This window comes from Gorilla gorilla, chromosome 4 (assembly GCF_029281585.2).
Source record: "Gorilla gorilla gorilla isolate KB3781 chromosome 4, NHGRI_mGorGor1-v2.1_pri, whole genome shotgun sequence".
NCBI classification, from domain to species: domain Eukaryota; kingdom Metazoa; phylum Chordata; class Mammalia; order Primates; family Hominidae; genus Gorilla; species Gorilla gorilla.
The window spans coordinates 130,248,021-130,392,199 of NC_073228.2; the positions used below are offsets into that span (position 1 = coordinate 130,248,021).

Consider the following 144,179-nt stretch of genomic DNA (forward strand, 5'->3'; position numbering starts at 1 on the left):
TCATCATAAGACTGAGAAGGAGCGTGGTTGCCCTGCATAGGGAAGATAGGGAAGAAGTCTAGAGGAACCTGCGAAGAGTGGCACCCATGAAATCAGAGAGATAAACAGATGATAAGGGGGGTTAGAGTTCTATTCTAATTGTGGCAGGAAGCCACTGAGGGTTTAGAATAGAAGAGTGTCATAATGTGACATTCACTTTAAAAGAGCACTCTGGCCTACTTGTGGTTGATTTCCAGTTGTCTGAGCATTCAAGCAATGCTACATCTTGCCTGTTTCCCCTGGTACATTGTGGAAGGGTGTCTCTAAGGCACATATCTAGAGGAAATGCTCATCATAGATTACGAACATGATTAACTTTTTTTGCCAATGTCATTCTGTGTTCCAAAGTTCTGTGTCATTTGCGCTACCACCAGCAGTTATTCTGCTGCCTCAGCAACACTGGAATTGTCTGATTTTTTTACCTTTTTCAATCTGCAAGGTGTGAAATGGTAACTCAATGTGGGTTTAATATATGTTAAACTAAGAGGAGAAACATCTTTTCAACATGTTTAGTGATCTTTTTTTGTTTTCTCTTCTATAAAATGCCTGCTTATGAATTTATATCCCTTTTGGAGGAAAGAGGTCACTATCGTTTTCTTCTTTTGAGATAGTTTTTTAAAATACTCCAGATGCTGATCTTTTGTTATGTGTTGCAAGTATTTTATTCCAACATATGACTTGTCTGTTTACACTCTCTACTATGTCTGAGTTCTTATTTTAATTTGTTAGTTTATTAATTATTTTCTTTATGATTTGTTTATGACTTAAGAAATCCTTCCATACCCTGAAGTCATAAGAACATATGTATTTTCTGCTAGAAGTGTGTTTTCCTTTCAAACTAGGATTCTTTCTGTGTTTAGAACGTATTTCCTTTTCTGGTGTGAATTAGGGCATCATTCTAAATTATTTGTAGAGATAATAAATTGTCCCACATTATTTATTGAATAGACTGTCCTTTCATCACTAATCTGTAATGCCAGCTCTGTCATATATCACTGTCTTAATTACCATCACTTTATAATACAAAATCTGCTAAGACAAGACTCCTTACCCAGTTCAGAAGTGTTTCATTACGTTGACCCTTTGTTCTTCCTCTTAAATTTTAGAATTAGCTTATCAAGTAAAACTTTTTTAAAATGAAATTACATTGAGCCTATTGTTCAACTTGAGAAAATTCAACATCTTTACGATGTTAAATATACCAATTCATAAACATGGTATAGCTTTCCATTTATTTAGGTTTTCTTTAATGTCCTTCAATAAAGTTTTAGAATATTCTGCATAAAGATCTTACACATCATGTTAGATTTATTCCTAGATATTTTACACCTTTGTTGTTATTGTAAATATATTTTACATTGTATTTTCTTTTGTCAATGTACAGAAATATAATTAGATTTCTAAATTGATCTTATGGTCAACATCCTTGCTAAACTTTTAATAATAAATCTGTAGACTCTAAGAGACTTTCTTTGTAGACAATAATATTTGAAATAATAAAAATTTTATTTTTACCTTTCCAAAATTTACTCCTTGAAATCTTTTTGTTTTTTTTTTTCGAGATGGAGTCTAGCTCAGTCGCCCAGGCTGGAGTGCAGTGGCGCGATCTCGGCTTACTGCAAGCTCCGCCTTCCCGGGTTCACACCGTTCTCCTGCCTCAGCCTCCCGAGTGGCTGGGACTACAGGCGCCCGCCACCACGCCTGGCTAATTTTTTTGTATTTTTAATAGAGACAGGGTTTCACCGTGTTAGCCAGGATGGTCTCGATCTCCTGACCTCGTGATCCACCCTTCTCGGCCTCCCAAAGTGCTGAGATTACAGGCATGAGCCACCGCGCCCGGCCACTCCTTTAAATCTTTTGCTTTATTACACAAGCAAGGAACACTAGTATAATGTTGAGTAGATGCAATAATTCTAGATATCCTTGTATTGTTCCTGATTTTAAAGGGAATGCTTTTAATATTTCAGGATTTATCAGCTGTTTTCAGATTAAAAGTTTCCTTCTAGTTAAAGTTTTCCAAGAGGTTGTTAAAGTTATTCAGTGCTTTCCCAGCCTCCATTGAGTTAATCCCCATTTGAAAATCTTTGACATTGATAATGTGCACAGTACCTCAAAATTCAAAATTTGCAGAAATCATCATTTCTCAAAATATACAGAACATTAAGCAGACTTGGAAAAACATGAATTGCTGTAACGTCCATAGGTAGTTGACTGGGAAAGGCTTTGGTGAATTAAGAGTTTCACAAATTATCACTCTGGAAATTTAAAAAATCAAAAACCTCTATTGGATCAAGAAGCTTTTGGAGATTTATTATGCAAATTAGCCATTAGGCAAAAGTGAAAGTTGCCCAGTGGAGTTAGTATGTAGAATAGGACACCATGGCCTTTGGGAGTACAAACAAGGCCCAAGATGGGAACTGAAGAGGACAAACATGAGGCAGAACTAATCAGAAATGTTAGGAGGGTGCTCAAAGTCCTTCTGTGTTCTGGGATAAGGTCCACTCCAGGCTGCAGTCAACGATAACCTTGGTGTCCAAGGCAGCCCAACAGTCACACTCATTATGCCTCCACTTAGTGGCTCCAATGCATCTGTGTCTTCTCCTCTATTCTAGCTGCCACCAGTGGGTAGGAGAGAAAATGTTTGCCCTTCTTTCCTTCTGCCCTCTTCTCTCAAGAGCTTTGTCTTTTCTTAGCCAACCCCACTTCTCCTGCTGTTACAAAAAGGACAGGAGCACTCTATGGCACCAGATGAACAGGAACACAGCAGACACTGCGCCATGACCCATTTTCACTAGTCAAGCCCATGGGCTCAGCGCCTGTTCACAAGAGTGCTATGTAGAGGCTGGAGTGGGGCCAAGTCCTGGAAAATGAGGTTACTTCTCCAAGAGCAGGGATGAGATGGAAGCATTCAAAGGAAGCAGCACTGTTTTAAGGGGATATATAATGGCATTAGTTTTCTGGGTGTGGAGCAGGTATTTCAGCAAATGGGCAAGGTCAGGGCAGGAGGACCTATGAACTCTGCAGAGCTTCACAGAGGAGAGTGAGGGGCAGGCCAAGACAGGAAGCAGAGAAAGAACAAATTGCACCAGGATATAGTGAGACATGGCTATGGAAGTTAAAATGAGGAGGTTATGTCAGAGGACTAGGCTCTCTTAGGAGAGTTAGAATTTTCCCAGCAGGAAAGAATAAAACTCGCCAGCAGTGTCATTGCAAGGAGCGAAAGGACCTCTGGTCTCTTTCCCAGACTTCACCAGACACTTCCGCACATTCAATATTTTCTCAATGCACGTGCTCTATCTAGTTGCCAGGCTGTTGAACATGCTGGAAGTCCTCTTTGATGGCCTCAAAAATTCCTATGCCCTTTCAAGATGCACCTGGAAGGTCTAGTTTAAGCTCTGGGTAACTTCCCTTTGCCACTCACACCCCCACTCTCATCCCTCAGAACTAGCAACCTTTTAATTGTTGGCACTATATCCTATATTAACCACTTATCAGAATGTATTGCCGTCAGGATGTATTTATTACAAAGCCAATGCAGCTTAAGCTTCTACCCTCACTTATAAGACAGCTTCTACTGTCCAAGGCCCTGGGAGGGCCACTGGTAAGGTGCGCAGATAGTCCTACATTCCTGAGAAATTTGCAGATAGTATTTTAACTGCAGTTATAATTTCTGTCTCTTTCCACTCCTATTTTTCCGCTTTCACACTTTTCCTCCAGTCAGATATGTAGCCAAAGGCATTTTTGGCATTCTGAACTAAGGGGAAGTTGTTCAGAGATACATGTAGTTTGGTATTTGTGGAATCTATTTGTGTGATTTGCCTTCATTTCTATGTGCACATAAGTTATCACTGGCTGTATGGTATTAGAATGGCTTCCAGGAATACTCCTACCACCCTCTAAGCCAATATGCCCTGCTCTGGGGCATGGGGCAGAGTCAGAGATGGGATCATGATATGAACATGGTGTCATGCATCAGAAGTGTGTGGGTAGTGGAAAAGAAAATAAGTTTGAAATGTACAGAGCCAGAAACTAGTTTCTGACAAATGTTTCCAATCATCAGATATATAAATCATAAGATACATAAATATATAAAGTGGTAGATTCTATTCTTTTTATTGCCTAGTCAAGACAGTTCTCTCCTATTAGGACTATATACTCGATAATGCAGCTGATATAATTATACCAACCTTATTCTTTTTCTTTCTTTTTTGGTGATATTTGTGCATAATAGACTTTATCAGAATTCTTGTGTTTATAAGGCACAAACCCGAAGTAATACTAAAAACACCCACTGCATTTGTGTATGTGTCACATAGTAGATTATCATCACATTATCAAAACTGGGTTTGAATTTGAAATAAATCTTTAGCCTATCAATAAAAAGGTAAGTTTTTTTCTAGAGAAAAAAACTAAACCACCTTCTTTTCTGTTTACTGAAAATATTATGAGGTTGTTGCCGTAAGACGAGATCAATGAGTATCAGCTATAAATTATAAAAAAAAATTGTAGAATATGTCAGACAGTTAGTTCATAAAAGCACTATATTACTTTTCTGGATTTGGAGATGTTTATGGAATCTGTAAACTCTTTCCAATTCATAATTTGATTTTTTTCCTCATTTAAATGTATAATCACTTTCATGCCTAATTCCTTGTTCATACTTTTCTTAAAGAAGACTCTAAAATTGTATAAGCTTCAGGCCCATAAAACCTGGATCTGCCCTCTGATTATAACTTCTTCTATGCCCATGGTCTCCAACAGATCTGTTTTTTCTATTCATAGAACTTGATACACACTGTGTACTTTGCAGCACTGAGTGAAGGAATGGATGTGGTTTTCCCAGCTAGGGGAATGAACTCCCAGCTAGGGGAATGAACTCCCAACAGGAATGCATGTTGGCTTGTGACTGCCTGTTATCAGCCCCTCATTTTTGGAAATTTTGAAAATATTGGTAGGAAAACTAATTTTACACAAATAGTTTTGAGTAGTTTTTACTTTGCCATTTTTTTCAGACCACCAAAAATTGTTATTTTAAAAAATACACACTATTCAATTACCCATTCTGAAATATTTGACTCACTTTTTTTATTTCAGTAGGTTTTTGGGAAACAGGTAATGTTTGGTTACAATGATAAGTTCCTTAGTGGTGATTTCTGAGATTTTGGTGCACCCATCACCCAAGTAGTGTGCACTGTACCCAATGTATAGTCCTTTATCCCTCACCCCCCTCCCACCCTTTCCCCCAAGTCCCCAGAGTCCATTGTATCATTCTTAAGTCTTTGTGTCCTCATATCTTAGCTCCCACTTATGAGTGAGAACATACGATATTTGATTTTCCATTCCGAGTTATTTCACTTAGAATAATAGTCTCCAATTCCATCCAGGTTGCTGCAAATGCCATTATTTCATTCCTTTTTGTGGCTGAGTAGTATCCCATGGTATATATATACTACATTTTCTGTATCCACTCATTGATTGATGGGCATTTGGGCTGGTTCCATATTTTTGCAACTGTGAATTGTGTTGCTATAAACATGTATGTGCAAGTATCTTTTTCATGTAATGACTTCTTTTCCTCTGGGTAGATACCCAGGAGTGGGACTGCCGGATCAAATGGTAGATCTATTTTTAGTTCTTTAAGGAATCTCCACACTGTTTGCCATAGTGGTGGTACTGATTTCCATTCCCACCAACAGTGTAAAAGTGTTCCCTTTTCACCACATCCACACCAACATCTATTATTTTTTGATTTTTTGATTATGGCCATTCTTGCAGGAGTAAGGTGGTATCGCATTGTGGTTTTGATTCACATTTCCCTGATCACTAGTAATGCTGAGCATTTTTTCATATGTTTGTTAACCATTTATATATCTTCTTTTGAGAAGTGTCTATTCATGTCCTTAGCCCACTTTTTGATGGGATTGTTTGGTTTTTTCTTGCTTATTTGATTGATTTCCTTGTACATTCTGGATATCAGTCCTTTGTCAGATGTATAGATTGTGAAGATTTTCTCCCACTCTGTGGGTTGTCTGTTTACTCTGCTGATTATTTCTTTTGCTTTTCAGAAGCTTTTTAGTTTACTTAAGTCACACCTATTTATCTTTGTTTTTGTTGCATTGGCTTTTGGGTTCTTAGTCATGAAGCCTTTGCCTAAGCCAATGTCTAGAAGGGTTTTTCTGATGTTATATTCTAGAATTTTTATGGTTTCAGGTCTTAGAGTAAAGCCTTTGATCCATCTTGAGGAGATTTTTATATAAGGTGGGAGATGACGATACAGTTTCATTCTTCTGCATGTGGCTTACCAATCATCCTAGCATCATTTGTTGAGTAGGGTGTCCTTTCCCCACTTTTTGTTTTGTTTGCCTTGTCAAAGATCAGTTGGCTGTAAGCACTTGGCTTTATTTCTGCATTTTTTATTCTGCTCCATTGGTCTATGTGCCTGTTTTTATACCAGCACCATGCTGTTTTGGTGACTATGGCTTATGGTATAGTTTGAAGTCAGGTAATGTGATGCCTCCATAATTGTTCCTTTTGCTTAGTCTTGCTTTGGCTATGTGGGCTGATTCCATATGAATTTTAGGATTTTTTTTTCTAGTTCTGTGAAGAATGATAGTGGTATTTTGATGGAAATTGCATTGAATTTGTAACTTGCTTTTGGCATTATGGTCATTTTCACAATATTCATTCTACCTATCCATGAGCATGGGATGTATTTCCATTTGTTTGTGTTGTCTATGATCTTTTTCAGCAGTGTTTTGTAGTTTTCCTTGTAGACGTCTTTCACCTCCTTGGTTAGTTATATTCCTAAGTATTTTATTTTTTTTGCAGCTATTGTAAAACGGGTTGAGTTATTGATGTGATTCTCAGCTTGGTCGCTGTTGGTGTATAGCAAAGCTACTGATTTGTGTCATTAATTTTGTATCCAGAAACTTTGCTGAATTCATTTATCTGTGTTAGGAGCTTTTTGGATGAGTTTTTAGGGTTTTCTAGGTACACCATCATATCACGGGCAAACAGTGACAGTTTGACTTCCTCTTTACCCATTTGGGTGCTTTTTATTTCTTTCTATTTTCTGATTGCTCTGGCTGGGACTTTCAATACTATGTTGAATAGAAGTGGTGAGAGTGGACATCCTTGTGCTGTCCCAGTTCTCAGGGGGAATGCTTTCAACTTTTCACCATTCAGTATAATGTTGGCTAGTGTTTGTCATAGATGGCTTTTATTATCTTAAACTATGTCCCTTGTATGCCAATATTGCTGAGGGTTTTAATCATAAAAGGGACGCTAGATTTTGTCAAATGCTTTTTCTGCATCTATGGAGATGATCCTGTGATTTTTGTTTTTAATTCTGTTTATGTGGTATATCACATTTATTGACTTGGGGATGTTAAACCATCCCTGCATCCCTGGTATAAAACCCACTTGATCATGGTGAATTATCTTTTTGATATACTATTGGATTCAGTCAGCTAGTATTTTATTGAGGATTTTCTCATCTATGTTCATCAGGGATATTGGTCTGTAGTTTTCTTTTTTGTTATGTCTTTTCCTGGTTTTGGTACTGGGGTGGTATTTTCCTGTTCAACTAGTCCTTTTATCATTGTATAATGTCCCTCTTTGTCTATTTTAACTATTGTTGCCTTAAAGTTAGTTTTGTCTGATATAAGAATAGCTACTCCTGCTCACTTTTGGTGTCCATTTGCATGGAATATCTTTTTCCATCCCTTTACCTTGGGTTTATGTGAGTCCTTATGTGTTAGGTGAGTCTCTTAAAGACAGCAGATACTTGGTTGGTGACATCTTATCCATTCTGCCATTCCGTATCTTTTAACTGGAGCATTTAGGCCATTTACATTCAACATTAGTATTGCGATGTGAGGTACTATTCTATTCATTGTGCTATTTGTTGCCTGAATACCTTGGGGTTTTTTTTCATTGTGTTATTGTTTTATAGGTCCTGTGGGATTTATGCTTTAATGAGGTTCTATTTTGGCATATTTTGAGGATTTGTTTCACGATTTAGAGCTCCTTTAGCTGCTCTTGTAGTGTTGGCTTGGTACTGGTAAATTCCCTCAGCATTTGTTTGTCTGAAAAAGTCTTTATCTTTCCTTCATTTATGAAGCTTAGTTTTGCTGGGTACAAAAATCTTTGCTGATAATTGTCTTGTTTAAGGAGGCTAAAGATAGGACTCCCTTCTACCTTGTAGGTTTTATGTTGAGAAATCTGCTGTTATCTGAAAGGTTTTCCTTTATTAGGTCACCTGATGCTTTTGACTCACAGCTCTTAAGATTCTTTCCTTCATCTTGAATTTAGATAATCTGATGACTATGTGCCTAGTCGATTATCTTTTTGTGATGAATTTCCCACATGTTCTTTGAGCTTCCTGTATTTGGGTGTCTAGGCCTCTAGCAAGGCCAGGGAAGTTTTCCTCAGTTATTCCCTCAAATATGTTTTCCAAACTTTTAGATTTCTCTTCTTCCTCGGGAACACAGATTATTGTTAGGTTTGATTGTTCAACATAATCCCAAACTTCCTGGAGGCTTTGTTCACTTTTTAAATTCTTTTTTCTTTGTCTTTGTTGGATTGGATTAATTCAAAAACTTGTCTTCACGTTCTGAAGCTCTTTCTTCTACTTGTTTGATTCTATTGTTGAGACATTCCAGTGTATTTTGCGTTTCTCTAAGTGTGTCCTTCATTTCCATAAGTTGTGATTGTTTTTTATTTATGCTATCTGTTTCTCTGGAGATTTTTCTGACCATATCCTGTAACATTTTAAAAATTTCTTTAAATTGGTATTTACCTTTCTCTGGAGGCTCCTTGATTTGCTTAATAATCAACCTTCTGAATTATTTTTCTGGCAATTCAGAGACTTCTTCCTGGTTTGGATCCATTGCTGGTAAGCTAATATGATCTTTTGGGGGTGTTAAAAAATCTTGTTTTGTCATATTACCGGAATTGTTTTTCTGGTTCCTTCTCATTTGGGTAGACAATGTCAGAGGGAAGATCTGGGGCTCAAGGGCTGCTGTTCAGATTCTTTTGTCCCACAGGGCGACTCCTTGATGTGGTACTCTCTCCCTTCCCCTAGGGATGGGGCTTCCTGAGAGCCAAACTGCAGTGATTATTATTTCTCTTCTGGATGTAGCCACTCAGCAGAGCTACCAGGCTCTGGGCCGATACTGAGGAATGTCTGCAAAGTGTCCTGTGTTGTGATCCATCTTCAGGTCTCTCAGCCATGAATACCAGCACCTTCTCCAGTGGAGGTAGCAGGGGAGTGAAGTAAACTCCGTGACTTATTTTTTAAATGAAGTTTTAAATTTCATGGAAATTTATTTTGGATGAATTTAGCTTAAAGTCCTCACTTTCATTAAAAGCTTTTGATTTTTGAACAGCTAAAAAATTCAATCAGGTTCATTTATATGCTTTCACCTCTAAAGATGTTTATTATTTATTTAGGCTTCATGTTTCATAAAAACAAAACCAGGCAAATGTAATTGAATTGAAGGTTCTAGGAGTTGCCTCCTTGTGTAATTATGTGGAAGCCCTAGCATGGAGCTACATGGGGCAAATTGGGAAGCCCTGCCAAGAAGCACATAAGTGATGAATGAGTGCTTATATATAGCCCAGCAGTAACAATAATCATCTCTTCTATTTGCACAGTGCCTTACTCATGGGAACTTTTTATAGGCATTACTTTATAAACCTTGCTGGCCTTTCACTATGGTAGATGGATTACAGTTTTTCTCTGCATTACTTAGATGAAGTAAGCAAGTAACAGAAAAAAAAAAGTTTTCTGTTGTTGCTGTATGGCAAAACTATGCGAACAAATTAGTCCAGGTAGTATATATACAGCCAGATACATGACCAAAATGGCATTATCCAAGTTCATGGACCAATTTATTCACCCAGCTCGGCTTCAAATTATTTGGGCTATTTTCAAAAATCAAACCCACTTTCGAGGGTCATTTAATTCCATTTCTTTATCTCACTCAGGGTGATTTCTAGAGCCCCAGAGCATATAAAGATTTCAGAAGTAGACACAATACTCTTTGAAAGAGAAGGTCAGAGAGAACTACGTGAGATTCCCAGTTCTACACTGACTCATTATATGATTCTGTGGGCTTAAATGTTCTAATGCTGGTTGTGACTGTTACAGGACAACGAGGGAGATCCACAGAGAAATAATGGTATATTTACTCATCACCCAGAGCTCCTAGAAGCTAGCAAATACATTCTTTCCTCTCTAGTCCTAGCACTTAGCACAAAGAAAAAACTCTACTTTACTAAAGCAGAATCTTGAGTCTATTCTTCAATAGATCTTAAATCTATTCTTCAAGAAGAATAGATTCTTCTTGAGTAAATAAGGCTCAGATCCTGCTTCCAGGAGCTGAAATCTCTGTTGGTGACTGACACAGATCCAGGATACTATAGAAGGCAGACAATGTACATGCAGTTTGAAAATTAAATTATGGGCCTCACTCTCCAAACTATCATTTTCCACAACATGTCTCTTGCTCATCCTCATATTGCTATGTTTAGATGTAGAAATAAACTGCACATTTCCAATGCTTAGTGCAACAAAATAAACCTTGCCTAATGTAAAAAACTAACAGCTGCCAGTATGATCCCGGAGAAAGGGAAAGTTTCTATTTATTCCTTCAAATAGCCCCATAAGAGCAGGGTAATATTCCATGAGCAGGTCTCACTTCAAACATGCTCCTGTTTGGAGGGAAAAGAAATCTGGAAACAGGAATGGGGAAGTAGAACAGGTATCTTCAGTGGTCTCACAGAGTTGTCCTTTGGCCTCTTAAGGAGAATTATCTGTGACCCTGGTCAGCTTCCCCAGTCATATCTGTTGCCCTTCCTTGTGCCCAAGAAGTCCGCACTCTATGCACGCACTCTGGTTCAGGGCCTTTGCACCCTCTTTGCCTACAATACTCTGGCAGGGTAAATTCTGAGCTGTCCTTCAAAACTGGGCCAGGTATCACTGCCTTCAGAAAGCCTGCCCTGGCACCAATCTCCCTTTCTCTGTGCTCACATTGTGCCTTTTATCTATCTTCGGTATAACATTCATTATACATTAAATTATACTTGTTATATTTGTCCTTCTTTCTCACTGTGCTGCCTTTTGTTTCTAACCGATCACTGAGCACAGTTCCTGGCATAAAGTAGACAACGATAAATGCTAGACGGATGAATAAATTTCAGGTAGGTTATGGATGAATGAAGACCTTCCCTGTTCGACAAGCAAGGCTGACCCTTTCTGGGAGTGCTGCTGACTTCACCCTAGGAGGGCTGAAGCTCAGCAGAACATTCAGGGCACACAAGTCACTAATATGCTCAATATAGGGAGAATAGCAAGTGGCAGATAAAATTATACCGCAGACCTTCTGATTCATAGTCCAGGAACTTTCCACTACTCCACAGGGAATTATTAATAGATCTGAATTCAGATTTGACTCTCAGCAATCCCAAATATTTTATTCTTGCAACTGGGAAAAGAGAGGGGAAAATTACACAACAAAAAGGATACCATGAGCAATATAGGCTTAAATTTTTACCTCCATAAATATAAATGTAAGTTAATTTTAGCTTAATTTCACATTGAATTCATTTGTTTAAAAATTAATTATGGTAAAGTTGAATTAAGTTACATAGGAAAGAGATAAGCATTTACTTAAAGAAAACATCCATTTTTAATTTAATATTCCCTTACACATGCCACACACTTTCATATCTTCATGCCTCTGCTCTTATTTTCTCTGTGCCGGAAATAACATTTTCCTCAAACAATACTTAGTCAAAAAGTATTTATTGTGTAATAAGGCACTAGAGATCCATTGGTGAATAAAACCAGTGTGGCAGGTTCTTATGTTGCTTGTAATCAGAAAAAGACAGGCATTAAAGAGGATTCTGAGTGTCTTGCATACTGGGAAGGTAGAGTAGAAGGCAGAGGGAGCAATGGGGGGTGCAACCCAGTCCATGGAGTCGTAAAGCAGCAGTCCCTGAGGAAATGAAACAGAACATGAGACTGGAAGAGAGGGAGAGGGAGAGGTAGAATCCCATTTGTAGAAATAGCATTTGCTATTCTCTGTGGAAGAGAAAACACATTTCAAGTTGCTGAAAGAACACTGGGTCTCTGGAGCAGAGAGAGGGAGAGAGGGTTGGAGGAAATGAGGTAAAGCCCAGACACACTTTCCTCAAAGAGTAAACATGAAACTCCAAAGCTTAATTATCCCAAATTATAAACAAAATAAAACTCTCCAGGATTAATATCATCCTATTTGTTTTTCTTTTAGAGATTGTATTTGGTTGACGTAGATGCTGATTTAGTAGTGACTCTTGTAATACATCATCTTTTGGGAAAAAAAGACATTCATTTCTTTTGTGTAGCTGTACATCACGATCACCACCCAGGATCTGTCTGCTGATCCTTGCATGATTCCATGCTCTCCAACATTCAAAGGCAAATCCGAATTCCAAATCAGTCATTGATATGAACATGAAATCCCCAAGGAAGCACGTTCCAAGCTGAGTAAGAATGATAAGGGTTAGATGAGTTGTCAATCGCTTCACAGCATATTATGGCAAATCTTAGCCTCTTAAACAATGAGCATGTATTATCTTACACAGTATCTGTGGGTTCTGAATCTGGAAGTAAATTGGCTAGGTAGCTCTGGCTCAGGGACTTTCATGAGGTGGACAATCCAAGGCTGAGAATACCAAGAAGGGCGATCACTGGGGACAATCTTGGAGGCTGGCCACCACAAAAACTCTGAATATTTCCAATCTGAAAGGCAGTATTTGGTTAAAGGACATTAGCCTTGGAGTTACTTGGATCTGTATTTGAATCACAACTCTGCCACTTACTGCGCCACCTTGGCCCCATTAACTAATCTTTCTAAATTCCAGTTTTCTCATTTGTCAGATGGGGCTAATAGCATCTAGCTTATTGGACTATTCTGAGGATTAGGTACAGATAATTATGGAGGCTGGCAAGTTGGAGGCACTGAAGAATTGTTATCACTGTAGCTACAACATAGGTGAATTGTCACTGTAAAAACACAGTTGGAAGTCATTATCCACAAAACCTTATGTCAAATTCTAAGGTTTTGTTTTACCTATTTGTTTTATTATCACCATATATTCTTTTATAACCTAGTGAGAGCCAAACAAAGGGAAAAGGAAAGGTACATGAGGCTTTAAAAAATTATTTACTTTTATGTATTTGAATACATGTAAAAACCATAAGAATTTTAAGGGCCAAACTTGAAGAGTCAAAAAACTGTCAAGCTATTTCAGTTCTCCCGTATGACTGAAGTCCATATTTTGATGACCTTAAGTAAACATGGAAATAAATAAATAATAATAAAGAAAATAGAAGGGGAAAGAAAAACCACCAATACTGAGCTAAGTGGGTTTCTTAAAATTTTAACTCTTCTGAAAAAAAAAAAAAGGCTTATCTCTTTTTATAAAAAGACAAGTTCTGTCTCAAGTCAAAATAAAACTTTTTTTCCCAACATTGCTAATGGTTTATGAGGCTAAACAAATGTTCTGTACTCAGGAATTTGAGAACTGTGCTTTGGCTTGGTTTTAAATGTCTCTGGGCTTATTTTATTTTCTGGAAATATAAGAATAAAGACACTAAGAGAAGATGGTTCTCCATCTGTATACTCAAAATATTATTTCTCTCTTATTGCTGATATAACAAGAAATATATATATTTATGTATTTATAATTATATATATGTATATAATTTCTCCAAATTCATATGCTGAGAGTATAAGTGGAAAGGGCCCAGACCTGGCCCTGGCAGGCTTTTATTTCCTGTGGCAAAGCACTAAGTCTCTCTTTTTTCTCATCTCACAAATGGAGAACAAATTGTAAACAGAATTTTGCCAGACAATGGAGAAACAGAAAGAAGAGAGAAAAAAATCAACAGAGACTATATATACACATAAATTTATAAGCTCCTTCTGGGGAAAAAATGAAGAATTGTCTTCAGGGACTATTTCATTCTTTTGGCATTTAAAAAAAAATTTAGATAGTCACTATCTGAAGTGCTACATTTACTACAAAGCTAATGAAGCTGCAACTTCAGAGTTTGTCACTTGAATGAACTTCTTCTAATTCAATATTCATTGTTTGCACCTAATTTTTGGGGTTTTTTATTAAAGAAACCCCCTATACTATAAAGCTTCAGGCCCTACAAAACTGAATCTGTCCCAGTTGTTGCTGCTGTTAACTTAAAGATGCAGTTTTCAGGCCTGGCACAGTGGCTCACACCTATAATCTCAGCATTTTAGGAGGCCAAGGTGGGTGATTCACTTGAGCCCAGGAGTTTGAGACCAGCCTGACCAACATGGCGAAATTTCATCTCTACAAAAAATACAAAAATTAGCCAGGTGTGGTGGCTCCTGCCTGTGGTCCCAGCTGCTTAGGGAGTTGAGGCAGGAGTATCTCTTGAACCCAGGAGACTGAGGCTGCAGTGAGCCATATTCATGCCACTGCACTCCAGCCTGGGTGACAAAGTGAGATCTTATCTCAAAAAATAAACAAACAAATTAATTAATTAAATAAAGATGCTGTTTTCAACCAAAACAAATTTTCTAAATATTATAATGAAGATTTTATGCCAGTAAGTGAGATATTATTTACTAACATGTAGTTTAACAAACCTATACGAGAAGCTATCATTATGCTATGAAAGGTTTATTCCATTTTGGAATCAATCATTGATTCCTGGAAAATATGAATATGAAATTTATTCCCTATACAATCATCACTTTTTTGGGAATATTCATCTTAATATAACATAAGACGATCACAATGTATAAGCCATGTAATTCAGCACACTAGATTCAGCACACAAACATATTTGTAATATAGAATTTTATTTTAGAGTAAATTATGGATAAATGTATCTTTATTTTCCTTCTTAAGAGAAAAAAAACCTACTGAATCTTTTAGTTATCTACATTATTATATACCACATTTGGGGGGTTTTGAAGAACTAAAGCTTCCAAAAATCCCAAAGTTACCAAAGAGGGTGGGGTGGGGGTGAGAATTGAAAAATTATCTATTAGGTACAATATTTACTATTAGGCTGATGGGCATACCAGAAGCCCAGACATCTCCACTTGGCAATATATGCATGTAAGAAACCTGACTGGTACCTCCTAAATCGATAAAAATCTAAAAATACAAAAAAACCCCAAAGTGACTTTACTAACAATAATTCTTATTTGCATGGAGAAGTAGCATAGGATAGTAGTTAAGAGCCCCAACTTCTTAGCCAGACTGCCTGAGCTCTAATGTCGTCTACATTACTTATCATGTTGCACTTTAGTTTGCTCTCCTGTTAAAGGAGGGGTGAAAGCTTACCCCTCATAGGGTTATTGTAAGGATTAAATGAATCACCTCATCTGTGAAGTGCTTAGAAAACTACCTACCACATATAAGCACTATAAAAGTGTTACTTGAAATACCTTTGGCTGGTTTCTAACTTGGACTGTCATCTCACATATTGCTTTATTAACCTGGGCAGTGATTTCGATCTTCTCTCCCACTGTCATTCTTCCGTGAGCAAGGACACCTTGCTTCTAGATCACCTCCTGAATTGCCACACTTGTACTGGAAGAAATTATATTACTCATCCCTGTATCCTCCTAAGCTATTGTTTTATAGTCTTCTATTCTTAGTAAGAGTCCCTGAATGGTTTTTTTATTATTATTATTGCAAGTTAATACAGGAAAAACTAAAATAGAAAACTGTGTGCTTAAAATAAATGTTTCACAGCATAAGATTATTATGTGTTTTTTCAAAAGATGTTTTAATATTTGTTAAATTGCACTGGACACCGTGGCTCACACCTGTAATCCCAGCACTTTGGGAGGCTGAGGTGGGTGGATCACCTGAAGTCAGGAGTTCAAGACCAGCCTGGCCAACATAGTAAAACCTCGTTCCTACTGAAAATACAAAAATTAGCTGGATGTGGTGGTGCGTGCCTGTAGTCCCAGCTACTTGGGAGGCTGAGGCAAGAGAATTGCTTGAACCTGGGAGGTGGAGGTTGCAGTTAGCCAAGATCATGCCACTGCACTCCAACCTGCGCAACAGAGTGAGACTCTGTCTCAAAAAAAAAAGAATTGTTAAATTGTCCACATTGGGAAATATAACTATGCCAATTGCTAACAAAGGGTTTTACTTTTGAAGATGAATAAAATAGTAAAATTTTAGGTTGAGTTGTTTATATAAAAATTACTGAAAGATGTCTTTATAGTACATATAAATAACCATATCTCTACTGGAAGGTGCCTCCTCATTTATTAGTCTACATGCCACAAAGAAATAGGCTGAACTGAGATGACTTGACTTTGAACTTTCACTGATATCTAGGTTGATAATAATAAAAAAGAATGTGTTTATTATGGCCCTAACCTGCTTCTGTACCCATGAACACCAAATGATTGAGACATGTATATAAAAGTTCTGAAGTCATGCTGTAAAGCATGGTAAATATTTAACTGAAATGTCAAGTGACCTTTCCTACTTATATCCAACTGACAGGAAAGGAGTTTTGTGTGTTATTTTCTATGTAGTTATATAAATGGCCACTAATTAATGATAAATAATAATCACACATCATGATGAAATGTTCAGTTAGGCTGACACTACAGTTTTTTGGCCTAGGATTCTTCTTTAGACCCCAAAGAGGAATATCATTGTTTATTGCTGAAACCAGAAGAAATAAAATCATTTTGCTGTATATCTGTCAGGATTTTTTATGCTGCCAGAAAGTTATATAACCATAAGTAAAGTAATTTCAGCAGCCTTTCATAAATGCAGCTGGAAGAGTGATAACTTTAATTCTGCTAGGCAGTTCTTGAGTTGGTCCAGCCAGTTCCATAATCTCTTGATAAAATGATAACAACCTAACATTTACTAGATGTCTTCTGTGTGCCAGACGTCTCCTCCTAAACTCTTTTCACAAATAGGCTAATTTAAACTTCACAATAACCTTATGAAATAGGAACTATTATTACTCCATTTTCCATGTAGGAAACTGAGGCTTAAAAATATTCTGCCTAATTCCCATAATAAAAGACTTGGACTGTATGTGAAAATTCTAAATTCCATACTCTAGCCACTTTGCTGTACTCCAACTCCTCCCACCTTTAATTTCCATCCATCATATAGTAACAGACTGGGCTTAAAGATGTAGACCTCCTAATGTTAGTAGGATGATTTAAAATCTGGTACAGGAGTCAGATGTGGCACCAAAAGCATGAGTGACAAAAAAATGAATCAGTTGAGGTCAGGAGTTTGAGACCAGCCTGGCCAACATGGTAAAACCCCATTTCTACTAAAAATACAAAAATTAGCCAGGCGTAATGGCACACACCTGTAGTCCCAGCTACTCGGGAGGCTGAGGCAGGAGAATCGCTTGAACCCAGGAGGACTGCGCCACTGCACTCCAGCCTGGGCAAGAGAGGGAGACTCCATCTCAGAAAAAAAAAAAAAAAACTTGTACATTGTTATTGGTCAGTTATAGCTCAACAAAGCTGAAATAAAACCTGTCCAAATAACAATAACACTTGTACATGGATATCCACAGCAGTATTATTTATAATAGCCAAAAAATGGAGACAACTCAAATGTCATCTACTGATGAATAGATAAAATAAAATGTGGTATGTCCATGCAACGGAATATTATTTGGCAATAAAAAGGAATGAAGTACTATTATATGCCACAACACAAATGAAAGAAGCTAGTCATAAAAGGCCACATGATTCCATTTATATGAAAAATAGGCAAATCTATAGCGATGGCAAGTCAATTAGTTCCCAGGGACTGCAGGGAAGGAATGATGGGGATTGATTACTAATGGGTACAGGGTTTTTTGGGGAGGGTGATGAAAATGTTCTAGAATTAGTGAGGAAAGTTACACAATTCTGTTTGTGGTACTAAAATCACCGAATTTTACCCTTCAAAAGGGTGAATTTTATAGTATAGTGAATTATATCTCAATAAAACTATTATTTTTTAAAAGGTAAGAAAGATCCTTAAAAGCCATTTCTTTCTTAGAAGTTCATATTCTGTAAGTACAAAGTAAGTAAATAATTTTTCCATGACTAAATTGGCTTGATGATTTTCAGAAAGACTGACATGCCTTTGCTAAACTATATCTTCTGGATCAGTATTTTATCTGACACTTAAGTTTTCCAAAACACTTCCCTTTTCTCCTTTCACTAAAATTGTGTAACGCTACAAAAGGGATGTATCAGGATGAGTACTGCAAGAAAAGGGGTTGTGTTCCCCAAGACCAGCCACACTCAGAGATTCACTAGAAGGACTCATAGAACTCAGCATCATTCGACTCATGGCTAAGATTTCTTACAGTGACATAGTAAGGTGGATCACAGGGGGAAAGACACAAGTGGAGTCTGCAGGAATCCATGTACAGGCTTCCTTAGGCTCTTTCCCTCCCGTGATAGGGCACAGAGAGCACACTTTTGCACCAGCAACAAAAATGTAGCAATATGTGTGCAATATTTCTGCCCAGAGATGCCCATTAGCAACTCAGAACCAAAGATTTTTATTGGAGGCTGGTCACACAGGCACTCTCTAACCAATACATACCTCAAATTTGAGCTCCCAGAATGAAAGCAGGGGTTCAACATAAATCCTATTATTTGCATAGTTTAGACAAGTGGTCCGCAACCTTTTTGGCACCAGGGATTGGTTTTGGGGAAAACAATTTTTCTTCCATGAAAGAAAAATTCTTTTTCTTTTTTAAAATTATTCTTCTTTCATGGGAGGGTGAGGTGGGGGCAGGGGGTGCGGGATGGGAAACGGTTTCAGGATAAAACTGTTCCACCTCAGATCATCAGGCATTAGTTAGATTCTCATAAGGAGCACTCACCCTAGATCTCTCGCATGTGCAGTTCGCAACAGGGTTTGTGCTCCTATGAGAATCTAATGCCACCACTGATCTGACAGGAAGCAGGTTGAGGACCCCTGAATCAGAATCTATTTGAAAAATAAAGTGGAAGGTCATCTTTCTTACAGAACAATAAATTTCTGTTTCATAGGAATTATTTAACTTCTGAACAGTTTGTTACAAAATACATAATTACACCGCAGGACTCAAAGTTCATGCAAGAAAATAGTTTAAGGACTGAGTGGGTACTTGGAATTTCTTAGACAACCTGCCTTCACTACCTTTTCCCTTTTTTCTCCCCTTCCTCTGTTTCGCTTCCCTGCTTTCACCCATCAGCTTCATCCCCTTTCACTTTCCCCTTTTCCATCACGACCATCTCCCCAATTATAAACTGACTGTAATTTCAAAACATTCAAATCACTGTAAAAATTGTTTCCTTTTACAATTTTATTTCACAGGTCTTCCAAGTGTAAAATATTATCTCACTAATAGATGAATTCTCATAAAAATTTTTACATGTTTGCATATACATGTACCTGCATCTTCCAAATTAATAACTTGATTTAAAAATTATCTTCAGAAAATATCAAAGTTCATGGAAATAAATAAAATTTTTTGCCAAATTGCAACTTCAGCCCTTTGACAAAAATATATAGTAAATTCTTATTTAGCAGCAGCACTTAAATATTACAACATTTCAAAAATCTTCAAAGTTCCACCTTACCTGTAAGGCATGTGGAAACCCAACTTCTCCAGAACCAGATTTGGTGGTCAATTATCTTGAACCTCCAAATAAGTCAACCTGGAAGCAAGACACAACATATGGAACCATTTGCAGACCATACCAGCCCCAAGATAATAATTATCTCCCACTTCAATTGCCTTCCATTGAGGCAGGGTTTTGCTAAGAATAAAATGGTTCTCCCTAAAGCACTGGAAAAAAACGATGTTTCCTCGAAAAAAATGAAAAAGTTAATTTGATAGCAAAGAGCATGAAAAGACTCTAGAAAGCATTAAGATCATAATCCTACGCAGACCAGGCCTTCCATGAACCATCCTGAGTACCATGTAAAGGTGACAATCTGGTATGTGCTCAGAAGGGACCATCTGAGAGTATCACAAGACACTCATACCTATGACAGTTGTTAAAAAACTAGGAATATTAGGCCGGGCGCGGTGGCTCACGCCTGTTATCCCAGCACTTCGGGAGGCCAAGGCGGGCAGATCACGAGGTGAGGAGATCAAGACCATCCTGGCCAACACTGTAAAACCCTGTCTCTACTAAAAATACAAAAAAATTAGCCGGGAGTGGTGGTGGGTGCCTGTAATCCCAGCTACTCGGGAGGCTGAGGCAGGAGAATGGCGTGAACCCGGGAGGCGGAGCTTGCAGTGAGCCAAGATGGCGCCACTGCAGTTCAACCTGGGCGACAGAGCGAGACTCTGTCTCAAAAAAAAAAAAAAGAAAAGAAAATAGGGATATTAGTCTGCAGAGGCAAACCTCAGAGGTCAGGTGGAGAAAGTAGGGCATGAGTATCAGTTCAGGTATTTAAAGGTTTGTTATATGGTAGAGCAAATCTACATGACCTGACGAGCTAAAACTGGAACAAACAAGTGGGAAGAGATAACAGTCCAATCATTGTAAAAAAGAACTCTGAGGCCTGGCTGCTTTGAGCCATAATGAGCTGCCTGTAGCTGGAAGTGTTAAAGTCTTTGATTGATTCATTCAATATTCTACATTCCATTTCAATATTCTGCATTCTATTTCAATATTCTGCATTCCATTTCAATATTCTGCATTCCATCCAATCTTTACTCTGGAGACGGGACATTGGCTCTACACACGTGAGTGAAATAGTCAGGGTTCCTGCTCTCATCTAACTTAGATTCTGATGGTGTGATTTCAGATATTTAGAGGAAATTTAAATATACATACAGATAGGACCTGTGAAATGTTTTGTAATCTGAAGAAACTGTAAATCTATTAAATAAAAGCCATGGGTTTTTCTGCATTTGGAGTACCATAAATATGTGTTTTTTCTTTCCAAGAGTGAGCCAGCCAAACTAATAACGCTTATCTATGAAACATCCTAAGGCTAGCTCAGAGATTATTTTGGATACTATTGAAATTTGGGCATTAAAGTTATAACTGTGGGTCTCCAAAGTATATTAATGAAGAAGACTCAAAACCATTCTCTTAAAGTGAGCCAGTTATTGTCAGCCTTTTGCTTTTGGTTGCAGTTCTTATAACTTAGAGTTACACTTTTTTTTATTAGAAGATACTTTTCCTTCAGAAAAATAGAATAATAATGTTTTATAATTAGGAAAGAAACATAAGACTGGTTAAAAACACACGAAAAGGGATTTTTAAAATACAGTTATCATTTAAGTCTCATAATTAAATTAATACACAAAACTGCTTAAGTACAATCTATTCTTGCCTGTTAGTTATAATCATGAAATTCATTTTTTAACCATCTCTTAGCATATTTCAGGATAAGATCACTTTAATCTGAATTAAACAACTATGGTCTGAGCCTGAAGTCCCAGGCTGGTTTGGAATTATGCTGTCTTGTGGATGAAAGCCCTCATAGTTTGCCTGGTCTGACACAAGGCTGGGGAGAGAAGCAATGGGGAAGTTCCAGAGGTAACTCTCACTGAACCTCCCAGCATGGCTCCAGGCAACACAGAATTCACAAACATGTCTTGATGGGAAATGAACTTGCATTCACAAACATTCACTTTTTTTTCATGCTTTTTTAAATTGCTAAGACGAATCCAAAAAAATCTATTAGTAAACTATGTATTAATCAATTTTAGAATGGCAGAAGTTTAAAAGAGAAAAAGAACAAATGTCGGGGACTGAAAAGTCAAAAGCAGCAAGAGAAAGCCTGCTACTCAGTTTCCAGAACAGGAGGGAGGAAGTGTCTGTGTGTGTGTGCGTGTGTGTGTGTGCGCATGCACGTGTAAGTGTTTCAGTTTGATTGAGGTATAGTTGACAAATTAAATTGTATATATGTGTAAGGTGTATGATGTGATGTTTTGATATGCACATACACTGTGAAATGATTACCAAAATTGAGTTAATTAACATATCCATTACCTCACATAGTTACCTTTGATTTGTGGGTGTGTGATAAGAACACTTAAGTCCACTATCTTAGCAAATGTGAAGTATACAATATACCAACAGTGTAAAAGGGTTCCCTTTTCTCCACATCCTCACCAACACTTATATTTTGTCATTTTTATAAAAACCATCCTAACAGGTGTTAGGTAATATCTCATCATGGTTTTATTTGCATTTCCTTGATGATTAGTGATGTTGAGCAAATTTTCTTTCTTTTTTTTAATTTAACTTTTATTTTAAGTTCAGGGGTACATGTGCAGCCTTGTTACATAGGTAAACCTATGTCATGGGGGTTTGTTGTACAATTATGTTGTCACCCAGGTATTAAGCCTAGTACTCAGTTATTTTTCCTGATCCTCTCCCTACTCCCACCTTCCACCTACCAATAAGCCCCGGTGTGTGTTTTTCCCCTCTATGTGTCCATGTGTTCTCATCATTTAGCTCCCAGTTATAAGTAAGAAAATGCAGTATTTGGTTTTCTGTTCCTGCATTAGTTTGCTAAGGATAATGGCCTCCAGCTCCATCCATGTTCCTGCAACGGACATGATCTCATTCTTTTTTATTACTGCATAGTATTGCATGGTGTATATGTACCACATTTTCTTTATGCAGTCTATTGTTGATGGGCATTTATGTTGATTCCATGTCTTTGCTATTGTGAATAGTGCTGCAATGAACATACATGTGCATGTATCTTTGTAATAGAATAATTTATATTCCTTTTGGTATATACCCAGTAATGGATTGGTAGGTCGAATGGTATTTCTGTCTTTAGGTCTTTGAGGAATTGCCACACGTCTTCCTCAATGGTTGAACCATTACCAACCATTACACTACCACCAACAGTGTCTAAGCAGTCCTTTTTCTCAGCAAACTCACCAGCATCTGTTATTTTTTGACTTTTTATAATAGCCATTCTGACTGGCGTGAGATGGTATCTCATTGTGGTTTTGATTTGCATTTCTCTTATGATCAGTGATGTTGACTTTTTTTTCACATGATTCTTGGCCACAAGTTTGTCTTCTTTTGAAAAGTGTCAGTTCATGTCCTTTGCCCACTTTTTAATGGGGTTGTTTGTTTGCTGTTTGTTTCTTGTAAATTTAAGTTCCTTGTAGGTGCTGGATATTAGACCTTTGTCAGATGCATAGTTTGCAAAATTTTCTCCCATTCTGTAGGTTGTCTGTTCATTCTGTTGATAGTTTCTTAAAGGGAAAGCGTTCAGTTTTTCCCCATTGTTTAGGATGTTAGCTGTGTGGTTTTCATATGGACTTTTATTTTATTTATTTATTTTTGAGACAGAGTCTGGCTCTGTCATCCAGGCTGAAACACAGTAGTGTGATCTTGGCTCACTGCAACCTTCACCTTCCAGGCTCAAGCCATGCTCCCATCTCAGCCTCTTGCGTAGCTGGGACTGCAGGCATGCACTACCACGCCTGGCTAACTTTTGTATTTTTTGTTGAAACGGAGTTTTTCCATGTTGCCCAGGCTGGTCTTCACTCCTGAGCTCAAGTAATCCACTCAACTCAGCCTCCTAAAGTGCTGGGATTATAGGTATGAGCCTCCACACCTGGCTTTGACGTTTATTTTCTTAAGTTCCTTCTATATATATTTTATTGACAGTTTTAATCATGAAAGGATGTTGAACTGTGTCAAATGCTTTTTCTGTGCCTATTGAGACGATCATGTGGTTTTCTTCTTTCATTTTGTTAATGTGTTGTATCACATTTATTGATTTGCATATGTTGAACTAACCTTGCATCCCAGGAATAAATCCCACTTAATCATGATATATGATCCTTTTAATGTACTATAAAATTTAGTTTGCTAGTTGAAAATTTTTGTATCTGTGTTCATCAGTAATGTTGGCCTGTAGGATTATTTTCATACAGTGTCATTGTATGGGTTTGGTAGCAAGATGATGATGGCCTCATAGAAAAAATTTGGAAGTGTTCCCTCTTCTATTTTTTTGGAAAAATTTAAGATGGACTGCTATTAAGTCTTCTTTGAGTGTTCAGTAGAATTACCTATGAAGTCATTGGTCCTTGAATGTTTTTTCGTTGTTGGGGGATTTTTTTTTTTTTTTTTTTTTTTGAGATGGGGTCTTTCTCTGTCACCTAGGATGGAGTGCAGTGGTATGACCATAGCTCACTGCAGCATCAACCTTCCAGGCTCAAGTGATCCTCTCACCCCAGCCTTCCAAGTTTCAGGGATCACAGGTATGTACCACCATGCCAACTAATTTTTTTATTATTGTAGAGAAAGGTCTCTCTATGTTGCCCAGGCTGGTCCTGAACTCCTGAGCTCAAGCAATCCTCCCACCTCAGTGGAAGATTTCTTAATACTGATTCAATCTCCTTATTTGCTAGTGGTCTGCTCAGGTTTTCTGTATCTTCATGATTCAGTTTTGGTAGGTTGTATGTTTCTAGGAATTTCTTCTAATTTACCCAGTTTTTTGGCATATGATCATTCATAATAATCTTTTATGGTCCCTATTATTTCTTAGATATTTGTTGTAATGTCTCCTCTCCCAATTCTGATTTTAATTATTTGAGTCTTCTGTCTTTTTTTCTTGGTTACTCTACTTTGTCAATTTTGTTTAACTTTTTAAAAAACCAACTCTTAGTTTCATTGATTTTTTTTCTTCTTTTTATTCTCTATTTGATTTACATTGACTCTAATCTTTATGATTTCCTTCCTTCTGCTAACTTTGGGCTTAATTAGTTGAGGTTTTTTTCTAGTTTCTTAAGGTATAAAGTTAGATTGTTTATGCGAAATCTTTCTTCTTCTTTAAAGTTGGCATTCATCACTATAAACTTTCCTTTTAGAGCTGTTTTTTCTGTATCTCATAGGTTTTGGTATGTTGTGTTTCATTTTGCTTTGTCTGGAGATACTTCTTAAGTTATCTTTTGAGTTTCTTTTACACCCAATGATTATTTAGGAGTGTGTACTTTAATTTCCACATACTTGTGAATTTTACAGTTTTCTTGCTGTTATCTCTAGTTTCATTCCATTGTGGTTGGAAAAGATTCTTGGAATGATTTTGACTTTATTGAATTTGTTAAGACTTATTTTGTGACCTAATATGTGATCTATCCTGGAGAATATTCCATGTGCACTTGTGAAAAATGAGTATTCTGGTACTGTTGAGTGGAAAGTTCTATATACTGTTAGGTACATTTGGTCTACAGTGTTTTTCAAGTCAGATGTTTCATTATCAATTTTCTGTTTGGGTGCTCTATCCGTTAGTGTAAGTGGGGTATTGAGGTATCCTACTATTATAGTATTGTTCTTAATTTCTGTCTTTAGATCTGTCAATATTTGCTGTATATAATATATTTAGGTCCTCTGATGTTTTGTATATATGATATGGTTTAGCTCTGTGTCTCCATCCAAATCTCATCTTGAACTGTAATCCCCACATGTTGAGGGAGGCATCTAGTGGGAGGTAATTGGATCATGGAGGCAGTTTCCCCAATTGGATCATGGAGGCAGTTTCCCCCGTGCTGTTCTTGTAATAGTGTGTGAGTTCTCACAAGTTTAAAAGTGTTTGGCAGTTCCTCCCTTTTGCTCTCTCCTCCCACCATGTAAGACTTGTCTTCCTTCCCCTTCGCCTTCCACCATGATTGTAAGTTGCCTGAGGCCTCCCCAGACATAAAGAACTGTGAGTTAATTAAACCTCTTTTGTTTATAAATTATCCAGTCTCAGGCAGTTCTTTATAGCAGTGTGAAAATGGACTAATACAATATATTTATAGTTGCTATATCTTTCTGTTGAATTGACCCTTTTAACATTATACAGTGATCTTTCACTCGAGACAGTTTTACATTTAAAATCTATTTTTTCTTCTATTGTCATTCCTGTTTTCTTTTGGCTACCATTTGCATGAAATATCTTTTTTTAGCCATTCACTTTCATGTATGTCTTTAAATCTAAAGTGAATCTCTTGTAGACAGAATATTACTGGATCCCATTTTCTTAATCCATTCATCCACTCTATGTCTTTTTATTGGTGAGTTTAATCCATTTACATTCATAGTAATTATCAATAATACAGGACTCATTATTGCCATTTTGTTAATTATTTTCTGTTTTATGGTTCCTTTGCTCCTTTCTTTGTGATTTGATTTTTCTTTTGATAGCAGTATGTTTTGAATCCTCTCTCTTTATCTTCTGTATGTCTACTAGAGGTTTTTCTTAGATTTAAAGACACACATGAAAGTGAAAAGATAAAAAAAGATACTTCATGCAAATGATAACCAAAAGAAAGCAGGAGTGACTATAGAAGAAAAAATAGATTTTAAATCTAAACTTCATGGTAATCACAAGGAACATCTTATAATTATGTTATAACAGTTAGCTTATTGTAAGCTGATAATAACTCCAATTTCATACAAAAACTCTACACTTTTATTTCTCACACATACAGTTTATGTTATTAATGTCACAATTTATATCTATTAATATCGTGTATCTATTAACAAATTATTATAGCTGTAGTTATTTTTAATACTTTTGTCTATTATCTTTTTATACTAGAGTAAAAGTGATGTACACACTGCCAATTACAGGATTAGAGTATTCTGAATTTTACCATATACTTATCTTTACCAGTGAGTTACACATTTTCATATGTTTTCATGTTACTAATTAGCATCTTTCATTCAACATGAAGAATGCCCTTTACTTTTCTTATAAGGCAGGTCTAATGGTGATGAATTCCCAGTTTTGTTTGTCTGGGAAAGTCTGTCTCTCCTTTATTTCTGAAGGACAGCTTTATCAGGTATGGTATTCTTGGTTGGCAGTTTTTTCTTTCAGCACTTTGAAAATATCATCCTACTCTCTCCTGGCATGCTAGTTTCTGCTGGTAAATCTTCTGATAGTCTTATATACATTCCCTTGTATGTGACAGGTAACTTTTCTCTTGCTGTTTTCAAAACACTCTGTCATCGACTTTTGATCATAATGTGTCTCCATATAATCTTCTTCAGGTTGATCCCGTTTGGAAACTTTTGAGCTTCATGAACGTGATGTCCATATCCCTCCCCAAGATTTGGGAAGTTTTCAGCCAATTTTTTAAAAATAAGCTTTCTTCCCATTTCTCTTTTCTTTCAGAGGCTCTCGTAATGCATATATAGGTTTGGTTGATGGTGTTTTATAAATCTCTTAGGCTTTCTTTATTTTTTAAAATTCTTTTTTCTTTCTTCTTTCAATCTCCCTGGATTGAAAAATAACATATGATGTGTCCTTGAGTTCACAGATTCTTTCTCATGCTTGATCAAGTTTGTTGCTTAAGCTCTCTATTGAATTTTTCAGTCCAGTAATTGTGTTCAGCTCCAGAATTTGTTTGGTTCTTTTTTATTATTTCTATCTTGTTGTTAAACTTCTGATTTCGTTCATGTATTGTTTTTCTGAGTCAGTAAGTTGTCTATCTGTGCTGTTTTATAGCTCACTGAGCTTTCTTAATATAATTATTTTTAATTCTTTGTCAGAAATTCATAGGTCTCCATTTCTTTGGGTTCAGTTACTGGAATATCACTGTGTTCCTTTGGTGGAATCATGTTTCCTTGATTTTTTTTCATGTTTTTTGAAGTCTTTCATTGCTATCTTCACATTTGAAGAATCAGTTAGCTCCTCCAGTCTTTACTGACTGGGTTCAAGAGAGAAAGACCTTTACCAGTCATCCAAGCTAGAAATTTGCAGGGCCTCTTAAATCTTTTCTGTGGATGCACCTGCTCCACTTCTCTTGTTTCAACAAGGAGTGTTTTATGGAAACATCTGAATATAGATCTGCTTTACCTAGCACTTAGAAAAGTTTACTACCATATAGAAAAATGATAGCTTACATTATTACACAGTGTTTTGGGTAGACATTAAATACTGTATCTTGAGTAGACCATATCTACTCAGCTTAGTCAAGATATCACTGTTGCTGATTGACTCAGACAATTAAATATTGAGGTAACCCTGTCATCCCAGGTCATATACAGGGGTCACTCTAATCCCAGCAAGTGACACAGCAAATTGGAAAGTGCCTGGTTCACTGGTAGGCTTTCAAATTCTAACAAAACAAACTTACTGGTCATATATAGCTGAGAGTCTATTTTGTGACTGCTGAATTAGCCACAGGGAAAATCAAAAGCCTAGGTAGGGAGGCCCAGCTGAATTGGTTTTCAGCCTCCATCCTGTTCTAGTATCAGCACTCACATCCAGTGCCTTCAATAGCATCCTTCCTTTTTATGTATCTGTAGGACTTCTACCAGCATCCTTGCTGGGACTCCAGGCCATCACTGTGGTTTCCTGTCACCCCACCCTAAGTGGAAAAAGGAAAAGTGGAAGAGTTTTCTCTCCAAGTGTACCATTCTTTTAGCCAATGCAGAAAGCCTGGTTTACTAAGAAATAAGCTCACTAATAATAACACTTAAGGCTAATGAACCCAAGGGTTGGCTAACCTAGGAAGCAAATACTACCTTGGTAAATACCACCTTGAATTATAAACTGAGCCTTCATTCCAGGACAACACCAACCTCTTCAAAGAATGTAATTCTGCTCTGTCTCTGAGTAGGGTCCCTGCAGCTCAGAACTCAGTCTGAAGACTGGAACCACCTTTATAATTTTCTTATTTGATACATTATCTCTTTGACAGGTCCACAATCACTTACCCACAATTCTGAGTTAGAAGGGATACTGAACACCAAACAACTTTTATAATTTTACAAGCAGAACCTCAATTTATGTGATGTAAGGCTATGAGCAGTATCTATTTATCTCACTTTGTGGGAATAGTCTTACATTTAGCCAAAGAAATATTATTGTGTTGAATTGCAGGCCAAGGATATTATGTAATATACAGCATATGTGTCATATTACCTTTCTAAGATCCAAAAATATCTCTGAACTCCAAAACACATCTGGCCCCATGAGTTTTGGATAAAGGCCTAGGAATCTGTAGTAAAGTCAGAATTTGTTCTAGAATATTCCTTCTCTTTTCCATAAGGGCTGAGATAATTATGTAGAATGTGAGGTTAAAAGGAGAAGGTCACATAAGGAATTAGAAATCTTCATAATGTAATGGGGAATTTAGTAGGAGGCAAGTATTTTTATAGAGCCAGGAGTTAGGATCAAGTCTTTCCAAAGCAATGAAGAAGATGCCATTTCCTCCTTGGCAGCCAGTTCTCCATCTCTCTGAATACCATTTGACTAATATTCACACAGAAAGAAATATATTTCTTAATTCAGTGTAGAGGTCACCTTGGGATAAGAAGTACCTTCTCCACATAAACAAGTTTTTAAAAAATGATTTGATTCCCAAGCTAACCCAGAAAAGTTTGCTACTGGAGTAGTTAAAACAGTAGAATTTGCAATATGTGATAAACTCATTTTATGAGCAAACCTAGGAATCTGAGTTCTTTCCACATTACTGTTTATGTAGGAAAATATATTTGGCATCCTAATAATGAATTACAAAATGCCATGTGGAACACAATGCACTTCTACGTTGGCTGTTGCCTGTACTATGCAGAGTGTTTTTCTGATTAATTAAGTCATCACTTATTGCTCAGAAATATTTATTGAGCACTCGTAATAGGTACTAGGAATAAAGGGTTCAACAGAAAAGAAAATGAACCACCCTTTACAAAGTTTAGGCTCTAGGGGAAAAAAGAGCAGGGGAAAAAAAAGTTTTAACAGTTTAAAATAAACTCATCTTAATGTAAAATTAAGTGTTTAATACAGTTACATGTTTTGTTGTAATTTTATTCAAAACCTTCCTATACTGAGTTTCCTCTTACTTAAGGCAACTTATATCTCCACACACTGAAAGACTTACACAGAGGAACATAAAAGTCTCTAAACTTTCACAAAGGTCAGAAAGATTTTCTAAATACATGTAATTATCCCACAAGTTCTGCTAATAAGGAAGAGGCTATCTGGAACAAACCAACTTATAAAGTTCACAGTGGAATAATAGCATCCTTTTTTCAAGCATTAGATGTTGAGCGGTATTTAAATCTTAATACAGATGAAATTTGTTGTTTCAAAAAAAATCCACCACTTTGCCAAAAAAGGATGGAATGCTAAAGTCTGATAGCTATTGTCCACATTTTTAGAAGGTTTGTTACAAAGTTCTACATACCATACTTTTGAAAACAATTGTGGTGCTATGGAAATGCTAATGTTAAATTCTCTGAGTGGAAATCAAAAGACAATAGCTACCTCCCCTGAAATCAGGAAATCCCAGGATTGTGCAGTCTCAACACAACCCGAGGAAATGAAACCCTTTTTGTGATTGTAATATTTGGTAGAGAGGGAAAATGTCAAGGAAAGCAAAAAAAGTTAAGCCCCTTTTTTTCTTTGTGGTAGCTAGTAGAGGGAGTTAAAAGTACCAGTGTCAACAGAAATGGGAAGCTGTGGGTAAAAAGCACATATTAGGATTACTTGTTACCTTAGACCAGTTTGCATCAAGGACATGATGCCAAGAATAGAAAGTCAGTCCATGCTTGATGTTAACCCCCTAAAGGAACAACAAACAAATAACCAATTCCTAAGTGAAATTATGGTCATATGCAGCTACTCCTATATTTTCGGATTCCTAAAAGAAATGAGGAATATAGGGAGAAAATGCCAGCCTGGAAATCAACAATCAGGATCCTCAAGAGTAGCAGATTATGACAGGGGAGTCTTGGATTCTATACTTGATAGAGTCGTTAACTGGGAAAATTTGGAAAGTCATTAACTGGGAAAACCAAATTCATCCAATAGGCCTTTGTTCCATGTCTAGAATGATTAAGCATTGATCTTGGCACTAAGAGGAGGAGAGGAAGAGGAGTGCATTACAAAGGTGTATAAGACACCATCTCCATGTCAACAGGTAGACAACCCTGTACACATGTAACAATAAATCACAGAAGAAGAATTATACAACATAATAACAAAAAAATAAATCATGAATACTCATAGGACACTTTCTACAGGTCACTCTCCATATTTTAATTATCACAACCACTCTTTCATTTTCTACACTGAGGAAACCAAAGCTCAGAGAGGTCAAGTTACTTACTCAAGGTCACACAACTTATAAGTGGTAGATCATGGACTTAAACCCAGGTTCCAGAGGCTGCTTACTCTTAACCACCCATAATGAAACATGCAAAAGATTTTAATCCTGACTATGACTGGGGATGCAGAATAAGGTGAGGAGGTAGGAAGAGGAGTAGAGGAAGCATCTGGGAAGAACTGGTAGTTGAGTTCTGTGTTGCCCATTTGGACCCAATATAACCTCCCTGGATGCTGCTTATCTCCAAACAAATGGGATTGATGACATTATCTCTAAAATCCCTTTGGCTCTTTTAAGTACTTCTTAATTCATCTGTGACATCACCAGAGATAGTACATTGTGGGAAAAGAGCAACCTTTGAAAACCAACACAACTAAATTATCAGTTGTGTGATTTGGGTGAGTTATTTGCCATTCCTGAACCTAAGCTTCCTCAATGGTACAATAAGACAATCCTCACAGAGTTGTAAAGATTAAATAATCTGCGTGAGGCACAGTGCCTGGCACAGAGGAAGCACTCAATTAATTTTACTCTCCCCACTCCCTTTCTTTTTCTTTAATTGCATATAATCTCAGTCCTTGAATTCACCTAAGTCTAGTGAACCAGATCATTACATGATTAGCTACACATTATTAGAATACCCTTTGGCAGTAGATGGCAAAAGACAGTCTCCTTGAGGATATCCTTTTTTTTTTTAATCTAGAAATTTCTAAGTTGCCATCCTGCTATTTTATATTAAAACACCGTTTGCTTTTCTTGGTTCTTTTGATTATGCAACTCAACAAACTTAGTTAACAGCCACACAATAAGCTAGGAACCAAGTAGTAAAGCTGCATACCATTCATAAACCATGACTGATATGGCCTAGGAGGTTTTCAATAGATATTACATAGATTTTATAAAGCCAAAGAAAAGTGTAGTTAAGAGTTTAAAATGTTCTAGTGTTACATACTAAAATAAATATTTGAATAAAAGTAGGCAGAAAAAGTCCTACCTAAAAACTCATTTGTCATAATTTGAAGCTTCATTGTCAAAGACTAAGTAAAGGCAGAGAAAAGGAGGCATTTATCCACAGAAAAAAAGTAAATATAGAGACAAAGATCATATTCGCGTCTAAAAGAAAAAAGATATTTATGTTGTTTTGTCCTTCATTCTATTATTTTACTAACTCGGAATACATTTTTTACCAGCTCTGGCTAAAGAAGTTTGAGGCTTTTCTTTTTACCTTTTAAAATTGATATACCTAATGTTAAATGACGAGTTACTGGGTGCAGCACACCAACATGGCACATGTATACATATGTAACTAACCTGCACGTTGTGCACATGTACCCTAAAACTTAAACTATAATAAAAATAAATAAATAAAAATAAAATTGAGATTTAACTTATATATATTAAAGTGCACAAATCTCAAGCATACACTCAATTTTTATATATGCATATACCCATGTAACTAACCACCACCTAGATCAATATGTAGAATATTGCCAATGCCCCTAAAAGTCCTCTACCACCTTCTCAGTCTACAGCCCCAAGGCAATCCCTATCTAAACTTTTAAATAGAGAAGATAACAAAAATAGAAAATGAAAAAGAAATCCTAAATTTTATTTTGTTATGTTTTCTGCTGTGTACTATTTACAGAGCTTACTTATTGGAGGTTTAGTAACCCCTGGATACCCAAGGCTTTAAAGAATTGGTTCACTGGGTGATAAACTGAAAAATCATACCTGGGGGCTTCAAAGAAGCAGCCTTTAGGGTTTTACTGTGGAAGAGTCAGATTACTGATGATTTCTTTCTTCTAGAGAAAAATAGGTAAAGAAAGCATCTGGGGAAGTAAGCCAGATTGCTTTCAACCTCACTGTCAACAGAAGTACGATTTTCAATGAAGTTTGAACACAAATTCTGTTTTGTGGTTCTGAAAGCCAAGATAAGTAATAACAATAACAAAGTCTGTATTGGGTCATAAAGCTATCTGCTCTGTGCATAAAGAAATGCTTCTGAATTGACATCAATGGAGCAGGAGCTTTAGTGTTTTTCAAGTAATTGTGATAATTTGACATTCTTGCTACATTTGCTTTCACCCCACCTTTCTGATAAATTTCAAGCCATTTAATAGGAGTAGGGAGTACAGTGAGTGATAGAGGTAAGTAGCCTACTTGGACAGCAATGCAGTCAGATCCAAGGTTTTTGTTCATTAGGTGCCTAGTCTAAACAACTGAGCTAATATGATATTTTAGTTAGGTCCCTACTATAGATTGACTATCAACAAATGTTACAGACAGGGACACCTGTTAAGATTGAAAAGAGTCTCTATTATAAACATGCCAAAACAGCAGGACTAAATCAAGACTGTCCTAAGCAAACCAAGACATACAGTCACCCTAGCTCTTGTAAGCCTCTATTCCATCAGAGTTCATATTGATTAACTCTTAATTCCAATGACTCTTTTACTACTTAAGCTAGAGCTTTCGGGGTGGCAAAAGCATCTTCCTTTCCTTCCACTCACAAGAGGAAGAAAAAGCAAATAGACAAGAGAGATTATGGCTGAGATCTAGTGAGTTAAACGTAAAAATGGCTCTGATCTAAATATACAGGCTTAACTTCTGACAAGAATTCAGCATAAATAGGGTTCAAATAGGATTCAAATGGGGACAGAGGTCACATCTTGTATATCTTTAGTAACTTCCTCTAGCATATGTCATAATACCCCACACACCATGGGTTGCCATTAAGAGGGCTGATGAACTAAAGGAGGGCAATATTCTCAACTTGTAAAACTACTACTCTGGCTAATAATGATGTGATGGTGGTGAGAACCAATAATGGAAATGAATTGCATGCTATGTGCCTGGTATACTGTGCTAAGTCCTTTGTATATATTATCTCTTTATATTCCTTAATGATTCTATATTATTTTTGTTTTGTTCTAACGAGTATCTTTATTTTTTATAATTTCAACTTTTATTTTAGACTTGGGGTACATGTGCAGACTTGTTACCTGCACATTGCCTGATGCAGAGGTTTGGGGTACGATCGATCTCATCACCTAGGTCCTGAGCACAGTACCCAGAGGTTTGTTTTTCAACCCTTGCTCCTCTCCTTCCCTGCTCTATTAGTCCCCAGTGTCCACTGTTGCCATCTTTATGTCCATAAGTAACTGATGTTAAGCTCCCACGTATAAGTGAAAACCTGTGATATTTGGTTTTCTGTTCCTGTGTTAATTCACTTAGGATAATGGCTTCAAGCTGCATTCGTGTTGCTGCAAAGGACATGATTTCATACTTTTTATGGCTGCATAGTATTCTATGGTATATATGTGCCACATTTTCTTTATCCAAATTATCCACCATTAATGGGCACCTAGGTTGATTCCATTTCTTTGCTATTGTGAATAGCGCTGCAACGAACATACAAGTGCATGTGTCTTTTTGGTACAACGATTAATTTTCTTTTGGATATGTACTCAGTAATGGGATTGCTGGGTTGAAATGGTAGTTCTGTTTTAAGTTCTTTGAGAAGTCTCCAAACTTCTTTCCACAGCGTCTGAACTAATTTACATTCCCACTAACAGTATAACAACTGTTGTTTTTATACACAACAACATTCCCATTTCTCCACAGCCTCACCAGCATCTGTTGTTTTCTGACTTTTTCATAATAACCATTCTGACTGGTATGATACGGTATGTCCTTGTGGTTTTGATTTGCATTTCTCTGATGTCAGTGATGTGGAATGTTTTTTCATATGTTTGTTAACTGTTTGTATGTCTTCTTTTGAGAAGTATCTGGTCATGTCTTTTGCTCATTTTTAAATAGGGTTATTTGTTTTTTGCTTGTTCAATTGTTTAAGTTCCTTCTAGGTTCTGCATATTAGATCTTTGTCAGATGCATAGTTTGTGAGCATTTTCTCCCATTCTGTAAGTTGTCTGTGTACTCTGTTAATAGTTTCTTTTGCTGTGCAGAGCTCTTTAATTAGGTCCCCCTTGTCAATTTTTGTTTGTGTTGCAGTTGCTTTTGAGGATAATCATAAATTATTTCCCAAGGCCAATGTCCAAAATGGTGTTTCCTAGGTTTTCTTCTAGGATCTTACAGTTTGAGGTCTTACATTAAAATCTTTTATCCATCTTGAGTTAATTTGTGTATACGGTGAAAGGCAGGGGTCCAATTTCATTCTTCTGTATATGGCTAGCCAGCTATCCCAGCACCATTTATTGAAAAGGGAGTCCTTTCCCCATTGCTTATTTTTGACAACTTTGTCAAAGATCAGATGACTGTAGGCGTGTGGCTTGATTTGTGGGTTGTCTGTTCTGTTTTATTGGTCTATGTGTCTGTTTCTGTACCAGTACCATGCTGTTTCAGTTACTGTAGCATTATAGTATAGTTTGAAATTAGGTGATTTGATGTCTCCAGCTTTGTTCTTTTTGCTCACAATTCCCTTGGCTATTTAGCCTCTTTTTTGGTTCCATGTGAATTTTAGAGTATTTTTTTCTTATTCTGTTAAAAATGATGTTGATAGCTTGATAGGAATAGCAATGAATCTGTAGATTGCTTTGGGTAGCGTGGCCATTTTAACAATATTGATTCTTTGAATCCATGAACATGGAGTGTTTTTCCATTTGTTTGTGTCATTTATGATTTCTTGCTGCAGTGTTTTATAGTTCTCCTTGTAGAGATCTTTCACCTCATTGGTTAGATATATTTCTGGTGTGTGTGCGTGTGTATGTGTGTGTGTGTGTGTGTCTATTTTAAATAGGATTGCATTCTTGATTGGGCTTTCAATTTGAACATTATTAGTGTATAGAAATGCTACTGATTTTTGTACATTGATTTTGTATCCTGAAACTTTACTAAGTCATTTTCAAATTCCAGGAGTCTTTAGGCAGAGTCTTCAGGGTTTTGTAAGTATAGAATTATATCATCAGCAAAGAGAGATAATTTGACTTCATCTTTTCCTATTTGGATGCCTTTTATTTCTTTCTCTTGCCTGATTGCTCTGATGAGGACTTCCAGAACTATGTTGAATAGAAGTAGTGACACTGGGAATCCTTGTTTGTTCCAGTTGTCAAGGAAAATGCTTCCAGTTTTTGCCTATTCAATCTGATGTTGGCTGTGGCTTTGTCATAGATCGCTCTTATTATTTTGAGGTATGTTCCTTTGATGCCTAGTTTCTTAAGAGTTTTCATCATGAAAGAATGTTGGATTTTATCAAAAGCTTTTGCTGCATCTATTGAGATAATCATTTGGTTTTTGTTTTAAATTCTGTTTATATGATGAATCACATTTATTGATTTGCATATAATGAAGCAACCTTTCATCCCAGGAATTAAGCCTATTTGTTTATGAAGAATTACCTTTTGGATATGCAGCTGGATTCAGTTTGCTAGTATTGTCTTAAAAATTTTTGCATCTATGTTCATCAGGAATATTGGCCTGTAGTTTTCTGTTTTTGTTGTATCTTTGCCAGGTTTTGGTATCAGGGTGATGCTGGCTTTATAGAATGAGTTAGAGAAGAGTCCTTTCTCCTCAATTTTTTGGAATAATTTCAGTAGGATTGATACCAGCTTTCTTTGTACTTCTGGTAGAATTTGGCTATAATGCCATCTGATCCAGGGCTTTTTCTGATTGGTAGGTTTTTTATTACTGATTTCAATTTCAGAACTTGATATTGGTCTATTCAGGGTTTCAGTTTCTTCCTGATTTAATCTTGGGGACTTTGTGTTTCCAGGAATTTAGCCATATCCTCTAGAGTTTAGTTTATATGCATGGAGGTGTTTATAATAGTCTCTGAGGATCTTCTGCATTTCTGTGGCATAGATTGTAATGTCACCTTTGTCATTTCTGATTGTGCTTATTTAGATCTTCTCTCTTTTTACTTTGTTAATCTAGCTAGCAGTTTGTTGATCTTGTTTATCCTTTCAAAAAGCCAACTTTTGGTTTCATTGATTCTTTGAATGGAATTCAGAGTCTCCATTTTGTTCAGTTCTCGTCTGATTTTAGTTATTTATTTATTTTCTTCTAGTAACTTAGGGGTTTGTTCTTGTTTTTCTAGTTTCCCTAGGGGTGATGTTAGATCATGAATTTGAGATCTTTGTGACTTTTTGAGGGGGACATTTAGCACTATAAACTTTCCTTTTAACACTGCTTTTGCTGCATCCCAGAGATTTTGGTATGTTGTGTCTCTGTTTTCATTTATTTCAAATAATTTCTTGATTTCTGCCTTAATTTTGTTGTTTATCCAAAAGTAATTCAGAAGCAAGTTTTTAAGTTTCCATGTAGTTGTGTAGCTTTGAGAGATCTTCTTGGAATCGATTTTCATTTTTATTCTACCACATTTTGACTATGGCTGGTATGATTTCAATTTTTTTTAATTTACTGAGACTGAACATGAGGTTGAACATGTGATCAATCCTGAAGTATGTTCCATGTGCAGATGAGAATATATATTCTGTGGTAGATGGGTGGAGTGTTCTGTAGATGTCTCTTAGATCCAATTAGTCAAGTGTCCAATTTAAGTCCAGAAATGTCTTTGTTAGTTTTCTGCCTTGATGATCTGTCTAAGGCTGTCAGTGGGGTGTTGAAGTCCCCCACTATTATGGTGTGACTGTCTATGTCTTTTTGTAGGCCTAGAAGTACTTGTTTTATGAACCTGGGTGCTCCAATGCTGTATGGGTATATATTTAGAATAGTTAAGATTTCTCACTGAATTGAACCTTTTATCCCTAATGATTCTATAAAACAGTTGCTACTACTATTCCCATTTTTCCCCATAGATAAGAAAAATTGTGGCTTAGAGAAGGCAAGTCACTTGTCCAAGGTAGTAAACTGTATATTAGGATTCTCAGATTAATCTGACGCTTAACCATTCCCTTATTCTACCCCCCAGTCAGGACTCTCTTATCTCCAGGACACCTCCCTCAACTAGCTCAAACAAGGAGAGTTGTTTACTAAAAAATACCGTCGACAATCCCTTAGACATCCAGTGCAGAAAAGTAAATACTGTAGGACCACCTGGGAAATACAGCTAAGAAGCCAGGAATCAAGACTATTCCCACCAGCTCTCATCACCTGATTCTTTGTAGTGTCTACTGCAAATTTATACAATATTTTTTCAAAATCTGGGGGCTTCAGATTCTATAAGACCAATGTCTGTCTATTTCCAATGTCTGAATCACCCTCTGATAGGTGTCTTATTAGAGAGTTTTTCATATATTTGTTGATATGGAATAAAGATAACTCTTTAATTTGATTTCCTCTACTACTACTAAAAATAAAAACTAAATTCTGACTTGAATTAGTCTGGGATCTTAACACACAGGGAAATGTTCTGTTTTCATCTGGTATTCTTGTATGTTGTTGTTGAGACAGGGTCTCACTCGTCACCCAGGTTGCAGTGTAATGGCTCAGTCAGTCATGGCTCACTCCGGCTTTGATCTCCTAGATTCAAGTGATCCTCCTGTCTCAGCCTCCCAAATAGCTGGGACTACAGGCACATGCCACCATGCTTGGCTAATTGTTTTAATTTATTTTTTTGTAGAGACAGTGTCTCACTATGCTGCCCAGGCTGAGCTCAAACTCCTGGGCTCAAGTGATCTTCCTTCCTCAGCCTCCCAAAGTGCTGGGATTACAGGCATGAGCCACCATGCCCCACCTGGTATGCTTTTAATGTAGAAGCTAATGCAAATTACAGAGTCCTATAGGAAGATGGTAAATGCACTTATCTTCTCAGGTGAATAGACTTCAATAACTACCCTCTCCTCATGAAAATTTTTTTAAGGTTTTGCAACTGGTTTATACAACATTTCTGTGTAAAAAGTCTCCCCTACCCCATTTCTGTAGTTTGTCTATATAAAGACAGAAAGAAGAGATACTGCTATAATTATGCAATCTAGGGCCCTTTCCTTAAGGCCAGTAGTTCTATTACTTCAGTGCTGTATTCCATTAATAGAATCACATTCCAGTACAAAGCACAGAGCTTGGACTAGAGCCCAGTTCTCCTGACTTCCAGCTTAGAGCCTGTTGTAAAAGTTGTTCAGATGCATGGGGGATGCAGGGGGTGGACAATTGGGAATGAGTGGTTTGTGTGTGACCCAAAACAAAAGAACACAAAGCATCAAATGGTCAGCCCTTTTCCTTTCTCTCCATTTAACACCATGATGTTACCTGGCACTATATCTGGTTGTGATATAAGAACATGATGGTTTCTGAGTAAGGTTCTGTGTGTGCATGTATGTTTTGTAAATATCTGTTTATTGATATGTTTCTTCTACTGGACTGCAAACTCACTTATAGCAATCATGGTGCTTATTTATTTTTATATCTCCATCACCCAGAATATGGCCTGACATGTAAAAGGCATGCAAAAAAAATGTTTGTTGGAAGGAAGGAAGCCAGGAAGGAAGGAAGGGTGGGAAGAAGGGAAAGAGGGAGGGCTACACAATTTGCTTCAAATGAAGGTTCTATTTAAAAGATTCAACCAAAAAGTGAAAGTAAAATAAATCTGTGACTACTTGAGAAAAGTAGAAAAACTTTCTTATTTGCCTGAGGAGTAGAAGTCTTCTGCATTCCCTTCTCTTTTATTCCCCTTTTCCTTCCTTGTTTCAACTTATTAGTTTCAAATGATTTTTAAAAATGAATAGTGCTACATAGAGAAAAGACTGGAGAAAAGATAACGAAATGCTATAATAATAGAAGTTGTCAAAAAAGAAAAACAAAATATATTTAAAAAGATGAAAAGTCAGAATCAGCAATAAAAAGTATACAATATGAGTGATAGAAAGAAAATATGTAATATACAGACACTAACCATGATTAAATATTAACTACTTCAAAATGATCTGTCAGTTGCAATGCATGGATTGCATTGTCAAAACATTTCACATGAAGAAAAAGAACATGCCAATCATGGCAGGAGGAAAGAGAAAGGCCAGGACTAATATTGATGGTGTGATCATTAGTTCCCAAAACAAGGAAAGGAAGTAGCTGTATGAATATTTCTCTGAGAAAATATGAGAAATTCCATAACCCTAAATTGTTGCCTGTGGATTATAAACAGTGATTCTTGGACTTGCTCCGGGTCTAAACCATCTGAGAGTCATGGGACCTTTCTAATCTGGTAGAGGCACTTGCACTCCACTAGGAGTCATTTGGTAAGTAGCATGAACCAAAGATTTTCCTTTTTGTTGTAGGGAGGAAATTATTGTCATATTTCTTTTTTGCTTACTTCTTTTCTTCCTGCAAAGTGAAAAAAAAGAGTAATTATTCAGCATTAAAACATCTCAGGTCAGTAAGAGTTCCACAGGAGTATGGTTGAAACTCAGTGGTTAGAAACAACCACTCAATGATTCATTCACTCAACAAATATTTATTGAGCATCTAACATGAACTAGACTCTGTGAACACAGGAACAAACATGACCAACAAGGTTCTTGTCTTTGAGAAGATTCCATTCTTGTGGGAGAGGACAGATAATAAACCAAGGGACAGAAAACATTTTCTGTGAGATTCCATCCTTCTCCCACCAACCTTCTCCTCCTCCCTTATACTCCAGGCACATTGGAGAACACTGGCCTTCTTTCCATTCTTAAAATATGCCAAGCCCAGTCCTGGCTCAGGGTCTGTACCTTCGCTCTTCCCTCTGGCTGGCAAGCTCTGCAACCAGATCTTCACATTGCTTCCTCCTCCTCACTGAAGGCTCAGCCGAGATGTCACCTCTCAAAGAAGCCTCCCTCATCATCCTCTAAAATAGGCCTCCCTCAAGCTCTATCCTTTTCTATTTTATTTTCTTTACATCTCTTACTCATTGAAACTGTGTTATTTATGTACTGACTTGTTAAATTCTCAGTCTCTCCCACTAGAATGTCAGAGCCACAACAGCATGGGTTTTATCTGTTTTGTTCACTTCTATATCTCATGCATTTACAACAGTACTGTTAGAAATGTCCATTTACCCACATGCCTAATGACAAAGTATCTGTAGTCAGAGGGCCTAATCTATTATCTGCACTGTGATATCTGGTCTCTCTAGATGGCCCCTAGTGAGTTGGTATTCACATCTTGTGTAGTTCTCTCACCTTAAATCTGGGCTAGCCCTATGGCTTACCTTTGACCAAGAGAATGCAGCATAGGAAAAGCTGCATGGCCTCCAACTGTCTCATAGGAAGCCTTGGAGATTCTACCTTGGTGTTATAGGACACATGGTCTGGAGGATGCCAGAGAACAAGTTAAAAAAAATCCAACTGTACTGAGATGGCCATGCTGTAAGGCAGCCAAAGCTAGCCACGTGGAGCACTGCACAGACACTGAAATGCTCAGCTAGCCTTCAGCTCTTCCAGCCATCCCAGCTGAAGCACCAGACCTGGGAATGAAAATCCCATCTTGCACATCCAGCTTAGCTGAGTCTTCAAATGACTTTAAACCCGGCCTTTATCTGAGTGCAAATGCATGAGTGATCACAAGTGACAACCATTCAGCTGAGCCCAGTCAATCCACAGAACCATGAGAGGTAATGATAAATTATTGTTTTAAGCCACCAGGTTTTGAGGTGGTTAGTTGTACAGCAACAGATAACTGCAAAATGCAGCCACCAAAGATAACTCTAGATTCAAACATTTCTTTCCCCACAAACATTGTATTCACACCTGAAGGTCCTTGGGCTTTCTCTCCAACACACTCTCCTACAAGATATGTGTCTTTGCCACTAACAAAATTTGTTTGGCACATTCACTCTCCTACAACCCTAAAAGTACCCCCCTGCAAGCCAGGAAAACTGGATCTTTGTTCTCATGAGACGACTGTAATTTTGGCCAAGTCACTGAACTCCATGAAAGCTTGGGCTCTTCTCTGAAAAATGATGGTGGAATTTTATTTTTAAATTGTGTTCAGTGTGTGGCAGGCCAAATAGAAATTAAGAAAGAACACAAATATATTAAACAGATACAAGTAGAAGAGTTTTAATTGAAGCAGGAGAGACTGCATTGAAATAGCAGCAGGAAATAGGCCCAGGAGTCAGAACACCTGAGTTCAAGTGCTGGGTCCTCCCCTCACTAGACCAAAGAGCCCTGGCCTCCTACAGAACCCAGCATGAAAACCACCATGCTGGATGATCGCAGGGACCCTCCCAATTCACACATGGTGATCTGTAACATTTGCCATATACAAAATAGGCATGTACTTTAAAACTCTGAGATAGATATTAATGTATTGTTTCTGTGGCATCATTTATTTTAATTCTTAAAAAATAACATGAACTGGAAGAGTTTTTTTACTGCTTCTGCTTTCTCAATGAACCGGATTTAAATTAGTGTTACAAAACTACCCTCTGGCCCCTGGACCAGTAAGCCCTTGCCATCTTGCCTATTCCTCTGAGCATGAGTGCTAAGCATAGTGGTTGCTTCATCTCTAGGAAGAGAAATAGAAGATTTCAAATATCTCAATCTGCAGTGTCACTTGGCTTTGGAAATATTGGCTTAAAACTACTCTACTAAATTTTTTAATCTTATTTTCAAAGCCCTCCAGCATAGAAGATTCCATAATCTACTACAGAGTTCCATTCCAATGTTTCATGTTTATATTCATTGGGAACCTTTTCTTCATATTGACATAAATCATTCAACAAAGGTACCCATTCAGATAATGCTTCTCAACTTTCATTCTTACAATTTTTTTGAAAGTCTTAGAATTAAGTTCTTAATTATCACTGTGTGTTTCTCTTCTGAACTCACTCCATTTTTCCCATTTTCTTCTTTGGATACTGGCTTTAATTGAAAACAGGAATGGTCTGAGAAGTGTTCCTGGAATTCTTTTACTTATAAAATATCATGCATAGTTAAGTTATCACAGAGCTTCCAGGTTTCATCTTGATAAGGTCATTAACATCTTCTAAAACCTATCATCAGACAATATGCAAAAAATTACAGGCATGTGATGATACTTACCTATACTTATATTGGTTAATAAATACCCCACCACATGTTTTAAGTTAGGTAACTCTAATATTTGACCATACATTGTGTATTAGTCCATTCTCACACTGCTATAAGGAATTACCTGAGATTGGGTAATTTATAAAGAAAAGAGGTTTAATCAGCTCACGGTTCTGTGGGCAGTGCAGACTTCTGCTTCTGGGGAGGCCTCAGGAAACTTACAATCATAGTGAAAGGCAAAGGGGAAGCAAGCACCATCTTCGCATGGTGAAGCGAGAGAGAGGCGAGAGAGAGAGAGAGCGAGAGAGAGTGCAAAGGGGGAGGTGCTACACACTTTCAAACAACCAGATCTCATGAGAACTCTATCACAAGACAGCACTAGGAGGGTGGTGCTACACCATTAGAAACCACCACTAGGATCCAATCACTTCCCACCTCCAACACTCGGGATCCCAATTCAACATGAGATTTGGGTGGGGACACAGAGCCAAACCATATCACCTTGCAACCAAATCTCCACTCAAGTCTCCAAACACATTATTTGTACTCTGCCCCCAAGAGTATGAACAGATGCACAGTGTATGTGCTCAATGTTAAGGAAGGCCAATATCTGACCAATATCAAACATCAAAGCTGTTTGCATAGAAGCTCCCACCCACCAAAGGTGTTACGTCTGGCATCTTCTACCAAAGTGGTTTTAAAAACTAGAGAAAGTATCAGCTAGAAATCTTCTTTACTTTTGCCAGGCATGGTGGCTCACGCCTGTAATCCCAGCACTTTGGGAGGCCAAGGTGGGCAGATCACCAGGTCAGGAGTTCGAGACCAGCCTGGCCAATATGGTGAAACCCCGTCTCCACTAAAAATACAAAAATTAGCTGGGCGTGGTGGTGTGTGCCTGTAGTCCCAGCTACTCAAGAGGCTGAGGCAGGAGAATTGCTTGAACCCAGGAGGCAGAGGTTGCAGTGAGCTGAGATCATGCCACTGCACTCCAGCCTGGGCAACAGAGCGAGACTCTTTCTCAAAAAAAAAAAAAGAAAGAAAGAAAAGAAAAGAAATCTTCTTTGCTTTTAAAAACAAGAATTTAGATTCCCAGACACTTAGAGGAAGAAAAATAATGTCTCTTATTGGTACAATATCAAAGGGCATCCTAAAACATATTTTAGGCATAATCTTTTTATCTTGTCTCCTCTCACATATCATAGGCATAATCTTACATCTCTGTTTTGTCACATGGCAATGACATTTCCTTTATTGTTTATCTGCCATGCCTCTTGAATACTATATTCCATATATTACTGTAGAATAGCCCCAAGAATAAACAAATTAGGCAGTTGTTTAACAATGCCTTTTAAACGTAAGCAAACATCAGTAGGTAAAATATTGTAGCTTACTTGCTCCTTTCTAATTCTTCCACTCTAGGAAAAGACTGATATTTTCCCTACCAGCCCTGCCCTCCACTTCAACCTCACCTGCTCCTTCTCACTTAAAACCACACCATTGGAAGTCCTCATACCATGCACTAAACAACTTTAAGCTATTTTAGGGTAACTGAGTGCTCTTTATTTGAGCCATAAGCCCATGCTAAGACTGCTTTGAATACTTGCCCTTACTCATGCATTAAGAGAGGGCTGACCATGATTTCTCAAAAGGGTAAACATAGACTACCATATGACCCAGCAAGTCTACTCCTAGGTATATATCCAAAAGAAATGAAATCAGGGACTCAGACAAACATTTGCACACCCATGTTCATAGCAGCATCATTCACAATAGACAAAAGCTAGAAACAACCCAAGGGTCCATCAACAGATAAACGGGCAACCCAAATGTGGTATATACATGCAATGGAATATCATCCAGCCAAAAAAAAATGAAATTTGGATATATGCTATGACATGGATTGACCTTGAAAACATTACACTGAGTGAAACAAGCCAGACACAAAAGGAAAAATATTGTATGATTCCACTTATGTGAGGTACCTAAAACAGACAAATTTATAGAGACAGAAAGTAAACTAGAGGCTACCAGAGGCTGGGAGGAGGTGAGAAAGAAAGAGTTATTGTTTAATGTATTTAATGGGAGTTTATGCTAAGGATGATAAAAAAAGTTTTGGGTACAGATAAGTGGTGATAGTTAAATAACATTGTGAAAGTGTTGAATGCCACTGAATTATACACTTATTAAAATGATAAATAGTAATGTTATGTATATTTTACCACAGTAAACAAATTACTTAGGGGGGAAAAGTCTGTCTGATCTGAGCTCTGTAATGAGAAGTTGGAGTGCACCTGAGATCTGACAGTCCTCATCCAGAGTTTGGGAAATTGACAACCTCATCTCTGTTCCAAACCTATCCCTATCCTGAGGAGGGTGGGGATCTCAAGCAAAGATCTAGAGGCGAAGGCATCAGGAATGTCCCCAGGAAGAGGCAACTATGGGCGCCAAGGAGACAGCCTTCAAGCTTTCAGGTCACCCAGAGTTTTCCCCATCCCACCTAGCACAGCTCCTATAGCAAAGCAGTCAGTGGTCAGGAAGAAAAAAGACAGAGAGGCCTGACTAAGCCAACTCTTCTGGAATTTATGTAAGCTTTTTTCTTTTACTTATTTTTCAAATGTCACAAACATCAATTTTGGAGCAAGCAGGCTACAAAAAGATACTTTTGTTCTCTCAGCCTAATGATATATATGTAAAAAGAGAAGGAATAAGAAAACTTTGGAAAGAACTTACACCTCCAAAATGTTTGAAGTTATTTAGAAGGTTAGGTGTTTTACACACACATACACCCTACAAACTACATACATACATGTACATACTATGGTTGTATAGTCTTTGTAATACTCTTAAATCTAAACTTTATTTTAAGAGAAAAATGAAGGACTTGCAGCCCCAGAACATAGTTAGTCGTTTTTTCCCAGGCATGTCATGCTCTACTGTTACCACTTGTAATTGTTTTGAAGTCAAGTCAGGCTTCCAATAATAACGTTTATATTAATTATTCTAATTGTCAACTACTCCATAGCAAATTAGAAAACCACCAACACAAATGTCATTTGCTATAACAAGTCAATGTTTATACAAGCTTGCCCAACCTGCAGCCCAGAACAGCTGTGAATATAGCCCAATACAAATTCATAAACTGTCTTACAACATTGTGACATTTATGCACGGATTTTTTTTTTTTTTTTTTGAGACAGGGTCTCACTCTGTTGCCCAGACTGGAGTGCAGTGGTGCATCTTGGCCCACCACAACCTCCATCTCCCAGGCTCAAGTGATTCTCCTGCCTCAGCCCCCCAAATAGCTGGGATTACAGGCGCCTGCGCCACCTCACCCAGCTAATTTTTGTATTTTTAGTAGAGATGGGGTTTCACTAGGTTGGCCATGCTAGTCTCGAACTCCTGACCTCAAATGATCCACCCGCCTCGGCCTCCCAAACTGCTGGGATTACAGGCGTAAGCCACCATGCCCAGCCCCTGCACAGATCTTTTTTAAAGCTCATCATCTATCCTTAGTGTTAGTATATTTTATGTGTGGCCCAAGACAGTTCGTCTTCTTCCAATGTGACCCAGGGAAGCCAAAAGATTGGACACCTCTGATTGAGAACAATGCCTGGAACTTTGTAGCTCTCAAAAGTTTGTTCAATGAATGAATGAGCGAATGCTTCCAATACAAAACCTTAGAACAGGCAAGTCAAAATGTCACCAAAAGGTGGGAAGAAGAGGCATTCACGGTACTGGTTGAGTGCATAGTAAATAAGGTACTTGCACAACTATGGGCAACAAAGAGACGGCTTGGGAATTATCAAACACCAATTTTGATTTTGATGAGAACAGTCATAACCCAATATTTGAAGATTTTGATGGTTGCTTCTTCTTTTCCCCTCTAACCGCCGCCCCCCCCCCCACCCCAGAACGATGAACGGTTAACCAAAACACCACCAAAGGCAACTACTTATTACCTTTGTTATTCCCACATAAAAAATTGAGCAGACCTATTGTTTAAGCAGAAGAGGCAGTCCCTCAATGAAGCAATATCCTGTTTGAATAATTTAGGACGGGGCATAGGCCAGCCCACACAGCGCATTTGTGTGACAGGGCGTCCCACTCAGACGTCTCCATTTCCGGTATCTAGAGCCGGCTGCCCTCTAAAAATCCCCCTGTTACAGTCGGGATAGAAAACAAAAAGCCTAATTTACCAGGAGGCTAAACAGATTGTGCCTTCTTAGGCAAATGTTCCACCTGCTTGGCCAATTAGCTTCCTCTCCCGAAAGACTCGTTCAACAGGTTTCCTTTTTCTCTTCTCTGCCTCCTGGGTTGGGGAAAGAGGCTGTCACTTCTCTTCGACCCTCCCCTTCCCTCCCTCTCGGCTTTTCCACACTGGGTCGGACCAATCGCGCCCGCTCCGACGTGTCCAGGTCCGCGGCCCCGGGAGCTTGGCGCGGCCCGGCCTGGATGCGCTGGGCGGAGAGTGCAGGGGAGGGCACGGCGCCGCTTGCTTGGCCTGCGCACCCGGACCTAGAAGCCGGGACCAGCCGGGGCAGAGCCAGGCGCGCGGAAGTCTGAAGGTGCCCTCCAGACACGGCCCCGATGACTGAACTACAGCAAGATGTGGAAGACACAAAGCCTGCGAAAGTGCTCGGGAAGAGGGAGAGCAAACTTGGCTCAGCCCAGTGAGTATTCTCAGCTGGGACCCATCCAAGGAGGTGGGAGGAGCGCAGCCTAAACTTCTCTGCCCCGGGACGCATTTTGGGTGGATGCGGATTTCTGGAGTTCCTATATGGACAATCTTGTGGCGCTCTCTCTCTCTCTCTCTCTCTCTCTCTCTCTCTCTGTCTCTCACTCTCTCTCTCTGTCTAGATATTCAGTTAAGGAGATGGTTTAGATTGATTGAAAAGTCTACTGTAGGATTTAAACAAATTCTCTTAATTCAAAACTCACTGGATGTTGGGAAAATAATTTTGTAGAAAATAAGCCTAACCACATTGAAGCTCAAAGTCCCAACACAGCCCTTCGTTTAGAATGACCATTTTCACAAATTCATTTTAGTTCAGCAAATAATTGAGTATCTACTTGTTCAATAACGATGGGCAATACAAGGATAAATGTTATTTTGGATCTGCTCTTCTGGAACTTCAAGAGCAGAGTGGGGATGAGGGAAGCACAAATGAATATTACTGTACTTCAAGGGACTTTGGTGACCATTGCCACATTAAACACACAGACAAGGTATGATAAAGAGTTTAGCCTATAATTGAGTCTTCTCTACTTTTAAAATATTTATCTATTTTGCAGTCTTTGGTAAAATTGGTTTGGGAGGAGAGGTTGTTTTTTTCCTACAAAGTGGTATTTTCTAAGCCTACTGAAGTCACTTCTAATTCAGTCTATGATTTTAGACGCTAACCCTTCTGAGCTGTAAAACTCTTGTTCTGGTATCAGGATATGAGTAATTTAGGAAGGAGGGATATGTATTATCATAAGGTTATACTGATGTGATAATTCCACTTTGAAATCATTTTAAGTTGCCAAATTTTTGTGCTTAGAAACCCAGTCTAACTTCTGTTTTGAACTTCATAGCTTACATTAATTATCACTAGGCTCAAAGTCTTGTTGAAGTCTGGGTGTCCCCATGGACATTTCTTCTAAGAGGATTAGAATGACTTGCTCCTTACAATTTCCCTGTGTCTGTAACTGCACCCATGTAGGCCTCATCACCTAGAGCCTTAGCCTCCTGAATAATAGTAGCTGGCACTTACTGAGAATGCTTACTATGTGACAGGGAGTGTGCTCAATACTTTAAATGCATTCTCACAAACAATGAGGCAGGTGCTATTATTTCCATGTTGCAGATAAAAGCACTGAAGCTCTGAGAAGCTAAGCAGCTAGGCAGAGTCACAAAGTTAATAAAAGAGCAGCCAGGATTCAAGCCCAGGTCTCCTAACTTTACAGCATGAACTTAGAACCACTATGCTGTACACCGGTTCCTCTGTTCCAGAATCTATGATGGCCTTCCATGGCCTACTCTTAAAAATAGGCTCCTCTGCCAAGATTTTAAGATCCTTCATGATCTGGACCCACACAGACCATTGCAACCTCACTTCCTAATACTAGTCAGCATGCACATCTTTTATAGCCAAACAATCATACTAGCAGCCCTATACTTAAAGGGGTGATATGCAGCATTCCCATGTTCATTGCACATTACTCACAATAGCCAAGATATGAAATCAACCTAAGTGTCCATCAACAGATGAATGGATAAGAAAATGTGCTATATACACAAGATACGAAATCAATCTAAGTGTCTATCAATGGATAAAGGGATAAGAAAATGTGGTATATATACACAATATTATTCAGCCTTTAAAAAGAAAGATCATTTGTGACATGGATGAACCTAGAGGACGATGTTAGACAAAATAAGCCAGGAATAGAAAAACAAACACTGAATGATCTCACTTAAGTGTGACATCTGAAAAAGTTGACTCAGGCCAGGCAGGGACTGTGGCTCATGCCCATAATCCCAACACTTTGGGAGGCCGAGGCTGGAGGATCACTTGAGCCCAGGAATTTAAAACCAGCCTGGGCAACAAAGTGAGACCCTGTCTCTACAGAAAAAAAAAAAAAATAAGTTAAGCATGATGGCGCACACCTGTGGTCCCAGCTGCTCAGGAGGCTGAGGTGGGAGAATCTCTTGAGCCCAGGCAGTTGAGGCTACAGTGAGCCATGTTGATGCCACTGCATTCCAGCCTGGACACAGAGTGAGACCCTGTCTCAAAACTAAAATTTAATTTAATTTAAAAATAAATTTAGAAGTTGGATTCATAGAAACAGAGAGTAGAATGGTAGTTGCCAGGCGCTGGAAGGTAGAAAGGGTGGGGAAGGAGGGAATAGGGAGTTTATCAGAGGGTACGAAGTTTCAGTTAGGAGGAATAAGTTTTGAGATCTATTGCACAGCAAGGAGATTAGCGAATAATAATGTGTTGCATATTTCAAAATAACTAAGAGTAAATTTCAAATGTCTCACCATAAAAAATGATAGGTAAGCAAGACCATAGGTATGTTGCTTGATTTAATCATGCCACATTGTATACATATACCAAAACATTACCTTGTACCCCATAAATGTAAACAATTATGATTTGTCAATTAAAAATAATATTAATTTTAAAATAATTTAAAAATATATTTCTTATAAAATTCAAAAAAAGAAGTGATATGCAGAAGGAATAAGGAACTGGTATGCCAAACATAGGAGCGAATGAATCCCCTTCTGTCTTCACTTTTCCTTACTGCTATTCCTTTCCCCTCTCTCCTCTCTCTTCACCTACTTCTAGAAATCAACTCAAGTTTTCCTTCATGTGAAGCCTTCCTTCATTACTGGCCATACTCATCTCTTCTTTACCAGAGCTCACCTTGTACATATATGGCTTCCGCCTCATAGAATTTATCTGCTGTTATTATGACGATTAATTAACAATTAATGTTTATTGACAGTTTAGTTTGTACAAAGTACTGTTTCAAGTTGTTAACATATATTAATTCACCCACTAATCCAGTTGTATTAGTTATCTTTCCTCTAAATAGGTTGCAGACTCAGATTACATTTTTCCTTATTGAATTTCTTAGAGGGCCCAACCAACAGTCACTTTCGAGTACCATCTGTTGGTGAGCTGGGGAAGCTAAGACCCCAGACCCAGTAATTAAGATATATACTGTAATACGCTTGTAGCTGACATTCAGCTTGACTATGTCAGGGGAAATTCTACGTTTAAAATTTTTCTTAATCACATTTCCTATCAGTAGCGGTTAGAATTTCTAGGTACATTTACTTGCCCGAGAGCTGTGGCTAATTTGTTCATCTTTGTGCTAGAAGGTGAAGCTGCTGATACACTCATCACCGAACTGCATATTTGATTAAAAAATACAATGAACCCCTTTCTGACCAAGAATAAGTACTTTAGCTGTATATTTCCTTTTGAGATCCTAATTTTCTCCACTTTTATTACCTTTTTCATTCTGAATTTTATGTTCCCAGTACTTTAATAGTCGTAGCATAGCCAGACTTTTTTTGACACACATTTTTGTTTTCCGTCAAGAGGCCAGAATACCCCTGCTCTAACTTTTGTTTGTTTGTTTGTTATTTAAGTTCTGAGGTACCTGTGTACAACGTGCAGGTTTATTACATAGGAATACATGTGCCATGTTGGTTTGCTGCACCCATCAACCCGTCATTTATGTTAGGTGTTTTTCCTAATGCTATCCCTCCCCCGAACCCCTACCCTTGACACACATTTTATGAAACACACCTTTATTTCTTAAAGTTTCTTCTGGATCTCATTTAGTAATATCCAGGTTACTTTTAATCAATTTCAACAAGTACCCAAATACCCAAAATGAATGCTGATATATTCTGAGCAAAAGTTATCTTGATTCATGTTTCAAATAATGAATTAAATTACATGTAATATCATTCAAATTGCAATTTGAATTTTTAACATTTGAACTTTAATAACTTGAGGTGTAAGAATTTTAGAAATATGTCCAACTCCATATGTATGTAGGAAAAGGATAGATGTGGGCAACAAGAACATTTACCTTAAAAGGAAGCGCTCTGGTGTTATCAATAAAGGTTGGTTATTTTTAGTATATATTTTTACTTAAAATAGTGAATTCAAGTAAAAATAAATGACCGCAGTGGCAACATCTCTCATCTAAACTATCCATCTTTGTGCATGGCATGTTGGAGTACTTGACAAACAGAACACAGATTGAAGTTGGGAACTGATCTTGAATTAGAAGCAAGAGAAATAAAGGCAAATAATTGTTGGACCTAACTCAGTTTCTTAGTGCTTACTTAATTCCAAACTTTGAAAGCTCCCATTTAGCAAAAGAAGATTATCTCTCTATCTATGTATGTGTGTGCATATAATTTTTTTTTTAATTTCCAGGTCATCAGATCTGACAGGCTGGGCATGGTAGCTCACTATAATCCAGCATTTTGGGAGGCTGAGGCAGGTGGATCACTTGAGGCCAAGAGTTTGAGACCAGCCTGGCCAACATGGTGAAACCCCGTCTCTACTATAAATACAAAAATTAACCAGGTGTGATGGCTCATGCCTGTAATCCCAACTACTAGGGAGGCTGAGGTGAGAGACCTGGGAGGCAGAGGTTGCAGTGAGCCAAGATCATGGATCATGCCATTGCACTCCAGCCTGGGCAACAAAACAAGATCCAGTTCACTTTTCATTATAAACTTTGGGGTAGGAAAGAATGATGTATAACATGTTTTAACATATATTCACCCACTAATCCACTAAATATGGGCCTTCAATGTATGAAAACTCGTATTTTAAAATGGTATACATAACATATTATATTTATAAATTATATTAAACAAATTATATTAAAGTATAACACCTAATAGAGGAGTTTTGAAAAATGGAGAAAAATAAACAGTGTGTGTTCTAGTTTGAAAGGTTTTGAAAAAAATATATAGTGAACCAAATCAGCTCTATGACTGGAGGTTAATATCACAGAAAATGCTGATTTATCTGGGCAGTACATGAAGTAGTTAAGAATGCAGGCTCTAGGAAACTACTATTTGAATTCTGGCTTTCCTGTCTCCTACAGGTGTGACTCTGGCAAGTTACTCAGCACCTCTAAGTCTCTGTTTCATCATCTATAATGGGGAGTACTTAAGTCAGCTATTTGATACAGGCTTGCTTTGAAGTTTAAATGGGAAATGTAAGAACAGACACTTTTCAAAAGAAGACATATATACAGCCAACAATCATGAAAAAAAGCTCAACATCACTAATCATTAGCGAAACGCAAATCAAAACTACAATGAAATTCCATCTCACACCAGTCAGGATGGCAATTATTAGAAAGTCAAAAAAATAACAGATGTTGGCAAGGTTGCAGAGAAAAAGGAATGCTTATTTACTGTTGTTGGGGGTGTAAATTAGTTTGACCATCGTGGAAGACAGTGTGGCAATTCCTCAAATACCCAAAGACAGAAATACCATTCAACTCAGCAATCCCTTTACTGGGTATATACCCAGAGGAATATAAATTGTTCTTTTATAAAGACACATGCATGTGTATGTTCACTGCAGCACTATTCACAATAGCAAAGACATGGAATCAACCTAAATGGCCATCAATGGTAGACTGCATAAAGAAAATATGGTATATATACACCATGGAATACTATCCAGCCATAAAAACGAGATCACATCCTTTGCAGGGACATGAATGGAGCCTGGAGGCCATTATCTTTAGCAAACAAATGCAGGAACAAAAAACCAAATACCGCATGTTCTCACTTATAAGTGGGAGCTAAATGATGAGAACACATGGACACACAGAGGGGAACAACACACACTGGGATCTATTGGAGGGTGGAGGGTGGGAGGAGGGAGAAATCAGGAAAAATAACTAATGGGTACTAGGTTTAATACCTGAGTGACAAAATAATCTGTATAACAAACCCCCATGATACAAGTTTACCTATATGACAAACCTGCATATGTACCCCTGAACTTAAAATCAATGTTAAAGAAAAAAGTAAAATAAAAAAGAAATGTACTTCACCTAGTGTCTACATATTATCAGCTCTCTATAAACTGTAGCTGTATTAGACCTCACTTTTTAACATCTGGGACATGCTATGGGGTGGAGGTGGGAGGATGACATGAAATGTAATTAAACTAAATGGTCAAACTTCAAAGAGGTCAAATGCTTACAGTAGCCTGCAACAATGTTCTATAAAGTGACCGTGAGGACTCTTGTGACAGCACCTGAGCATTTCTTTGAATCTAACCAGGTGTGTTGGTTTTTACTTTATGCTAAAAGGATCTCATGCCATGAGTATTTTGTGACCTTCCAGCTAATTTAAATATTGCTTACTGATTTGGTGTTATACATCTGTTGTCCAATACTTCTATCCATCATCCACTGATTCCACATTCTGCTTCCTGGCACTGAGCTTTTTACTCATGGACTCTCAGCTTTAAACTGTTTCCACTTGCTAAACTTCAACAGAACTGTCCTTTAACACCTTTCTAATTTTTTAAATGTTCAGCTTTAGCCACTTTGCACATTTTCAAATGTAATAAAGCAAAGATCCTTGAGAGAGGTTCCTCCTCAGCCACCTTAATGACTGCTTCTTTATCCTTAAAGAGGAGTGTTTTATCCAAAGTTTGATTTGTTACCTTGAGAAGAGAAGCAGAACCAACTTAAACTACATTTCCTTAAGTAGACTAATTTACATTCCCTAAGATAGACATATGTAGCCGTCATTGGTCACTCCATGTGTGTCAAAGGTTTCTGTATTTATAATGGACATGATGTCCCAAGATGCATAGTATTTGTAACAACTTTATTGAGTTTTTACCTCATAAAATTTACCCATTTCCAGGTGTAATTCCATGACTCTTAGTAACATTACCAAGTGATGCACCATCACCATAACCCAGTTTAAGAACATTTTCATCCCTCCAATGAGATCCCTCAGGTACATTTATTCTTAATCCTCATTTCAATTCCCAACCCCAGCCCTAGGCAATCACTACCTACTCCCTATCTCTATAAATCTGCCTTTTCTGGGTATTTCATAGAAACCTTTGTTCCATAGGCTTGATTTAAAGACAATTAGATTAGATCTTTTACTAAGCTTTTTACTCTATAAATATATGTCTTTTCACAAAAAAAAAAGAAAAAGAAAAAGAAAAGAAAGGGCTTTCATGTAGCAAGAGAAACAAGATTGTAAGCATCTTAAAGACAGGTCAGTGCCTTATACTTTGTAGCAATAAACATCTGTTGAATGTTGACTAAGTGACATTCATACTTAAGATTTTGAAAACTTCCCAAACCACAACATCAAAGAGAACTCAGGCTGTGATACTTGGGTACTTTTTTTTATGACCTCTTAAAATTTTGCATCTAATATTTATTACTGGTTTTTTTAAGTGACAGAATTGGAACATAATCTTCCCATATGGGTTGATATTTTTTAAAGCAATACATGTATAAAGTCAGAAATTAAAACAATATAGATAGATACAAAATGAAAAATGGAGGCCTTCATCCTATCTCCCACCTTATAGTTCCTTGTCTCAAAGTTAACACTTCCCAACGTTTTGGTCTTTTTTTCTTATGCTATTGTCATTTTAAGGCCAGAATCAAGTTTTTTGTTGATTAGTTTTCTTTGTTTTTAGACTATCCAACTTTAGCTGACTATAAATGTGTTGAACTTGGCGACTTGAAGCATCTCGTGAGATTGTTATGATTAAGTGTGATCACACAGTATCTGCACACCATAGGAGAGCTCAATAAATGGCAGGCATTACTCTCAAATACTATTTTTTCCAAGCTTCTTTGCAGAATAGTTATCCACCCATAAAATGAATTCATAGTTTTAACAGTAGTAAACAAACCCATTAGAATACGATCTTATGGTGATGACCTTAGCAAGGTAGACCCCCAGTGTTAAACAGAGGAATTGTGACTGAGCCATCCTGCCAATTCATTTTCTTAATCTTTTCTGTTCCTCTCTTCTAGTCTGGATGATCCTAGACAGACCCCCTAATTAGATGAGGTAGTGATATCTGGGCCACCCTCTGAACAATTCAGTAGAGGTCACAATGGTGATAAGACCTGTTTTAAAAGGGAAGAGACCAAGGTAAGAGAAGTGGAAATGTGAAGTTGGAGAAACTGAGTAAAGAGATGAGGAGAAAATAGAAGAGAGTTGGGAAAAGAGAGAGGGAAATAATACTGAGTTATATTGAAAGGAGAAAGAAAAAAAATTGGCTAATTTACCATTAACCTGCATAATCTTCCTCTTCTGCCCTGGAAGATATTCCTTCTTTTCTCTCTGTATTCTATTCCGTGTCTTGTCTCAGGCAATGAGATGAGGTTTTGACATGCCTCTTCTTCCCTAATGGGGATTTTTGTTTTGTTTTGTTTTGTTTTTCAAGACAGGGCCTCATTCTATCACCCAGGAGTGCAGTGGCGTGATCACAGCTCACTGCAGTCTCAACCTCTCTGGACTCAGGTGGTCCTCCCACCTCAGCCTCCAGAGTAGCTGGGACTACAGGCGTGCACCACCAGGCCTGGCTATTTTTCTTATTTTTTGTTGAGACAGGGTTTCACCATGTTACTCAGACTGGTCTTGAACTCCTGGCTTCAAGAGATTTGCCCACCTCAGCCTCCCAAAGTGCTGGGATTACAGGCGTGAGCCACCATGACCAGCCCTAGTGGAGATGTTGATCTGTGTATACGTGTTGGTGTTTTCTTAAAGTCCATATATATCAGGTGTATGATTATATCCATATTTGTTGTCTTTCACATTACGCCCAACTTGTGCAGTAAGTTAAAAACCAGGAAGAACCTCAGAAAAACAGTATGCTAATTTTTGTCCTTTATAATAATTAAGAATTATCATCTGAAAGCAGTTGTGTTTCTACAAATGATTCTGAAAGCTTTAGTGTGTATTGCTGTGAAATGTGTATTGTGAGTTGAATTGCTATATATCGATAGTGATGAAAAACTGTCAATTCATCATGACAACTTTTATTATCACTACATTGTTTCTATAATTCATTAGAAAATAACACCTCATTAGATCTATTTAATCCTTAAATATTTTGCAGGATACTCTGTGTAATATACAGTGTGGTCCTCAAAGAGCCTACATTTATTGTTAAGAATATATTTCTTTTCCTCCCGCTCTCCCTTCCTCCCTTAATAACAAAGTTCCATAGTATATAAAGTTGGACTTGTTTTGATGTGAAGTTGGTGGATTTCTTAGGTGTGTTCTCGATTTGATCAGGATCTTTTCTGAAAATTTTACAAAGAATCACAGCACCTTTTCTCAAATTCTAAAATCACAAAATATCAGACCTTGCATCAGAATAATAAATGGCATATGAGCTATAAGAGAAAAGCAGTATTTGACAGTTGATGATGAACAGAGAGATTTGATTGAGTACTCAGCTGACATTTACAAGTACTTTTGCACCATGGGTACCATGCTAAGTGTCTTGAATATCACCAGGATGAAACACGTAAAGCCTTTGCCATAAGGAAAATGGAATAGGGAGGAAAGGAATGTTTTGTTTTGAGATTCGATCTTCTTTCAGAGAAGAAACTAAGTAGCTCCAGAAAATATATCAAAGCTTAGACAAGAAGAAGTAATATCATTGCTATTCATTAGACACTATTCAAAGTGCTTTTACAGATATACATATAATAAGGTAGGTACTATTTCCATCACATTTTATATGTAGGAGAAACACAGTGACTTGCCCAAGTCATAACAGCTGTTAAAGTGTTGAAGCCAAAATAGAAAGGCAGGCAGTCTAAACTGAACCAGCTTCCTAAAATCACTGATTATACAACCTCACTAGATTTACGAAGGGCAAAGATGCAGAAGACAAAGTAACTCCCATTAAAGTCTGTGCATCCCTGCGTAGCTCTCTTAACTTTTTGTACGTGTGTTTTCTAATCATAAAATGAAGATTTATTTCCATTCTACAATTCTAACATTGAAAGAATTTCTAATGTTCTGTAGAAGACAAGATTAGCTGTCAATTGAGCACTTGTGCTTTCTCTGTATTGTTAAACACAGGTACCTCTTTGGATACTTGCATATTCATCTGTGCTCCAGCTTAGCAGTAGAGAAGTTCATTTTTTCGGTTGAAGCTCTACGTCGTAATTGGCACAGCAGTCATTCATGGATTCCAATTTTTAAAAACCATAGATGGGTTCTTCTTTGCACAAGTACAGAGTGTTTCTATAAAGTGATGTGACTGATGTGTTTTAAAAGCATGTGAATGTTGTGTTTTTAAAAGTAGTCACCAGAGGAACCCAAGAACTTTTCCAACAATGCAGCAATTGCACAAAATCTTTTTGAAATTCTTCTTGTAGTGTTACTTTCAAAGCCTGGAGCCAATTCTTGGAATAGTCATAAGGTTGGCAAATCTTCTTCTTTTGAGAGTGAATTCAGGTTTTGAAAAACAACCTGGAGTTACTTGAAGCCAAATTTGGTGAGTAAGAATAGTTTAAATATCTTTAAAGCACTCTGGATTAGATCATTTTTTATCAAAAACAAGATGTGACTATAAAATAATAAGACTGAGTTTCTGGCAATACTTAACAAACTAATTTCTATACATCCAATTCAACATTTATTACTTTGTAACCATATTATGAAAATAGTAAAATTTTATAGTTATTATTCTGTCCTAAATTCATTTGTCAGTGTTTATAATGTACTCAGGTAGGTGTTGGTATGTCATAAGTATTAAAAATTATTTTTTTAAATGTCCATGAGCTTAGGCAGTGAAAGTTCAGCTAATCACAATCTTCTTATGCTAGCTTCTACTCTATTGTACATTATGGTAATTTGTATAGACATCACACTTTTTCAAACCCCCTCCGCATATTCCAAATGGCCTTTCTTTCACTGTCTACAAGACACTACTCTTGACTTTCCCACATGACAATTATCCTTTTTTTTTAATTTTTTTTTTGAGATGGAGTCTCACTCTGTCACCCAGGCTGGAGTGCAGTGGTGCGATCTTGGCTCACTGCAAGCTCCACCTCCCAGGTTCACACCATTCTCCTGCCTCAGCCTCCCGAGTAGCTGGGACTACAGGTGCCCGCCACCATGCCTAGCTAAATTTTTGTATTTTTAGTAGAGACGGGGTTTGACCGTGTTAGCCAGGATGGTCTCGATCTCCTGACCTTGTGATCCACCCGCCTCGGACTCCCAAAGTGCTGGGCTTAGGGGCATGAGCCACCGTGCCCAGCCGATAATTATCAATTTTTAGCATTAAGCTTTCCATTTTTGTCTGGCACCTGAGAGTTAACCTCTGTTAGCTTATTGGTTTACTCCCTGAGAAGTTCCTGAGCATACCTATGGACAAGCATATTCTCCTGTTCTTGACTTTGGGTCAGAATGGACTCATTAGCACAGCAGTGTTACACAACCATTTTATCTAAGATCTGAGTTTAACACTGTACTGTTCAGTAACTTTTATGTGCTATATCTTCACTCTCCTCTAATCCAAAGTAAGTAATTCAGCAAGCAGTTACCTAATGCTTACTCTGTGCAGGGAATACAAGGCTAAATGAGGTATGAGTGTTGCCCTTTAAGAGCGTCCAGTCTGGGGAGAGGGCAATGGGATGCATACCCACATAACTAATACCATGTGATAAGAATTTCACAGTAATTAAATGCTGTGAGGATAGAGATGTAGCCAATTTGTGTTTCGTGGGGTGAGATAAGAGGCGCTGTTTGAAGCGAGGTTGATGGACAAGGAAGAATGTGTCTTTAACTGGAGGGAGAAAATTATTTCAGGCAGAGGGAAGAACAAGGATAGGATACTTGAAAGTTCAAATGCATGTTTTTGAGGGGCACTTAGGGGTCTCCTGTGGCGTGACTGGCTGGGGCTGGCAGGACTCGCAGGGAGAGCAGAAGGGGGAAGGACTCAGAGCCCCCGGTTAGGTGTCCCCTCTTGCTTTGCTCTTTCCTTCTTTTCCGGCTTTGGCTCTACTACCGACTCTTTGAAACTTTAGGGAAGTCGTTCTCCTCTTTGGTCTTCAGTTTCCTCCTCTGTAAAGAGAGAGGGCTGAATGACCTGATTTATTAGATCCCTTCCAACCTAAAGAGTCTTTGAAGAAACTGCCCTACTTCTCTGCACGCTTCTGTAGTTTTTGTATAAAGAATTCTATTAGACTGAACAAACCAAGGAAAGCCTTTTTAATATGAAATAGAGTCCTTGCTTTCTTATGTGGTTTGGCCTCTTTATTTTTTTATTTCCTTTTCTTTCCCTAGGTAAACATATACCTGTTTAAGGCAGGACTGCCACTGGAACATACCTAAACTATCCTCTTACACGTTTATAGATACATATCAGCATTCACATTGCATCAGACAACCCTGCTTTGCCACAGTGCCTTCTGGACTGGTCATAGCAGAGATGCCTAATGGGGTAACATAATTTAAACCTGTAATACAAATGGAGACCAAATTCATTATCACTGGAGTTGCAAGCTTCTCTGATATACTTAATGTCTGAAAATAATCAAAGATTGTACTTAAATAGAGAATACAATTTTAGGTTAAAAAGCCCTTTTCCTCAGAAATGAAATTGGGGAATACCTAAGAGATACCAGTTTCCCATTTCAACTTAATAATTATACTAGCATTTTAATTTACTTTATATTCATTTAAGTACTTATATTTACATAATAATTGAATTTAATGCACATTTTTTGAGGACCTACTATTTTTAGACATTATACTGTGTTATAGTTATTAGCATGTATTAGGCATGAACTGTGTCCCCTAGAACATTAGGCCCGGTGTGGTGACTCACACCTATAATCCCAGCACTTTGGGAGGCCGAGATGAGAGGATCACTTCAGGCCAGGAGTTGGAGGCCAGCCTGGGCAACATAACAAGACCCTGCCTCTACCACAAATAATATAGAAATTAGACGGGTGCAGTGGTACAAGCCTATAGTTCCAGCTACTTGGAAGGCTGAGGTGGGAGGATCGCTTGAGCCCAGGAGTTCAAAGCTGTTGTGAGCTCTTATCCTGCCACTGCACTTCAGCCTGAGGACCCTGTCTCTTAATTTAAAAAATAATAATAATAATTAGGTCAGGTTCACTATAATTTGAGCAATGTCTTACTATGACATTAACTATGAATTTAAATCTACTGTGTTATGTACAGGCATTTTTAAAAGAACAGTGGGGAAGAAACTAGCCCAGCATGGGGATTGAATGAAGGCCCCTTGGAAGAAATTGATGATATCTGAGAGAAGTTTTGAAGGAGGAATAGGAGTCAGTTGCCTACTCTGCCAAAAAAAGACAGAAATCATTCTAACTGGAAAAAGTAGCCTAAAGTAAGACACAGTGATGTGAAACAGCCAGGTGACTATTAAGAATTAATATTACTAGAAGATAAAATGTATAAACTTAGAGGGCAGCACATAAGGCAGAAGCAGTAGGATGGAGGAAGGTCCCAGAGGACATGTTTCTGTGATGAGAAGGAGGTCTGGTTTATCTATAAGGCACAGGGGCCACTGACAGAGTTTACCCAGGGATGTGATATAGCCAGGTTTGAGTTTTTTCGAGATATTGCTAGTGACAGTTGAAGATAGATTTGTTGGAGAACAAAGCAGGAAGCAGGAATTAGCTGGCTGTAAAACAATCCAGGTGAGATTGTTCTGGTAGGGGAGAGGGGAGAATGAGTTTGAGAAATTTTGAGGAAATAAAATTGGAAGGACCAGGTGACGGAATGGATTGATAGAGCGAGAAAGCCAGAATGACTTAGTTTTTCTCTTCAGAAAGGCTGTGTGGATTATGATGCCATTGCATTATGCCATGGAAGGGGATTTGGGGTATTAAAAATGAGTTCCCTTTTTTAATAGTTGTGGGATAGAGTTTAGAGCTGGCAGATAGATTTGGCAATTGTTGGCCTATAGGTAAGAGTTAAAATCATGAGAGTGGATCCAGTTTCCCACTAAGAAGAGTAGGAAACTGAGGAGACAACCTGAGAATGATTCTGTGTTGGGATGAAGATCAAAAAAGGAAGAGGCCACAAAAGGTGATGGGAAATAAACAGCATGGCAGAGAATAAAACAAAACAAAAACAACCAAACAAAATAAAACAGAGGAACAGAATCATGAAAAAACAAACAAGGAAAGGAGAATCCCAAAAGATAGTCACCAGTGGCAAGTACAACCAAGAGCAGCTACTGAACTGCCCTTGGCATTTGGAAATAGAGAAATCACCAGAGAACCTTTCCAAATAAATTTTAGTAGCACGATGAGCATGAGGGCCAGACTCTGCGGGCTGGGTAAATGGGAAATGAGGAAGCCAGCATAGCCTTTGTAGACTTTACTGCCATTTCACATAATCCCTCACTGTCAGTGCCTGGCTTGCATCATGGCTCAGATTGGTGCATACTGGAATCTTCTTTGTCAATATGGCATCCTCATGTCCCCATGTCTGCCTGTAATCTCCTATCCATCCCTTGCCATTCTCACCACCTGTGCTTTTCAGCCTCAGAGAGAAGCATAAGCTCTTGATGTTTCCATGTTCTCCTAGCCCATCAGCCCCTTCTGGACTTATTTCCTAGGTGGCTCAGGAAGCTACGTAGGCTTTAAGAAGTTTGTCTGAGAAGTGAAGAAAAGAGAGAAAGGTAATGTCAATGAAAAGTTTTGTTTTTTAGGTGAGAGAGAGCCTTGTGAGCCTGTACATAAGAAACAGCCTGCAGAGAGGGAGAATATGAAGGGGCACACCCAATAAGTGACAGAACAAGCCCAGAGGTGTCAGAAATGGGCTTGAACATGAGTAAGAGAGAGGCCTTGCCTTCTGAAAGTGGAGGAATGAATAGATGCAGTCTATGCAGATATAAGTAATTAGAGGTCTGGGAAGGAAATGTGGGTGCTCTTGTATAATGACTTCAAGTTTCAGTTTTCTTAGTGAAGTCATGACAAGGCCCCTTTCACCAAGAAAGATGAGTCGTGTTTCATCAGGGGCTTGAGGAACATGGAGAGTGTGAAATACGAGCTGACGAAATAAAACAGGATGTCTAGGCACCGTTGAGGGCCCAGCAAAAGGACTGATCCACAATAAAGACTGGTATTTTTTTCCCTACAATGTGGTCAGAATCTTGGTATTAGAAGTTTAAAAGGCTGATTTGGGGATTTTATCTGAGTGGGCATGGCAGAACGATTAGCATGATTGGAAATTGGGAGTGAACAATCACATATATGGCCTGAGCTGCCTCCGGAAATAAGTCCAGAAGAGGTTGATTGATGAGGAGAATATGGAAACATCAATAGCTGATGCTTTTCTCTGAAGCTGAAACACACAGGTGGTGAGAATGGCAAGGGATGAGAATTGGAAGGATAGGAGATTACAGGCAGATATGGGGATATTAGAAACGACATATTGACAAAACATTCCTGTACACAACCGCCTGAGCCATGATGCAAGCCTGGTATTGACCACGAGGGATTATGTGAAATGTCAGTAAAGGTTGCTGGTGATAAGGCCATTATTACTGGATGCCATTCCACCCACATGGACATTGAAGATTCCATGTGCCAAAGTCCTCAAGAAAGAAGTATGTCAGAGGATGAATGCAATAGGAACACTAAAGACAGTGGATCAAAAGTAACCTGCAAGAGGTTGGACTTTCCGTATGTTGAAATATATAGATATTTCATATATGTCTATATGTTGAATATAGATAAAATTGATTGTTTCTTTGTTTTTTGGTTTTGCTTTATTTTTTTTGAGACAGAGTCATTCTGTTGCCCAGGCTGAAGTGCAGTGGCATGACCTCAGCTCACTGCAACCTCCACCTCCTGGACTCAAGTGATTCTCGTGCATCAGTCACCCGAGTAGCTGGGATTACAGGCACGTGCCACCATGCCCAGCTAATTTTTATATTTTTGTAGAGACAGGGTTTCACCATGTTCACCAGGCTGATCTTGAACTCCTGACCTCAAGTGATCATCCCGCCTCAGCTTCCCAAAGTGCTGGGATTACAGACACCGCACCTGGCCAAAATTGATTGTATTTTTAAAACTCAAGGGAACAAACACAAAAGCAATTAGAAATAATAGTACTTAGTAAGTTGACTGATTATCAGAAAAATTATAAAAGTCAATGATATGGTTTGGCTGAGTCCCCACCCAAATCTCATCTTGACTGGAGCTCCCATAATCCCCACGTGTCATGGGAGGGAGCCAGTGGGAGGTAATTGAATCATGGGAGCAGGTTTTTCCCATGCTGTTCTCATGGTAGTGAATAAGTCTCATGAGAACTGATGGTTTTATAAAGGGTAGTTCCCCTGCACACGCTCTCTTGTCTGCCACCATGTAAGACGTGCCTTTGCTCCTCCTTCACCTTCCACCGTGATTGTGAGGCCTCCGCAGTCATGTGGAACAGTGACTCCATTAAAACTCTTTTTTTTTTATAAATTACCCAGTCTCCGGTGTTTCTTCATAGCAGTATGAAAATGGACTAATACAGTCAATTACCTTTCTTAACTAACAATAAAAAGTTAATAAAATAAATTGGAGAAAGAGTTACAGACTAGCATCAAAAAATATAAAATACCCAGAAATCGATTTAATAAGACTTCAAGTAAAACAACACACCTACTAAAGGAGAAAACTTGAATAAATGGAGTTTACCTTCCTCAAAAGGAAAACTTATAAAGTATTTCTTAAATGTGTAAGTTGACTGCAACTCCAAACAAAATCTCAGTGACTCTCTTGAGAAAACATTTCAGAATGATTCTAAAATTATTCTGAAAGATTGAAGCATTCAGAAATAGCCAGGTCAAATCTGAGTAATAAAAAAGATAGACCCGTAGCTTATCATGATGAAGCTATCCTAATGAAGGTTCAGAAGGAAATCCAAATATATCTGGAGGTATTTTCAAATCCATGGGGAAAAGATGGAACAACTGGTTAGCCATTTGGGAAAAACTAGAGCTGGAAATCTACTCCATTTCATAATTAAAATAAGCCCCTGATCAATCAAGTATTTAAACACAGAAAAAAAGAAACCATAAAAGTACTAGAAGAAAACAAAAACTACTATATAATACGGAAGTATGAAGTCTTACAATGCATGGAATTAAATTCAGAAGTTATAAAGGGGAAGATGGATAAATTTAACCAAAATGAAAAAATTGTGTGACATAATAAAATAAGGCATTACAAAGGACCATCATTCTGTATTAGATTAATGAACTACACATTAACACAATGGTATATTTTATAGCATTCATGAAAGGTGGCATTTATCTCTAATCATGGGGATAGAACAGTCTCAGGACTATCTTTGACCTTTTTTTAATTGCATAAAACATGTATAAAATTATCCTATTATACAAAATTCTATATTGACATTTCTATTTATTGAAATAGGCCTGGAAAAATGTTCCCTAAAATGTTAAAAATGATGATATTCTCTAAATTCTCTAAATTATGTTTTCTTATTTTTTGTGTCTTTTTTTTCATGGTGCTGGTAATGTTTGAATTTTCTAGAATGAGCGTGTATTATGGCAGAGGAAAAAATATAAAGAACATAATCATATATTTTTTTTTCTTAAGCTTAAGATCCCCTACTTTGTAGAGGAGATAGATACCTTTTAGACATTAAAATACTGTTAGCTGGGTTTATCTGAAATGTAACAGCATGAAGACAACTTTGTAATGTTGTAATCATTGTCCCTCAAATTAAGTCTCACATCAAACTGTGAAATTAGGTACACAGATGTATGTAGGCTCTGGGCTATGGATTGCTCCAAACTACAGACTGGGTCCTCATTGGCGCTGCAGAGGAAAGCAGGCTGTTTGCAACTGCTTTCAGGATTGACTCAGGGCCCCCCTCCTCTACTTTGTCACCTTCACACTGTTTCAGTGGTTATCTTCCTTGCCTTTTATAGCCTGAAAACTATGCAGGTGCTCAAAGGACAATCAGTAGGCTTCCAGCCTTTCTCCTCTTCTTCCCATACTCCTTCTCTTTATTTAGGCCATTTGATCATGCCATACAAGGGAGAACTATAAATAATAATGCTGGCACACAGCAACATTTCACAATTACCACTGCAATGGCTAGTCCTGATATAAGGTTTTTTTTGCTAAAACAGATAATATAGTTTTAATTCTAATAAGCAGAGCTCCCACAATGAGGATTTTTTTAGGAATATAGGAACCAGCTCGTTAGAGGTTCTTGATAAAATATACTTCTGAATTGCAGGCATTTCAATGGTAAACAGGAGACAGAACCTACCTGATAATTGTGACAACCTTAGATGGTCATAGGATTATATCTGCTGAAATCTCTGTTTCCTCGCATTACAAATTTTCAAATCAAATCAAAACACTTTTTTTCTGGCTAAAACACATTTTTAAGCCTTGTCTTAGTGTATTTATGCATACCTTTTTATGTAAAAAATCTATGAATGTTACTAAAGTCTCACAATGTCCTAAGAAGGAATTATTATTCCTAATATGCCAATGAAGATACTTCAACAAGAAGGCTAACTATCCCACTGAATACTAGACAAAACAAAAGCAAAAACAGATAGGATTTGAATTCAGCACATTAACCCACTAACTCCTAATCTCATCTTCACGTTCTTCACCTGAATATTTACATCAGTCATAATTTTGAAGCAAACTCATTCAAACCCCTCCCTAAAATGCTTTTTCTTTCCTTTTTTTTCTTTTTTTTTTTTTTTTTGTGAGATGGAGTCTCACTCTGCCACCCAGGCTGGAGTGTAATGGTGTGATCTCGGCTCACTGCAACCTCTGCCTCTCAGGTTCAAACAATTCTCCTGCCTCAGCCTCCCTAGTAGCCTGGGATTACAGGCGCCCACCACCACACCCAGCTAGTTTTTGTATTTTTAGTAGAGATGGGGTTTCACCATGTTGGCCAGGCTAGTCTCAAACTCCCAACCTCAAATGATCCACCCACCTTGGCCTCCCAAAGTGCTGGGATTACAGGCGTGAGCGACCGTGCCTGGCCTAAAATGCTTTTCCTAATGTGTATTTACATGTATGCATTATAAAACTTCTAGATTTTTCTGTGAGCCCCCTGCTTAAAATCCCTCTGTAAATATTTCCTTGAAATCTGGTCTAGTTTAAGGTACCACTTACAACTGGTGTCTCAAAATTAAATGTGGTCTCTATTACTTCTCTTCTTTAAAGATTTTTTTTAATTAAAATCTATGATTCTACAAAGCTCATTGTAGAAACCTTGACAAACACAGATCATAGCAAAAAATAAAATTTAAAAAAACCAGTAATTTCATTTCCCAAAGAAAACTCAGATGTGGCCCATATTTTGATTTTGGATAATGTATCTAACTAATCATCCAAAATCCGAAATTACTAAGTATTTGGAAACTTCTTTCCTGAAGTAGCATTACAGATTGATCATTAATAGGGATTGTTTTTCCCCATTATCTATCAGTAGTACTGATAAATTTACCACTCTCTCCCAGCCCTCCTTAGAAGATTGCTGGATGAAAGTAACAATAGTAATTGACTCACTTCCCAGTTGGCCCAGTAGTCTTGGCTTGGTTGACACTCAGCTCAGTAGTTCCAAGATTTTGGTGGGTATAAGATTTAAGTTTTTAAAAGGTCTGAAGTAGACCTAAGAAGTGCATTTTTACAAGCCCCATGCCTAAATGGTTCTGACATAGAAAGTTCTTAGGCCACAGTTTGAGAACCTCTAGTTTATGGAATTCACAGACTGATCTTTCAGAAACTGTATGGCTCAGGCGCACCTGAAATGACTTTTAATGGAAGAGAGGAAAATTCTTCAGCCTTATTTATATTCTCACTTCTAGTTTTAGTAAGTGTTGTTTCAGTCTGTGTATTTCTCTGCAGAGCCAGTGTCCTATTAATTAGTTCAAAGAAAACAGGACCCCTGCAGACAAAACCCTGAGGCTTCAGAGTCCTCCCACATCCTCTTTCATATCTCCCTTCCTTTGTGTCTTCAAAGACATCTTTGCCCAGTCACCTTCTGCTCTCCCCACAGAGATGTTGACATTGAACTTTCCTGCACAATAGTTTTCTGTCTTTTCTCAGTAAAACTGGCTTTCTCTCAGCTGTGATGGAAAGACTCCATCAGTGACTTCATGCATGCATGTTGTTATATCCATAACAGAAAACAATGAGCTGTAAAACATACAGAGGCCAGCTGGGTGCTGTGGGTCATGCCTGTAATCCCAACACTTTGGGAGGCTGAGACAGGTGGATCGCTTGAGGTCAAGAGTTCGAGACCAGCCTGGCCAACATAGTGAAACGCTGTCTCTACTAAAAAATACCAAAAATTAGCTGGACGTGGTGGTGGGCGCCTGTAATCCCAGCTACTAGGGAGGCTGAGGCAGCAGAATCACTTGAACCCAGGAGGCAGAGGTTGCAGTGAGCCAAGATCATGCCATTGCCCTCCAGCCTGGGCAAGAAGAGTGAAACTCCATCTCAAAAAAAAAAAAAAGAGAGAGAGGCCTTCCAGCACTCCACCACCACTAATACCACCACCACCACCAGTCCTGGCCTACCTTTTCCAAAGAAGATTATTCCAAGAAAAAAACAGGTGGAGCACACTGTGGTAGGGGCCAGGGTGGTGGCAAGAGAATTTATGGAATTTAAGGACAAGAGCCCTTCCCATTATCCCCCACTACTGAGCAAACCATACTGTGCAGATATCTGTCTGCCTTAAGAACAAGCTGGCCTTCTAGCTTAGAAAAGACCTTTCTTCCATGCCCTCTCTAAGGTAACTTGCCTATTTGGTATCTGAAGCCATTCAAGGAGATGTTATGAATTATTGTTTTGTAAAAGCCATTTTTTATGAACCGAATTCCGTAGATTTTTTTTGTTCTAAGAATTGGCAAGAACCTTTTGCAAGGATAAGGGGACAGGTGCCCTTCGAAGTATATGTTTATGATTGATCAATTCAGAGAATCTAATACTTTTGAGAGCTGATTTTTGCACCTAGAATTCCATATTTTGTTTCAAACATACTGCTCATTTTTTAGATCTATACAGAATTGTTACAAACCTTGTAAATTCTCCAAGATAAATGAGGATGTGCATATGAAAACCCAGACAATCTTTTCTTTTCTTCCCCTCTTCAACTTTTATTTTTAGTTCCAGGGTACATGTGCAGGATGTGCAGGTTTGTTACATAGGTAAACGGGTGCCATTGTGGTTTGCTGCACAGATCAACCCATTGCCTAGGTATTAAGTCCAGCATCCATTAGCTATTCTTCCTGGTGCTCTTCTTCCCACCTCTCCTGACAGGGCTTAGTGTGTGTTGTTCCCCTCCCTGTGTGCATGTGTTCTCATCGTTCAACCTCCACTTAACAGTGAGAACATATGGTGTTTGATTTTCTTTTCCTGCATTAGTTGGCCGAGAATGATGGCTTTCAGCTCCATCCATGTTCCTGCAAAGGACATGATCTCAGTCTTTTTTATGGATGCGTAGTATTCCATGGTGTATATTTACCACATTTTCTTTATCCACTCTATAATTGATGGGCGTTTGGGTTGATTCCATGACTTTGCTATTGTGAATAATGCTGCAGTGAACATACTTGTGCCTGTATCTTTATAACAGAATGATTTCTGTTCCTTTGGGTACATACCCAGTAATGGGATTACTGGGTCAAATGGTATTTTTGCCTCTAGGTCTTTAAGGAATTGCCACACTCTCTTCCACGATAATTGAACTAATTTACACTCCCACCAACAATGTAAAAGTGTTCCTTTTTCTCTGCAGCCTTGCCAGCATCTGTTTTTTCTTCACTTTTTAATAATCGCCATTCTGACTGGTGTGAGATGGTGTCTCATTGTGGTTTTGATTTGTATTTCTCTAATGATCAGTGATGTTGAGCTTTTTTTCATATGAAAAATCCAGACAATATTGAGGGCCAGCACAGCCTGAGGACTTGCTGACACAAAGTATTGATGGGCCAGAGGAAGTGGGCAGCCTGGCTATCACATCACCCCATGTCTGCTGCTGCTCAGGTTTCTCTCACTGTCTCTTGGGTATGTGGTGGGGAGTGGGGGGTGAGGAGGGGGTGGGAGGGCAGATTAAAGAGAAGCAGCTGCAGCCTGAGGCACAGACAGGATGCAGAGTGACTCCATCATCCCACCTAGAGTCACGGACACCACCCACTTTGATACATTCTGTTCACAACCATAATTCCTTTCATGCTGATTCGTGTCATTGGGAATCTCTCTTCTTCAGCTTCAAGAGAGCCGAATCTGACTCAGGTGTTGAGATTGGGGAATGGCATTTCCATGTCTTCCTCTCTCCAGTATAGCCAGAGCAGGAAGGACAAGAGAAAAGGGGTCCTGGTACCTGGTGATGTCAAAGTAGGCAGCTCCTACTGCTGTGCTAGCAAGAGCCATGTGGACTAGTGTGAGAACAGGAACTCTCCCAAGTCCCCTACTGGGTAACCAGATACCCAACAATGTGCCTAGAGATGCTTTAGTCCACTCCAATCCTAAATACTACTACATTGTGCTAATAGTTTCCCTGAAAAACAGCCATATTTCACTCATTTTTAAAAATCAATTACAATTTTTAGCCTTAAGGTTTGATATTGGTATTGTGTTTATTTTTTCAAAGAATCTTTATCTTCTAGAGTTATACACTGCAATAGTTACAGATGAAAAGATAGTGTGGTCTGGGATTTGTCTCAAAACCAGTAGGCGGTAGGAGTGGTGGGCTACAGGTATATAGATGAAACAAGATGGCCTTGTTTATACTGTTCTATCTACTTTGTACCTGTTTTGTGTGTTATAAAATGTTCATAGTAAGTGGTTTAAACTTCAAAAATCATTTCTGAAAATAAGTGGATACCCTTATTTACTCAGCTGTGCTATAAATTTCATATTAACCCCCCAAAACTAGACCAGTCTGAGTGTTTCTAATAAAATACAGCAGTAACCGTGACTGATTTTAAAACATTCACTGCTTCTCTTATCAACAATGCCTAGCTTCATTAGTCATGTAGAAAATGCATACATTCCCCAAGCTTTTAAAAATTTAAAAAAACAAAAAAAAACCTGTGTGTTCTCAATTTGAGTAAGGTGTGACGGAGAGCAGCTCTGTGACACAGGCTGTGGGAGGAGGATTTGGTGTGGAGGCGAGGAAACCGGGGCCCTTACTAAGACACTGAAATATGATAAACATCCTTATGAAGATGCCACTCCCAGAAACTGGGACTTGAGCTACTCTTAGGAAGCCACAGACCATGGAATACAGATTCTTCTCCTGGAAACTTCTCCATTTCCAAGAAGGCATAAAATGAAGGAAAGCAATCCTGTTTCCTTTCCGTTTCTTGGAATCTAATATCTAAGCATTACCCTTTACACTCTAGCAAAGTAAAGCAAACTAAGGCATGACGGCCCCTCCCAGCAGTAATTATGAGATCATTTGGCCTCAGTAACTAGGCAGACTCCACTACCTTTCACCTAGTTTCGTGGGAAGAAATGGTAAAGCTCCCTCGATGGAAATGTTCCTTCTTTCGCCATAACCTTCACAGGATCCATCTGTCTAATCTTTGTCTGAAGGAATTGGAAGGGCAGTCGGTTGCCTCACCAAAAGCACCCTCAGTACTTTAGTCTACTGAATTATGGGGGGTTGTTCCAGAAGAGGATCCAAACCCCAGCAGAAAACTCCTGGCCTTTCCCATGCCAGTTTTCCCAAGCCCAGGAATTCCAAGTGAAGTACATCCATTCCTATTGCCATTTATACTGTCTGGTGTAGCCAAAATGGGCCCTGGGCTAGAAATCAGAAAGCCTAGGCCGGGCGCAGTGGCTCACGCCTGTAATCCCAGCACTTTGGGAGGCCAAGGCGGGCAGATCACGAGGTCAGGAGATTGAGACCATCCTGGATAACACAGTGAAACCCCGTCTCTACTAAAAAAATACAAAAAATTAGCTGGGCGTGGTGGCGGGCACCTGTAGTCCCAGCTACTCAGGAGGCTAAGGCAGGAGAATGGCGTGAACCTGGGAGGCGGAGCTTGCAGTGAGCCAAGATCGTGCCACTGCACTCCAGCCTGGGCGACAGAGCAAGACTCTGTCTCAAAAAAAAAAAAAAAAAAGAAAAAGAAATCAGAAAGCCTGGCCTTTAGAGCTGATTTAAGGAACATGAAGTCCTTAAGGTAAATGAATTGAACCCATTTGTGGGGATACAGAGATGTGAAAAGACCAGGATCCTGCCCTCCAGAGGCATATGGTCAAAGCAGGGCAAAGACAAATAAACAGTAGCCCATTTATAATTTTTTTTTTTTGAAAAAGAGTCTCACTCTGTTGCCCAGTTTGGAGCACAGTGTGGCATGATCTCGGCTTACTGCAACCTCCGCCTCCCAGGTTCAAGCAATTCTTCTGCCTCAACCTCCCAAGTAGGTGGTATTACAGGCATGCACCACCACACCCAGCTAGTTTTTGTATTTTTAGTAGAGAGAGGGTTTCACTGACCAGGCTGGTCTCAAACTCCTGACCTCAAGTAACCCACCTGCCTCAGCCTCCCAAAGTGCTGGGATTACAGGTGTGAGCCACAGCACCTGACCCCATTTATAATTTTTAAATAAACCACATACTAAAGTGATACAGTTGCCATGACAGTCACAGGGTACTGGAAAGGAGCACAAAGAAGAAGAGGTCAGTCCTTAGGACCTAGAGGGGGTTGGGGAAGTTGCCAGGTAGGAGGTGACCCCATCAAGAGCTAAATCTTGAAAGATAAACAGTGCTTGCAAGGGACCACAGAGAAGGCATGGCAGCCCAGGAGGAGGGTGCTTGGGGGCAGCATGACAAGAGGTTCAAAGCCAGAAAGGGAGGCTTCACATTGCAGAGGACCTGTTTTCTGTACTCATCTTCAGCTTTATCCTGTAGGCAACAGAGAACCAAAGGGGTTTTAAAGGAGGAGAAGGAATGATATGATCATATTTGGGCTTTACAAAGATCACAGAGCACAGTGATCTTCCATATAGATGGAAGGAGGAGGGGTCACATATAACTCAAATGAGGTAGGGAGGTATAGTGGTCCAGGCAGGAGGCATTAAGGACCCTAGCTAAGCCAACCAAATTAGGGAAAGAAAAAGAGGGGACTTAACTGGAAAATATTAAGGAGGTAAAGTCTACAGGTCTTGGTGTCTGACCGGGCTTGGAAAGAGAAGGCTAGTTATAGTATGAGAGTAATAGAGGCTTCAGTCACCAAGATTGGAGTTGTGTGGGCCCTCAACGAACTCATCTTTGTTTCCTTATTTGTGAAATGTGGATAACACCTGTCTTACATGCCTGCCTCAAACACCTGTCTAACACACCTGTCTTTCATGCCTGCATGAGGGTTAGTGTGGTATCATGGTGTCACGGGTATGAATGCTTTTTGAACGGCAAAGCACCATGCAAATATAAAGTCATCCAGGAAATCCAGTAGAAAGGAGTGGCAAGGAAGAGGGAAGAGGCAGAGATGTGTTTTCCAAAGCGATGCATTTAAAGTCCAGATAGAGAAAATGCATATTTGTGGTGGGAGAAATTAAGGACAGTAAATAAAGATGTCAAATATAAAATTAAAATCTTTTAGATCCACTGCTTATTTCCTTGAAAGTGGTACTGTCATGTACAAATTATATTCAATCTAATCTTCTATCCCGTAAAAGTTAGTTATATTTAAAATATTGGGGTAAACATTTTAACAGCAGTGAGGAGCTATCACTAGTTCCACAATTATTTCATATCTTGATAGTTGTAATTAAAATCATGTATATTTTTACATAATAACAATATGGAATAATTCTATATTGCTGACACTAACATGACAAACCACATGGATAACTTCTAAGGAAAGCCAAATACAGATAAGAGACATTTACATTCTTAGGTAGATTAACACCTTTGAAACCTCACAATCTGAAATACTAAAACTATACTCTCTTATTTTTCACCATGGGATATCATGAACTTCTTTTTCCTTACATATGTCTAATATGAGGGTGTTTTGGTTAAATCAAAGCCTTTTACATAAAACTGCTTTCACCAATATATAGATATATTCCACTTTTTTAAAGTGACAGTGTCTTTCTTCTCTAGAAGTTGAGTCCCATTAATTTTTTTTAGAAAAAGAATCCTGAGCTTTAATGATACTTGGCATTTAAGCAAAGAGAATTTTCACGTGTGCTGCTGATGCCCGTGTTGATTCACTTGGTGGGATATGGCATGAGACCGAAACCTGGCCTCTGGGAGAGTCCTGTGTGTCACATCCTGTGAACACCCTACTCTGTCCTCATATGTGTGCGGCTCTGCACTGTAAGATCAGAACACAGGAGACTGAGGAAGTAGCAATGCAGAGTTTGAGTGAGGGAGAAACAAAGGGACAGGTTTCTGGAACTATTTTGGACTCCAGTAGTAACTTTTAACTCTGCTACAATGCCCATGTACTTGGTCTTTTAAGCTCTCTCTGGCTTTTGATCTCTTTTTTTTTTCCTCCTACATGAAACAGAAGACAGAGTTACAGGAAATGAAGGGTACAGGAGGAAAGAAAGAGCTGTAGTTATCGTAGATGCCAGAGTGGTAAGAGGCAGCTCTTCTTTCAGGGGCTTAGCTGAGGGCCAGAGTAGTACAGCTCGTCTCCACGGGGGTGGAGAGGGGTGCCTCAAAACAAAAGCGAACATTTCTCTTTTCTAAGTCGGCTTCTAATGGCCCTGGGTTTTGTCTGTTTTAACCTAAAAGGTTATTGCACTATTAACAGGTAAAAAATTCTCTTCTGATCAAATACATGTATTTCTAGCATAATATATTCTCTCTCTCTCTCTGGATAAAATTTATTAGCATATTAGCATAAACATAATTTTTGTAAGGTCAGACAAGAGATTTGAAGTGTAATTCAAGGGGAATTTGTATTAACGTAATGAAACATTCTGCTGTGAAGTTTACTAGCAATGCCTTACTCTGGGTTATCATTTCTGACTCCTCCCATTTCCTTTCTCACCCGTCACCTGGCCCTCATTCATTCTCTGTCCTAGAAGAGAACCTCTAAAACCAGTGTCAGTCCATTCAGCCTGCTGTTAAAAAAAAAAAAAAAAAAAATTGTTGCTCACTCTGTCCCGGCCAGTCTGGCTCTAGCGTCAGCTCAAAGGGGGGCCCAGGTACAGCTCGGGCTGCCACTCCATAGGGTGCAAGCTGTAAGCCTTGGTGGCTTCCATGGGGTGCTAATCCTGCAGACACACAGAATGCAAGAGTGAAGAAGTCTTGACAGCTTCCACCTAGATTTCAGAGGATATTTCAGAAAGCCTACATGCCCAGGCAGAAGCGCAGCGTAGCCAACACAAAAACTCTACTAGGGCAGTGCTGAGGGGAAATATGGGGTTGTGCCCCCACACAGAGTGCCCAACAGGGCACTGCCTAGTGGAACTGTAGGAAGGGGGCCACTGTCCTCCAGACCCCAGAATGGTAGAGCCTCTGGCAGCTTGCACCCTACATCTGGAAAACCCACAGGCACTCAACTCCAACCCGTGAGAGCAGCCAGCGAGGCTGCACCCTGCAAAGCCACAGAGGCAGAACTGTCCAAGGCCTTGGGAGCCCACTCCTTGCACCAGTGAGCTCCATAACTTGATCTTGAACTTCCAGCCTCCAAAACCATGAGAAATAAATTTCTGTTGTTTACAAGTATGTTAGTCCATTTGCATTGCTATAAAAGAATACCTGACACTGGGTGATTTATAAAGAAAAGAGGTTTCATTGGTTCACAGTTCTGCAGGCTATACAGGAAGCATGGTGTAAACAATCTCAAAAGAGATTGTTTTGGAGCTTTAAGACTTAATGACTGCCTTGCTGGGTTTCAGACCTGTGTGGGGCCTGCTTCCCCTTTCTTTTGGCCAACTTCTCCTTTCTGGAATGGGAATGTTTATCCAGTGCCTGTACCACCATTGTATCTTGGAAGTAAATAACTTTTTTTATTTTACAGGCTCATTAGTGGTAGGAGATGAGTCTCTTATGAGACTTAGGACTTTAGACTTGATGCTGGAACAAGTTAAGACTTTTGGGGACTTTGGGGAAAGTATGATTGTATTTTGCAATGTGAGGACGAGCTGTGGGGGGCAAGGGGCAGAATGATATGGTTTGGATATTTGTCCCCTCCAAATCTCATGTTCCAGTGTGATTCCCAGTGTCAGAGGCGGGACCTGGTAGAAGATGATTGGATCACAGCAGTGGATCCTTCACAAATGGGTTTGCACCATCCCCTTGGTAATGAGTGAATTCTCACTCAGTTAATATGAGATCTGGTTTTTTGAAAGAGTCTTGGACTTCCCCTTCTCTCTCTCTTGCTCCCACTCTCACCATGGGATGTGCCTGCTCCCCCTTCGCCTTCCACCACAATTGTAAGCTCCCTGAGGCCCTGACCAGAAGCAGATGCTGGCACTATGCTTCCTAGACAGCCTGCAGAACTGTGAACCAATTACACCTCTTTTCTTTATAAATTACCCAGTCTTGGGTATTTCTCTATAGCAATGCAAATGAACTGGCATTCTTGTAAACAACAGAAATTTATTTCTCATGGTTTTGGAGGCTGGAAGTTCAAGATCAAGTCATCAACAAATTCAGTGTCTGGTGAGGGCACATTTGCTGTTTCATGGATGGCTGTATTTTGTTGGATCCTCATGTGGTGGAAGGGACTAATGAGCTCCTTACAAGGGCATTAATCCCATTCATGAGGGCTCTACCCTCATAATCTAATCACCTCCCAAAAGCCCCACATCCTAATGCCTTCACCTTGGGGGTTAGAATTTCAACATGTAAATGTTTGGTGGACACAAACATTCAGACCATAGCACCTGGTTTCCCTGACATTACTCTCTTGCAATACCCATCTATCAAAAAAATAGACAATACTTTTCTCCTGAGTATCAGGTTCATAAACTGTCACATCTCAGGAAACCATGGCAGGGCCTTTTATTCCCTCCTAAATTCGGAAGCACCCTTATCCGTCCATCAGCAAGTCTAGCCCCTCAGCCACTCTATTCCTTATCATTCTACTCTCCTGGCAATTCTCATACTACAGACACCACTTCTCCTTGGCATTCCTGATATATAAGTCAGTTCTTTCCTTTCTCCTCCTTTGTATACTAGTAGTAGAACCTTTTATGACTCTTGCCTGAAGTTCTCATCCTCACAGTTTTGTTCTCTCTTTGATCTTCTGTTCCTTTAACATGAGGTTCCAAATTGGTTTCCTTTATGACAGACCTCACTAAGTAATGAAAAATTTCAGTTTCTCTAAGTATGTTTTTCTGGACTTTATGCCCTATTCTTTTGCATTTCTATCTTTTTGTTTGGGTAAGCTTTTCATTCTGGTTAAAAACTAGTTCTTTCCTAAACACAGTCTTCAGAACAAAAAACCTTAATCAAATAGATGTCCTCTAATATATCTTAGGTATATGAAAAGTGGCTCATTGTGACATCCAATTGCTGGTGGAGAAGAGCTCCAAAAAGGAACGAAGATATGAGGCCAAGGTGGGCGGATCACCTGAGGTCAGGAGTTCAAGACCAGCCTGGCCAGCATGGTGAAATTCTATCTCTATTAAAAATACAAAAATTAACTGGGCATGATGGCACATGCCTGTAATCCCAGCTACTTAGGAGGCTGAGGCAGGAGAATTGCTTGAACCCAGGAGGTGGAGGTTGCAATGAGCCAAGATCACGCCACTGCACTCTAGCCTGGGCAACAGAGCAAGACTCCATCTTCTCCATCTTAAAAGAAAAAAAAAAAAGGAATGAAGACAGAAATTCAAAAAAATGCTTAAAGTCCCTGCCCCTAAAAAGGTTATAGTCTAGTTTGGAGGAGATATATTCAGTATATGTTTTTAGGAAGTTTATTATGCAATGCAAAATAGCATTCATGCACTGAAGCTGTAAATAGCAAAAGAGAATTCACTATCAGCAGCATCAATCTTCCTTGGCTGGAAACTAGAAAAGTCCATTGCTACCTCCTTGCTGCATTTTATAATTTACTTTGTTATTTTCCAACTGTACTTGGCCTCAAAATGCTACTGCTGTGAAGTTAGTTTGATGAAAACAGTCTTTTCAAGTTTCCATATGGTTTCAAATTATTACTCATCTAACTAATAATCAGTTTGAAAAAATAAGTTTGCACACAATGCCAATTCAGCAGTGGGGAAAATTAAAAGACTGGCCTTTTTCTCTTGCTCCCACCACCTCTTCCAAAACTTGTCAGCCACACTTGGGAAGGAGTTCATGAGGTAGGTTCTGAGATAAAATTTAAGCCCAAGCCCTTTTTAAAATGCTAATTGTTTTCCTGTATTGCAAATAGATGTCTAGGCAATAAGTATTAATTGCATAATTTCTTATATTATTGATAATAAAGAGATGGAAGCCAGTATAAAAGTGGAAATGTAATTGGATTTGTTCAGAGTCTGGTATGATGGGTTCCTGTGTGTAGAGAGGAGGGAGCAGAGAACTGAGAATCAACACATAGAGGAAGGACAGAACATGATATAAGTGCAGCCAAGGTAAGACAACCAACATGGCTTGAACAGAGAATTCCTTTTGAAAAGCAGAGGGAGACTGCAAAACTGGAGGGTCTTGGCTCGTGTCCAGATGCCTCGATCTGGTGCTCAACACAAAGCCATTGTTAACTCTGGAGCAGTGGCATGACATAATGGAGGCCGTGTCTCAGGAGGATGAATTGCACATTGATGTCCCAGAATCTTGGAGAGGAAGATCCTAGAGATCATTGCTGTGCGTTCCAAGGGTGGAAGGGAAATCACTGCAGCTGCACCCACTGTCCACTGTTGACTTTGTCTTAAAGCAGTGACAAAAGCCCTTGGGAGCTGTTTGGTTGCTTTTTTTAAAAATCAAGCTAGTTTGAGTTGGGTTTCTGTCTCTCCAAAATCAGAATCTTAACAATTAATTGCTTTTTGGAGTTATATGAGTTGCCTTAGGCTTTCAAAGAGACATAATATTTTAGGAAAACAGAATTAGGAGTAGATATAGAGGCAGGAATGAATCACATGATTGTTCATGGGACAATGACTTGTCCACTTTCATGAGAACAGAGGGGTCTTCTTTGAGACCATATTAAAGAGGTTACTGGAGCCAGATGGTGGCCTTTGCTAAACCATTTCTCTAGCCCTGCTATTGCTGCTGGTGTTTAGGTATTCATTTTTGCTACAGCAGTGTGCTTGAGACTCAATGGAATTAGTTTCCAAACTGGCGGAACCCCTCCTCTGCAAAATCTGATATTCTTTTTATTGTTGACCTATTTGGGGCTCTTTTGGTTTTTTTAGATACAGTTTTCTACCTGCTATCAATATACATCTATTATGTCTAAAACTAAATTTACAAAATCTTTCCCACCAAACTACAATTTCTCTTGTGTTCCCTGTAACTGTTAGTGGCAATGCCATCCTCTCCATCCCCCAGATAACCTTGGTGTTCTTGGATGTTCCTCTCCATTGCGTGCTCTCCCTAATCATTCCAATGTTGTCTCTGGATTTTCCCTCCAACGCAGTGTCTGCTTCTTGCCTTCAGATTCACTCCCTACCTGCCTTTCTGTTTTCTCTCGTCTCCAGCTTCCACCCTCCCTTGTTCTTGTACAAATAGGAATATAGTCCTCCAGAAGCCCATAGCTCATCAGGTCCATGATGTATAAAAGGTGGGCATTTAATATCTTGTCATTTTATTCCTTCTGTTTAAAAATCTTCAATTAATACCTACCACCAGTCAAATGAAGTCTAAAAGTAGCCTTCCCTCATTAGGAGTCAAACTTCACAACTTAATTTCTGCTTCTTCCTGCTGCCTATACTTCAGAAAAAAAAAACAAACTGCTGGATTTCCTTGTGAGAGTGACTTTTCCTTGTCTGCATATTGTGCTTCTGCCTTTCCTTGTGTTTCTCATGACCTTATGGCATCTCTGACTCCAAATTGTATGTATCCAGCACAAATCTCAATCCTTCCACAATAATCATTGTATAACTACAGCGTTTCTTTGGACAGAGAGGTAGCACCGACGGCTGTGATGCAGTAATGGAAGTTTTGATTTCTCCAATCCAAAGGACTGTTTTATTTTTACTGTTTTATATAACAAATAGAAATATAATTTACATTTCTAGTTTCTCGTACTGAAATATATTTCTGACAGCTATAATATTTTTCTACTTAACTAGAAAAGACATAGTGCCCTCCCCATACACAAGGGTGTCATGCTTATTTCTTCCACACAACTTCTCTGAGTTTCCTCTTTACAATTAGAAGAGGTTTCTGAATTCCTTAGATACCTTCTTTATGACACAATATCCTTTACGACATGTATTGTTCTGTGTTTATGTACTGAACTTAAGTTCCCAATAAAGCCTAAATCCTTTGAGAACATAAAATCTGGTATTAGGTTTTACACATAGTAACAGCTCAAACATTTGAAGATAGTAAACCCACTGATTTTTATTATCCACTCTGTATCTCACATCTTTGCTACAAGGATATGAATAAAACTTTTAAAATTGTTTAAATGCTTACCAAAATAATATAATTCATTAAAATTGTATAATGATCTCAATCCCACCTCTCCCATCCCCTATCTGCCCCCTCAGTAGCTACCACTTTTTTTGTTGTTGAGACAGGGTCTCACTCTGTCACCCAGGGTAAAGTGCAGTGGCACAATCACGGCTCACTGCAGCCTCGAACCCCTGAGCTCAAGTGATCCTCCCACCTCAGCCTCCTGAGCAGCTGGAACCACAGGTGCACACCACCATACCCGGCTAAATTTTTTGTTTTTTTGTAGAGATGGGGTCTCCCTATGTTGTCCAGGCTGGTGTCAAACTGCGGCTCAAGTGATCCTCCCACCTCAGCCTCCCAAAGTGCTGGATTACAGGAGTGAGCCACCACACCCAGCCTACCACTTCTAACTGTACCCAGTTTTAGTGTAGTGGTTACTTCATTATCTGTAAAAATGTGTGTATCTTGCTCTTTTTGTTTATCAGTATTAAACCTTATCTCTCAACTTCCTGTTTTGATGGAAAAGAATCAACTCCCTTATACTAACTCCCTCCTTCCCTCTCTTCCTTTTAACAGGCGTATCTTTCTAGTTCCTATTTTCATGCATTTGTTTATTGCCTCTTTTAAGTAATACAGCAACATAAATTTCTAATGAAATCACTTTGACTCCCCACTTTTTAGGGTAAGAAATTAGTAACCGCTGCCATTTTACCTCCCCCTTTGTTTTTTCTTTAATAATGTCTTCTCTCTTTTTCAGTTTAGAATGCCTATCCATTTGATATAGAAGTACCTGGCTGAGGCCGGGCACAGTGGCTCACGCCTGTAATCCCAGCACTTTGGGAGGCCGAGGCAGGCAGATCACAAGGTCAGGAGATCGAGACCATCCTGGCTAACACGGTGAAACCCTGTCTCTACTAAAAATACAAAAAATTACCCGGGCATGGTGGCAGGCGCCTGTAGTCCCAGCTACTCGGGAGGCTGAAGCAAGAGAATGGCATGAACCTGGGAGGTGGAGCTTGCAGAAGTGCCTGGCTGACACATGTCATGTTTTTCCCTCTTATACTTATTCTGTTTTTGAATTTTGGTATCTTGATGCTATCTTACTTTGGTCCCTTAATGCTTTATCTCTTTTGGTTAAATATATAGGTCTTGGCCAGGCACTGTGGCTCACACCTGTAATCCCAGCACTTTGGGAGGCCCAGGCAGGTAGATCACCTGAGCTCAGGAGTTCGAGACCAGCCTGGCCAACATAGTGAAACCCTGCCTCTAAAAATACAAAAATTAGCCAGGCATGGTGACACGTGCCTGTAATCCCAGCTACTTAGGAGACTGAGGCAGAAGAATCACTTGAACCTGGGAGGCGGAGGTTGCAGTGAGCCAAGATTGCACCACTGCACTCCAGCCTGGGCAATACAGCAAGGCTCTGTCTCGGGGGGAAAAAATTGTATATATATCATTGAGAAGGTGACATTCAAGTTAAATCTTAAAGGGAGAGAGTCACTTGGCTAACTGGGGTACAGCATCCCAGGCAGAGGGAATACTAGGGCACAGGTTTCTCATGGGGGCTTGGAGTGGGGCTGGACTAGGGTGAGGGAAGGAGAAGAGAGGATCGGGGAGGTGTGTGGGTCAGGTCCTGAAGTGCCTGATAGGCTATTGCAAGGATTTGGACTCTGAAAAAATTGGGGGATAAATAGGGTTTCCTTCTCCATAACATTGTGATTCTTTTTCATGGGTGCTACCTTCTTTCTCTGAAGACATTAATTCGTAGGATTTAGATTTTGTTTTTCTTGTTTGCATATTTGTCTTTTGTTTTCATCTGTTCACTAAAGCCAGTTTCCCTGGGATTTTACTTTCTTGTTGGTTCATCTTGGTCTTTTCTTTCAGACTTCAAGTTTTCTTCAAAGGAATGGCAATCCTTGGTTGTTATTTCATGTTTAAGAATGAGGGACTGGGCCGGGCACAGTGACTTGTGCCTATGATCTTAGCACTTTGAGAGGTAAAGGCAGGTGGATCACTTGAGGTCAGGAGTTCAAGACCAGCCTGGCCAACATGGTGAAACCCTGTCTCTAAGAAAAATATAAAAATTAGCCAGGCATGGTGTTGTGCGCCTGTAATCCCAGCTACTTAGGAGGCTGAGACAAGAGAATCACTTGAACCCGGGAGGCAGAGGTTGCAGTGAGCCAAGATTGCGTTACTGCACTGCACTCCAGCCTGAGCGACAGAGTGAGGCTCCATCTCAAAACAAACAAAAAAAAAAGAATGAGGGACTAGAGAAAAAATAATAAGGGACTGGAGTAGCTGCTCCTCATCTTTGTACGTTCATGGATAGGGAGTTGGCACTTTTCCTGGGACTACCATATTCAAAATGGAAGGATGAGGATTTACTCTGGGGCTCCATAACTAGCTACCACAGTTATATATAACTAGCTGCCATGGTTATATATAACTAGTTACCACAGTTTCCTGCACCCAAGTTGTTCAGTTATTTTAGCAATGACCCCTCTGATGCTTTTCCCTCTTAACTGCCTGTAATTTGGGTCTGAGCCAGGGAGAGTGAGGAGGAAGTGTCAAGATTTCTCACAGCCACGTCTTTAATTAAATCTAGTGTTTTCGGAAACTTCTCACCCACTCCTCCTATAGCACCTCACTGGACTTCTGACAAACGGGTCGGTGTTTTCTTATCCCCCATTGATACCTATATTCAAGATTATGGCTTCCCTTGCTTTGCTGCATGAGTAAATATTGTACTTTACTTTCTGCTTTCCGTTTTTCCATATTTCAGAAAGTTTCAGAAATCAGTCTTCTGTTGATGGTTTCCCTCCACTATAGCAGGATTATCACTTCTTTTGTAGATATTCATTTTAAAGGCCTTAGAAAGAAAGGAGAAGCAAACATTTGTGCTCCCATTCTCCATCCTGAACTGAAAGCCTGTCACATTTCATTGAAGGTTTTGCTGAAATTAGAGAATACCATATTTTTGACACTCTTTTATCCATCTGCTAATAAATCTATCAATAACAAAACTAGTTTGTCATTAATGTTTTATTTTAATGTCATGCCAACCGCTAATATCCACTTAACTTTTTTTTGAGATGGGGTCTCTCTATGTTGCCCAAGCTGGTTTCAAACTCCTGGCCTCAGTCCGTCCTCCCACATTAGCCTCCAGAGTAGCTGGAACTATAGGCACATGCCACCATACCTGGCTTCCACTTAACTTTTCTAAATGTTTAAGATTATTTATTTTAAAAGTCAACTGTAGGATTTTACTAAGAATCTGTGATGCAATTATGGTAAGAATAGTTTATACTAAATGTTTCAATCAACAACCCATTAGATAAATTGGCAAAATGTACATACAAACAGCTAATTCACAAAACAAGAAAATTTTAATAAGCACTTAGATATATGGAAATACACTCAGCTTTACTCTTAAGAAGAAAATGCAAATGAAACTGTAGTGGAATATTTTTTAACCTTTTACATTTGCAAAGATCAAAAAGTTTAGCACTAGTCATGATTAAAATGATGATTGTTATTTTGTGTGCCAGCTATTATGCTAGGTACTTCAAAATATATATATTTTTAAGGCTAACACTTTATTAGTGAGAAGATATAGACACTGTTGAATATTTGGGTATGCATCACAAAATGTCTACCGAGGGCAATTTGGCAATAGCTGTAACATCTTTTCTATCATACCTTTTGACGCAGCAGTTCCATTTCCAGAAAATTATTCACACATGTAATAAACATATAAGGACATTTGTTGCAATGTTGTTAGTATTTGCAGAAGACTGAAATACACCTACATGCCCCATCAGTAAGGAAATGGTTAAATAACATTTCATCCTTACAATGGAACTTTATGCAGTCATTAAAAAGTATGAGGAAGATCTATGGGTACTGAAAGAACACCAAGATACAATAAGTAAAAAAAAAAAAGCAAGGTGTAGAATAGCATGCTGTCTATCATTTGTGGTTCAAAAATGCACACGTTTACATATGCACAGTCTCTCCCAGGAAGGACACACAAGTTGCTGGGAAGAGTAGGTGCCTTTGTGGAGAGAAACTGGGTCACCATGAAACAGGGGTAAAAAGAAAATTTGTTTTTCCATTGGTAACTTTTAAATTTTATACTTATGCTTATAGCGCCTATTCAGAAATAAATATGTAGATAGATAAATGAAATTTATAGTTGTCCAAACAAAAATAAATGCATCAGAATTGTAAATGGAAGATCATTCTTCTTGACTTGTAAAAATCTAATTTGGGAGATTCTGAGTTTATGAAATTGGAAAAGCTAAAGGGTTTCCCAGCCATCCTGTCTCCATTGCTCACTCCTGCACTTCCGCACTCCATTCTATTTCCTTCTTTTGGTCACTGTGAGGCCTCTCTTTATTTGTACTATGGCTGCTGTCCAGCCCTCTTCCATCTCTATAGCCCAACTCTTTGCTTCCCAAGTATTGTGGCCTGTGTCTGCCAGCCACGGAGCCACTGAATAGGCAGCACTCCAAAAACAAGCATCTATGAGGCCCCAGATCTTGGTGAATCCAGGTGCCAACATGGTTTTCACTACAGTTTCAGGAACACTCTACTTTCACAGACCCACCCATGACCACAACAATCCCATTGCCAGGCATTTATTCTATGAAGACCCTCTGATGAAACATATCCTATCTTCAAGACACTTCTAAACCTTTGTTGGTCAAGACTGTGGCTTTAAAATGATCAGAGACTTTTTAAAAAATAATCGTAGATGTAAAACTACCTCTACTTCTACTACCATAAGGAAGCTTAGTGATTTTTTTTATGCCTTTAGCTTAGATTAACATGTGGGTAGACTCAAACGCAGGGACTCATCACTGTAATTAGAAGGGAACACACCTTCTTGGACTGAACCACAGTGAAACACTTGTTTTCCTTCACCTGAGACACAGCTTAATCATAGCTTCTACCCTCAGCTACTTATTTACTTGGACTTGCATGTGATGTGCCTGAATACAATATATTCCCAGAAGGAGTGGCAAAGGGCCAGTGATGTGACAAGAGAAAGGCGTATTGAGTTTAGCTGAAACTCACAGAGACTATCTCCAGCAGGAATGATACTTGACTCCACATAAGAGTTCTAATTCTGAAAAATTGTGAAATGAGAATTTAAGTCATCATCAAACTAATGAGGTCTGGGAAGTGACAAATATTAGATGGCTGATAGGGATCGTACAACCTGTTTTTGCATTTATAAATTGTGTAACAGTGTGTGGCAGTGTTTTATTGAAACAAGATTTTCCTAGCCACTAATAAAAATGCTGTTCCCTGGCCGGGCATGGTGGTTTATGCTTTGTAATCCCAGCACTTTGGGAGGCCGAAGCAGGTGGATCACTTGAGGCCAGGAGTTCGAGACCAGCCTGGCCAACACAGCGAAACCCCGTCTCTACTAAAAATACAAAAATTAGCCAGACATGGTGGCAGGCACCTGTAATCCCAGCTACTCAGGAGACTGAGGCAGGAGAATCACTTGAACCTGGGAGGTGGAGGTTGCAGTGAGCAGAGATCACGCCATTGCACTCCAGCCTGGGTGACAAGAGTGAAACTCCACCTCAAAAAAAAAATAAATAAAAATAAAAATGCTGTCCGCTAATAGGTGAAGTCAGGTTTAGTTGTTATAAGCATGACTGTCTCACTGCTTTGAAATTTCTACTAAAAACCTTTCAGGCAGGGACCATAACTGATGCTTAAAGTGGGTTGGAGATGGGAGGAGAAATAACCTGCCAAGGCCAAGTAAAGGTTGGTCCTGTGTCTCCAGCATTTTCTACTGCTTCTGTGGATACTTACACCTGCCAGCTCACTTACCTGTCTCACCTACAAAGCTCTGAGCACCCTGACAGCAGGGACGAGTCCAGTAAATATTTGTTGAAAAAGGAGGATTGGTTTTTTGGTTTGTTTTTTCAGTTGACTCTTTTAGTCAAAGTCCGTAACAGGGCTTTGTCTTCTGGTTAAAAAATAAATAAAAACTGATTTCCTTATTTTCATGATTTAAATGAAACCTGTTCAGCTTCGTTGACCATAACTTTAAAGTTACTAAGTGGCCTGGTTCAGCTTCATTGACAGTAACTTAAAAGTTTCCAAAAGGCCTTGAGGAAGCATTCCATTTCCCCTCCCACACTGCTCACTCAAACACACGCTAGCCTCTGCTGCTTGAATTCTACATAGTTTCAGTCTGCTGCTGACAAGACCTCCAAGGTAAGGGATGCTTGCAGGAATAATCTTGCCTGTGTGAGGAATTAACTTGCTTGAGCCTGTAGCATCTTTAAGCAAAAACCTAAGATCAAATTGACTCGTAGATGAATTTCACTTCCTCTTTGAGATACTACATAATTAATCCATATCATTGAACATATAAATGACCGCTGTGAGCAAATGCTGAGCTGAGTGCTGTGGGAAAAAAACAGATATTCCCTGCCTTTAAGGAACTTGGTTTAGTGCTGGATAACTAAGATTTTTGGGAGAAAAGGTACCAGTACAAGGTATTAATTAATTAGATGCCTAGTGAATTATAAAATCAGCAGGTAGCATAGAGACTTTTAAGCAGTGTGGAAGATGTGTCCCCTGGCTAGGGCCTTCAAGGAGAGAACCAGTGCTGAAGACAAGACACAAGTTGAAGGAGAAGTGAAGTGGAGAGTATGTAGAAAAAAGCTACTTTGAGTACACTGTATGTTCCATCCTTGAAAGACATTGTTTGAGTAGGACAATATAGAGGCATGCACTGTAATCTTTTCAGTGCTAAGCTAGGGGTCCCGAAACAGGACCACCTTATGTGGTTAAGCACTTAAGTCACCTGCACTGCACACAAATGCCTGACCAAGATGGGTCAGGGTCAAAGAGGAGCTGAAATCTAGCCTCAGTTTTGCTGCCTTCTGACCTTGGTGCTGGGCTGTTTCTGCCCAGAGCAAGAAGCACCTTATCTGTGCCAGGAGCACCTTTTGCAGAGTGGCTCTCTGTACACAAAGATGCTGTATAGGACAGCTCCAGCTCTCCCTCTAAGTCTTCATCTGATCCTGCATAAAATCCAGTAAATATCTGAATAAATGTTGAGATGGATTATTGAAGTTCTATACCCAGTCTCTACTTAAAGAGGGCTTCTCAAGTAGATTTCTGCCTGAATCTGTTGAAGAAAAGAGATAATGTGTTTGTGTCTTGGGGGAAGTGAAAAAAGGCAGAGATGTGCTTTAGGGCCTCTTAACTATTCTAAAATTCTTTGAGTCCACAAATTAAACTTGGTGCTAAGTTTAATAAAGTCCAATTATTATTTTAAACCAAAACAGGGTTTTCCTAATAATATTTCAATGCCTCAGCCTTCCATGTACCTTTGTCACACAATGCAATTCTGTTATGGACTGAGCCCTTTTAATGTATGTAACTGTTTTAAGTACTTTGAGAAGAATTGAAGAAATAGAAGGTTGGACCTCTGTCCTCAGATATGTATCTACTAGGAAAAAAGAAATGCTTACCACAAAATTAAGAGCGTCAACCATTTGGCCAGGTGCAGTGGCTCACGCCTGTAATCCCAGCACTTTGGGAGGCCAAGGTGGGCAGATCACCTGAGGTCAGGAGTTCGAGACCAGCCTGGCCAACATAGCAAAACCCCGTCTCTACTAAAAATACAAAAATTAGCCAGCCATGGTGGCGTGCGCCTGTAATCCCAGCTACTCGGGAGGCTGAGGCAGGAGAATCTCTTGAACCTAGGAGGCAGTGGTTGCAGTGAGCCGAGATTGTGCCACTGCACTCCAGCCTGGGCAACCAGAGTGAAACTGCATCTCAAAAAAAAAAAAAAAAGAGCATCAACCATCTGTAGGTGTTATTAGTTAGATACCCTTGTCAGATATACTGGCCTTGATGCTGACACTACAATAGGACTCCTCGCCTAGGCTGCAATTTTCATATGCTGTGAAAAGTGATCAGCAAAGCAACCACACAGCTTAAACTATCCAGTGGCATTTCTGGCCTGCACAGTCATATGCAGGTGAGACTACCAAATAGGTGGTAAATGAAAGTGAAGATTAGCTAATCTCTCATAGCAATGCCATCTTAACATGTCTTTCTTTAGGCTCAGTCTCCATGGAGTCCTCACATCCTCAGAAGTATCGTTTGTGTTTTACTGAGCTGACACACCAAAGAAGTTCTGATCCATAAATAACATTTTGTATTCTTCCTTCAACATCCCTTCCTTTCCCACTTTCCCATTGGAAGTGGTTTCCCCTGCTTCCCAAGAGATCTTCACCAGCCGACTGAGGGAACTCACCTCTGCATCCCCCAAGCTGGTTGTCCTCTGTTTGTTGGTTCTAAGCACAAACCTTCTTGACTCACCTTCCCCTCTACTCCCTTCCACCTTCTCTTTTACCAAGGTCAGACCTAGTTTTTCCAAAGCCTATTGATCATGACTGTAAGTCAACACTATCCTAGACCCCGTGGTTAAGACAAAGATGAGTAAGATTCCCACTCCGCCCTGGAGCTCTCACACTGAAGAGTTCATTATGAGGATAAATGGATGAGTAGGTGGTTGGGGGGATGAATGGAGAGAGAGAACACAAAGGTTTTGCAGACAGACATACTAAGTTTGAATCTCAAGTAAGATAGATGCTAGCTCTCTGAACTTAGGCAAGATAGCAAGAGCCTCAGATTCCTCATCTGTAAAATGAGGGTAGTAATTCCTACCTAGTCTGGGTGGTTGTAAAGATTAGAGACTGTAAATTGCTTAGGGAACTGCTTGGTTAAACAACGTGTAAGTGACATAAGAGAAATGCAAACAAAAGGGGTGGGGGTTCCCAGCAGGAAGGCTCACACCTGCAGGAGGCCACACGTGAGCGTGTGTACATGTGCGTGTGTGTGTGTGCAGGGCGCTCCCAGCCTCCAGGTGATCTGCTGCCCCAGCACAGCCCATGCAGAGCAGAGCTGGGCAGCACAGACCTGGGAGCCAGCAAGTCCACACAGTCTGGCATTTACAAGTGAAACAGGTGTGACCTGCAGCTACTGCCGTTGGGACACCAGGCAAGGGGTTAGAATGGAGATTGGGAAAGGGCCTCGCTGTCAAAGTTAACTAGCCTATCAGTGAGGAATGAAAATCATTCCATTCTCTAGAAAACCATGTTACTTCATCGTTTTCCTTCCAGCTACCTCTCTCTGAATGTCTAAAGTGAAGCGGTTTCCTTTCTTCTTCAGCTCAGAGGCTGAGAATGGTGTGGAGGAGAAAAAGAAAGCCTGCAGGTCGCCAACAGCCCAATCCCCTACCCCATCTGTGGAGGCGGACTCCCCAGACCAGAAGAAAATCATTAGCCTATGGTAAGTCCTCCGCTGACTCTCTTTGTTCTCTTTTGTCTTTTGGGGAGAGGGCGTTACAGGAGGAGCAGGGGTTTTTTGTTAAGAGTGAGGATGTATTAATACTATAGACAACTAATACTCCTGAGAAAGAATGAGCATTTTTCCTTGATACCCAGGCAGCATCTTTTTCTCCCTCCTGCCCCAGCCTTCAGCAGAGCATCTGCACCTTTCTGAAAGCGCTGATTTTGCTAAGTGATGAGGCCAGGGTGGACCCCTCTCAGGCATATGTTTAGAAAGCTGGGAAGGCTGGCCAGGTTGGAGTGTCTGCCCAGCCTTGGGTGTGCACACCTGGTGTCTCACTTTCCTAGGGGCCGTGAAAAAAGCCGAGGAAAAGAATCCCCATCCTGGGGACCCACCAGGCCACCAGTTTCCTGTGACAGACTAAGAGGGAGGGTTGGTTTGGTTGTGGGGCCGGAGGGGAGAGGTGGTTTTGAGATGTGTAGCTGTAGCCTCATCTTTCTCAGAGGCACCAACTACCATTTGGTAGAGACTAAAGTTGGTAGAGACTAAAGTTGCTTTGGGGCACTTAAAAGATAGCGGTTAAACCAACAGTGTGTGATGGGTGAGTGCAGTTTATCTAAACTGAGTACAGAAATCATTGTGGTCCTTCACCATTATTAGAACTTTTAGAACTGCTACCTTCTACTTCTTTTGGTCTCTGCTAAAAGATTATTAACTCCGCTTTTTGCTTCCTTCCTGGCTTCCCAGCCCATATCTTCTCTCCAAATCTATGCTTCATTCAGGACCAAGAGTAAGTCTTAACTCCTCCCGAAATTTTCCTATTCTGACTCTAATTCCCAATTATCTCTCCATCTTTCTTGCATGCTGTTTTGTGGCATCTCACTTTTTTTTTTTTTCCAGTCGGAGTCTCGCTCTGTCATCCAGGCTGGAGTGCAGTGGCACATTCTCAGCTCACAGCAACCTCCGCCTCCCAGGTTCAAGCGATTCTCCTCCCTCAGCCACCCTGGTAGCTGGGCCTACAGGCATGCACCACCATGCCCACCTAATTTTTGTACTTTTAGTAGAGACAGGGTTTCACCATGTTGACCAGGTTGGTCTTGAACTCCTGACCTCAGGTGATCCACTGGCCTCGGCCTCCCAAAGTGCTGGGATTACAGGCATGGGCCACTGCACCTGGCCAGCATCTCACTTTAACAATTTTTTTTCCTCTAGTTGTTTCGCCTCAAAGCCTCACCTAATGCTTCTCTTCACAAAGGCACAAGGCACATTATTTCTCATGTCTTTTACCACTGTTGGCTGACTACAGCAGGCACCTTAAAAACACTGTTGGTTTTACTCCAACTTCCCCAGGCTTCAGTAATAATAATACACTCTCACAGGGCATGCTTGCTAAACTTCATGGGCATGCAGTTCCTGCAGTTGGAAAGGGCCCACATTTGGTTTAATGTTCCCCTCTTGCTATCCAGAAATGCTTAATAATTTTTATGTAAGGGGGCCGGGCACGGTGGCTCACACCTGTAATCCTAGCACTTTGAGAGGCTGAGGTGGGCGGATAACTTGAGGTCAGGAGCTTGAGACCAGCCTGGCTAACATGGTGAAACCCCATCTCTACTAAAAATAAAAAATTAGCCGGGTGTGGTAGTGCATGCACTCAGGAGGCTGAGGCAGGAGAATCGCTTGAACCCAGAAAGTGGAGGTTGCAGTAAGCCGAGATTGTGCCACTCCAGCCTCAGCAACAGTGTGAGACTTTGTCTCTATATAAAAATTATTAATTAATAATTTTTACTTGTTTTTATTTTGTTTTTATTAATTAATAATTTTTATATAAAGGACCCCACATTTTCATTTTGCACTGGGCTTCTTGTCACCTGTAGGAAGTGAGAATAACAGGGTTGAAAAGACCCAAAGAAATCCATATTATATACATACATACCCTGTCCACAGGGGCCAGTGTCATGCAGATGAACCCCCTTATTGCTTGTGCCTTTTGAAATTATCAAGGGTAGAGCCACCCTACTAGTCATATTTGCTTGCAGTCCATGGATCTTCAAAAGGTTGGATCATTTCCTTGCCCATTCCATTAACATTTATTAATGGGAATCAGTAGAGGTGATGAATTCAAATCTGTGAATAATATAAATAAAAGGCAAGTTGACATTTGTACAGATAATTTTATTTTCAAATAGAGAACAAATGTTTTTTCATAGCTTCCAAAAAAATGTAATCCCTAGAATTCCCAGGGAATTTATGTCTGTGAATAGCTTCAATGGCCTGTATCTGAAATTAAACTCATTTACCTTGAACTGCTGAGGGGTATTTGCCCTGTGATTTCAGCATTGTGGAGTCATACACTGTAGTGGCTAGAAGAGGCCTAGGACATCATATAGTCCATCTTTTCACAGCTGAGAAAACCAGAGCATAATTCTCTAACTTCAGTCCTTTCTGTTTCTCTGTGACACCCATGTACCACCTGAATTACTTCAGATTGTTCTTAAATCCACTTTGAACCAATTTTTTTTAACTGAACCTCATTTTAAGGAATAATATTGTGAAATCATGGATTTTATGTGTCATTTCCTCCCAATAAACATTAAAGCAACTTCATAATCATAAAACTTATTCATATATATAACTCCAAAAATCATCCATGCATTCTACTTTGAAATGACTGCGTTTAGCCGTAGGGTTGAAGATACGTACAAATGTACACATCCACTAAAATGGGAAACCAGGACTAGAATCATCTTAGAAGGAAACTCTGGAGCTCTGACCTCTGTGCTTAACAGGAAAAAGGAAGACTTGGCTTCAAACATGTTTTGTGGTTTCATTTTTTTTATTCTGATTTCACTTTTATTGTATTACCACTCTGGGATGTTTTGTCTCTTTTCCTCATACCCAGTTCTTGCTTATCCTGTTAGGCCCAGCATTTTAAGCCCACATTATTCTATTGTTTTCCTCTTCTATTTATTTACTTTTTTTAATTTAACTTTTTTTTTTTTTTTTTGAGACAGAATATTGCTCTGTCCCCCAGGCTGGAGTGCAGTGGTGCAATATCAGCTCACTGCAACCTCTGCCTCCCAGGTTCAAGCGATTCTTCTGCCTCAGCCTCCCGAGTAGCTGGGACTACAGGCGCCCACCATCATGCCCAGCTAATTTTTGTATTTTTAATAGAGATGGGATTTCGCTATGTTGGCCAGGCCAGTCTCAAACTCCTGACCTCAGGTGGTCCGCCCACCTTGACCTCCCAAAGTGCTGTGATTACAGGCATGAGCCACTGTGCCTGGTGTGTTTTCCTCTTCTCTTACCTCCTGTTAGACTTATTGGCTCCATAGCTTCTCCTAACTCCTATAATATGTATTTTTTTTGGTGCTAAATCATGTACTGCCTTTTTAAAAAAGTCTTTGATGCATGCGTACACAGGCGCCTTAAGGATACAAACTGTGTTATGGGCCCCAAGACATTTAATACAATGCCCCACTCAATTAATACTTGTTAAATATTAGTGGAATTCTGAAACAAAAATATTCTTTGATTGAACTATAGCTGCAATACTATTTAGTAATTTGCCTCAAGTATTCCTTTTTAAACACTGATTAAAATAGTTTAGTTTTAAAATGATGTAATTATTTTCACAACTTGATTGTTATTTCACCCTCTGTAAGTTACTATTTCTACAGTTTTTGATTACAGCCTGATGAAATCATTGCAGTGTCCTAAAGCATGTGCTGTGTAAATGCTCTCAGAGTATCATGAATGATTTTTGATATCCAGAAAAGAAAAACAAATGTCAGGTTTTCTTAGAAGATAGTATAATAATCAAGATTTATTACAATAAATTAATGAAAAATGTATCTCAAAGTGCAATAATCCCAGCACTTTGGGAAGCCGAGGCAGGTAGATTGCTTAAGTCCGGGAGTTCAAGACCAGTCTGGGCAACGTGGTGAAACCCCATCTCTAGAAAAAAATGAGCTGGGCATGGTGGCACGCACCTGTAGTCCCAGCTACTCAGGAGGCTGAGGTGGGAGGATCGCTTGAGTCCTGGACGGTGAGGTTGCAGTGAACCGTGATCATGCTGCTGCACTTCAGCCTGGGCAACAGAGCAAAACTGTCTCAAAAAAAAAAAAATTATCTTATAGACACCCTGGACTTTCTTTCTTTAGGTCAAAATCCAGTTTTGATGGTGCCTCTTTAGCAAGTGATAAGAACGACTGTAAAACAGAAAGCAAAAATGACCCTAAGACTGAAAGAAAAAAGTCTTCATCTTCCAGCCAGGTAATTTGAGAATGGAATTTGTATTGTCTTAGAGGGTGACAGGGCTATTGAAGCCAGTGACAAGAAGGAACCCAAGTATGCACCTTCCTGCTGGTCAAGACTAATACAGGTATAGAGTTTAGAGAATTTAGAAGAACAAACAGGCAGCAGTTCCTCCAGTCCATTTTTCAGCAACGTTATATTCCACAACTCATTTTTCAGCACATTGCATGATGGTGAGTTCCATGCTGTGGCCTCGAACTCTGACAGATACCCAGAGATCAGGGACCAACACAAAGTCATGTGCTTATCCAATAATTGGCAGGACAAGGGGAGTTGTGACATCCTTGTACTGAAATTGAAGAGTCTGATAAGGCACCTGCCTGAATAGTAGTAGGCCAGCCAACTGCACACAGAGGAGTTAGACCTTTGAACAGGGTCAGGATTCTTCTCCAGAACTAGTTTTGGTTCTGCTTTAAAATATACCCAGATAGGAAACAAAGCCTAGTTCTATGTCATCAGAGAGTGTGATGCATGTGCTGGGGACAGGAGTTTGGGGTTTTTCTTAATTCTTCACCCCTCTAAATACTTGAATATGTGTTTCCTAAGAGCTAAACCAAAAACCATCGGCACACCCAAGAAATTTAAATATGAAATGTATTAACATATTATTAATACAAAATTCACTTTTGAATTTCCATAGTAGTCCCAGTAATAAATATCCTTTATAAAGGTGTTTTTTTCCTCTCCAGGATCCAGTCAAGAGTCACATACTGCATGTAATTGCTATGTCTTTTCTTTTTTTTTTTCGAGACAGAGTCTTGCTCTGTTGCCCAGGCTGGAGTGCAGTGCCACAATCTTGGCTCACTGCAACCTCCACCTCCCGGGTTTAAGTGATTCTCATGACTCAACCATCTGAGTAGCTGGGATTACAGATGTGCACCACCACACCCAGCTAATTTTTGTATTTTTAATACAGGCAGGGTGTTGCCGTGTTAGCCAGGCTCATCTCAAACTCCTGGCCTCAGGCGATCCACCCACCTCTGCATCCCAAAATGCTGCGATAACGAGCATGAGCAACCGCACTCAGCCTGCTATGTCCCTTTTAATTGAAAGCAGCCCCACTACCTTTTTTGCCATTTATTACGTTGACATTTTTGAAGAGTTTATGGCCTAGCATATTTTAAATCAAGCGTGCAACCACTGCTCACTGTAGCCATTGAAAACAAAAGCTCAGTGAAGCCATAGAACACCTAGCTTTAATCAAGGTATCTTTCTATAAGGAGTTTATCTGTAAAATAGTTGACTTGCAGGGACCATCTATCATCTTGATGACCTGGTCTGTAGTTCTTTATGGCAAAACAGGGCCAGTTTTGCCATTGAGACCACTCTTGGTTTGGATAATAAAGCCATCCAGGGCCTCCTACCCATTCTCCTTATAAGAATTTTTCTTCAGAAGCATCCTATGAGGCAGACTGATCCTGTGGAGGGAGGATCGAGTTCTACCCCATAGTTCGCTGCAGGCTTGAACTCCTGGGCTCAAGAGATCCTCCTGCCTCAGCCTCCCGAGTAGCTAGGACTACAGGCACATGCCACCACATCCAGCTAACATCTCTACTCTTAATAGCTATATGATGCAGGTGAAAGTGTTTTACAAGCTGTAAATTGCTGGCTATCCATTGTTATTGTCACAGTTGTGAAAACAGAGCCCTTGAAGATGAAGTGATTTACAGCTGTCATGGTCTTGGGCCTTCTGCTGCCCTGGAGAGTGAAGTCTTTGTATGAAATCCTACTTGTCTTGTCAGTAGCCTACTACTGCATCCTACTCCTGTCACTGGCTAAGGAAATGCCTTCACAATAATACAGTAGGAAGAGTGGCCATATGTTGCCTTAGACTATAGGTCCTTTACATGTATTATCCCATTTAAGCCTCATGGCATCCCTTGAGGCAGGTACTGTTTTTGCCCTCTGGTACAGAAGAGGAAACCAAGGCCCAGGGAGATTAAGTGACTAAGCCATGGTCACACACCAAGAGCTAGAGCCACTACAGCCAAGACTTCAACTCAGGTTTACCTGACTACAAAGCTTTGAACCACTGTACTCTTCTGAGAGTACTCACTGGTACCTTTAGTACCTGGGATCCAGTACCTTCCCTAATGAGATTCCTTAGAATTTCATCCCATTTCTCATCAGGGACATCTTTGTCCTCCAGCCCTGTTACCTCGGCAGTAGGCTGACCAGCAGCTGCATCATTATATCCAACCAGCAAAGCATTAAACTTGTTAGAAAATGAAACTGTGTGCCCAGACTTTCACTGTTTTACTGAAGGCTTGTGTCAGAGACTGTAAGATCAGTGAGAAGGAATTCCTAAAGATACTATTAAGGGAGGGAAAATTTGTTGTTGAAGTTGAATTTGTGATGTTTCACAAGAAAGTGAGAATGGTGATGCTTATATTTTGTTCTCATTGTAGTACAAGGCCAATATGCACTTTCACAAGTTGTTTCTTAGTGTCCCAACGGAGGAACCACTGAAGCAAAGTAAGTTCTGACCTGTTTGACTTTTTAAGCTACATATTTGAAAAGTTGGTCATTAGTTTTGGGGAAGAAAAAGGGCATAGTCCATGGACTGAGTCACCAAGGGGATCAGGTTTCTGAAAGTCATAACATAACAATAACACCAGCTTCAGTCAGCTTTCACCAGGCAGCGTGAAAAGATCACAGAGGAGAAAAAGAAACAGTTCTCCATGGGGTATGGAGTCATCCAAGATGGTTCCGTGATACCCTTCCCTTCTTTATTTATTGCTGAAATGCACATGGTTACATCGCTTTAAGATTTAGGATAACAAGCCTGGGGCAAGAGAGGCCACTAGAAGAAGGCTAAAAGAAAACTCACATCCTTAGACATGGACAGACATGTGCTGATGCCACTATGAAGGGTGAGATAGTCACCTAAATATCTTGGCCAGCATGCTAGTTAAGCACGCCTACTAGGCTCTGCAGTGGTTCATCAAGGGGCCCAAAGTTCCATTCTAGCCTCTCTTCATGTGCAAAAGTTGAGGCAAGATGCTGGGTTCCTTCCATGACCTTTAAACAGGAGGTGTGGGTTATGTGCTCTTCCCCTAGTGAGGCCATCTATTTTGAAAACAGTCATTACTGAAAATACTGGGGAAAAGGGGAACAGGTGTACTAATATCAGCACATGGTGACACACCAGGCTAAATAGAGGAGACTTGTAAGACCCCATTCTTGGTCTCTCAGGTACAATGGTAGATTTGCCTTTTCATTCTGATATTTATACTGAAGGTGGTAAGACTTTGAACTTAAAAACAAACTGGTTGCCACAGCTTTCTTTCCATAAAGATGACAGAAGAAGAGGTAATAAAACTTTTGAGTGTGAATGTATTATCTCTGCCCATCCTTGAGTCACCAAAATATATACTCGGTTTTTATTTTAAGTGGAAATTCTAAATGATGCTGTACCTGTGTATATTTTCCCAGGCTTTACCTGTGCTCTACAGAAAGAAATACTATACCAAGGAAAGCTCTTTGTATCAGAAAACTGGATCTGTTTTCATTCCAAAGTCTTTGGAAAAGACACAAAGGTTGGTATAATTAAAAAAAAAACGCTAACCCTATACTTTATTATATATGGTAAATATTAATCATCTTAAATTTAGCTATATTTATAGATATTTGTATCATGGTTATTCACGTCAAGTTTCTTTTGTTGTAATTCCAAATACTATGCATTCTAAATGCCTCCAGAAGACACTAACTTCCCTTTTTCCCTAAACATTATTTTCTCACTCATTTGTTTATACACATATACCTCATATATACACATGTACCTCACCCATAACCATACCCTAAATCCTTTTTACTCAGATGTCACCAGAGAGCACTCAAAGTTGTTTATATGGAGGGTGTGCCATGATTTTCAAAGACATACATTTAAACCAAAATCATTTCTTTTAAGAAACATCAATTTTTATACCATATTTATACCAGTTACCAGTGATATCTAGGACAGCAGGCCTATAAATAAGCTACTTATTAGCACTCCCTTTGTACCCTCACCAGCACAAAATGAGCAGGAAGTGGAGCAGTTAAGGCCTAGCCTGGGTAAGTCAGACACCCTCAATCCCAAGTGTACTCTGATATTACATCTTTTCATTATTATTAAATATAGATTTGGGGGAGCAGAGACACATGACATCCTGAGGCATTAAGGAGAACAGCCTAAAGGAATTGGCACTGCCCTCTCAACTGGGGACCATGGGACTATGGCCTATCAAGGAAAAGATAATTCTATCCCACTGACATTTTTTTACCTTTGAGCTATGATGTCACATCACAGTTCATTCAGGCCTCCAGAATAACACCAGAGAAACACCTTCTTGGGTTTGCATGACCTTAGTGAGTTTTCAGTCATTCTGATTCATGATTATGAAGAAGCAACTTTCATACTCATGAAGTCGCTGATTAAAACTTCTTTTTGAGTGGTAGATGTGCCTTATTTAAATATTCTCTCTAAAACCACTGGCAATTGCATAAAGACCACTTAACAAATCTAATAGGAATATTTTCTTTTGTTGGTGTTGGAGCTAGAGGCTAACATACTATTCTTTAGGTAAAACACATTCTTTTTTTATTGATTTTTTATCATATAGAGCTATGTTTAGCTAAGCATTATTTGATCGACAGTATTATCTGAATCAGTATAATACAAAGCAATATGAAGCAGTATTTCACATATTTCTACATTTCTGGATTAAAGGTCTTGTTCATGGAATGGGGAAGGGGATTGGGTAGTACTGATCAATGTGATATAGTTCTCAGGAATTCATAGAGAGCCAACATCTCTGAGCAGAGCAGCAGGGACTGAAGATACTAATGGACAAAATATTAGTCTTTGTTAAGGGATGGGGGATTCACAAAGGCAGTCAGTGCACTTTCAAGCTAATATGACTCTAGCAATGGTTTTAAAGTTCTACTTCTACCTAAGAACTGATAAAAAGAAGTTAGAAGGAGTGACCCTGGTTTTTTGAAGACATGGATATACTGAGATTGCTTTTACAATGTGTAACCTACAGAGGCATGAGACTGAAAATTAGCAGGGCATGGGAATAAGAACCATGATAATGACTTGTATGTTCCATCCCTTCTAAGGATGGTGTCAAAGGAGATTTGGGCTTCAGAGATGTTGCAGAATTTCCTCACTGCCAATGGACCTCAGTCCAACATGGTCCAATATGAGCTGAAGGCACCCAAACAATTGCTCTACAACGGGAACTTTCTAATCAAGTTCCCCTTCTAAAGCAGTTTACCTTGGAAAAATATTATCATTTACCCTGGAAAAATATTAATAAAGTATAGCCTTAATTTAATCCGGACCTTTTTAGTCAGCCTGTTGGTATTTGCAGATGCCAGTAAAATTAACATGCACGTATCACATTCTGTCTAAGCTCAAACTGAAAAGTGATTTAAGCTTTATTTTACAAATGTTATCTGGTTGTAATTTTATACTCATGAAGCAATTGCTTGAAAACTCCTTCTTAAGGGTGTTCCATGCCTTAGATTATGAAAAATCTAAATTTCTAGCCCTTTGTCACTGCATGTTTGTATTGTTGCTCAGAAACAAAATTAGACTCATTTTTTAAAAATTATCATCTAAGTATATCTCAAATTCTTTTTTTCCAAATTTATCCCAACTTGTAAGTTCTGAATTACCTCCTGCCTTTGAAAAATGTTGTGAGTGGAGTTCTTTGGCAAACAGTTTTTAGAAAATGTCTTGATTGGTTTAGCCCCTTGTTCTTCCATAGTCTTCCAGCCTAGATCATTGAGGGCAATAAATAAGCCCATCTCATAAACCCAGATGTGAATGCAAATATTCAAAGTTAAAAGCTCATTTTGTGGCCAGGAACAGTGGCTTATGCCTGTAATCCCAGCACTTTGGGAGGCCGAGGCGGGCGGATCACCTGAGGTTGGGAGTTCAAGACCAGCCTGACCAACATGGAGAAATCTCATCTCTACTAAAAATACAAAATTAGCTGGATGTGGCCGGGTGCGGTGGTTCACACCTGTAATCTCAGCACTTTGGGAGGCCGAGGCAGGCAGATCACCTGAGGTCAGGAGTTTGAGACCAGCCTGACCAACATAGAGAAACCCCTTCTCTACTTAAAATACAAAATCAGCCAGGCATGGTGGTACATGCCTGTAATCCCAGCTACTAGGGAGGCTGAGGCAGGAGAATCACTTGAACCCAGTGGGTGGAGGTTGCGGTGAGCCGAGATCGTGCCACTGCACTCCAGCCTGGGCAACAAGAACGAAACTCCATCTCAAAAAAAAAAAAAAAATTAGCTGGATGTGGTGGCGCATGCCTGTAATCCCAGCTACTCGGGAGGCTGAGGCAGGAGAATCACTTGAACCTGGGAGAAGGAGGTTGCTGTGAGCTGAGATTGCACCATTGCACTCCAGCCTGGGCAACAAGAGCAAAACTCTGTCTCAAAAAAAAAAAGCTCATTTGCTTCCTTCAAGCTGGCAGTACTTACATAAAGCCCATCTCTTTGAGAATATGTGAGGCATTTTCAAGAAGTAGATGTTCAAGTGAGTGTGAGTTCCTAGGGAAGGGGGAAGTCAGATCATTTTACCATGGCTGTGTGCGACTCTATTTTCAGGGATTGAAGTGATGTGATCCATTTTCCTTTGAGATCAAACTTGGTTGGAGAGGTATAACATAAATTATCATGAACTTCTGTTCTTTGTGCCATTTGATACATTCTTATAGCACATTGTATTGAAAAGAACCCACATTTGGAATCAGATTGGCTTGAATTCCATCTCTGTAACTTCTTATGTATGACATGCACCTCTCTAAATAAATTTCTTTATTTCTCATAATATTGAGTATGTATGATCATAATTAAATTAAATTCTATCTGGTAAATAGGTATCAATAATGGTAGCTTCTATAGTTACTGTTGTTGTTATTCTTTGTTGAACCAGAAAAGTATTTAGAATTCTTTTATATCACCCATCCTGATTTCATGAAACAAGTGAGGAGGTGAATGAAATTTTTATTCATCACTGGACATTTTGCATATATTATCTCACTTAATCCACAGAAAATCCTGAGAAGCAGACGAGGCTATCTCCAATTTATAAATCAAAAAACTGAGGCCTAGAACGGATAGCTTACAAGGGGGAGTAGGTCATGTAGATACAGGTTGAGAATCCCCTATCCAAAATGCTTGGGACCAGCAGTGTTTTGGATTTCAGATTTTTGCAATATCTGCCAACATATAACTGGCTGAGCATTCCTAATCCAAAAATCCAAAATCTGAAATGCTCCAATGAGCATTTTCTTTGACCGTCAATATCAGCATTCAAAAACTTTTAGATTTTGGAATAGCTTGGATTTATGATTTTCAGATTAAGGATACTCAACCTGTAGTAACAGAACTGAGCCAAGAATTCAGGTCCCAGATTTTCTATCCAGTGATGGTCCTATTATACCAGTGCTTTTTAACATGCACCTAGAGACAGAGGAGAGTGGGGCATGTGGAAGTTAGCCCAAAGTGGATGACCACAAGCTTGAAATTTCTTTAGAGCCTTGGGCTTATCTTTAAAATGAATACACATTTTGCATTCTATTTCCATGTCTGAAGATAAACGTTTCCCACCAAGATCTTCAGTCCAATTGATGATTAAGATTTATCCTCTGGCTTAGTAAGCCCCACTTTGAGGAGCTCAGTGATACATCCCTGCCACTCTCTAAGACTGGCTTTTCTTCATGGAGGCTGGAGAGCTTGCTGCTGGTTTTGATTTCTGTTTACCTTTTTTTTTTTTTTTCCTTTAATGTGAAGATTTGAAGTGCTGTTCTGTCAAGTCTGAACTGGCATTAACTTGCTGATTCTGTTTCAGATCTCTATTCCAGCTTTCTCGGTAACCCTAATAAAGAAAACCAAAACTGCTCTTCTAGTGCCAAACGCCCTGATCATAGCAACAGTCACAGACAGGGTGAGTATGCAGCCGAGCGAGGGCATCTTTGCTTTGTCCTCCTGCTCTGGGCTCTGCTGCCTAAGGGGTCTCTTGCCAAGGACCAAGACTCCAAACCATAAATATCATCTCCTGTGGTGAATCAGGAAAATTCCATAAGACTAATTTTAAAAATTATAGCCTGTAGACATTCATGTAGTGCTGTTTCCCTTCACAAGGTGATTTATTCTCATAGAAGTGTTGCCAATTTTGAATTTCCTGCTGACTTAATTATACTTGCCTGACCAAGGTCAAAAAAATAAAATTCTTTCTCAACTTCTGCTAGGTCAGGCTAAACTGATACATTCAGTTCCTTTAATAGTCTTAAAGGGAAAAAAAAAAAAAAAAAAGGAGGTCAGGCCTTTAATTCCAGCACTTTGGGAGGCTGAGGGCTGAGGTGGGAGAATTGCTTGAGCCCAGGAGTTGGGAACCAGCCTGGGCAACATGGTGAAACCCCGTCTCTACAAAAAATATAAAAATTAGCCAGGTGTGATGGTATGTGCCTGTGATCCCAGCTACTTGGGATGCTGAGGTAGGAGGATCACTTGAGCCCAGGAGGTAAAGGCTGCAGTGAGCCATGATTGTGCCACTGCACTCCAGCCTGGGCAACAGAGCAAGACCCTGACTCAAAGAAAAAGAAAAAGGACAAGGCTAGGCATGGGGGCTCACACCTGTAATCCCAGCACTTTGGGAGGCCCAAATGGGCGGATCGCTCGAGTCCAGGAGTTCAAGACTAACCTGCGCAACATGGCGAAACCCTCTGTCTTCAAAAAATACAAAAATTAGCCAGGTGTGGTGGCACACACCTGTGGTCTCAGCTACTGGGGAGGCTGAGGTGGGAGGATTGCTTGAGCCCGGGAGACAGAGGTTGCAGTGAGCCGAGATCGAGCACCACTGCACTCCAGCCTGGGTGACAGAGCGAGACCCTGTCTCAAAAAAGTAATAAATATATATAAAGAACAAGAACAACAAAACCACCACCTTACTGACAGGGTGAGGCAGGCAGGTTGATAGTGAGGAGTTCCTGGTGTGGGGGTGGCCAGCCTCCCCATAACCTCAATCAATACCTCCCTAGAGCCATTCCAGGTAAAGAAAACTTGCACCTGCTCTGCAACTGCAGGTACAGGATCAGTTTTTAGACCTGCTTTACTAACAGGTTGCCTAAACTACCTTCTATACAGAAATTCCAGAGCTGAATTGACTATTGGGCTACCGCAGACATGCACAATCAGAAAAATTAACATTAAAGTGGTGTCTATTTCAGCTTGGCAAGAAAGAGGGAGTGGAGTGGTCTGGTTACTTTTCACGTGAATTTTTTTTAATCTTTTACGAATTATTTCTACGAAAGCATAAACTCTACATTCTATAGATTTCATTTCTCCTTTTTCCTTTTTTATTTTTCCTTTTTTTAACAGAGATGGGGTCTTGCTATGTTGCCAAGGGCTGGTCTCAAATTCCTGGGCTCAAGTGATCCTCTTACCTCAGCCTCCCAAAGTGCTGGGATTACAGGCATGAACCACCATGACTGGCTATAGATTTCCTTTCTAACCATACTAGAAAACTTGTAGAGAGAAGAAAAAAGAAGGAAAGATAAAAGAGACCATTCTGATAAGCTAGAAAATATGTTAGTATCTATTTGGGAATTTTTTAGAAATACTAATAGCTAACAGGCATCAGTATTTCCTCCTTGTCAGGCCATACACTAATGCTTTTCTTATATTTTCTTGCTACCACCCTGTAATGGATAACTGTTATTAAGAAAACTGAAAGTTAGAGGGGTTAAACAATTTTTCCAATTTCACCCACTTAGTAAGTGTAAGAGCCAGAATTTGCAACTGGATCTGCCTGATGCCAGAACCCACAATATTAATTACTTTGGAATATAGTACTTGCTCGGAAATAATTCAAGTTCCCTCATTGGCGAATGAGAATGATAATCACAAACTCATGGAAAGGAGGTCTGAAAACATTCTATGGCATAAATAGATGGAAAAAAAGTAAATTTTTATATTTTCTGAACATATTGTTTATGGTAAAATCATTTTTCCTCATGTCATTTGTCTTCACGTGACTTGTCTAGCTTTGATTTTACTCCTTTCCCATGGCTCACTTATAAGTCTCCACTAGAAAATCTCCATATTTGTACAAGAAAGAATCTGGAAGTGGCAAGAAAGAGAGCTAGCCTGTTAGAGCCACTGGGAAGTTTTCAGTGGAAATCTAGGTCAGAGCAGAGAAGGCGGACCCTCGGGAATTGTTAAATACCCTTAAAAACAAAAACAGAGGGAGAGAGATTTTAAAGGGGATCTAGTGAATGTCACCAGCCTTTTCTTGATGTCCAGGCCTTTTCTTCTCTGGGCTTGTTTGAGGCACCAGTGACAGGCTTTTGGAGCCTTCATTTTGCCCTACATGTATTTATTACTCTTAAATTGGGTTTGAAGATTTTGTTGCTTTTATGGGAGAATGTTTGCTTTATTACAGGAATGGAATAAAAATGGAATGTTTGAGTGAGAGGAATGAGAATATAGATCAAAGAGAGGTCCATGTTGTTTGAAAATGAAAAAGCTGTATACAGATACTTTTCTGAACTCTCAACTCTCACTTCTCTTCCGGCAATATCTATTCATAATTATCCTGTTTTGTTTTTCAGTACATATTTGTCTCCTTACTCTCCAGAGATTCAACTTACAAACTACTAAAATCTGTGTGTGGACACTTAGAAGTGAGTATGATGTCCCTGAGCCTCAATTACTGTCTCTCTTCTGTATTTCTTATGGTTTCATAGTTAATCTGGCTTTTCGTTTTGTTCCAATAATTTCAGAATACAAGTGTTGGTAACAGTCCCAATCCATCTTCTGCTGAAAACAGTTTCCGAGCAGACCGCCCTTCATCTCTGCCTCTGGTAAGTTGCCTACATAACTATCTAAATGCAAAAGAAAGGGAATATGTCCCACAATTATACTTGTGCTTACACCATGACCAGGGTGTGGGAAGAGCTTAGGACCAAAATATTTGAGGTACAGTTGAAGAAACAGGGCATATCTTCCTTGAAGAAGAGGAAACCATAGTAGCCATAAACTTTTTCCAAGTAATTGAAGAGTTGTCCTGCAAAAAGAAAGAAACACCTAGTAGACTATCTTGGTGAGTTACTGGTCAGTGAATGCATTCATAAAATCTTGCTCTGTTTGCTTGTCAATATTGGCTTAGAGGGATTCACAAATCTGAGGTAGGACTGAGTCATCCCACAAATCCTTAAATGTCTTCTGTGTTCAAGGCACCATGCTAGTGCACACTGTAGGATACCAGGAAAAATTAAAACTAATTTATGCCTTCAGAGACTTCACAACTTAGAAGAGAAACGAATATGCTCAGAATTAACTGTAAAAAAAAAAAAAGAAAGAAAGAAAGAAAAGAAAAGAAAGCTGTAACGCCCAAGTGACAGGTAAAGATTGATTCATTCCCTTAGACTTTGTAAACCATAGAGTAAATCTCCAATGGGAAGTAGCTCCCTCTGTTTGTGTAAGATTTGTACCCATAATGGTTATAATGTTTTCCCAAGAGAGTTCCAACCATATCATTCAAATGATTATAAATATTCAATATTAGTGAAGCAATATGAGCCCATGGTTTCAACATCTCCCACAAATCTTTTTTTTTGAGAACAGTTTAAAAGTAATGGGATTGAAAGCATGTTCACACAAACACTTGTACAAGAATGTTAATAGCATTATTCATCATAGCCAAAAGGTGGGGAAAACCCTAATGTCCATCAACTGATTAATGGATTTTTTAAATGTGGTATACCTATACAATGGGATATTATTCAACCATAAAAAGGAAATTAAGGGCTGGGCGCGGTGACTCACGCCTGTAATCCCAGCACTTTGGGAGGCCGAGGCGGGCGGATCACAAGGTGTTCCAGAGTTCAGGACCAGCCTGGCCAACATATTGAAACCCTGTCTCTACTAAAAAATACAAAAAATTAGCCGGGCCTGGTGATACATGCCTGTAATCCCAGCTACCCAGGAGGCTGAGGCAGGAGAATTGCTTGAACCTGGGAGGTGGAGGTTGCAGTGAGCTGAGATCGCTCCACTGTACTCCAGCCTGGGAGACAGTGCAATGAGACTCCATCTCAAAAAAAAAAAAAGGAAACGAAGTACTGATACCTGCTACAATATAGCAATATAGGTGGACCTTGAAAGCAGTATGCTAAGTGAAAGAACCCAGACTCAAAAGGCTACATACTGTATGATTCCCTTTATATGAAATATCTTGAACAGGAAAATCCATAGGCACAGAAAGTCAACTAGTGGTTGCCGGAGAATGGGGTGAGGGAGAAATTGAGAGTGACTGCTAATGGGTATGGGCTTTCTTTGGGGGGTGATGGAAATATTCCAGAACAAGATTGTAGCCATGGCTGTACAACATTGTGAATATTCTAAACACCACTGAATTGTATACTTTTAAATGGTGGATTTTATGTTACCTGAATTTTATCTCAATTTCTTAAAAATTTAGCTTGAAAAACAGTAGTAGGAAGCAGTACAGAATGTAATGTAACACATATGATTTGGAATCCGAGAAACCTGGTTTTAAATCTGGGCTCCACCCAGCTATGTTATAGCATCAGGCAAGCTCTTTAACTGCTTTGACTCAGTTTCTTCATCCATTAAAATGCCAGCTTCATGATGTGGCTGTGAAGATTAAATGCAATCATGTATGTAAGGAGCTTTGCATACTGCCTGATATGAGATAGGCATTCAAGAAATCATTAAATTGAAGAAATTTTCAATTTTCCTTCTCCTATAAATCCTTGTATGAAATCGAAATGAGTGTTGAGATGAACAAAAGACAGCTAGTTCAAGGTGAAAGGTTGGTAATTTGCTTACAAGATGAGTCTCTTCTTCTTTTGGCAGCTGACTAAATTGTTAAAAGCTCAGCCTAATTGTACCTTTGCCAGGACATTTTAATGACACCATTTGTCTCTTCATTTCTTAAGCACTTTGGGGAACCAGTAGAATACAAAGTAGAACGTCTATGCTTTTTACCTTACTCCTACATCATCTTTCTAAAATTTAAACGTACTATCACTAAACTTGTTTTGATTTAGTTGAGGGGAGAAAAAAAGCTTAAACTTTACTTTCAGGGTCTAATTGGCTAAAGCCATTTTTCCTTTTCTGTTTGCAATACTTTTTTTAAAAAATTATAAGTTAGTAATATCTTTCTCTCTGTCTACATATTTGGACTTGGATTTAAAGCTTTCTATTTTTTTCTCTTATATATGTCTGTAGTAATCAGGTTTTCTCATTACGAAGTGCTAATGAAACCTCTTCAGCTTCACACTGGAAGCTTCTCAATGATTGGCATTCTGGGTGTTTTTCTAGACATTTGTTGTTTCGAACAAGTTGGCCAGTGTTTGTTGACAGAATTTTAACTGCCTGAAAAATCTGTTTCAGCAACCAGATACTCAGTCATCTGTTGGGAAAATCCCAGTCGTATGGAGTAATCCTTCCTTCTATTCTATGTTTTATAGGTCAGGCCTAGGTGAAAGGGCTGGGAGTTACAAAGGCCTGCCTGTTTACTAAGGGAATATCAGCCTGTCTCCATTTCACTGTTTCCTTTCAGGATTTCAATGATGAATTCTCAGATCTGGATGGAGTGGTTCAACAAAGAAGGCAAGACATGGAAGGATACAGCAGTTCTGGTTCTCAAACTCCTGAATCTGAGAACTCTCGAGGTTTGGGAAATTGTTGTATTTTGACTAAAATTTAATTCCCCTCAAAACATCCTCACCCCACCCCCTTAAAAAAAAAAAGAAAAGAAAAGAAAGAAAAAAACCCACATTGTCTTCCTAGTTAAAAATCAGGAATGGAATCTGGAGAAAGGATGTCTTGAGAGTTGGAGGGAAAAGAATTGCCTATGTGGTAAAAATTCATTTCCTTTTATGCACATTTAACAGAGGTCTTTTAAATAGACCTAACATTGGGTGGTTGAGAGAAAAAAACATACAATTTTGTTTTTGCTTTTGAGGCTGGAGTGCAATGGCACGATCTCGGCTCCTACAACCTCCACCCCCCGGGTTCAAGCAATTCTCCTGTCTCAGCCTCCTGAGTAGCTGGGATTACAGGCATGCGCCACCAAGCCCGGCTAATTTTTGTTATTTTTAGTAGAGACGGGGTTTCATCATGTTGGTCAGGCTGGTCTCAAACTCCTGACCTCGTGATCCACCCACTTTGGCCTCCCAAAGTGCTGGGATTACAGGCGTGAGCCACCGCACCCGGCCTATTTTCTTCCCTCTTGTTTCAATAATATTTTTAATTGTTACAGCTGAATTATCCATGTGAGTTGGTTGGAAAATGAAAGACTATCCTTATATCACTTTATTACTTATTTGCTTAAGCATTCAAGTTCAGCCCCAGCCACCACAACTAACTTGTGAGACCATCCATTCACATTCTTGACCATTATGCATGCTAAGGGATTGATTTACTTGGAGATTAATCCTGTTTTTAAATACATTGGAGAGAAAACTTACCCAGCTCCATTTTGGCTTAGTAGATTTCCATGTGACAGAATCCCAAACAGTTCTGAATGTCTCCAAGGGAGAAGCAAAGCCAACTCGGGCAGATGCCCATGTGAACAGAGTACCTGAAGGAAAAGCCAAGAGTCTCCCTGCACAGAGTAAGGAATGGATGTCTTAGGGGGGTGGGTTTAGAAGGATTGGAGATGTCTGTTTGTAACTTTTTTTTTTTTTTAGACAGCATCTTGCTCTATCACCCAGGCTGCTGTAGTGCAATAACATGATCTTGGCTCACTGCAACCTCTGCCTCTTGGATTCAAGCAATTCTCGTACCTCAGCCTCCTGAGTAGCTGGGATTACAGACGCATGCCACAATGCCTAGCTAATTTTTGTATTTTTAGTAGAGACAGGGTTTCACCATTTTGGTCAGGCTAGTCTCGAACTCCTGACCTCCAGTGATCCACCCGCCTCAGCCTCCCAAAATGCTGAGATTATAGGCTTGAGCCACCATGCCCGGCCTATTTGTAACTTTTAAAGGGTCCCTGTGTTTCACCTTATGACTGCTTTTCATATTCCCTTTCCTCCCTTTGTATTATAGGTCTTTGCATATTAATTCACTTATTCATTTAGCAAACAGTACCCAGTTCTGTGCTTACAGTGGGGGATACAAAAGTGAATAGCCTTCATGGAGGTCACTTCATGATTCTGAATACATGAGATTATCTTTCAAAAATTTCTGTTACTGTAACCCCAGCACTTTGGGAGGCTGAGGTGGGAGGATTGCTTGAGTCCAAGGAGTTCAAGACCAGCCTGGGCAACATAGTGAGACCCTATCTCTACAAAAAAGTTAAAAATCAGCTGGGTGTGGTACCTGTTTGTAGTTCCAGCTACTTGGGAGGCTGAGGCAGGAGGATTGCTTGAGCCCAGGAGGTCAAGGCTGCAATGAGCTGTGATCACGCCACTGTCACCTGGGCAACAGAGTGAGACTATCTCAAAAAAAAAAAATTTTCCAGTAAAACTCAAATTTCTTATTTACTAATTGTTCTAATAACTAGCTATACTGGTAAGGGAGCAAGGATATTGTTATATTGTCCATCATTGATTCCAGTACAATGCTTGACACAAAGAAGGCTGTGGATAGGTATGTAATCAATGGAATGTGTTGGAAGGAATTGTAACCACTGGTTAAAATGACAACTGGGAGGCTTGATATTTTCTCTGATTTCTTTTACCTGGGAATAATTACCTCTCTCCAGTACCCCATAGGGATATTGCTGGATAAAAGAAGTGTGTTATGGTTTTAAACAGTTGTTTTTTGTTTTCCTCCCAACAGGTCTGTCAGAAACTGTTGGAATCTTACATAAAGTCAAGTCTCAGAAATGTCCGATGCTTCACCATATTCTTATATTCTATGCAATTGTGTAAGTACATGAATTTACTGTGAGTGACTAAGAAAATGATTCCATTCGCTAAAGGAATAATCTCTTCACACTGCCGAGACCTACTGTAAATCTCAATTGTCTGAAATGTGACCTACATCTTTACTTTGACAATTTCTGTCTCCTACTTCAGCTTTTTTCCCTTAGGCTTAGGTCACATTTTCATGGTTGTGCCAAACTCTGCAGAGGACTAAGTTCTGAGTGGGTTCCCAACCATTAGTTGGGAAATTGCTCTGTGAATTATGAAGCATCTTTACCCTTGTTATTTTTTTTACTTTTTTTTTTAATTGACATATAATCATTGTAGGTATTTATGGACTACATAGTGATGTTTTGATACATATAATGTATACTGATCAGATCCGGGTAATTAGCATTATCCATCACCCTTATCATCTCGTTGTGTTGAGAACATTCAATATCCTTCTTTTAGCTATTTGAAACTCTATCATTGTTAACTTTAGTCATTCTACAGTGGTATTCAACACCAGAACCTATTCCTTCTATCTAGCTATAATTTTGTTTTGCCATCTGTCCCATGTCCCCTGAACAGGGGCCAACACAACTTGAAAATGTTGTCCTCATCCCCTTTACCAAAAATGTAGGCATAGACTTTTTTAACTTCTAGCGTGTAACCAATTGTTCTTCTGAAAATAGCCTGACCCAGTTCTAGGCTGTTCCTCCCAACCAAGGAAAATATGCCCAGTCAGGTTTCCAGATAAAGGAGGGAGTCACCTTAGGGAGTCACCAGAGAACATGGCTAAGGTCTGCCCAGGCTCTTCTGGCAGAGGATGGTAGTACCGCAGGGAGGAGGAACACTGGCTTGGTACTCCAACTTGGGTCTGGCTCTGACCAGTGCTATTAGAAGGGCCATTATTTGCAAATTAAGGGACTTGGGCTAGAGGATTTTAAGTCTCTTCTAGCTGTAAGTTTTATAACAAGCATCAGCCTGTTTAAAAAGGATGTTTTTAAAATCTCTTTACCAAGTTATTTTGGAAAATACCTTGCCTCAAGTGTACCACATTGGCACTGAGTTGTTTTATGAACATCAGATCCTGGCCATTAACCTAATGAAAGTTTCTCTTTCATCCGTTTCCAGTGTCTGTGCACTAATCATCTCGACCTTCTACATGAGATACAGAATTAATACTCTGGAGGAGCAGCTGGGGTTACTAACCTCCATTGTGGACACCCATAATACTGAGTAAGACGATTGCCTCTAGCTGTCATCTGCTTGCCATTCTGCTTAATGTAATAATTGACCTGAACTTAGCATCCTTCTTAGTAAACATTAATTGGAGATACATTCTGTATGTGACATTTTGTTAAGTGTATATGTGGAAAGTAAAAAGGTAGGAGGGTCTAGAAATGAATGACCTAAACCTGTACTATTTTGGAGTTGTGGTAATGTTGCTAGTAATAAGCAAGAAACAAGCCTAATTTTACATTATCTTGCTCGAATATGCTAAGATGCAGTTGTGACCTTGCCCCATTTATTAAACTACACAAGTTTACCTTAGTAAAATGGCAATAAATCAAGACACTCAGAGAAAGAAGCAATTCAAGAAACTCAGCACATTTTATCATGTATAACTTTTTATATTAACTCACTTATTTGCAAAACTCTTGACCACTGTCAAGATCAATGTGACTAGTAATTAATTGAATGTGTCTGTGAAGATTTTCCATCAGTCTTTTTTTTAACATGCCTGGCCTAATTAAACTTTTTCAGACATAGAGCTCTTTTCTTTAAACCTATTTACAAGAAGCTTTTGACACATTGCCTAAAAAGTGAAATAATTTATGCCATGTTAGAAAGTGCACATTTAGCCCAAGTTTTTGAAGTGGAGATATTTCCTGACAGAGTATTCACCACATGCTGAAGGCTCTATTAGAATGGATACATACACATACAAATACAGATGATTTTTCCTCATTATATTTTCACCATAACCTTAGAATAGAACTGTTCCCATTTTACAGACGAAGAAACTGAGACTCAGAGTAATAATTAGTTTAATGTCTTACAGTTTGCAGATTCAGCTGCAAGTCTATATAACTACAAAGACCATGGGCTCCTCAGTCTACCAGTGGCTCTCAAATTTTAATTTGCATCAGAATTATCTAGAATTGTTTAAACAGATTTCAGGGCTCATCTCCAGAGTGCCTGATACAGTAGGTCTGGGATGAGGCCTGAGAATTTGCATTTCCAGCAAGTTCCCAGGTGGTGCTGATGGCAATGGTCTGAGCTCTATACTTTGAGAAATACTGTGTTATACCATTCTAGGACCTTTCTTTACTCCATAGGAATTACCTTTAGGTGGCTTACACGTATGCAGGTATACAGGTTATTTTTGACCCATAAATATACACTTGAACTAATAAAATACAAAAGCCTAATAAACAGTTTAGTATGGATTCATACTCTGCCCTTACTTTCTCCCATCTTGTTCAAAAAGTTAATATTGGCATAGAGATAAGAAGTGACTCCAGGCCAGGCACAGTGGCTCATGCCTGATTATAAAACAAGGGCAATTATAGTTGTATGATAAATCTCAAAGAAGAAACTACAAAAGTCTCATATTTCAAGGGACGTTTGATTAACCAGATAAAGACATTCCTAAGCTTTTAAAGTTCTAGTATAAATAGCTGAAAAGTACAATAATTCTTGTAAGTTTATGCTCTGGTGGAGACAGAAAGGATATTAGGGGTTAACAAAAGGGTTCTAAGAAACCACGTGCTTGAAAATAATTGTCTGATTTTTGTTTAGAAGCCGAAACACACCATATCCACTTAAACAAAAATAGCTTAAGAGATTTCCAGCTGAGCTTTTAAGAATTAGTTCCCTAAACATCTAGCCTGGAGTTGCGGATTACTGCAGGGCTTTGTCTAATATTAACAAATGAAATGTTCATTCTCTTCTATTATAAACCAATTTTCTGTTCAAATAAATTTTAAATGTGTTCATTCCACTTCTTTCCTTGTCATCCCTGCCCATAATAATTTTCTCTTTTTTCTTACAGACAGGCAGCACCATCTGGCCTGGGGTCACAAGTACAATTCAGTGTGGAGGTTCTCTGTCAAGAGCTTACAGCCAACATAGTGAAATTAGAAAAGGTGACCTATTTCTTTCCTGTGTATGGGGGCAGTCACAGTAGTGCCTATTGGTTGCCCTAGGTCAGGTCAGGGATCACACACTCAGACACTGTTAGTGTGCCACAATAAACCTACATGATCAACCCTGGCTAGGGGCTTTTTATAGTAAATGTGGAAGAATATTTTTTATTTCCACAAAGAAATAGGTTTTAATCTCATTTTCCTTGAAATACATAGTCTTGTAGGTCTTTTGTTTTTCCTCCATGATTAGACATATTACTTAATAGCACAGGGCCCAATGGTAAGTGACCACTGACATCGGAGCTCAATGTAGGGACATAGTAGGGAGTGAACTGGAGACCAACCACTGGCTTGGCCAGAAAGTACAGCCCCAACTCCACCAAGGCTGACTGTTCCCATAGGTAAAATATTGCATGTAAGTCCTATTAGAACCATGGAAGATAGACGTCATTGTTCCCTATCCGATAGGGGAAGAATCAAGAGTTTCAAATTAGCTTGCTGAAAGTGACACACCTAGAAAGGCAGCAGACGTGAGTCTGCTGAGAGAGCATTAGAAGAAAAATACATAAATAAAGTCAGCAGATCTGGAACCTGAACCAGGCCTGTCTGACTGCAAAGTTGTGCTTAGAAGCTCTCTGCTTTACTGTTCCTCAGAATTCAGCTTTAGGCTTTGTTGATAAGGCCACAGATGTACCTTTACCTCAAAGTATCTACAGTCCAAACAACGCTAGGGCAAATCTGTCCTTAGCCTGTGGCATTCTTAGAAGGCAGCAGGAGGGTGAGCTGGAGAAGAAGATAGGCATGCCAGAAATATCCCAGAAATAAACCTGATTTACATGTCTTATTTTCTTCTCCTTTATCTGATAACTACTTTGTTTTTACCCTAATCCTTCAGGAAAGGCTTAGAGAGAAGAATTCGGTGTTCAATTACAACTGCTGTCACAAATGCCCAGTATCTGGTAGCTTTACATCATAGTACAGTTATGCTTACTTGGGAAGACATATTTCTTCATATTAAATACAAATTAGTAAAATTTCATATTAAATACAAATGAATAAAATTATCTTTGTTTTCCTACACTCAGTGTTAGTTAGTATTTAACAGCTAAAGTATTAAGAGCAAAGGAGTTTCCAAACTTATGTTCTAAACCAACTCAGGTTAGAGAATTCATATTAAATCATTCTATTTATGGGCAAATGTAGAAAGTTCTTTACATCGAGAATCAACCTAGAGAAGGTATGGGTTAGCTTTTTTCCTTTCTAAAACATTAGTTTCTGAGAATTGAAGATAAACGATTTTTTTTAATGAAATGCTTACAAATGTTTGGCTTTCATGCAACCCAGAGAATGGAGTGGTATTAATTTTCAATTTTGTTCACTCTTACATACCAGTGATATTCTTTGGATTAGAAACACATGGGATCCTGCCGCCTTCTTTTGTGTTTCTTCCCACTCTCCCGCTGGGCCTGGCCGGGACACTACATTCTGTAACCAGGGAAGTGAAAACAGAAGGGCTTGTTCACAGCAGGCAAACAGCCTCGGGTCTTGTGCAGGGTTCAGACAGCCTAGCAGGGAAGCCGGGGAGGTTTACAGGAGCACCAGTGGAGACCACCTTTGTCTCAAAGCAGAAACTGATGCAGTAAAAAGTGGATTTGGGGTCAAAATGCACGTGTTGATGCTCTAAAAAGTTAGAAGTTGCACACATTGCTCAAAAGAATCTAAGTATTAAAAAAGAGGTACCAGGCCACACCCGTGCTCTTTTTGATTCATCTGCACCTTTCCTCAGAGGCAGCTGGGCACTAGCACAGCACAGCCTGCCGGTGAAATAGCAGCTCCATGCTGTTGAAGGTCTTATACTCCATACCAGCAATTCCTTCTTCTCGCCTTCGGGGGCCGGTGATGTCTAAGCCTCATGATCTTTCTCTGCTTATAACTTCCCTATTTCTGTTCATGGCATCGCTGCTCTTTCAGTCATCCTCACTGGAAATCTAAGAATAATTTTTAATTCCTTGTTTCCACCTACCGCTGGTTGACTAGTTGGCAAATCCAGTGAAGTCTGTCTTCAAATGTCTCCTCAAAGTTTCTTCCCACAGGTACCATCCTAGTCCATTCAGCCTTCCCGCTACCAGTCAGATAGTGTGAAGCTGGATCTCATTGTGGTTTTTGCTTGTATTTTCCTAATTATTACTGAGGCTGAACATCTCATATATTTACTGGCCATTTGGGTTTTCCTCTGTAAATTGCTTAATTCTCTCCTTTGTTTTAATTTTGGGTTTTGTGTGTGTGTCATCGTAGGTGTGTTTTGTGGATTTGGGATGTCAGTTCTTTGTTTTATTCCTTTTTCTACCTCCCACTCCTGTTTTTCCATTTATCTTTGGTCCTGAGGGATACATGAGGAAGAAACAAAGCAAGAAAGTTGGGGAAGAAAGCAATGTCTCTTGCGGGAACTGAAGTAAACACTTATTTTCTTAGTTCTGGAAGTGGAATTAATGGTGGAACAGTATAGTAGAAAGAGCATAAATGTTGGAGTCAGGCTTTTGTTCTTATCCCTGCTCCACCGCTTACTACCCACATAACTCATCCTGCTACTTCAGCTCCCTGGCCCTTGGTTTCATGTGTAAAGCCTGTCTTTGTGTGATGTTGTATGGCTCAGGAGCAGGCATGCCTTTGCTGGCACTTACATATCAGATCCCCTTCCTCCTCACTCACCTGAGAACACCCATAGGACATCACAGACTGTTCCTCTAAAAAACAATATGTTCTTTCTTTTCATCTGCAAGGTTTCTACTCCCATCACAGTGCTGGTTGTTGAGAATGCCTTGCTCTGAATTCTTTTTTTTTTCCTTCTTTGTTTTTTTTCCCAAGACAGAGTCTTGTCTTGCTCTGTCACCCAGGCTGGAGTGCAGTGCCGCAATCTTGGCTCACTGCAACCCCCACCTTCCGGGTTCAAGCAATTCTCCTGCCTCAGCCTCCCAAGTAGCTGGGATTACAGGCATCTGCCACCACACCCAGCTAATTTGCATATTTTTTAGTAGAGACAGAGTTTCACCATGTTAGCCAGGCTGGTCTGGAACTCCTGACGTCGTGATCTGCCCACCTCATCCTCCCAAAGTGCTGGGATTACAGGCATAAGCCACAGCACCCGGCCGCTATGAATTCTTACAAGTTCCTTTATTCAACAGTCATTTACTGAGAACAGTTTTGATGTCCAACATCGGACCCGTCTTAAGATCCAAACATCTGACGTGGTTGGTCTCTGTCCCTGTGAAATCCACAACCTTCTTGGAAATGTTAAATAATAATATCTAATTGGAGTAACAGGAGTGTTAAACATTATTACGTGGCATTTTTCTGATTAAAACCATCAAATGGGTTGTGTAAAGACCAATTTCCCATTGTCTTCTAATGCATTTGGGTCACGCTGGTGTTGCCAGTTCCTTGTTCTTTTTCTTCCATCTCATTTATCTCAGTCTCTACTGACATTTTCATCTTTCTGCCATTCTCTTTTTTTTTTTTTTTAAGCCCTATATTCCCTCATTTTAAAGTGGATTGTCAGCTGGACATGGTGGCTCACACCTGTAATCTCAACACTTTGGGAGGCTGAGACAGGAGGATTACTTGAGCCCAGGAGTTCTAGATCAGCCTGAGAAACATGATGAAACTCCGTGTATACAAAAAGTGCAAAAATTAGCCAGGCATGATGGTGCACGCCTGAAGTCCCAGCTACTTGGGAGGCTGAGGTGGGAGGATCACTTGAGCCCAGGAAGTCAGGGCTGCAGTGAACCATGATCACGTCACTGCATTCCAGCCTGGGTGACAGAGCGAGACCCTGTCCCAAAGAAAAAGTGGATTGTCAGAGTTCTAGTTTATGAAAAAGCATCTATTTGCCTCACCTAAATTTAACCCTTTTGTAGCTTTTTATTCAAAGTGGAATAATCTAGAATGCTATATAGACTATAACAAATATGCCCTTAATATACTCCATTCTATTTAATAATAGGAACTTCTTTTCTTTTATTTCAAGATACAAAATAACTTACAGAAGTTGCTTGAGAATGGTGACTGATCAACCAGATTGCTTGGGCCATCGGAATACCTCATGTTTCCCTTTGAAGAAGGTGCTTCCTGAGGCGTTTTGTTTGAGTGCACCCTGCTGGTCAGAGGCGCAAGCAGATGAGAATCCAGACATTGCATGTGGAGGTCTCCAGCTCAGGAAAGTGGGGAGGGAAATAATTTTGGTTCTTGTGCAATAAAAGTTGACCTTGACTCTCTGAGGAAGATTTTGCTGCTTTTGCCTGAAGAAAACAGACCCATCTCTGGAGGTCTCAGGAAGGGCCCAGCGAACACACTCTCTTGGATAATTACCACGATGGCGTCAGCAAACACTCCACCCTGTGCCTTTTTAGTCCTTCCTGCCCTCCTGCCTCTCCCTTACACCCCTCTTAACGACTTTCAAACTAAAGGATACATCATATACTGACAAACTCAATGTGGTCCTTTCAAGAATTAGCCATGAGTCTCAAAAAGGCAATAAATGGCTCTAAGTGGACAGGTTTGCTTCAAACAAGTAATATCTACATTTTGTCTTTTTTTTTTTTAGTTCTCCTGTTATGTTCTGGTTTAAATCACCTGTGTGTCTTAATTTCTCAGTTCCTTTTTGGCAAGAATATCAAGCAAGGTGGATTTAACATTATGTTTATGTTTTGTTTTGTTGCTGTAACTAATAGTTAATTGGACTGATTCTTACCCAGCCTGGTCAAGAATCTGTGAGGCATGTGACTGAAGTACTAAATTAAACTTATTTTGAAACCAAACCTAATTTTTAAGCCAAAAGGTGTAATAGTGATTTAATACAGGATGAAAAACACTGAATTTTTAAGACTGTAGGTGGACTATGTTGGTAGTTTTCAAGCAGGATGTCTGTATTCAGCATTCAATAATGCTAAAATCCATTTCAGCATGAAATTTGTATGTTTTTATCCTTTGCTGACTAAAATAAAATAACTGGTGGTTTGCTAACTATTTACCATATGGGTTGGCTGGTTTTTATTAATAATTGTTTAGGGTATCATAAGATCTGTAAGTACAAAGGATATTCTGTTTCTATCTGCAATGCATTTGATAATCATTTCTATGAAATGTATTTTATTTAATCAGATAAGCTAATAAGTGAATTGGTTACATCGTTTGTATCTGTTGGCCTAGTGGACAGCTGTGCCTGGTGCACCTCTGGCTTTTAATAAAAACCCTGCTAACACTGTGTTTTGTCAGTTCATAAATTCCTTTAACCAAGACTTAACTATGCTTTTTAACTCTTTTTCCACCTGCCATCTACTACTACCAACTCACTTATACTTCCTTCCTCCCAAGTAATCATTTCAAAACTAAAAAAGGATTTAAGTTCTTGGGTTACAATGGTTTAAAGGAAAGAAAATGAACTTTGAAGTCAAAAAAAAGAAAAAAAAAAGACAACGCTTCATTCCTCAGTCCACATTTATGAGTTATGTGACCTTTAGCAAAATATTTGGCCATATCCCCCCATTTTATTGATGAGGTTGAAAGTGCCAGTAAAAAGTATCAGTGTGAGGATTAAATGTGATAATGTCAGCCAGGTGCAGTGGCTCATGCCTATAATCCCAGCATTCTGGGAGGCCAAGGCAGGAGGACTGCTTGAGCTCAGGAGGTTGTGATCAGCCTGGACAATGCAGCAAGATCCCATTTCTACTAAAAATAAAAATAAATTAGCCAGGTGTGGTGATGCATGCCTATAGTCCCAGCTACTCAGGAGAATTGCTGAAGTCTGGGAGACTGAGGCTGCAGTGAGCCACGATCACACCATTGCACTCTAGCCTGAGTGACAGAGCAAGACCTTGTCTCAGTCAATCAATCAGTCAATGTGATGATGTCTCTAAAGCACATAGCCATGTCAGGCAAGTAGTATGCTTTCATAACAGCTACAATAGTCATTATTTTAAAAAATATTTTTGCACACTTGTAGTCCCAGCTACTTGGGAGGCCGAGGCAGGAGAATCACTTGAACCCAGGAGGTGGAGGTTGCAGTGAGCCTAGATCGTGCCACTGCCACTCCAGCCTGGGCGACAGAGCGAGACTCTGCCTCAAAAAAAAAAAAAAAATTTATGTCTGACATTACAGTTTTATTAAAGTTCAGTGTCAGCACTTTCTATTCAAAACCCATTAGTGATTCAAGAGTGGGTCAGCCACCTCTGGAGAACAACTCTATAACCATACCAAGAGCTTTAAAAAGGCTCAGATTTCACTCAGTTTTAGTAATCTGCCATCTAGGAATTTATCCTAAAGCAACAATCAGAAGTATAGTAAAGTTTATATACAAGAATATTCTTTGAAACCTCTGACAGCAAAATATTAGAGAGTCTAAATATTCAATAGAAGAACAGTTAAATGATGTAGTTATTTAAAATTGCATTGTCAAAGAAAGGCATAGAAAATATCGAAAATTGCATTAAAAGACATAAAACTATAGGGTATGATCCCAACTTTAAGAAGAAAACCCTCAATGTGTGTATCTATCTATCTATATATATATATATAATATATACACATACATACACACACACAGAAGCCCACACACCTTTTCTGTATCCTACAGGTTTTGTATAATGAAGAGTCATTACCTTTTTTTAATCAGATAAGTTAATTTACAAGATTAGCTGGCTCTCTGCAGGGAATCAGAACTCACAACTCCCACCCCCCACAGCATGGCTGCTAGTTCTTTAACTGAAACTTTATTTTCCATCAACCACTACAGTTGACTCATCCAAAGCGAAAGACAGCTCCACCATTCCTAGGTTTAGTTATTGTTTCTTTGTGGATACTATTGTTTGTTTGGTTTTCCTTTACTAGCTTCCAAGTGAAAATCTGGTGCAGCTAGATCCGAATGGTGAAATCCAGGTTATAAGCCTGCATACTAACTACAAAGCGAGGGAAAGCAAGCATCTGGGATTTTTACGCCTCTACCAACTAGGTTATAAATGGGAATTCTAACATAGGGGTTTCAGATGCTGAATGGCCAAAGTAATAGCAAATGTCCACCATATATTTAGCCCTTCAAAACGTGTAATCTTAAAAAGATTATCAGTTGTAATACTATTTCTATGCACTCTAATATTTTATAATATAATTAAATACATACTATTTTGGTGAATAGAAATTACCAATCTTCCATAAGCTGGAAATGCTATTATTATTATTGTTGCCCTCTCAAACTTTGTAAACATTTAAGATACCTTCCTATATATACTCCACAATACTCCAAAGCATTTCCCAGGTATTCATTTATGCAATTCCTTGAAACCAACCAAGAGACTTTTTTTTTATCAGATAGGGTCTCACTCTATCATCGCCCAGGCTGGAGTACAGTGGCGCAATCTCGGCTCACTGGAACCTCTACCTCCCAACCTATCCTCTCGCCTCAGCCTCCCAAGTAGCTGGGACTACAGGTGCACACCACCACTCCCAGCTAATTTTTTGTATTTTTAGTAGAGACAGGTTTTTCCATGTTGCCCAGGCTGGTGTCGAACTCCTGGGCTCAAACAATCCACCTACAAACGTGAGCCACCTCACCCAGCCCAGAGACATTTTTTAAATGCCTTTTCCTTGCCTTACACAATTTCATAAATTCATGGAGTCAGGCCAAAACAAAAATTCTGACTTAAATATGAGTTATCTTTTATGCTATTTTGATTTGTATATCCTAACAATAGTAAAATTCAGGTGATGCTTTCTTATTTTTTTGTTTCTGGTGATCTAAAGGATATGGACACTAATGCATTATGGATAGCTCAGGTGATTTTACTCTCAAGCATTTTTTTAAGTCAAAATTCTACACATCAGTAATAGTTATACTGCCATTTGAGGTCATAACCTGACCCACTGACAAAGAAGCCCAGTGATATAATATTATTTTCATATGCTTCTTTTACACCTCTCCCTGCTAATTACCATCATGTTACCATATTCTTGCCAAACAAAAAAAAACACCAGAGTCATTACCTGAAGTATCTTTGATCACTGAATTTCCAGCACTTCTTTGTTGTGTCTAGATGCTAAGCCCTTTTCTAATTTGAAAAAAAAAAAAAAAAAAAAAAACTGGAGACCTGATTCTGTTTATCTCTTGTAGTTTCTCTTATCTCTGTTTCTAACCACTCTATGTAGTGCCTCTTTTTTTCTGTCTACACACACACGGAGCATCCACCATATCAATAATCACAGTATGTGGTAATGAAAAGTGGAAGGGAAAAATGGCCCTTGCTTCTCACAGACAAACTCACTATCTCAATGGATCATTTTTGTTTTTTTGTTTTGTTTCGTTTTTGAGACAGTCTCACTCTTTTGCGCAGGCTGGAGTGCAGTAGTGCAATCTTAGCTCACTACAACCTCTGCCCCCAGGTTCAAGCAATTCTCCTGCCTCAGCCTCCTGAGTAGCTGGGATTACGGCACCTGCAACCATGCCCTGCTAATTTTTGTTTTTTTAGTAGAGATGGGGTTTCACCATGTTGGCCAGGCTGGTCTCGAACTCCTGACCTCAAGTGATCTGCCCGCCTCGGCGTCCCAAAGTGCTGAAATTACAGGCATGAGCCACAGCGCCCCGCCTCAATGGATCTTGATGAGCTACGCAAACCATTATTTTTATGTCTTTATGAATGCCACCAGAAAGTTTCATTTTGTTCTTTCTGAAAACCATGATTATAAGACGTCTTCTGAAACACGGAAGTGAGAGAACATGTACAGAGAAGCATGCATCCCTCTGCCCTGCCACCACTGCACCTATGCTAAGCATATTATAGACAGAAGGATGTCCATCTGCCTATGTAAGCTCTTGCCCGTTTATTCTTGGGCTCTTTCCAGGCTGTGACCCTATTACTCCTTTGCTCCTTCATTTGAGGACTATGACTGTGAACTGTATTTCTTCCTCTCTGCACCTATATAGGCTACAGGAGGAAGTAACAAAAATCTTCCCCCACACCCAGAGCTAAATATTTTTTGCCCCAAGCTGAAAGTTCTCTAGTGAAAATGCAGTTCAAGGCCATAGATGCAGGAGAGAAGTAGATTTGTTGGCTTCTAAAAGGAATATTTGTACAGTTTTGTCTAACAGCACCATCCTAACGGCATTCTGATTTATTTTATTTTCCATTTTTAACACCTTTGTTGATGTGTAATTTACATACAGTAAACTACACACTTAATGTATACAATATTATAAGTTTTTATGTACATGTGTACTCGAGAAACCATCACCACAATCAAGATAATAAACATCCATCACCCCTTGGAGAAATCACGTTGCAATCCCTCTCTTGTGCCCCTACCTACATTCTCCATTCTAAGGAACTGCTGATCTTCTTTCTGTCTATGTAGATTAGTTCGCATTTTCTAGAATTTTATATAAATGGAGCCATATAATATGTACTCTTTTTTTGGTCTGGATTCTTTCCATCAACATAATTATTTTGAGATTTATCCATTTTTTGCATGTTTCAATAATTTATGTCTTTTTATTGCTCAACAGTATTCCATTGTATGTATATACCACAGACTGTTTATCCATTTGCCTGTAGATGGATATTTGGGTTGTTTCTAGTTTTTTGTTGTTGTTGTTGTTGTTGTTGTTACCAATAAAGCTGCTGTGAACATTTGGCACCAGTCTTTGTAAGGATATGCACTTTCATTTCTCTTGGGAGTGGAGTTGCTGGGTCATATGGTAAGTATATGTTTAGCTTCAAGGCTGGGCTCAGTGGCTTATGTCTGTAATCCCGGCACTTTGGGCGGGCAGATTGCTTGAGGTCAGGAGTTTGAGACCAGCCTGGCCAACATGGCAAAACCCCATTTCTACTAAAAATACAAAAATTAGCAGGGCATGGTGGCACGCACCTGTAGTCCCAGCCAGTTGCTAGGCTGAGGCATGGGAATCACTTGAACCTGATTGCCAGAGGTTGCAGTGAGCCAAGAAATCGTGCCATTATACTCCAGCCTGGGCAACAGATGGAGACTCGGTCTCAAAAAAAAAAAAAAAAGTATATGTTTAACTTCAGAGAAAACTGCCAAACTGTTTTTCCAAAGTATACCATTTAACATTTCCACAAGCAGGGTGAGAGCACCAGTTCCTCAACATCCTCACCAACATGTGATATAATCAGTCTTTTAAATTTTAGACATAATGATATAGGTGTGTTCTGGTATCTCATTGTAGTTTTAATTTGCATTTTTCTAAAGACTGTTGATGTTGAGCACCTCTTCATGGACTTATTTGCTATCTGTATATTTTCTTTGGTAAAGGGTCTGTTTAAATCTTTTGCCCATTTTTTACTGGACTGTTCTCTAATTATTGAGCTTTGAAAGTTCTTTATATATTCTGGACTAAAGTCCGTTATCAGATATTCAATTTGCAAATATTTTCTCCCAGACCTTGGCTTGTATTTTTATTCCCTTTATGTCTTTCGAAGAGAAGTTCTTTCTGATGCTCTATTATGCAAACTCCACCACCTGGCCAACTCCCAGCACCATTTCTGGAGCTCAAGGAGATCCCTGGGCTCTGCCTGGGCTCCCCTCCCTACACTGCAGCCGGAAAGCCCTCAAGGCAGTAAGCCAGGCAATCATAGGCTCATCTCCACTATTTTCCTTCTCTCAGGCATCACTGTCCTTCACTAGCTAATTTCCAGTGTCCTGTACACCATTTGTTTCATATATTTTGTCTGGGTTTTTTGGTTGTTTCAGATAAGAAGTCAAATCTAGCACCTGTTACTCCATGTTGAGTGGAGATGGAAGTCCCACATCACAGAAAATTCAACATCCAGAATTGTGAACCAAGTAGAAAAGATTGTTAACCTGGTAACAGAAAAGGGAAACAGAACATGAAGAAAGCATGGAATTGGCAAATCTAGGTTTGGGGGAACAAGAGAGAAGTGGTTGAAACTACAACAGTTTAGAAGCTCAGCGGAGAGGCTTCCTGCAGCTGAAGCTCAGACCTCTGAAGAAGGGGCACAGCCAGGTGGTGTTAAAGTCGCAGAGGAGGCATAATGAGGCTGGTTCTGCAAATGTTGGGGAGACTGCAAACTGGATTCAGCTTACAGAAATAAGCTTCCATTGCCAGACTGACAAACTCACCAGAACAGGAAGAAGTCAAAAAGTTCTTAAGGAGAGAACAAGAGCAACCCCTTCTTCCCCTCCAGCCTCACAGGTGCCAGGTCTCTCTCTCTCTCTAGTGCCCCCTATTGGCAGAATCTAACAGAGCTACTAGCAAAATGAAAATACAGTTTGAAGATTCAGTATTAGCATCACAAAACAGAATGTAGAAAGGCGGGCTTCAAGCAGAGATAATAACAGCTTAGTTAACTGGCTATTACCCACCCCTTTGACTATTCAGCATCCACACACACACTCTTCTACAAATATTTGAACTCTCATGCAACAAGAAACACAACTCTGGCGCAGTGCCTCATGCCTGTAATCCCAACACTTTGGGAGGCTGAGGAGGGCAAGTCACCTGAAGTCAGGAGTTTGAGACCAGCCTGCCCAACATGGTGAAAACCTGTCTCTACTAAAAATACAAAAAAAAAAAAAATAGCTGGGTGTGGTGGTGGGCGCCTGTAATCGCAGCTACTCAGGAGGCTGAGGCAGGAGAATCACTTGAACCCAGAAGGCAGATCTTGCAGTGAGCCAAGATCATGCCACTGCCCTCCAGCCTGGGCAGCAGAGCAAGAAGACATTCTCACATTTTCCTCAAGAAGATATGCAAAGTCCCAACATTCATTGTATCCGTCTCTGGAAGGCAGTCACACCATTCATCTCTCAGCTATATCAGTTATTCTTCAAATTTGGTATAATGCCATCTGAATATTCTGTAGTCTAATGATTAAATTGTAAAGTTAGCCATCAATAAAACTTGTATAAAACACTAAAGGGAAGGAAAAGAGAAAAGAAAATAGCTAACATACATTCATTGAGGATCTATATACCATACATACACATGCTTGTGCACACATGTGCACACACACACAAAGCAAGAGAATATGCATAGCCACTATAATTCTTATTTCTGTAACTCATCACAAAATGTTTCTTCTTCCATCTTTATTCTTCCATTACTCATTTCATCTTTTCTTTGCCCTCAGACAGCTCAGCTTGTCACAATTCTTTACCTGATAAGGATGACCCAAATCTTTATTCCTGAAGGGTATGGATTCTCAGCAGTCCTGTCTTTTTCTTTCTTTCCTTTCTTTCTTTCTTTTCTTCTTCTTCTCTTTTCTTCTTCTAGTATTTGGTTTTCTGTTGGTTCAAGAGCATAAGTAGACCAAAATGGATATTTGGAAGTCTCAGCTTCCAATTCAATGGAAACATTTATGTCCCCTCATGGAAGCATTCTTCCCTTGGAAATGAAAACCTCCAAACCAGCAGAGCTCAGAATTGTACAGATGGGAAGCAAGAATTCTGCAAATGGGTTTTTAGTTGTAATAGTGAAACAGGGAGTCTTCCCTGACCCTTTTGCAGGCCTCACGACAGGACTGCCTTGCTTACTAGGCCCACAGCTCTCAATCCCTCGTGGGAGGGGGAGCATACGGGTGAGTGGGTGCAGGAGCCAGAGCAAGTGCTTCTGGGTGTTGACAGGAGCAAAACTCCATGTGAGGCCCAGGACAATGACCAGTGGGGGAGTACCTGTGACTCCCAAAGCCCCAGAGGGCATGCGTTACAGTGAGTCATTTAGCTTTGCTGTCTGCAGATGGCTTAGGTGTTAAACAGCTCAGTGGGCCTTCTGCCTTTTCATGAGGTGGTTGCTCTCCACCAGCGAGGACAGAGGGTCAGTGTGACAGCCTTTAACATCTGTACTGTGGCACCCGAGCTCTTGTTCAGTGTCCAGGAAAAATCAGGTCACACAAACAAATTGAAGGGAGGTGAATGCAGAGGATTTTATTGCTGATGGAAGTGGCTCTCAGCTGGAAAGGGGATGGAGCGGGAGGATATTCCTCCCCTGAAGTCCAGCCACCTCCAGACAACTCTTCTCCGAAGTCCTACTCCGCCATCAAGCCATCGCTCTGAAGTCAAGCTGCTTCTCTCGGACGTTCAGCTGTTTCTTCTCTTCTCCCCTTCTCTACTCTCTGCCAGTGGAGCCTGGGGTCTTTACGGGTACAGGATGAGGGGTGGGGCAGGCCAGGAGTGGTTTCGGAAAAGGCAACATTTGAACAGGAAAACAAGGATGTGAAGTTCTCACTTTGGACCGCGGTTCCAGGCTTGAGGGTGGGGCACTCGCTAGGCACCCCACCCTGTTCTGCCTCGAATTTCTCTGCCTCCTGTCCCTATCCATAGTGAGAGAAGCCGTTCCTACCTCCAAACTTGACTCCTGGGTCCATACATTCTGGCTAGATAAAGGGCACACAAATATTGGTTTCTGCTTCATAGCACCTACTTCATCCTCTAAGATAGAATTCCATGCGTCTGGGGTGCATCCCCTCATGGCCTGACAGAGTCTTCAGGAGGTCATGCCACTGCCCTAAGCCAGCAGCTTCTGGGTAATGGAGAATGTGGTAAAAACAGTGGATGCAAGTAGGCACAAGCCCACTGCTACACTTCTTTTGCTGTGAAATGACTTTCTTAATTAGAAGCAATATGATGTGAAATATGAAGTCACTATTGATAGCGAGTAAAGCAGAAACATTACAGTCAAGGAAGGCAGATCAATACCAAGAACACAGGTCTATCCCAAATAAGACAAATTTATTTCCCCAATGGGGAAAGGTCCAATGTAATCACCTTGCCACCACATGGCTTGTTGATTTGCAGGGAAGTGGCACCAAATCCGGGCTCAGTGACAGTGCCTGCTGTTGCCACGTTAGGCACTCAGTCGAGTCAGCTTTCCTTAGGGGAAGTCTGTATGGGTGAATCCAGAACAAAACTTGGTAATAATCATATTTATTCTCTATTTAAAGATTAACATTTGGGCTGAGCCCAGTGACTCACACCTGTAATCCCAGCACTTTGAGAGGCCAAGGCAGGAGAATCACTTGAGCCCAGGAGTTAGAGGTCAGCCTAGACAAAGAAAAAACCCATCTCTACAAAAAACACAAATATTAGCTGGGCATGGTGACACACGCCTGTAGTCCCAGCTACTCAGGAGGCTGAGGTGGGAAGATTGCTTGAGCCAAGGAGGTTGAGGCTGCAGTGAGCCATGATCATGCCACTACACTCCAGCCTGGGCAACAGAGTGAGACCCTGTCTCAAAAAAAATAAAATAAAATAAAAGCAAGGTGCAGTGGCTCATGCCTATAATCCCAGCACTTTGGGAGGCCGAGGTGGGCAGATCACCTAAGGTGAGGGATTCGAGACCAGCCTGGCCAGCATGGTGAAACCCTGTCTCTACTAAAAATACAAAAACTAGCATATGTGGTGGCACAGACCTATAGTCCAGCTACTAGGGAGACTGAGATGGGAGGATCGCTTGAACCTGGGAGGCAGAGGTTGCAGTGAGCCAAGATCACCATTGCACTCCAGCCTGGGTGACAGAGTGAGACTCCGTCAAAAAAAGAAAACACCAGAAAATTGACATTTGACTGAGTTATTTTAGACTGAAGACAAAGCAAAGACTCTATCTCTTATAGCCACATTTCCAAAAAAAATTAAGATATTCACAGTCTGCCTGTCAACATTGGACTTGTTTAAAAGTTATTTATTTAGTGATTGCTCAGTTAGGAAGTCATCAGAGCCAGTCAGCAGTCTGGAGGGTGTGAAAATATTTCCTGGATTGCTTGGTGTTAAATGGTTATGCTGACTACTTCAGGAGAGGACAGTGGTGAATGAGAAATCTGCATTTCCTCCACTGCACATTCTTTCATGTTTAAGACTGGCAAAGTCCCATTCAAGGGTTAAGCTCATCTATAGAAAATTAAGTCATTTCTTGCTAAACTGAGAAGAACAACAGTCACGTGATGATGCTGGGACTCTGACACAGCTGATCTGGGTAACGTTGCGTGGAGGATGTGATGTGCTGTCAGCTTTACAGACAAGCATATTGTGACCCAATTTGTTTGCCAGGCAGTTGTTCCAGAGAAGTAGTTTACTGATAGAAGAAAATTGACGGCAGAGTACTGATTGCACAATCAAAGCCAAGTGGCTGCTGAACCGAATAAAATGTTATATTTTAAAGTCACCCTAGAAAAAAAAATTAAATAACAGGGAGGAAAAGGGATTCACTCAGCAATGAAACACAAGGTGATTCCTACCTTCCTACCTGCCTCTCCTGGTCCACCAGTGACCTAGTGTGCCAAACCCAATAAATCGGTCTCCATCCTGGCTCAAACGACTCCCCAGGAACAGAATCCTTTTGGCAGTCTTGGTAAAAGAAGTGAATAAGCTTTGGGTCGACATACATATCCTTTTGCTGTCATTGTTTTTTTAACTCCTGGGAAACCTTAAAATATACTGTCAATTGTATTTTATACCCTTTTGTATAATCAGTGTGTAGTATAGGATGTTGATACTTTCCTCTAACATTATTTTCTCTAACACTGCAACAAATTAAGTCCAAGGCAGTTCTGTCTCATAGGCTTGTGACTGCATTGATCCTACTGCCCAAACAGATTTTTGAATTAAGGTTTATAAAAAAAAATGACTATATATGGATGCTTGGAGGGGCTTCAGCTCCCTTAGGTTACTTATCTTTTTCCTACATTTTCAATGTCTGGAATAATCTTAATTTCAAAGAAAAATGACATGAAAGCAGGTCTCCAAAATGACATGAATTTGGTGGTCATTTGGAAGAACTATAAAGCCTTGAACAATTGGGTCATTTCTCCTTTTGAGGGGCAAACTATTAAATTAGGTGGGAATTCAAACTCTACATCAAGTGCAGTCTCAAAAAAAAGGATCTTGGAAATATGTTCTCCCATGATGTAGTCAGGGAAGGAAAGAAAATGGCTGGGTTCACTCAGAACTAGAATCTTCCTTTTTTTTTTTTTTTTTAAGATGGAGTTTCACTCCTGTCACCCAGGCTGGAGTGCAATGGCGTGATCTCTGCTCACTGCAACCTCCACCTCCTGGGTTCAAGCAATTCCCCTGCCTCAGCCTCCCAGGTAGCTGGGACTACAGGTGTGCATCACTATGCCTGGCTAATTTTGTATTTTTATTAGAGATGGAGTTTCACCATGTTGGCCAGGCTGGTCTTGAACTGCTGATCTCAGGTAATCTGCCTGCCTTGGCATCCCAAAGTGCTGGGATCACAGGTGTGAGCCACAAAGCCCAGTCCCATTATTTTTTTTAGTTTTTATGTATTTTTATTTTATTTTATTTTTTACCAGGCTGGTGTGCAGTGGCTCAATCTTGGCTCACTGCAGACTCTCCCTCCACGCCCAAGAGATCCTCCCATCTCAGTCTCCTGAATAGCTGGGACTACAAGTCCATGCTACCATGCCCAGCAAATTTCGGGTTTTGTTTTTGTTTTTCTTTTTGTTTGGTAGAGACAGGATCTAACTATTTTGCCCAGGCTATTCTTGAACTCCTGGGCTCAAGCAATCCTCCTGCCTCAGCCTCCCAAAGTATTGGGCTTACAGGCGTGAGCCGCTGTACCTGGCCTCCATTTTTATATGAAACCTTAATAAAGAATAAAGTTTGCTAAATTTTGTCTGAGGAAGTAGTGATGAATATGAAATGAGGACAACCATAAAACACTTAAAGCATAAAACCATATTCTGACGATGGCACCTAGAGAGCTGGAACTGCATTTTCTCCAATACATGTAGGCACAATGGCTTAGGTAGATTTGTGTGAAGTGTCAGCTTTCTACTTGGTTCTCCTCCTGGTAAATATTTCCACGTGACCACACCAGCTACTCAAGTGAATGTGTAGAACCAGGCACATGGTCTTCCTGGAAACATAGGAAGTTCGACCATTTCTAAATCAATATTTTTCTAGCCTTTTGTTCCAATACCTTCATGCTTTGTACATTTGAAAGACATCCTGTCACTTGGGTAAATTTTAATAAATCAGCCCATGATGTTTATAAAGGACAAAATATGTCACTCCCATCCCCTGCTTCCAACTTCACAAACAATACCTGAGACAGCAAGATTAAGTAATTTTCCAGAGGCCAAGCAGCCACGATAGAACAATGGGGACTGACTTTAGGCCATTCTGCTTCCTTTCAACCTGGAAGCGTGTCACGCGGATGTTTATCCTCCTACATACCCATGCTATTTAGACTGGTTTGAGGAAATGAAAAAGCACGGGACTTAGTTTTTTCCTCCCATGAATTTGGTTTGTATTAAATATTTAGAATCACATAAACATTTTTATTTCATGTTTGAGAATATTATTTATTTCTTGGTATTTGGCACCAATAATGAATACAGCACCCAACAATAACTGGACACTGCAATAATCCAAAGACATCCTAATTTAAGCAGCCATCATACAACCTTCCCAAGGTTGAAACACTTGAAGGTATAAGTGCTCATTTTCCTAGGTATGCAAGTTTCACCTGCCTTGCCAGCTGTCACAGGTGCACTGCTCACCTGACTTGCTTTGGCCGTGGAGAAAACACAGACCTGCTGCAACAGATCTGCCCCGGACTCTGAATCTCACAAATCCGAGACCATGGACTCAGCCTGAGGAGGATCCCAGCTTGGGCTCTTCCAGTTGGTACCCTGTGCTTCCCCAGCTGTCCCATAGAACGTGGCCTTCCCGCCACAACGGTGTGGTCCTAGGAACACCCACCAGAGAATCCAAGGGAGGTAGATGTTTGTTGAAACTGATCCTTAGACCCACCCCTCCATCAGATTTCCTGAATTAAAATCTCTAGTGGTGGGTTTGGGATTGTAGTGCCACCCACTTAGGAGAGTGTACATCAGAAGAAAGTAAAATGGTTGAATTCAAACTGGTTCACTAGTCCCTGGTTATAAACTGTCAGGCCCTTTAAAAGTGTAAGGGAAACTTACGAGCAAAATTCGAGTTTAGGTGTGTATTAGTCCATTTTTTGTGTTGCTATAAATGAATACCTGAGATTAGGTAATTTATAAAGAAAAGAGGTTTAATGGATTCATAGTTCTGCAGGCTGTACAGGAAGTGTGATGCCAGCATTTACTTCTGGTGAGGGCCTCAGGGAGCTTACAATCATGACTGAAGGCAAAGGGGGAAGCAGCGCATGGTGAGACAGGGAGCAAGAGGAGCTGGGGGAGATGCCACACACTTTTAAACAACCATATCTCACATAAACCCAGAGCAAGAACTCACTCATTACCAAGAGGATAGCACCAAGCCATTCATGAGGATCCACCTCCACGACCAAACACCTCCCAAGAGGCCGCACCTTCAGCACCTGGGGTCACATTTCAACATGAGATTTGGAAGGGACACACATCCAAACCATATCAAGGTGTTATGAGAAAATGACCGAAGGGTCTTTCCTAGGAGGACAGTTGGTGGCTTTTTGGTACTGTGCTTCATAGCACTAATTTCCAGAGTTCAAAGATCTTTTCCAGTAACCTCCAGTTTCTACCCATGTTTCTAAATATTCCAGACTGCTATAAGTATACCCTCTAGCAAAGTAGTGTATCAACATACATACCCTAAAACTTCATACATGTTCCATCCATCTTTTTTAATTTTTTTATTTTTTGAGATAGAGTCCTGCTCTGTCTCCCAGGCTGGAGTGCAGTGGCATGATCTCGGCTCACTGCAACCTCCACCTCCCGGGTTCAAGCGATTCTCCTGCCTCAGCCTCCCGAGTAGCTGAGACAACAGATGTGCACCACCATGCCTGGCTAATTTTTGTATTTTTAGTAGAGATGGGGTTTCATCATGTTGGCCAGGCTGGTCTAGAACTCCTAGTCTCATGTGATCTGCCTGCCTCGGCCTCCCAAAGTGCTGGGATTACAGGGATGAGCAACCAAGCCTGGCCTCCACACATCTTGCCCATAGGTTGTCCTTTCCCCTGCAGGAACCTTAAAGAACAAAAAGCCATACAGCAGACATGCTGTGAATTTTGTGAGACCCAAGCAGAAAAGGAAATAGGAAGAAGCAACTCACATTATTTTCTGCTCGTTTTGAATTGCTTTATGCCACCCCAGATTTCTTTTCGGCCCTGGGGACATAAACTAGGACTGTCTTTATGGTTGCAAAATATGTTGGTTATGCCTATTCCAGATAAATTTATTTACTTACTTATGTTTTGAGATGGAGTCTTGCTCTGCCGCCCAGGCTGGAGTGCAGGTGTGTGTTCTCGGCTCACTGCAACGTCCGCCTCCCAGGTTCAAGCAATTCTCCTGCCTTAGCCTCCTGAGTAGCTGGGATTACAGGCACCTGCCACCACACCCAGCTAATTTTTGTATTTTTAGCAGAGACAGGGTTTCACCATGTTGACCAGGCTGGTCTGAAACTCCTGACCTCAAGTACTCTGCCTGCCTCGGCCTCCCAAAATGCTGGGATTACAGGTGTGAGCCACCGCACCTCGCCCCTATTCCAGATTTATTAATGGCAATAACAGTTTTAAACCATCATTGCTACCGAGCATGAAGAAAAATGTTCATTGATGGATACCAGAGCACATTTCAAACCAGTGTCCTTTGATATAAACTTAGTAGTGCGTGTCTAAAGCAGATCATAAACTGAGAGCATTTCTAGAGATTAGGAAATATTTGTGGTCCCAAACCAGAAGCCAAGGTCCTTGAAACCACCACAATGTTGGCTCTCGAAGCAGGGAGGCACCCAGGTGACCCAAATCCAGCTCACAGGCACTAGATGATGATCGATTCGCTCCTCTTTCTATTGCTTCTGGTTCTTCTGCACCTGTGATGAAATTTAAATTGGCTGCATCCACATCAAAGAAAATAAATTTCTTGATAGAATTTAAATGTTAAGTGTCCTGAAATGTGTTTACTTCTGGATCCGAAATGAGAATGTACTGAAACAGGAAGTCAGCTTCACAGCAGGAAGCAGACCTCAAAGAAATGTGACTCACATAGTCTTTTGAATGTGCTCCACTTGGGGACACAATGTTCCCCACAGCTTGCCCATCTCATCCATTCTAACTTTCCCATGGGACAAAAAGCATCATAACAAAGAATTAGAGGAGAGGAACAAATCAATCAAAATGGTAGTAATGCAGTAATTATACAAGAAAAAAACAATGACCAAAAAGATACTGTGATGATAATTTACAAATACATTATTTAATGCAAAAATATCAACCCTTTAAGATCATGGCCAACTTAAGTTAAAACTGATAATTAGGGTGATGACATAATGTATCACTCATACCAGGACACTTCTGAAAGTAAAAGGTGGTGCCCTTAATAATTTTATCAGGACAGCCAACGTGAACCGGAACTGTCCCAGGCAATCAGTATATATGGTCACCCAAGCAATAATTCACAAACAACACATCCTTCAAGAAAAGTGTGGGAATTCCAAGCATCTAGATATGCACTTGCTCAGTAAGAACTTTGCAACATTATTGGCAGTAAAATTCTGAGAACGTAGCCTCAGGATTATCTAGCAACCCACTAATTCTAGTGCACAGACACGCCTGACAGCTGTGGACTTTCTGTATCTCAGAGATTTAGGTCAACCTGACTTCAGCCCATTAGGATCCACATCTGGGACTGCCTCACCTCTAATTCAGTTCAAAATATTTTAAAATTTTGTATGACGTCTTTTTAACTCCAAGACTTCTTTTGTTGTTGTTTTGAGACCGAGTCTCATTCTGTTGCCCAGGCTGGAGTGCGGTGGTGCAATCATGGCTCACTGCAGCCTCAACCTCCCAAACTCAATGGATCCTCCACCTCAGCCTCCCAAGTAGCTGAGACTACAGGTATGCACCACCACACTGGCTAATTTTTATGTTTTGGGGCTTTTTTGTTTTTTGTAGGGATGAGGTTTCTCCACGTAATCCAGGCTGCTCTCAAACTCCTGGTCTCAAGTGATCCACTCACCTCAGTCTCCCGAAGTGCTGGGATTACAGGCGTCAGCCACTGCACTCTGCCCAAAATTTCTTTAGTAACATTATTTGATTTCCAACATATAAGATGTTTAAGCTATTCTTCTGTTATTGATTTCCTTCATTCTTTATTTTTTAATTGACAACTACAAATTATATATATTTAGGGTATACGACATTATGTTTTGAAATATGTATACATTGTGGAACAGCTAAATCAAGCAAATTAACAGATGCATCACCTCACTGACTTGTTTCTTTGTGAGAACACTTCAAATCTACTTTCTTAGTGATTTTCAAATATACAATATATTGTTATTAACTATAGTCACCATGATGTACAATAAATCTCTTGGATTTACTCCTCTTGTGTAATGGAAATTTTGTGCCCTTTGGCCAACATCTCCTATATTAGTCCGTTCTCACATTGCTGTAAGGAACTACCTGAGACTGTGTAATTTTTGAGAAAGGAGGTTTAATTGACTCACACTTCCATAGGCTGTACAGGAAGCATGGCTGGGAAGTCTCAGGAAACCTACAATCATGTTAGAAGGGTGAAGGAGAAGCAGGCACATCTTCACATGGTGGAGCAGGAGAGGAAGAGAGAAAGAGTAAGTACTACACACTTTTAAACAACCAGATCTCAGGAGAACTCACTCACTATCATGAGAACAGCAAGGGGGATGTCCACCCCCATGATTTAATCACCTCCCACCAGGCCCCTCTTCCAACACTAGGGATTACAATTCAACATGAGATTTGGGTGGGGATGAAGAGCCAAATCATATCATCTCCCCAATCCCCACTATCCCCAGTCTCTGGTCACCACCATTCTATTCTATTTCTATGAGTTTGACTCTTTTTTTGGCTGCATATATAAGTGAGATAATGTGGTATTTATCTTTCTGTGTTTGGCTTATTTCACTTAACATAAAATCCTCCAAGGTCATTCATGTTGTTCCAATGACAGAATTTCCTTATTTTTGAAGGCTGAATAATACTTCATCATGTATGTGTACATTTTCTTTATCCATTCATCCATTGATGGACATAGGTTGGTCCCATATCTTGGCCATTGTGAATAGTGCTGTAATAAGCCTGAGGGCACATATGTCTCTTTAACTTACTGATTTTATTTCTTTTGAATATATACCCAGAAGTGGGATTCATAGATAATATGGTAGCTCTATTTTTAATTTTTTGAGGGACCTTCATACTCCATACGTAATGACTGTTTTCTGTTATTGATTTCTAATTTTACTGACAATTATGGTCAGAGAACATAGTCTAGATGATATAATGATATTGTTCCTTTTGGAATTTATTGAGGAATTCTATGTGGCCTAGTGTGTGTGTACACATATATGTATATATCTATATATTTTATATATTTTAGTATTTAGTTTTTGCTCAATAAGAAAGCATCAGCTGGACACAGTGGTTCACACCTGTTATCTCAGCACTTTGGGAGGCCAAGGCAAGCAGATCATTTGAGGCTAGGAGTTCGAGACCAGCCTGGCCAACATGCTGAAAACCTGTCTCTACTGAAAATACAGAAATTAGCTGGGCGTGGTGGTGCATGTCTGTAATCCCAGCTACTTGGGAGGCTGAGGCAGGAGAATTTCTTGAACCAGGGAGGTGGAGGTTGCAGTGAGCCCAGATCGTACCACTGTACTCCAAGCTGGGTGACAGAGTGAGACCCTGTCTCAAAAAAAAAAAAAAAGAAAAAGAAAGAAAGCATTTACTGCACCCACTTTTTACATCCTCCTGGTGGCCATGTTGCCACTTCTGTGTCTGTAGGTGCTGGTGACCTGTATACCACCATCTTCATCAGTTTTCAAAAGATGTGGTGCAGGTTCCCGAATGTATAAATTGGCTAGTGATATGAGGGATCCTGGGGAGAGCACTCACCATGCTTCACCTAGCCTTGGGCTATCACACCTATCACATTGCTCTTCCTCCTCCTCACCCTGATCTCTCAGAGTCTGCCCTTTGCCAAGGTCCTTACCCATACCATTTGAGCTTTCCTGAGCATGCACCACAGGTAGCAGCCCCTACAGCCAGTCAGCACCCCCTACCTTGGGGGCCACCTTCATCCCTGATGGGGCTTGTCCATGCATAGCCTCCCCGAAAGAGACAGCCCTCCCTGCAAGGAATTTGCTTACCAGCTGCAAAGTGAGTAAGATTGTCTTCATAGACTGTATCAAATGATAGTAACTAAATATCACACTTACTAGGTAACTTGTAGGTAGTTCTCAAACGTGCTGAAGGGGATTTGTAGAGATATATAGGAAAAAAGCAAAGTGTAAAAACCAAGCTGTATTGTCCTATTCTCACAGTTACTCAACACAACACTTCTGATATCAGAGTCTCCAGCAGACACCAGCTTGATGTCCTCTTATTCAATTCAATTCAATTCCAACTCTTGTCTACCTGGAGATAGCATTAGATCCCACAAGTTGAGGCCTCGGTTCCACAAGACTGCCCCCCACTTCAGATGCCAATGACAAATCCCAGATTGTGACCTGTGGTTCTGACTGACCAGCTATAAATCAGGGTTTCCATGCTTCCCTCATCAGGTTTGATTACTTTGTTAGAGCAGCTCACAGAACTCAGGAAAACACTTTGCTTACATTTACCCATTCATTACAAAGCATATTGAACAGCCAGATGAAGAGATACATAGGATGAGGTCTGGAAGTGTCCCAAGGGCCAGAGCTTCTGTCCCCATGAGTTGGGGTATGCCACCCTCCCAGCAAGTGGATATATTTTTGTTCACCAACCTGGAAGCTCCTCAAACCTGGTCCTTCCAGATTTTCAGGCAGGCTTCCTTATGTAGGTATGACTGATTCAATCACTGGCCATTGGTGATCTCCTAACCTTCAGCCCCTCTCCCTTTCTCAGGGTTGGGGCTGTGAGTTGGAACCCTCCAATCATACTTTTGGTTCCCCTGGCAACCAGCTCCCATCCTGTGGTTAGGAACTTTCCCAAATCACCTTATTAACATAAACTCAGATGTAGTTGAAAGGAGCTTTGTGATATTATGAAATATACATTTGGTCTTCATCCCTTTTTCCTGGCTATAACTCCTAAAATCTTTGGAATCTCCAAAGTGCTGTCTTTTTGTATGCTAATGTTGACTGACAGCTTCAGGATGGGGCTGGTCAGGGGAAAGACGAAGGCATAATTAGAGGGTTGAGACTTTCAACCCCATCCCCAACCTCCAGGGAGAAGAAAGGAGTTGAAGGCCATGCTTGTCATTAATGGCCCATGTTTTAACCAATCATGCTTATGTAATGAAGCCTCCATAAAAACCCAAGAGGACAGGGTTCAGAGAGTTTCTGGATAGCTGAACACATGGAGGCTCCTGGATGGGGGGAGGGGAACACCCAGGGAGGGCATGAAAACTCCACACCCCCTCCCCCATACCTCACCCTATGAATCTCTTCATCGTATACTTTGTCATATTCTTTATAAGAAACCAGTAAGCATAAGTGTTTCCCTGAGTTCTGCGAGCCACTCCAGCAAATTAATCGAACACAAAGAAGGGCCTAGGGAACTCCAATTTGAAGGCAGTTGGTCAGAAGTTCCAGAGGCTCAGACTTGGGACTGGTGTCTGAGGGGGAAACAGTCTGAAACTATCTCCGAGTAGACAGTGTTGGAATTGAATTGAAGGACACCCAGCTGGTATCCACTGCCGAATTGATTGCTTGCTCACTGGTGCAGAGAAATGCCCACATATTTTTAGGGTCACAGAAGTCTTTTGCGTTGATGTTGTGTGAGAGAGAGGGGAAGAAAACACTGTTGGAGTTTTTTCCAAAACAGCCTTGTTATGAATAACATGTCTGTTTTTGTTACCAGAAAGGGGTCCTGATCCTGACCCCAAGAGAGGGTTCTTGGACCTCACACAAGAAAGAATTCGAGGCAAGTCCATAAAGTGAAAGCAAGTTTTTTAAGAAAGTAAAGGAATAAAAGAATGGCTACTCCATAGGCAGAGCATTGAAATGGGCTGCCTAAGTATACATATACTTATTTCTTGATTATATGCTAAACAAGGGGTGGATTATTCATGAGTTTTCAGGAAAAGGGGTGGGCAATTCCTGGAATTGAGATTTCCTCCCCTTGTAGACCATATAGGGAAACTTCCTGTCATTGCCATGGCATTTGTAAAATGTCATGGCACTGGTGGGAGTGTCTTTTAGCACGCTAATGCATTATTTTTAGCATATAATGAGCAGTCAGGATGACCAAAGGTCACTTTCCTCATCCTCTTGGTTTTGGTGGGTTTTGGCCAGCCTCTTTATCGCAACCTGTTTTATCAGCAAGGCGTTTGTGACCTGTACTTGTGCCGACCTCCTATCTCACCCTGTGACTAAGAATGCCTAACTTCCTGGGGATGCAGCCCAGCAGGTCTCAGCCTTATTTTCCCCAGCCCCTATTCAAGGTGGAGTTGCTCTTGTTCAGACGTCTCTGACATTTTCAATGAAAGTCTTTGAGTTTCTCTGTCAACTTAGCTGGTAGTTACCGTCCCCAACCCTGACTGACCAAAAAGCATCAGGAAGGAATCCACCTGTATGGATGGTCTACAAGGGTTGGATTGTGGGCTTCAATTCCATAATCACAATGTGAAAGTCTAAGAGATTTTAGTGCTTACAGACCCAGGAAGGAACATGGCACTCCTGGAGGCCACACGGAAGAAAGCCTTAGGGAGCATAGACCGGAAGAGAGAAGAGAAAACAAAGTGGTGGCAACCAGCAATGTATATAAGGGAATAGGGTGTGGGTCACTTTAACTTGACAGACAAATAAATGTCTGAATGGTCCCTTTAAAGGAAGAGGAGGGATCATGGGGAGCCCAGTCTGCTAGGCAGGAGAGACGCCTCTGTGTTCTTATCTCTGGCCACCAGCTTGAGGCTTTTGGACATGATATAGAACTGGAAACTGCATCACAGGTGACTGAGCCCTGTCTCGGGCACAAGAAAGCCAAACTACATTCGAAATGGATGCGGAGGCAACATAGAATTACAAGCATTCACTACAACATCGTTGACTTTTATCACTCTGGAGATGTTCTGGAGCTGTTTCAAGAACCAAGAACCAAAGGCTAAATATTTTAATTAAAGATACTCCTATTTCTCTAATCATTTAAGAAATTACAAGGATTATGGGTGCTGGGAGCCAGGTACCATGGACAAAACCTATACATATATTTCGTATCTCAGGGATCATGATATACCATCCCAAAATATACTACTTTGGCGTAAAAACTATTTTGAGCTAAAAGCATTTGAGCTGCTGAAATCCCTGATCTCCCTAAAAGCATCTCAAAAGAACTCAATCTCAAATCTCCTCCCCTGGGAGCAATTTTAATCTTTTCTGAGATAAGAAGTCCAGACAGAGACATGATTAGAGGACTGGGACATTTTCACAAGACTATTGTATCTCCCATCTATTCTCCCAAGAGCCCACTTATCTTTCCAAAAAGTCATTTGTTTTTCCCCCGAGTGCCCTTTCTCCCCTTCCCTTTTCTCTACTAAGATAGGTATATATAAGCCCCCACATCTAACCACTTATATGAGCTTTTTACTTTTTTCTATAAGGCCCTCTGTGCACATAAAATTAACATCAATAAAATCGATATACATTTTCTCCTGCTAATCTGTCTTTTGTCAGTTTAACTCACAGGCCCCAGCCACTAAATTTAAGAGAATAGAGGAACAGTTTCTTCTTTTTTACAATACTAAGTTTGTGGAAATGTGAACCATTTGTGCCATTCACCTTTTAGAACAACGAGAAGAATTTTGCATTTTCTTTGACTCATACATTTTATGAAAATTTCCAAAAACATAAGAGATAAAAAAGAATTTTGTATTCTTAGGTCAGATCTGGCCAAGCCAAAGAACCTTGATATTCTTGATATTTCCAGAAGTCCTGAAAGAAGAAATATACCAGTGAAGACGATGCTCCCAAACCCAATGACTTTTGTAAGCTGGAAGGCAAATTTTTCAAGTTTGAGAGCATGGATTCTGGAGCCCAAGTCTCTGGATTCAATTTTTTTTTTTTCTGTGACTTACTAACAGTGAGGTTTGACAAAGTTTCCTAAGTTTTTAAGCATTAGTCACATCACCTGCAATGAGAATAATGACTTAAAATTCTGCAGGCTTGTTGGGATAATTGAATGAGATAATAAACACAGTAGAGCACAGTGATGCAGTAACAGTGTTGTTATGTGCCCAGGGCAGCTGCTGCTGGTAGCATCACTGGAAGAGGGCCAGAACTTCACTTACAGTGAATATTATACACATACACATTCCCTCTTTAGGGGGATTTCTTACTTGGTTAAGGATCACTTGTGTTGGAGATGAGCACCTCATAATTGAATGGAATTAACAACAAACCTGCAGTTTCTTCTAATGATTGACAAATTATATGAACATTATGTTATTCATACAAATGGTAACAATAACTTGTTACAAAGCCTTGTTTATACAACCCCACCTTCAAGGCACAAAAAAATCTGGTCAAAAAAAAAGTCCAGACACAAATTTGTATTAACATTTTACAGATGAAGAAGATAAATTCCAAAAAGCTAAATGACTTTCCCAAGGGACTAAATTGTAGGGGAACCCACTTAAATCCAGGTGTTCTGATTCAAAATCCCAGCACCTTCCTACTATATACCTCACGAATGTCCTAAATACAGTGTAATCCTTTGAGGAACCTTATAACTAGTAGAAGAAAATATTAATTCCAAAGACTCCCGAAATTAAAATAATTGTAGATTACATGTTATATTCCATTAACCAGCAAACATCACAAACAAGCTATTACATAGACATTATTGGCACAATACTTCTTTAAATAACTCAGTTTGCTTTTTTTGTTAAGTATATCATAGCTCAAGAATTTAAATTTTGCCTTAGGTTATGCAAAGCCTGCTCTGGGAACTTTGAAATAAGATTGATTTTCATCTTGTTTGGAATGACTTGCCTTTGCTTAAGGGCAAAGCTTTGGACTCAACAGCCTTTCAAAATCAGTTTTTATTCTATGATTCTATGACTTTTAATGACACCTAAAATTGAAATTAGTTGTAAGACCAGCATTTGTGATTACAATTTTGCCACTAATAACTTGCATCGGTATGAAGAGCTTTAATCAACATGTTGTAAAACAAAAATAAAATTCTGAGACCCCCCCAACCAACTGAATGGGCTCCTCCTGTCAGCTGAGGGCATTCTCTATTTTTTTTTTTTTTTTTTTTTTTTGAGATGGAGTCTCGCTCTGCCACCCAAGCTGGAGTGCAGTGGTGCAATCTCGGCTTACTGCAACCTCTACCTCCCAGGTTCAAGCAATTCTCTGCATCAGCCTCCTGAGTAGCTGGGATTACAGGCACCTGCCACCACACTGGGCTAAATTTTGCATTTTCAGTAGAGATGGGGTTTCACCAGCTTGGCCAGGCTGGTCTTGAACTCCTGACCTCATGATCCACCCGCCTCGGCCTCCAAAGTGCTGGGATTACAGGCATGAGCCACCACGCCTGACCTGCTAAGGGCATTCTAAAGTAAACCCCGGGCCCAGTGCTATTAAAAAGAAACAATAATAATCTCAATTATCCCACATTCTGAGCTCAGAAGTCAGTCTGGGCTGGGTGTGGTGGCTCATGCCTGTAATACCAGCACTTTGGGAGGACGAGACAGGTGGATCACCTGAGGTCAGGTGTTCGAGACCAGCCTGGCCAACATAATTATACCCTGTCTCTACTAAAAATACAAAAGTTAGCCAGGTATGATGGCAGGCACCTGTAATCTCAGCTACTTGGGAGGCTGAGGCAGGAGAATCACTTGAACCCAGGAGGCGGAGGTTGCAGTGAGCTGAGATCATGCCACTGCACTCCAGCCTGAGCAACAAGAGCAAAACTCCATCTCGAAAATAAAAAATAAAAAGTAAACCTGAAACGTAGTTCATGCCATGACATGAGTGAGTTGTCCGACATGCCTCATTATGCCCTCCTCCCACTGGAATTCAGGCACAGCTGACCAGTATTAATATTAAAATAGACCTTAACACTGACAAAACAGAGTCTTTGTAGCAATAAGATATCAATATGACAGATAGGCTCTGAAAGAAATCAAAGTATTTTACCCCAAAATATATTTCTTTGACATATTTTGAAATGGTCCTGCAAAGCTGTCTCTTGTGGAGAATATCCACTTTCTGAAGAGAATCCTTTTCCCTTTCTAGGTCTTTTTCCTAATCCAGGACAAAATTAACTAAGAGTCTGGTACCTTTTTAAGCCTGAAAAGAAATAGCTACAATCTCTTCTCTCTGAAGCCTGCTACCTGGAAGCTTCATCTACATAATAAGAACCTTGGTCTTCACAGCCCCTTATCTCAACCCAGACACTCCCTTCTATTGATTCCAGGTCTTTAATCAAAAAATCTTTAAATCCACCTGTGACCTAGAAGCCCCCACTTCAAGTTGTCCCACCTCTCTGGACTGAACCAATGTACATCCTACCTGTATTGATCGATGTCTTATGTCTCCCTAAAATGTATAAAACCAAGCTGTAGGCCGGGTGTGGTGGCTCACGCCTGTAATCCCAACACTTTGGGAGGCTGAGGCAGGCAGATCACCTGAGGTCAGGAGTTCGAGACCAGCCTGGCCAACATGGCGGAACGCTGTCTCTATTAAAAATACAAAAATTAGCCAGGTGTGGTGATGAGCGCCTGTAATCCCAGCTACTTGAGAGGCTGAGGCAGGAGAATTGTTTGAACCCAGGAGGTGGAGTTTGCAGTGAGCTTAGATTGTGCCACTTCACTCCAGCCTGGGTGGCAGAGCGAGACTCCGTCTCAAAAAACAAACAAAAAAAAAACAAGCTGTAGCCCAACCACCTTGGGCACATATTCTCAGGGTCTCCTGGGATTGTGTTGCAGGCCATTGGTCACTCATATTTGGCCCAGAATAAATCTTTTCAAATATTTTGCAGTGTTTGACTCTTTGTTGACAAGGTAAGGCTGCTATTAAGGGGGAAAAAAATTTATCGCAAAGTTAACGGATAAAAATTAATTGATGTCCACATGGTATTTTGAAATAACTGTTTTTCTGGATTTTAGGAAAATGTAAATCAATAATGTATTACTGCTATTGAATTTCTCAAATGCCTCTGGTCCTAACACATAAGAGTCAAACTTCCAGAATCTATTTGAAACACCCAAGGCATTTTGTTTTGAGCTTTAACTTTTTTTTTTTTTTTTTTTAGACAGTTTCGCTCTTGTTTTCCGGGCTGGAATGCAATGGCATGATCTCAGCTCACCGCAACCTCCACCCCGCCTCCCAGGTTCAAGTGATTCTCCTGCCTCAGCCTGCCAAATAGATAGGATTACAGGCATGTGCCACCACACCTGGCTAATTTTGTATTTTTAGTAGAGACAGGGTTTCTTCATGTTGGTCAGGCTGGTCTTGAACTCCTGACCTCAGGTGATCTGCTCACCTCAGCCTCCCAAAGTACTGGGGTTACAGGTGTGAGCCACCACGCCTGGCCGAGCTTTAACATTTTTAATTCTCCCAGGTAGCCATGAAATTCCTCCTTTGTTCCATTAGTTTCCACCCACTTCTATACAATTTATTCACATCACCTCAAATATCGAGATTTCAACCCTCCAGGATTCTCAAGCAACCAGACTCCTGCAGAACCTGATAGTCAAGGGAAAAAGAAGAAAACATCATTGGTGATAAAGGAACTTGTAAGGCAAAAGTAAATCAAACAACTATAAAGAGAAGTGCCAGAAAGACTAACTAGAAACACAACTTTTGGAGGTTTGCCAAAAAAAAAAGGCATTCTGCTTTTCTGATGACGAAGCCTGATTCTTTGTATGAAGGCTACTAAAGCAAAGGAGAAACAAGATCATAAGAGAAAAACAGCAGAAGAGGTAAGAAACAGCTGCTGCCGTGCAGAGGAAAAACACTGACAGGCAGGGAGCCCAGCAGCGTTCATTTAGACAGCAGAAAAGAGAACAGAGCTGCTTTCCTGAGGGATCATTCTCACTTCTACCCACCCTGCAAGCACCAACACAAGACCACTCCGTATGGGGGCTGCCCTGAAGCTGGCACAAGGCCTGGAGGCCAGCTAGTCCCACTGACACCTTTGGGAATGATCAGGATCAGAATATGCCACCCCAAAATATGCCACTTTGGCAAAGGATTGTGTTGAGCTGAAGGCAATTGAGAAATAACAGACTGCTGAAAAAGCTCTCTACCCTCCCCCATCTGCCTAAAAGCAGGACATAAATTTCTCTTTGTGAAGGCACTTTTCTCTCCTCTCCCATACCGGGAAAAAGAAACAATTCTTATCACTGGAGATGCACTGGCTT

At 39.7% G+C, this 144,179-nt stretch overlaps 1 protein-coding gene across 10 annotated transcripts; it reads left to right on the forward strand.

Moving 5' to 3' along the window:
* The first annotated feature begins 47,144 nt into the window (after positions 1 to 47,144).
* On the forward strand, positions 47,145 to 118,114 carry GRAMD2B (GRAM domain containing 2B). Of its 10 annotated transcripts, none has more exons than XM_004042425.5 (15): positions 47,200 to 47,753; positions 89,374 to 89,493; positions 90,241 to 90,283; positions 93,654 to 93,765; positions 96,216 to 96,282; positions 97,243 to 97,346; positions 101,668 to 101,763; positions 104,429 to 104,500; positions 104,600 to 104,680; positions 107,404 to 107,515; positions 108,337 to 108,459; positions 109,632 to 109,719; positions 110,837 to 110,941; positions 112,761 to 112,854; positions 116,879 to 118,114. In XM_004042425.5, exons 1-15 carry the CDS (start codon positions 47,690 to 47,692, stop codon positions 116,918 to 116,920), a joined length of 1,323 nt encoding a protein of 440 aa, XP_004042473.5. In that variant the 5' UTR covers positions 47,200 to 47,689; the 3' UTR covers positions 116,921 to 118,114. The 10 variants fall into 10 exon arrangements, with proteins under 10 accessions (XP_055243581.2, XP_004042469.5, XP_004042473.5 ...); XM_055387604.2 differs by having other exon boundaries at positions 47,218 to 47,753; positions 108,334 to 108,459; XM_063706738.1 differs by having other exon boundaries at positions 47,666 to 47,753; positions 89,325 to 89,493; positions 108,334 to 108,459.
* The last annotated feature ends 26,065 nt before the right edge of the window (positions 118,115 to 144,179 follow it).

Bases quoted from the DNA above. Each gene is read 5' to 3' on its own strand.
- GRAMD2B (XM_055387604.2), top strand. From the start codon at position 47,690: ATGTGGAAGACACAAAGCCTGCGAAAGTGCTCGGGAAGAGGGAGAGCA. The intron at 89,494-90,240 runs GTAAGTCCTCCG...CTGGCTTCCCAG, and splicing joins AAGAAAATCATTAGCCTATG to CCCATATCTTCTCTCCAAAT. The intron at 104,501-104,599 runs GTGAGTATGATG...CAATAATTTCAG, and splicing joins CTGTGTGTGGACACTTAGAA to AATACAAGTGTTGGTAACAG.